Genomic DNA, 121,896 nt, shown 5'->3' with positions numbered 1-121,896 from the left:
TTGATCTCGCTTTCTAATCATAGTCAGTATTGGTACTGCCTGCTTTCGTCAGAGTTTCACATGTCATTCACCGATTCTCACGTACTTATAAAATTACGATCAAAGTTGTGAACCATTGCTTAAATGATATAAATGGGACTGAACGTATCTTAACACCCAGTCACCTCCTGTTATAACTTGTTAAGTTGGTCCTTAACAAAGACAAATGATATTTCCTTTCCCTTATAACTTGCTAAGATTTGAAATGTGTTATGTAATGTATTGTTGCATGATTTGAATAATGAAGCAAAATGTCTAATTATATAAAAATAAAAATTTCCGCCAGATGGTAGTTTTTCACTATCTTTAAAATATTTTTTTTATTGTCAAGACAAGCATATGCGTATTGTACAGGTAAATCTAAGAAACATACTCGTGTTATTGAGTCTATCAAATGTTCGACTTTCAAATAAATGATTAACCAACCTCAATTTGTATTAATTGATGTGGCGGGAGGCAGAAGCTATTGAAGAGCAGAGGACTGAATACTGGAATATTGTTAGATCTCGGAAGTCCTCGGAAAGAGATATAATGATTCAGACTGCTTTTTCGACAGAACGTTCAAGGTTCAGAAAGTTGTCTCTGCCGTGGAGCAAGGCTTGGATTCGCTTAGGTCAGTTAAATTGTATCCAAAAGCTGTGCAAGATAGAATTAAACAAGTCTGTAATTAATCAAAATTCATCCTGGTTTTCACCTGCAATTAGTTGCGTTTTTCGCTTTTATGTGTTATCACTACAGAAAAAGCATATTTAGTAAGTACAGTATATAAAGATAAATGCGAGATAATGCTATTGGAGTTTGATACCTTTTTGGCATTTCCCTGTAGATTCTTGTGAGGCAATGCAAATGTCCAAATATTCCATGGTGCAAAATGCTGGAGCATGTGATACCTAGCTCCAGCATGCATACTTTCATATGACGTTCCGCCTCTCAATGAGAATTGTGAAAAAACAGTTATACCTTTGATCGTATCCCAACCGGTTGCATTATGGTCTGGTACGGCAATTTAAAAAAGGGCACAATATAAGAAGATGCAGAGAGGAGTGGACTGTCCCCAATAATGATGCAGCTCTATAAAATTCACTTGGAGTACTGTGCTCAGTTCTGGTTGCCTCAGTCTAGGAAGGATGTGGAAGCATTGGAAAGGGTACAGAGTAGATTTACCAGGATGCTTCCTGGTTTAGAGAGTATGCATTATGATCAGAGATTAAGGGAGCCAGGGCTTTACTCTTTGGAGAGAAGGAGGATGAAAGGAGACTTGATAGAGGTGTACAAGGTAATAAGAGGAATAGATAGAGTGGATAGCCAGCGCCTCTTCCCCAAGGCACCACTGCTCAATACAAGAGGACATGGCTTTAAGGTAAGGGGTGGGAAGTTCAAGGGGGATATTATAGGAAGGTTTTTTACTGAGAGAGTGGTTGGTGCGTGGAATGCACTGCCTGAGTCAGTGGTGGAGGCAGATACACTAGTGAAGTTTAAGAGACTAGTAGACAGGTATATGGAGGAATTTAAGGTGGGGGCTTATATGGGAGCCTGGGTTTGAGGGTCGGCACAAGATTGTGGGCCGAAAGGCCTGTACTGTGCTGTACTATTCTATGTTCTATGTTCTATACCTGTACAGCAAGCGCCGTCTCAAGAAGGAAAGAACCATTATCAAATTCCCACCAGCTAGGCAGACCATGTTCGGGCACATAATATCGGACAGGAGGTACGGAAAACCAATGTCTCGTATCATTATTTTGAAGGATAGCTACATCCCTCAGTGACTTAATTCCTAACAGAACCGTACGGTCGTTAATACTTTATAGTCCTGTACTCTACTGTAAAAATTATGTATAAACTGATTTCTCTCTCTCTCTCTCTCTCTCTCTCTCTCTCTGTCACTCTCTCTCTATCTGTATCTATGTATCCAACTCTCACTCATTCTCTCACTCTGTCCCTCTCTCACGCTCTTTCTCTCTGTCTATATATATATACAGGGAGAGAGAGAGAGAGAGAGAGAGAGAGAGAGAGAGAGAGAGAGAGAGAGAGAGAGAGAGAGAGCGTCGATCATTTGAAATAACTTTAATGGGATTCAGTCCATGTTTCAGTCCTTGGAATTAATTTTCTAGTCTTCCAGACACCTGATAACAATGAATCGTGGCCGCGGAAACATGGATTCATTGCTATAGGTAGCCATACGTGAAGAAACACCGGAGATGGGAGCAATGAGATGTAGATACATGGGCAAGCATCCTGACCAGCAACAAGAGCTCTATTTTGTAAAAGTAGAATTGATAGCACGGCTCTTTTCTGTCTTTTTTCCCACTTTAAGTTTTCTCAGGAGGTGAAGTCAACACATTTGCCTTACAATCGATACTGTTTATGTTCTGCATTTGCACATCAAACACAGAACTATAAAGTACTGAGCAGGACATTTGGTCTGCGATATTGCAACGATCTTTATGAGGATGTGCATTGAATACGCTTCTTCTGTACATCATCTCCATTCTTCTATTCCACTCATATGCATCTCCCTATATATAAGTCTCTTAAATAGTAGAAAACCACCTGATTACCTTTCTACACTGGAGATCGGATTCCGAGCACCCACAACTCTGCGTGTAAAAGGAACATTGCCCTGATGTGATCTTTAAACTTTCTCCTCTAGAATTACAAGGTTATCACCTTGCCGCAGACGTTTCTTCTCTGGGAGATATTCCCGATGTCCACCTTATATGTGCCTCTCACCATTAAAAAAACTTACCAGCTGTACCTTCATCATCGAATGCACTAAGGAAACAAACCAAAATTGTTGAATACGGCCCTACAGTTTATACCTCGAACCGAGATAACTTCTTGTGAACGTCTTCTGCACTGTTTCCATAATCCTTAATAGCAGAGGGAATACATTGAACTTGAGGGGGTAGGTTTAAAGGGGATCTGAGGGGTAAGATTTTACTCAGAGAGTTGTAGATGCCTGGAAGGCGCTGACTGGTATGATGGTAGTGTCAAATACATTGTAGATATATGGATTTCAGTAAGATGGAGAGATGTGTATAATATGTAGGGAGTAGGGAATTGTGTTCCGGTGGTTTGATTTGCTTCATAGCTAGATCGGCCCGAATGACCCTTTCCTTTACTTTGCTGTTTTAATTTCTATATGATTCTTATAATGGCCGAATAGAACTTCACATATTATTCCAAGTATATTCTTTCTAATTAAATATATATGCCAGTTAGATATATGTCCCTATATCTTCATCTATATTCTTTCATATGTTTTTACACTGTCCATAACATGGTTATTCTTGGTGTCGCCCATAAAGTTCTTAATCAGTCCACGTACATATTCATCCATATCATTGGTGTATATCGGAAACAACAGATCACCGCTAGTCATGGACAATCAGCCAGAATAGCAATCATCCACCCCCGATTGTCTGCCTCCTATGGAGAATCCGCATCGGATCAAAACTTGCAATTTACATTGGACTATAGGCATATTCATGTTCTGAATTAACTTAGCAATTGGGATGTTGCCATCTGCCTCATCAAAGACCATGCATTATGCCCAATGTCGCTGCATTATGCCCATTAAGCCCCTTCATCTTCTTCAAAAAAATCAATCAAATTTCTTAGTCATAATCTTACCCACGTAAAGCCACTGTCCGTTATCAAGCCAGCCATTTCAAAATGTGCATCACTCATATTCTTCAGTGTCAGCAATAGTTTCTGTAACACTGAGGTGGGTTTCATTGGTCAATATTTAGCGGCATTGCCCTATTTCATTTCTCGAACAGGCCTACAGCACTTGATGTTCCTCAGTCTGCCGGGACTTCGGCCGTTGTGAATGGGGATACAATAATTCTGTCAAAGTCTCTGCTATATAACAGAGCACAGTATAGAACTTCACGGTCTACAATTTTAAGCTACTCTAAAATTCCATCTGAACTTTCCTTCCAACAACGTCTTCCATTTTTCTAGCATCCATGTGCTTATCTAAATGTTTTCTAAATGCCCTTAATATACATGCCTCTGCCACCTTCATTAGCAGTGTGATGCATTCTGGGATATATGCCATCAGACCCGATGCACTTATCCACCTTTATGCATTTGAGCACGACCTCGTCATTAACCTCAAATCGTTTCAGCAGATTAGCATAGCCTAGTCTACTTGCAGTAACATCCAATTTCTTCTTGTCCGTAAACATGGATGCCTTGTATTTCCAGACCCCCCCCCCCCGACCCCCGCTCTGTCTCCAAGAACAAAGCCCTTCCTTTAACCTAGAATGGGCCTACCCTCGCTTTTCGTATCTTCTTTTTCTTCATATGTTTAAAATGCCCTGGGAACATACTAGATCATTTCGTGTTTTTTGCTGCCTTCTTAATCGGCTGGGTCAGCACTTTCCTACCGTTTTAATACTCCCATGGCCACTGTCAGGATTTAGGATTTCCTAAAGCACACTATGCCTCTTTTTAGTTGATATTAATGTAAGAGTTCTCGAGTCATCAAATTACCTTTAAGTCGTTGTTATTGCACCTTTTTGGAATATGGCGATACTGAACTCTTATAGCTGGTGTTTGAACAACTACCACATGTAAGTCATAGATTATTTCACAACTGTTTCTTCCCATTAACTTTCCCAGCTGCTGTATTAAGTTACTGTAATTTGTTTCCTTCCAATTTTACACCTTCCAGCAAGATTCAAATTTATTCTTACAGTTTGCTGTCTTAAAACAAGAATTGTGGTGATTATTCCGAACACTTCCATTTACTATCAGGTCTTCATTAGGCTAAGATTATTTCTCCAAACTCAGTCCAAATCTTTTCTCCTCTGTTTGCCAAAACTAGGTCCAGTATATTTTCACCTCTGACTGTGTTCTCCATATACTATTTGAAGAACTTCTCCGGCATGCACGAACAGACCTCCTCCCCACATGTGTTTGGAACGCCGCCACCCCCTCCCCCCACACCCCCGCCCCCGCCGTTTTGTAAAGGACTCTCTGTACGTCCTCCCCGTGGAATGCGTAGGTCTAAAGCCGCAACGGGTAGGTTATATGGCCATTGTAAATTGTCCCTGTATTAGGTTAAGTTTAATCGGGATTCTTGGGGTGTTTCTGTGGCGGTCTTGCTCGAAGGTCCGTGAGGGCCTAATCTTCACCGTATCGCTAAATAAATGTTTATAAAAAAATCAGTTCCTCTAACTTTCGCTATATATTGGGAGGTCTATCAATCAGTGAAACATATGCTCAGATATCTTATTTCTAAGCTCTAGACTAACTACTTCACGCTTCAGTACTGCACCGCTCCCAAGGACTTCACGAAACCCTGCTTCTGCATGACCTTTTCAACAATCATATCCAAGACGCTTAAGCAGCCAATCTTGGCACTCACGTATTTCGATCTCTATTTTAACGCTGAAGAGAAAACAAGATGATGCTTTTACAAGATATGCACATAGTGACTACTTTATCCGATACGCCTGTATCGATAATATGAATATCTAATCAATCAGGTGGTAGCAACACAACGCAAGAAAATATTCAAACGTGGTCAAGAAATTCAATTGTTGTTCTGACCAACCATCAGACTGTAGAAGAAATATGATGTAAATGACTTTGACCGTGGAATAATTGTAGGAGCCCGCTGGTATGGTTTGAGTATCTCAGAAACTATCGATGCCCCTTCTTTTCTGTTTATTACGCATAACAGCCTCAAGAATTTACAGAGAATGGCAGGGAAAGGTGTGAAGAGAATTATGCAGTGAACGGCAGTTCTGTGGGTGAAAACGTCTTGTTAGTGAGTTAGGTCGGAGGAGAATGGTCACACTATTTCAAGCTGACAGGAAGGCGCTAATGCTTCATACAATCATACGTAATAGCATTGATGTGTACAATAATGTGCCTGAACGCACAACAGTAAGAATCTTTAACTTGATGGGTACAGCAGCCGAATAACGAGCATAAACTCAGTGATCACATTATGAGAACAGGAGATATGTAAAGTATAGGGGATACCAAAGGACATACAGGATGTACCTAATAAACTGGCCACCGAGTGTAGTTCCATGTACATTTTCTACATAACGATGATAGTTATTGCCAAAATGACGTATATACTCCAATTACACAGTATATCTGCACATTATATATTCATTACTTCAAGCATATCCTCTAATTCAGTATCGAATGGATTATCCTTGATATTCAGGTGTTCTGCCCATCATCTTACCTTTTCTTTTGTTGTTGCTAATTATTATTATTGCTGTTGCTGCTGCGATCATTACCAGCACCCCCACTGCGATAATATATATATGTCCGTATGTTATCTTGATCCAGGATTTGACTGTGAAGAGATGGGCAGTTAAGTTAGAGCAATTGCAGTAAGTCCATTTTGGCTGCGATTCGGTTTAAAACAAAACCCGAGTTTTCACTAATAAGAGCTTTACCTAGAGGACACGCTCCTAGATCAAACACATCATTCAGAGAACAGGCTAACAGAAGTCCTGATCCAGGTTACGTACTCTGGACGTTCAAAGATCCAATATGCATATTTTCCGATATTACTGCGATATGCAAAATATATTAAAATAACTATTATGTCTGGAAATTTCTAATCTAAGACATTAATTTGGGTCTGACAGCACAGATTCGTAACTAGATGAAGTGAACTTTATAAAATTAATCTATATATTTATATTTTTAACAGCAGTATTACCCCACCTCACCATTCATAACTTTCAAATAAAGTCATCTACTTTATTCAGACGTTCTACGATAACTTTATGACTGCTAAGATCATCGTCATTGAGAGTAATGATGGTAAAAGTGGCCAGAGCTTTTCTTGGTAAACTTTTGTCTGCAAATGGTTTACCATTGCCTTTTTTGTGGGCAGTGTCTTTATAAACGGGGGGTCCCCACCATTATCAATACTCTTCAGAGATTGTCCGCTTGGTGCGTAATCAAGCATTGTGGTATGCCCCAGCTGCTCAAACGAACATCCACCACCTGTTCCCATGACTTCACCTGATCCTGATCGGGGGGCGAAGCAGGTGAAATCGCGGCCATGAGGTTTCCTGAATGTCAGTACAGGTTGTTGATAGATATAAACGCAATAGTAATTGTCCAACATCGCTTCAAATGGTTGTATTTCTAGCTATACATGAACGATCCAAGCACACTGTATATACATTGAAGGCAGCTGATATAAATGAAAATAAGGATAAAAGATAATAGAACCCTTAGGACTATTCCGATCGATATCACTTGGTTAAAACCTGTAACTTCTTTGCCATTAGTTCTCATCGGAATCCTGTCACTGCGTTGACCACACTCACCATTTACAGTTACCAAGAGAGGAGAGCTAGAGGTTGAAGACAACGCAGTTCCATTAAAAACGACTTGATATCGGCAGAAATACGTTCCTTCATCAGAAAGAGTCACGTTGCTAATGTCGAAGGTGACAGAGTGGTTTCTGCCGGAAATAACCCGTGACTCGGAATTATCTTCGCCGGCTTTCTGCAAGATGAATGTGATTTCCGGGTAGACACCTGGGCATGTGCAGATAAACTTGATGACTCCGCCAATTTCAACATCTGTTGAATGCACTGATAAAGTTGGTACCGACAGTTCTGCAGTGGAGAAAGATGAATAGAATGAATAGTTTTTACAATTTCTAATATTTTCTAATTTCTAATATTTCTCGCTTCATGTTTGTAAGTTTTCAATAATTTCAATAGAAAAATTTCATCAGGGTGCATCTGAAGTTAGACGATTCTAAAATCAGCGTAGAATTTGCATCGTAGCTGATAATCTGCGAAAATAAACGTGCTCATATATAGGATGAAAAGAATTTAAGTGCTACAGACGACCACGATTTTTCTTCACAACTTGGTCGGAATGATCAATAAGCAAAATAAGTTCAGAATCAAAGTCGAGATTATAAGCACTGACCAAAAGCGTGGAATTAGTTGTTTTGAAGTGGGTCTGGACCTGTGCAACCCCCTACTCACCTAAAATCCATTCACACACACGCTGTTCCTTTCTGAGGAGCGGGGTATCCGTCAAACCCTACTAACTGACTGAAAGCAACCATGATCATCCTATAGGATGGATAGCCAGAATGTTGATCTGAGATCTCATATCCTATAGAATGAACACTTGCTCGCCCAAGTTAGCAATACATGGCCTTGCACTTTAATTGTCAGTCCGCACTTCACTTACTTTGCATCTGTAACACTATATTATGCATTACTTTTCTGATTTCCTTCTTTGCCACAACGGTGTACTTGTGTATGGAATGACCTGCGCAGATGACAGCCAATCAACATCTCCATAGTATTTACCAGTTATAAGTTACTCTATCATCATTTCTCCTGTCCGTTAATAGAAAATACATATGCGAGAATATTACCTTCTACTGCTAATAAGCCTGTGTTACTTTCGTCTGATTGCAACCGCCGTCCAGAAATGATAACTTCATACATGCAGGAGTAAGAGCCTTTGTCTGCGTCAGAAATATTGCTTATAACGATCGAGACCATTTGATCAGACGAGCTAACATGTACTGATCGCAACAATGCATTTCCTTTGTAGAACAAGAAATTGTGGGCACTGTTTTGGCTAGTGACGAAACACGTAATAGCAGTTGTTTCTCCTTTCATATACACACCCGACTGGCGCTCGAAATACAGACCAGTCGTTAGCTTTATCCCTGAAACAAATTAATATAATTAGTACAAATATTTGTGCTAATATGTAACTGCACTCAATCACATCTCAGAGGCCATCTCTGCATCTGTGCTCACCAATCATTACCAGAAATGAAATTATAAAGCACAGCCTCCAACATGTCTGTAATATCAGCCAAGTGCGAGAGGAACATGTGAGAAGGCATTCCTCCGCCCCTAAGATCATTCTCATAGCTGATATTTCCCTTCCAACTGCATTGTCACAATTTCTCTGACATACAGAACTGCTGCCCAATTTACCGAAAGTACCAATTAAAGTATCGAGTATCATATCTTCGAAGTGTGGGCAGGAACAGAAGTAACTGGGAGAAACCTATGAGATGAAAGCGGGAACGAGGAAAAGCTAACAATTAGCACTCGAAAATTGGAAAAGAGGATGGATGGTTTAATTGTGCATCTGCCGTTCAAGTCACTGTTATGTCTGCATTGCATCGCATCGGAACACTTACTAAGCTACTCAGGTCATAAAATGGAGAGGTGTTAGTAATTGACTGAAGAATGCAGCCGTCACATTATTTTGAATATGTGTCCTCTTTGTGAAAGGAAAACGATGTATTACGTAGGTGCAAAAACAGTGAATGTAAAGTAGAAGTCGGGAGTTGGCAATACACTTCAGTTCGTGTAAATTGCAAAAAAAAACAAACAAACACCAATGTAATGAATTAATATTATTGTATTTCGTTTTCATCTCAAGCTAGTAAAACCTGAGGTAAGGGCATAGCCAAGCACATTCATTTCTCAATCATATCAGTGTGTAGGCCTAAATGTTTAACACTGTTATGTAGTGACAGGGATGATGCCTGTTATGTATATTACTATTGGGACAATGCATATCCTGTTCATTGTCCATAGTCTTTCAATTTCCTCTTTTACTCCATAATATTTCCGGTGTTTTTAACTTATTAATTACTATATGTTACGTGTGTCTGGAATGGAGATATCTATTTAGTTAATTCTACTTCAATGTTTATCCAGAAAGTTCTTATGGATGAGCCGATCTGTAATAATGGTCCTATCGTAATATTATTTTTAGAACTCGGGTACTAAGACTGGATTGTATTTATCGTGCGTATTATGTCTTGTATGCGTTTGTATTTTAAAGCAAGATTTTGTTGAATGGTGATTGCCTGTACGAAATTATATTGCGCTAAACTGCTCCTGAATCCTTTAATGTGTTTAATTGTTCTAGGTTTCTCTTCACTTTTTCTGCCTTTATCGTTGTGAATTTGCTGGAATTTTATATGTATTTTAGATATTTTGTTTGTTAAACGCCTTGTGCTGTATTTCCACAAGAAACCCCACTGTTTCTGGGAAGATGTCTCCAACTCGGAGCCAGGGGTTTGACGTTCCTTGTCGATATTTAACTTTTTTATTGTAGCAAATGGTCTTCCATTTTGTGTCATCTGTTGTGATAACTTTGTATTGTTTGGTCCTTCATGTAAGTTTAATGCAGAGCATTTCTTATCAGAATTGCATGATCTGGCGTGGAGTACTGAATCCTGTTTTCGTTGAAGAAAATATAACCTCTGGAGTTATATCTGAATGTACGTTATTCCTCTTTCTCTTTCAGTTCCAAGTAGTGCTCATCTAAGTTGGTATGGCTATGCCGAGTGCTGTCTACAAATGAGTTCTTATGTTTCTCTTTCCAGATTGGTGTCGGGCCAAGATATAATACCAAAATAATCCGAGATTATGGGTATAGCAGTAGTGTTTATTGCTTTTGTTATATTTTTTTTTACGTTTGAGCTCTGGCACATTTTTTAAGCATTGAAGTAAATTTTGTCGAATGTTTTCCTCTATTGTACTATCCTTTATTTCCTTTGTTTTTTGTTATCCCAAATACTTATATGTTTCATATTCACCCATCGCTTGAATTGTATCCCGCTGCTCTGTATTATATTCTACCAGCTCTATTGCACATTTCTCGATATTTACTGTTTTGCACTTAGCTAGTCCATAGTTCAGGTTTCTATCTTTTGAAAATAGTTCTGGCAGTTGAATTCATTTTTTTTTTAGATTTACTGATGAAGGATCGTATAATTTCAAATTGTAATGTACATAAGATGAGTCAACACGCAATTCATTATGTTCTGCAACCACCGCTATTTTCAAAGGGATCCCACAACTGAACATATCTTTACCTCACCCCCCTCCACTTTCCGCAGGGTTCATCCCCTCCGCGATTTCGCTTGACCATTCATCCTTCCCCACGAATCTCTTTGCAAGCAGCCTAAGAGCTATACCTACCCATAAACTTCCACCCTCACCTCCTTTCAGGGCCCTGACAAGTCCTTCCAGATGAGCTACCACTTCACCTACATATCTGCTGGGTCGGATATCGTGCCCAGTTCTCCCGATGCGGTCTCCTCTACTTTGACGAGAGACATGGTAAAGTGGGGACAGTTTCATTGAGCACTACTATGCCATCCGCCATAAGCGCGACTTCAACGTGGCCAAACATATTTAATTCCAATTTGCATTCCCCTTTCGACGTATCAGTCCGTGGCCTCTTGTCCCAAGGTGACGCTAGAGTCAGGATAGTGGACCAACACCTTAAATCCTGTATGGGCACCCTCTAACCTAATGGCATGAAATAGATTTCTCTTTCTGGTAAACAAAATTCTTCTGCGCCTCTCCTCTATTTCAAATTCTTATTTTTCTCTTCTTCTCACCTGCCTGTTGCTTTCCCCTCCGTCCTTTTTCCTTCTCCTACCCTTCCTCCTATTTTCTACTATTCTCCCCAATCGGATACCTTTTTCTTCAGACCTTGACCTTTCCTGCCCACCAGGCTTTACGCATCACCTTCCAACTAGCCTCTTTCCCCCACTTCCACCATTTTGTTCTGGCATTCCTTCTCAGTCCTAAAGAAGAATCTCAACCCAAATCGTTTATACTAGAGTGAAATGGGCCAAATGAAGGTTAAATAAAAAACCTGGAACTAGCTCGAGTAGGCTCCTTGGTCGCAATGGACGAGTTGTGCCACAAAAACTATTTCTGTACTTTCTCACTGTGACTCTAGGAAGTTCTCTTACCTAGATTCTACCTACCTTGACTTAGACCTTGGCATTAGTTTTAACTACTACGTTAGGACGAGCGCAGAATGTATGAAATTAATAATGTCGTTATATTCTATGCTCTTGCAGAGTGTTGTATACACAGCTAAGCACATTATGCGAACCAGCTTTCGACCCATGGGTTCTGCCTGAAGTTCCTGCTGCCTTGGTAAAGCAACAACCATTATCAAAGACCGCATCCTCTTTTGACCCCACCTATTGAACAGAAAATGCAATATCCCGAAGTCACATAAAACAAGGTTGAAAGGCTGTCTAGAGCCCGCAGTTACAAGACTACCAAGCTCTTCTGCAGTACATAAAATGGACTTTTATCTTCGCAGTATACAACATTCTAAAGGAATGACAAAAGGAAATCAGTTCACCAATTTAGCAAATTTACCAATTTATTGCTTTGTGTCATTTGTGTTGTATTGTTTTCGTTAAACAGCGCGGCATATTCAAAAGTGCTTTTCCAAAAGAAAGACTTACTCTGGATTTTCGCGACGTCACTAGGGAAAGATGTTACCCAACGCCCCGATATCTGTTGGTCGTATAAACACGAATAATATCCTTCATTTCTGTTATTTACCACGGTGAATGAATTACTAACATGTTGTTGTGTCATGTTTCTGGTTGTTTCTTCAAATTTCCAACGTAGGAGCCATTGGAGATGGTCATGGCTGTGAAGGCTCGGAGCATGGCACGTAATGTTGACTTCTTCTCTTTCCAGATATATGGGATAATTAGGATTGAGCGAGACTGTTGGAGGTGGTGGGCGATCTGAAATAACAAAAATACCAACGATGAAATTTGTGTAGACATAATAGGCCTAAAGTGTGCACAATTAAAAGGGGCGGTGTCTTCATGTGCATATTTTTCTTGATAGATGCATTGCTATACAACCTTGAAAAAATCAATCATGAGCTGGTTAAGTGGCCAGTAACATCAGCCCCACATATGATGCAAACAGTAACTTGTAATTACAAGAGATGAGCTCACAAACTTATTTTGATGTAACGGATTTATCATTACAGAGTTGCCTCCGGTAGATATTTCGGCAATTGTAATTCACGGAAGGCAAGACCTGATACTGGCCTCTAAAGCAGGCTAGGGGCTGGGTAACCTGAGACGCGCGGCTGACTGTCTGCTCGCTACGTCAAAGGTATGAACGAGGAGCATGTAACTTTCCAACCATTTGAGAGATCGTAGCACCATCACCAGATACCAGATCGAGATCATGTACGTCGAAAAAGCCCGAGTGAATGCTAGACAGCATCCACGTTACGCCTTCATGACATCAGCAGCGGTGGTGTTTGCTAGTGATTGTGATCAACCAGCGAATAAGCTGGTCGATCAAAAACTATCGGGTCGCAGAATTATTCCTCCAATCTCAGCTGGAAGAACAATGGCCAGAAGTGCATAGTCCCTGCAAGCGTATCTTGCAATATCATTCATGTTATTTACATTCGTTGCATCTAACATCTGATCTTCCGGACCCAGCGTTAAGAAGTCCCTGCAGTTGATCAGAGGGATAACAGCCGCTCAAGAGGGAGCCTAATCACTTCTTTTAGAAGTGTAATGTGAATATTACAATAAATATTTGCTTTACCCGCAAACCCCAAGTTATTATATATTATGTATTAAGTGAATTGAAAGGATAATCCCTGTAAATATAATTGAAAAGAAAATTAATTCAGCGGAGTAAAGACCTCGAATTTACTGTTGGTGGAATTAACTCGGCGTCGAACTATCCGTGAATGAAATTGCTATTAATACTTTGCGGCATTGGGATTATTTTATTCTATATATATGAACGAAGATTGAGAACAGAAAATAGATACGGGTCCAATGCAACCTGAAATGTATGCTCCGTGATTAGTCTGTGATCCGGGTTCCAATTCCACTTTAACTCTTAGTTATTGATTTACCGCCATTGCTATTTCAAAGGTAAAAGCTCGAGACAATCTCAAAGGTTTTAAGGTGGATAGGTCACTACACCAGATGGTCAACATCCTAAGTCCTGAGAGAAATCCTGTAGAAATGTACGATAGTGCATTGTGGTAAACGGCACAATAGTGCGGAACATATTCTAAATAGTGAGAGTGTTGAAAGATCATAGATGCTTAGGAGTCCTCGTGCAAGATTCCAAGAAGGTTAATTTACGGATTGAGTCTGTAGTAAAGAAGGCAAATTCAAAGTTGGCATTTATTTCAGGGGAATATAATATAACATTAATGAGATAACGCTGAGGATTTATAAGACACTAGCCAGGCCACACTTGTAGTATTGTCAACTGGTTTAGACCCCATATCTCGGAAAGGATCTGTTGTCATTGGAGAGAGTCCAGGGGAATTTCACAAGGATGAGTGGAGACCTGTGGAATGATTTGCCACATTCTGTGGTGGATGCCAAGTCCGTGGTATATGTATGGTGGAAGTTGATAATTTCAAGGCCGGAGTGTGGGGATGAGTGTGTTTCGGAATCAGCAATGAAGGAAGGGTGGAGAAGATGCGATGTGATGAATTCTAATACTATATATTATGTTTGTGTGGTCTAATGGACTTCCTGTCTGCTGTCAGCCAGTCCCAGGCTATTTTTGTTTTCCACATTGGTTATCTTTGCTGACAACGACCCGAATGTTCTTCGTAAACTTTAAATAGTCGTGGTCTGGTCCCACAGTTAATTTTGGCTGTTTTTTTTTTTTGCTCAGTAAAGAATTATCCTGTCTTCCTTTTTTTTTTCTATGTGCAGGGCCAGTATTTAGTCAGTCGATTTAGACGACCTAGTAAAATATCCGTGTTCCCAATGTAAACCATACTGAGGAAAATTAATTGCAATAACCCAGCTCTGACAATGGGCAATCCAACAGCTTCCGTATGCACTATATAAGTTTCACAGAATCGTCTTTACCAGGAAGAAACCATTGTGTAAACGTTCCCTGCAGACATTTTATTTAGAATGGAACGCTATAAAGTAGATGCCTTACTAACCTGTGACGTTTATTCGAATGTGATGGCTGATGGAAGAATGTATCAGTCGACCCGATTCCATTATCAGAAAGACACAAGCGTAGTCCCCTTCACTGTCAGCATTGACAGCTTCAACATGATAGTTGAACCACTTTTGGTTTACAGTGCTGTTTATGATAGAGACGGAGTCCTTCAACAACTGAAATTGGCCTCGTGAGCCACGCCACGCGACGTCACAAGAAATAGTAACTGCTTCTCCAGTTACATACACTGGGTATTCCGCACTTTTTGAAATTCTGGGCTGAGTTGGAAGATCTGGAACAACATAATTAAATATAAAATGCTGAATAGTGAATTCATCAGTTGCAGTTCATAAAATATATTTTTTAAAAATCGTACTTTTGGAAACAAAACCACAAGCTTGGATACTCTCAGCGCAACGGCTTCAGACAGTAGGAATGTTTGTGTTTTCCCTACTCTTTATCTGAAATCTCAAGATATATGTCTTGCACTGTTTTAAATTTGCCCTAATATAGCTGATGTTTTGGAGAATCAAGAATTTGTTGTATACTTATTGCTATTCCTTCATTATCTTTGCTCATTTAAAACAGTAGAGACACAGAAAGGGGTGCAGAATTCTTCTCTTGATGGATATAGGACGGCGGGAGACACCCTGTGTCCTTGAAGACTACACGCGCAGGACGTGCATCCAGCTGAAACTTCCAAAACTTCGCTGGAACTGGATGAAGTCGCTATCATTCAAGAGGCTGAATGTGTGATGGCCCTGACATAGAGTGGTAGTTACCCCTAAGATGCAGGACCTAGGAGACCGGGTGAAAGCCAGGAAGGAGAAATTTGCAATGGAGATTACCGTGGTGACCATCCCCCTCTTAAAAAACAGATATAATACTTTCGGTATTGTTGCGTGGGGGGATGCCGGAGCACAAAAATTCTAAGCAGTCATGTGTCTGGATCTGGTGCTGTGACTCAGAATGGAAGAGTGGAGAAGAGGCGAACTGAAGTGAAAGGGGATTCCTTACTTAGGGGAACAGAAAGTAGTTAATGTGGACAAGACGGAGATTGCCGGATGGTATATTTCTTCCCGGCTGTCTGGTTCTGGGGGATCTGGGATCAAGTACTAAGCACGCAGTTGGTGGAGGGATTAGGAAGCAGATGTTATTAAGATATCAGACAAAGTCAGGAATCCAAAAGCTGAGCATAATGCGACTGATGTCATGAGCTGCGTATATTTTACTGCAAGATATATCGTAGGTAAGGAATCTGCACTCAAGGCATGGAATAATAATATTTTAAGCATTGGTGAGGGTTGGTTACGGGAAGGACTGGATTTACAACTCAGTATTCCGCGGTTCTCTTGTTTTACGAGTCAAGGAAAATGCCACAGCTCTGCACACTCAGGACAGATTGGATAACTCGTCCAGTGAGGCGTTGTAGGTGGAACTGAGGAATACCCAAACGAAAGAACACGTTAACGGGGCTATATTATAAACCACCCAACAGGTCGCTGAATTTGGAGTGACAGTTTTGTAGAGAGATTGCTGCAAGAAACTGCAGGTTGTTATAGTAGATTACTTTAACTTTCCATACATTGACTTGGACTCCCACACTGTAAAAAGAATAGGTAAGATAGAGTTTGCTAAATGTTTTTAGAGAAGTCTCCTTAATCAGTATGGCATCTCCACCTGGTTTTGGAATAGCAGAGTAACAGACCGGACGTCCCAAGAAAAGACTGTGAGAACGACTGACAGAATCATAGGGTCTCTGTACCATCTGTCAGTGACATTCATCTGGAGGGCCGCGTATGCAGATCCCTAATTTTAATGAAATATCTCACGCACCCATCCAGCAGCCTCCTTAACATTCTCTATCAGCCAGTAGTCCAACGCATAAAGACAAGATCGATTAGGAATGCAAACAACTTCTTCCGTCAGGCCATTAGGCTTCTGAACTCTCTGTCCGATCTCATTCCAAGTAACACTTGAAATTTGTACTGTACCACAGAGTATTTTATTTATTCACTTTGCTTCGTTTATCTGTGCGTAATTCATTTGTAGAGTGATATCTTGCTTTGCCTACTTGCCGTGTGAAGTGTGCTAGGCCTGAAAAATACTTCGCATGTCAATGGCTTATTTTATCAAAGGGTGATTTTCCTTTCCATAAATCATTACTGACTAAGAAAGAGACATTTGGTTTCACCGAGTGTACAACAGACTACATAAAAACAGCGGTGACATTAAACCTGATTCTGATTCTGGTACTGGCTACTCATCTGCAACTGACCGTTACTGTTATTCCAACTACTTGGCTCGCTGAAGAAGGTATCCATCAATTTGATACCTGGGCCAAAATAGACACAAACAGATATCAACCTTCAATTATGTGAAGAACAAAAGGATGACGGGAGTGAATGTAGGACCGTTTCGAGACAAAGGTGCAAAGATGTGTCTGGAGGCTGTGGAAGTGAGCGAGGTCTATAATGAATACTTCTCTTCGGTATTCACCAATGAGAGGGAATTTCATGATGGTGAGGACAATATGAGTGAGGTTGATGCTCTGGAGCATGTTGATATTAAGGGAGAGGAGGTGTTGGAGTTCTTAAAGTACATTAGAACGGATAGGTCTCCGGGGCCTGACGGAATATTCCCCACGCTGCTCAATGAGGCGAGGGAAGAGATTGCTGAGCCTCTGGCTAGGATCTTTATGTCCTCGTTGTCCACCGGAATGGTACCAGAGGATTGGAGTGAGGCGAATGCTGTCCCCTTGTTCAAAAAAGATAGTATTGATAGTCTGGGTAATTATAGACCAGTGAGCCTTACGTCTGTGGTGGGAAAGCTGTTGGAAAATATTCTTAGAGACACGATCTATGGGCATTTAGAGAATCATGGTCTGATCAGGGACCGTCAGCATGGCTTTGTGTAGGGCAGATCGTGTCTAATAAGACTGACAGAGTTCTTTGAGGAGGTGATCAGGCATATAGATGAGGGTAGTGCAGTGGATGTGATCTATGTGGATTTTAGTGAGGCATTTGACAAGGTTCCACACCTTAGGCTTATACAAAAAGTCAGAGGGCATGCGATCCAGAGATGTATGGCCAGGTGGATTCAGAATTGGCTTGCCTGCAGAAGGCAGAGGATTGTGGTGCAGGGAGTACATTCAGATTGGAGGATTGTGACTAGTGGTGTCCCACAAGGATCTGTTCTGGGACCTCTACTTTTCGTGATTTTTATTAACGACCTGGATGTTGGGGTAGAAGGGTGGGTTGGCAAGTTTGCAGACGACACAAAGGTTGGTGGTGTTGTAGATAGTGTAGAGGATTGTCGAAGATTGCAGAGAGACATTGATGGGATTCAGAAATGGGATGAGAAGTGGCAGATGGAGTACAACCCGGAGAAACCATAGAAACCATAGAAACTACAGCACAGAAATAGGCCTTTTGGCCCTTGTTGGCTGTGCCGAACCATTTTCTGCCTAGTCCCACTGACCTGCACACAGACCATATCCCTCCATACACCTCCCATCCATGTATCTGTCCAATTCATTCTTAAATGTTCAAAAATAACCCGCATTTACCACCTCGTCTGGCAGCCCATTCCATACCCCCATCACTCTCTGTGTGAAGAAGCCCCCCACTAATGTTACCTTTAAACTTTTCTCCCCTCACCCTAACCCATGTCCTCTGTTTTTTCTCTCCCCTTGCCTCAGTGGAAAAAGCCTGCTTGCATTCACTCTATCAATGCCCATCATAATTTTAAATACCTCTATCAAATCTCCCCTCATTCTTCTACCTCCAGGGAATAAAGTCCTAACCTATTCAACCTTTCTCTGTAACTGAGTTTCTCAAGTCCCGGCAACATCCTTGTAAACCTTCTCTGCTCTCTTTCAACCATATTTATATCCTTCCTGTAATTTGGTGACCAAAACTGAACACAATACTCCAGATTCGGCCTCACCACTGCCTTATACAACCTCACAACAACATTCCAGCTCTTATACTCAATACTTTGATTAATAAGGGCCAACGTACCAAAAGCTCTCTTTACGACCCTGTCTACCCATGACGCCACTTTTAGGGAATTTTGTATCTGTATTCCCAGATCCCTCTGTTCCACTGCACTCCTCAGTGCCTTACCATTAACCCTGTATGTTCTACCTTGGTTTGTCCTTCCAACATGCAATACCTCACACTTGTCTGTATTAAACGCCATCTGCCATTTTTCAGCCTATTTTTCCAGCTGGTCCAAGTCCCACTGCAGGCTCTGAAAACCTTCCTCACTGTCAACTACACCTCCAATCTTTGTATCATCAGCAAACTTGCTGATCCAATTTACCACATTATCATCCAGGTCATTGATATAGATGACAAATAACAATGGACCCTGCACTGATCCCTGTGGCACACCACTAGTCACAGGCCTCCACTCAAAGAAGAAATTCTCTACCACTACTCTCTGGCTTCTTCCATCAAGCCAATGTCTAATCCAATTTACCACCTCTCCATGTATACCTAGCGACTGAATTTTCCTAACTAACCTCCCATGCGGGACCTTGTCAAAGGCCTTACTGAAGTCCATGTAGACAATATCCACTGCCTTCCCTTCATCCACTTTCCTGGTAACCTCCTCAAAAAACTCCAATAGATTGGTCAATCATGACCTACCACGCACAAAGCCATGTTGACTCTCCCTAATAAGTCCTTATCTATCCAAATTCTTGTAGATTCTGTCTCATAGTACTCCCTCCAATAACTCACCTACTACCCACGTTAAGCTTACTGGCCTATAATTTCCCGGATCACTTTTCGATCCTTTTTAAACAACAGAACAACATGAGCCACTTTCCAACCCTCCGACACCTCACCTGTAGACAGCGACATTTTAAATATTTCTGCCAGGGCCCCTGCAATTTCAACACTAGTCTCCTTCAAGGTCCGAGGGAACACCCTGTCATGTCCCGGGGATTTATCCACTTTAAGAAGTGTGAGGTGGTATACTTTGGAATTACAAACTAAAGAGTACAAAGTAAATGACAAGATACTTTGTAGTGTGGAGACACAGAAGGATCGGGGGTACATGTCCACAGATTCCTGAAAGTTGCCTCGCAGGTGGATAGTGTAGTTAAGAAAGCTTCTGGGGTGTTAGTTGTCATAAGTCGAAGGATCGAGTTTAAGAGTCGCGATGTAATGATGCATCTGTATAAAACTGTGGTTCGGCCACATTTGGAGTACTGTGCCCACTTCTGGTCGCCTCTCTATTGGAAGGATGTGGAAGCATTGGAAAGGGTACAGAGGAGATTTACCAGGATGCTGCCTGGTTCAGAGAGTATGCATTATTTTCAGAGATTAAGGGAGCAAAGGCTTTTCTCTTTGGAGAGAAGAAGGATGAGAGGAGACATGACAGAGGTGTACCATTTAATAAGAAGAATAGATAGAGTGCATATCCAGCCGCTCTTCCCCAGGTCACCACTGCTCAATACAAGAGGACATGGCTTCAAGATAAGGGGTGGGAAGTACAAGGGGGATGGCAGAGGAAGGTTTTTTACTCAGAGAGTGGTTGGTGCGTGGAATCCACTCCCTGAGCCAGTTGTGGAGGCAGATACACTCGTGAGGTTTAAGAGACTACTAGACAGGTATATGGAGGAATTTAAGGTGCGGGATTATATGGGAGGCAGGATTTGAGGGTCGGCATAATATTGTGGGCCGAAGGGCCTGCAATGTGCAGTACTATTCTATGTTCTATGTTCTATACATGGGTCAAAAATGATACAAACATAGTTTGCTCTACTGACAGAATTTTTATTTATAATTTGATAGGTTGGTAACGGTTAGGAGAGGGAAGGGTAAGAAGCAGATGCCAGAGATAACCTCTGTGTCTGTCCCCTTAACAATAAGTACTCCTGTCTGAGTACTGTTGGGGGAGACGGCCAAACTAAGGGGTAAAAACAGTGGTCGCGCCTCTGGCACAGCGTCTGCCCTATGGCTCAGAAGGGTACGGAAAGGAAAAGGATTGCTGCAGTGACAGGGGTCTCTATACTTAAGGGGTCAGACAGGCAATTTTGTGGACGCAGGAAAGAAACGCGTATGATAGTTTGCCTCCCAGGTGCCAGGGTCCGGGATGATCCTGATCACCACAAGGGGATCAATATCCTGGCAAGGTGGTCTGCTAAGCCTATGGGGAGAATTTAAACTAGAATTGCTGTGGGGATGGGAAACGAATTGAAGTGACGGAGAAAAGGGAGATTGGCTAGCAAATCGAGAAAGATTGGAGACAGTGCGAAAGGGAAGATAGACAGGCGAAGAGAAGGGACACGCTCAGATCGATGGATTGAGATCTGTCTACTTTAATGCGAGGAGTACCATGAATAAAGCGGATTAGCATAGAGCGTGGATCTGTCATGGTCCCTTCTTCAATCCCCACCTTGCCATTTATCTCAGCAACTGGGTCTCAATCACCTCCTCTATTTCCAAACATTCCCAGGTTCCACTAACTACAAACCCCTGATTTCCATCAGGAATTGCAGGGTAAAGACCCTGTGATCACAACAAGCAGCTGCCAGTTCCTTGGTCGACTCGTGTATGGGTAACGTCGTTCATAATTCTTAGGACTATCAGTTCTAAGTCTAGCATCGTTCCTGAATTCTCTACTAAAAACAAGACTCCGAGTAAAGACTCTCTAGGACACCCATTCCGCGCTCGCTACGACCGTAACTCCTCCCGACTAGGCCTCCGCGCCCGTGTTCAGCACTTGAGTTCGTTGCACCGCCACGTCCTTGCGACGGAACGAACTGGCCACGATGAACCCAGCCGACAACGATCCCGTACAACAGCCCCTGGCTAGCCAGGAACTTTCTGACACTAGCCACGAATGTGCAGAAGGTCAGTAAACAAGCAGATCGGGTCTCTGCGTTTTTTTTTTCCCGTCCCCTTCAAGAACCCCGGCTCCCCAAAACGCACCGCTCGGGATGGCTTCGCCCCTGAATCAGCAACACAACCCCCTCGAGAGCCGTATGTCCCCGAGACTGAACCCTGCCCAGGGAACCTAAGTAGGTGCCCGGCCTTCCTGTTACAATTATCCCTTCTCTTCGAGCTGCAGCCACGTACCTACACTTCCGATGAAACAAAGATTGCGCACATCATGGGGCTGCGACGAGGGGATGCCTTGGCTTGGGCAACCGTGATATGAGATAACCGACCAGAGCTTTGTTCCTCCTATCCTCCTTTGTATCTGAAATCAGGAAAGATATCGAACAATCCATTCGAGGTAAGGACGCCGCCAAACGGTTGCTTACTCTTCGACAGGCTTCTCGAAGCGTGACCAGGGTATTCCATTGAGTTCCGTACCTTAGCCGTAGACTGCGGGTGAAATGACGAGGCCCAACGGGAGATGTTTTGACAGGTCCTCTCGCAAAAGATCAAGGATGATTTGGCCGCGAGGGACGACACAGACTGTCTGGACTTTCTGATCTCGCTGGCCATTCGATTAGACTATCGACTTCAGGAGCGTCAGAGAGAGAGAACCAGTCGCCCCGCTCCTCGGGGAAGCCCACAGTGGTCCGCCTAAAGCTGCCAAGATCAATGCGCATCCACCCAACTTTTCATGTGGCTCAATTAAATCCAGTTTCCGTCAGCCCCTTGTGCCCCCTATCTGAGACTCACCCACCTGCCCGTATGATCGACAACCATCCGGCATACACCGTCCGACGACTACTAGATGAGCGCCGTCGGGGCAGCGGTTTCCAATACCGGGTGGACTGAGAAGGGTACGGTCCAGAAGCGCGTTCCTGGATCCCCCGCTCCTTCATCCTAGACCCTTCCCTCATCCAGCATTTTCATCGGCACCATCCTGACAGGCCTGCAGAATCGACCTGAGGCTCCAGTTCAGGGGCGGGGCGGGGGGGGGGGCTACTTTCATGGTCCCTCCTGGCAATCCCCCACCTTTCCATTTATCTCAGCAATTGGGCCTCAAACACCTCATTTAATTTCCAATCATTCCCAAGTTCCACCAGCTACACACACCTGCTTCCCATCAGGGACTGCAGGATACAGACCCCGTGATCACAACAAGGAGCGGCCAGTTCGTTGGTCGACTCATGTATGAGTAACCTCGTTCCATGGATCTTAGGACTATCATTTCTAAGTCTAGCATCGTTCCTGAATTCTCCACTAAAACCAAGGCTCCGGGTAATGACCCTCTTGGACACCTGTTACGCTCGCTACGACTGTAACGCCTCCCGACTAGGCCTCCGCGCCCGTGTTCAGCACTTTGGTTCGTTCCACCGCCACATCCTTGCGACAGGGTCAGGATTTCGAGCTATGGTGACGTGACCACTACAGAAACTCAGATGGCGCAGGGTCAGGAATGGCTACTACAATTACAACGACCGTAACGCCTCCCGACTAGGCCTCCGCGCCCGTGTTCAGCACTTTGGTTCGTTCCACCGCCACATCCTTGCGACAGGGTCAGGATTTCGAGCTATGGTGACGTGACCATTACAGAAACTCAGATGGCGCAGGGTCAGGAATGGCTACTACAATTGTACAATTACTACAATTGCGGTGAGTTTAGATGGTTCAGAAAAAAACAGGGAGGGAGGTAAAAGAGGTGGGGGCGTGGCACTATAGATTAGAGATAGTGTCGCGGCTGGAGAAAAGGAAGAAGTCATGGAGAGGTTGTCTACGGAGTCTCTGTAGGTGGATGTTAGGAATGGGATGGGGTCAATAACGCTACTACTGTGTGTTTTTATAGTAACAGGGACATCGAGGAGCAGATAGGGAGACAGATTCTGCAAAGGTGTAACAATGACAGGGTTGTCTTGGTGGGGAGTTTAATTTCCCAAATATTGATTGGCATCTCCCTAGAGAGAGGGGATTACATGGAGTGGAGCTTGTTAGGTGTGTTTAGGAAGGTTTCGTTACACAATATGTAGATAAGCCGACAAGAGGAGAGGCCGTACTTGATATTGTGTTGGGAAATAAACCTGGTCAGGTGTCAAGTCTCTCAGTGGGAGATCATTTTGGAGATAGTGGTAATAGTTCTATCTATTTTACCATAGCATTGGAGGGGGAAGGGAACAGAAAAGTTAGTGAAACGTTTAATTGGAGTAAGAGCAAATATGAGGCTATCAGGCAGGAACTTGGTAGCATAAATTGGAAACAGATGTTCTCAGGGAAACGTACGGAAGAAATGTGGCAAATGTTCAAGGGATAGTTGCGTGGGGTTCTGCGTAGGTACGTTCCAATGAGATAGGGAAAGGAAGGTAGTGTACAGGGACCGTGGTGCAAAAAGGCTGTTGGAAATCTAGTCAGGAAGAAAAGAAGAGCTTACGAAAGGAGCAAGAAACTAGGTAATGTTAGAGATCCGGAAAATTATAAGGCTAGCAGGAAATAACTTAAGAATGAAATTCGGTGAGTTAGAAGCAGCCATGGAAGGCTTGGCGGGCAGGATTAAGGAAAACCCCAAGGCATTCTGCAAGTATATGAAGAGCAAGAGGATAAGACGTGAGAAAATAGGACCAATTAAGTGTGACAGTGGAAAAGTGTTTATGGAACCAAAGGAGATAGCAGAGGTACTTAATGAATACTTTGCTTCACTATTCTCTATGGAAAAGGATCTTGGTGATTGTACTGACGACTTGCAGCGGACTGCAAAGCTTGTGCATGAAGATATTAAGGAATAGGATAACTCGAGCGTTTAGAAATCATCATGTTGGATAAGTCATCGGGACCGGAGGGGATGCACCGCAGTCTACTGTAGAAAGCGAGGGAGCAGATTGGTGAGCCTCTGGCGTTAATCTTTGCATCATCAATAAGGACAGAAGAGATTTCGGAGGATTGGAGGGTGACAGATGCTGTTCCCTTATTCAAGAAAGAGAGTACGTAAGTTGCTGGAGAAGATCCTGAGAGTCTGGATTTATGAACATTTGGAGGAGCATAATATGATTAAGAATTAGTCAGCATGGCTTTGTGAAAGGAGGATCGTGCCTTACGAGCCTGATTGAATTTTTAAAGGAGGTGACTAAACACATTGATGAAGGTAGAGCCAAAGATGTAGTATATGGATTTAGGCAAGGCATTTGATAAGTTATCCTGTGCAAGGCTTATTGAGTTACTCAGGAGGCATGGGATCCAAGAGGACTTTGCTTTGTGGATCCAGAACTGGCTTGCCCACAAAAAGCAAAGAGTGGTCGTAGACAGGTCATATTCTGCACGGAGGCCGGTGACTAGTGGTGTAGTATGCCTCAGTATTATGTTTTGGGAACCCCTACTCTTTGTGTTTTTTATAAATGTCCTGGATGAGGAAGTCGAGGGATGGGTTAGTGCATTTGCTGATGACACAAAGGCTGGGAGTGCTGTGAACAGTTTGGAGGGCTGTAAGAGATTACAGCAGGACAATTATCGGATGCAAATCTGGGCACAGAAGTGGCAGATGGATTTCAACTTGGAGAATTGTGAGGTGGTTCATTTTGGTATGTCAAATATGATGTCAGTATATAGTATTAAAGGTAAGACTCTTGGCAGTGTGGAAGATCAGAGGGATTATAGGGTCCGCGTCCATAGGACACTCAAAGCTGTTGAGCAGGTTGACTCTGTAGTTAAGAAGGTATACGGTGCATTGACCTTCATCAATCGTAGGATTGAGTTTAAAAGCTGAGAGGTAATGTTGCCATTATATAGGACCTTGGTCAGACCCACTTAGTCTATTCTGCTCAGTTCTGGTCGACTCACTACAGGGAAGACGTGGAAATCATGTACAGAGTGCAGAGAAGATTTGCAAGGATGTTGCCCGGATTGGGGAGCATGCCTTATGTGAATAGGTTGAGTGAACTTGGCCTTTTCTCCTTGGAGCGATGGAAGATGAGTGGTACCTTGATAGAGGTGTACAGGATAATGAGAGGTATTAATCGTGTGGGTAGTCGGAGGCTTTTTTACAGGGCTGAAACGGCTAGCATGAGAGTGTATAGTTTACAGGTGCTTGGAATTTGGCATCGCGGTTATATCAGGAGTAAGTTTTTTTTTACGCAGAGTCGTCAGTGCGTGGAATGGGCAGCCGGCGGCGGCAGTGGTGGAGGCAGAAACGATAGGGTCTTTTAAGAGACTCCTGGATGGGTACATGGAGCTTAGAAAAATAGAGGGCTATGGGTAAGGCTAGGTAGTTCTAAGTTTAGGACACATTCGGCACAGTTTTGTGGGCTGAAGACCTATATTCTGTGGTAGGTTTTCCATGTGTCTATGTTTCTATGATAAATAAAGTGTCGTTGATCACCATTGTTGTTGATGATTGGCATGGACACCTTCAATAACTGGATTCGCCAAATGGAATTACGATTTGTAACCGTGAAGGTAATAGTGACCGATGGTCCAATAACGTATGTCGAGTCGGCGGGACTCTTAACAATGTATGGCTAAGGACAAGGTTCTGAAAAAAAATAACGTAAGTATGTGTATCGTGAGTAAACTTTCTAAAATAAAGCAACTTAAATACGGGTAAGTTTAGTTGTTGTTGTTGTGTTAAAATACTGCATGAGAATTCATCCAGTTTACCCGTCGTAGATTACCGTTCGGACTACCATTCTCCACCTCACATCTGTAGAACATTTCCAAAGTTTCCGATATCACAACTAATCTTCGCAAGCTTCTCGGGAAGGCAAGGCTGTTTTAACCGTAATTGCGCTTAGCTATTGAGACCAGGGCAGATCCTCTGAAAGAATAACAGCGAAAAGTTTAAACTTCCTGACGCGCTCAACTTCTGATGGGGACTGTTTTTGGACCTCCGATTTCATCTTCCTAAAGTTAATAATCAGTTCTTTGGTCTTGTTGACGTTGAGTTGTGATGTTGTTGTTTTGGTAGCACTCCCCATGATATCAAACTCCGTCGTCACTATCTATGATTCGACCAACGACTTTATTATCGTCAGTAAATATTTATATGGCATTATAACTGTGGTTAGCCACATATTCATTAGTATATATTTACTTTTATTTATTATTGAGAAACAGCGCAGATGTAGCCATCCCACACCTTCAAGCCACGCTGAGCATCAATCCCTCGATTTAATCCTAGCCAAATCACGGGATAATTTACAATGTACAATTACCCGACAATTCCAGTGAGTCTTTGACCTGTCAGAGAGAACAGGAGCACTAGGAAAAACCCCACTTTGTATAGGAGAGAACGTAGAAAATCGTTACAGTCAATGGCAGACATTCAACACTCCTCCCCTGCTCTGTAATGTAAAATGTGTGCTAACCACTATAAAACGAGTCTTCCAACGGGCGAAGCACGCAACCTAGTGGTGACACTGTGCAGATGGATATGATGGAGAAGATGCGGTTACCAAACCGAATTCACTGAAATTTCCAGTGTCTTGAATTGAAGACTTTGGGTCCAAGATCACAGCTCCCTGAAAATAACTAAACTGGTTGACAGAGTGCCAAAGAAGGAAATAGGCCTACCTCAACTTATTGGCAGAGGAACTGAGTTTAAGAGTTATGAAATCATGTTATACTTCCATAAATCTCTAGGGAGACTGCTTCCGGGATATTCTATTCAGTTATGATCGCACTATTATCGGAAGATTGGGGAGATTTTACGCGAACTGGGGGAAGGCTGCAGCAGATGTTTACCAGAAAGCTGCCTGGATTAAAAGCCATGTACAGTCAGAGAGAATGGTTAAAAATCTGTTGTTTTCTCTGGAGCGGCGGTGATTGAGGTGAGCTCTCGTAACTATTTATAAAAGTGTGGTACTCATAAAGAGGATAGATTTGTCGAGGTTTGAAATATCTCATATCAGAGAGCTTGAATTTAAGGCAAGACGAGGAAGATTATAAGCATATTAATGCGGTCAGGTCTTTGCGCAGAGAGTGTTGTATGCTGAAATATGCTGCATGGTTTTCGAGTGTGGGGATGGAACTAAATACGGCAGAGGCGTTCTGGAGCCTTTGTGATTAGCACTTAATAGTGCAGGAAATGAAAGGGTATGAATATTCTGTCGGCAAAAGGAATTAGTTTAGTTGAGCATTTGCTAACTGACTGAACTAGCTCGGTGGAACTCTGTTCCTGGTGCTGTATTAGACTTTGATCAATGTTCTAATACTACCAATCAGTGCATAAAATTGCATAACAGAAACCGAGACACTAACCTGTGACTATAACACGAACATGTCGGCTGTCAGGGGAAGTTATCCATCGACCACATATTTGTGTAAGCAGAACGCAGGCGTAGACGCCAGCCATGTCTTTGCTCACATTTTTCATGATATAAGAGACATCTCGTCGGTGTTCATGGTGTTCACTGCTGTTGATGAGAGGGACGGTGTCTTTCGTTAACCGAAGCAGCCCCATTTCAACGGGATGTTCTGCAACGCAGGTTATGTTGACTGTTTCCCCTGGCAGAAAGATCGAATAATCAGGACTTTTGTAGATTTGGGGTCCAGGCGTAGCATCTGAAACGAGAGACATGCAGAAGAATTGCTATGAGTGCGCCTTCAAATATGCGAAAGGAGTATTCGCCCTCTTCTGCTGCTGTATTAATTAATTAGTCAAAACACAATTTTAGACTGCATGTTCGATTACCGACTGAACAACACCTTAAATTGAATTCACTATTTTATTTTATTGAGGAGTTGACGAAACATCACTTTCCCTTTGCTCTTATGCATCCCTTTGCTCTTACCTACGACATTAAAGGAGACATACGGTATTTGCATAATATCATCCTGAACCTGGTTATATGTGATCCATTCATAAATAGTTGTAAGTAAATAGTGAATTGAACGGTATGACAGGCCAGTTCCAGAGGTCTGGGAATTTGAATCCGTTTTCAATGGGATTCAGAAGAGTAAGAGGGACTTTGCATTTAACATTGAGAGGCCAGGAAAATTGTTGTCTCGCAGGCTAATAACCGCAACAAATCTCTGCATACGTGGCTGGTAGTGGTTTGATCGTTAAATATTATAAGCTGATGATAGAAAAATGATTGAATACACGGAGATCTGAGTGCTTTGGGAACTGAATGTGGAAGCAGGTTTAAGCCAAGCATACAAGAAGCATGAGAGTATTCTAAAGTCTTATAAGTGTACCTGGACCTTTTAGCCAATTCCTTCTGGTATTTTTTTTTCACTTCCCGTGTGCTCCTCTTGTTCTTATCTTCCCATTATGTCGCAGCTTTATAAATATCTAGTTAGGGCGTATTTAAACTATCGGATTCGTTGTTTTAGGTTTTGGTTCGGCGGGATATTTCTCTCTCCTGTACTCGCTAAGCTGAGAAGGCAGTGTTCTCCAGCTTTAAAATCAATGTTTCATTTCCTACCCTCGCATTTTTCCTCAAAGCGTTCTTGGCACATTTTGTTCCGCTTCGATGCAACATCAAATTATCAGTGGGCTATGGTGCTGATGATGGTGGCTTCTAAAAAGCTGGAAAATCCAACAGTCAGGCACCACGAAAGTCTTACTGTCCCTGAGATATTACATCATAGTACACGAAAAGGTACAGTAATAAAGATAATGAAATTTCTCAATGTCAGAATGTACATGGGGAAGATGTGTGCAGAAAATATGTAACAACCGCAGGATGGCTGGGCGTTTGTATTACCCGTTGTCATAGCGTCTACATTTTGTTTTGAGAACCTACTGGAGAACAATAATACCCAGCTGACCTGTGATCATTCTTTGAACAGCAATACACATCAAAGTTGCTAGTGAATGCAGCAGGCCAGGCTGCATCTCTAAGAAGAGGTACAGTCGACGTTTCGGGCCGAGACGTCGACTGTACCTCTTTCTAGAGATGCTGCCTGGCCTGCTGCGTTCACCAGCAACTTTGATATGTGTTGCTTGAATTTCCAGCATCTGCAGAATTCCTCGTGTTTGCATTATTTGAACAGATTGGCTTGTGGAAGAACGCGGCCGTCGAAGGGAACAGGTGTAGTTTCCTTCGCTGTTGGGATTCAAGTTGCTAATTCGATTGGCGAAATAATGTTGGTCGTTGGTACTGTTCATGATTTATATGGAATCCTTCAATAACTGAAACTGTCCAGTAGAGCCATGACGTGTCGTTCCGTAGGTAATGTTGACGGATTCACCCTGGACCCCCATCAATTTGCCTACCGCACCAATAGGTCAACCGATGACACCATCTCCACGGCAGTTCACTCTGCCCTGACCCACCTGGACAGCCCGAACTCTTTCGTCAGAATGCTGGTCATTGACTTCAGTTCGACATTCGATACTGTGATCTCCTCCAAGCTGATCGCCAAACTTCGCCAGCTTGGTATCAGCTCATCCCTCTGCAATTGCATCTTGGATTTTCCGACTAACAGACCCCAATCAGTTAAGTTAGATAACCTCTCCTCCTCAAGGCTGTGCGCTGAGCCCTCTTCTGTACTCCTTTTTCAGCTATAACTACGTTGCTGTACATGGTTCTAACTCCATAATCAAATTCGCAGACGACACCACGGTGGTTGGCCTGATCAGAGCAGATAACGAGACGGCCTACAGGGACGAGGTCCAGCACCAGGCCGCGTGGTGTGCCGAAAAAAACCCGGCCCTTAACACCCAGAAGACCAAGGAGATCATTGTGGACTTCATGCATGCTAGGAGCCACCGTCACGTCCCCATCTACATCAACGGAGCTGTAGAGGAGCGTGTATCAAGCTTCAAATTCCTTGGTGTCCACATTTCCGAGGATCTCATCTGGTCCCTGAACTCCTCCACCCTGGTCAAAAAGGCGCAATAGCGCCTTTATTTCCTGCGGAGCATCAGTAGGGATACCCAATTAACCTACCAACGGGGTCGATTTTGGACTGCAAATGAAACCAGAACGCCCGGAGGGAACACATGCCGTCAAGTGGAGATCGTAACCTCCTTAAAGAAAATGATTGGTTACAGGTATCGTAGTACCTTGCCATTGTTTTCACATCATTATGGTATTAAATGCGCTGATTTGTTTACCTTATACTATGTACTACATTCCCGGTATGTCAAACTGACCTGTGACAAGTACGCTAACAGGATAGCTGGCAGGTGAATGGATCCATCGACCGGAGATCTGCGAGAACATGACGCACGTATAGTTGCCTGCTTTGGACTGGGACAGGTTTCCAATATCATAGGCGAACTGCCCTTGGTTTGTTGTGCTGTTGATGAGAGTGACGGAGTCTTTTATCAACTGAAACTGACCAACTGTATTAGGGCGTGAAGCAGTGCAGACAATAGTGATGCGTTCACCTTGCACATACACTGGGTATTCCGGAGTGATGGAGATTTGCGGTTGCGGCGAAAGCTCTGAAATAGAGAATCAAGAGAAGCATTGACAACAATCATAATGTTAAAGGATAAATACGTAATAACACAATTTAACTCTCCCAACTGTACAATAAATGGTTATAAACATCGCATCGTTCCACATTGCTCTGCTATTAATTCTTAGTCTCCATATATCTAAATAAATTCTAGATTTTTACTTGTTGTGGACAAAAAAAGTATAGTGCATGTATACTGACTGTTTCATTTCGGTTCAAGTATGCCGCCTCTATTCCGAAAGACTTAACATTTGACAGTTAGTAATGGACTATTCAAAATACTGGAAATATTATGTATGCTGTCGTATGCGGGAATTCATAGTGGAAGAATACAGCGGGTATCAGTGCAGAGAAAAAAAATCTTTGATTTGCAGTTGTACTGGCATTGCTTCGTTTATATACATAGTGATATATGATCAACTTTCAATAAATTGGATCCATATTATTAGCACATAGCATGTATAGAACCATGAAAAAAATGGGGGGGGGGGTTAAAAAAGTGCAAACCAACATTATTGACGTATTGTAGTGTTCCAATTCAATGGACAAGATTCATATTTAGGCTCAGCATATTTATCCAAAATTAATAGATAGTATAAAAATAAAAGAGAAGAAGTATAACATAGCAAAGACGAGTGGGAAACCGGAGGATTGGGAAACTTTTAAAGAGCAGCAGAAGATAACTAACAAGGCAATACGCGTAGAAAAAAATGGGGTACGAAGGTAAACTAGCCAAGAATATAAAGGAGGATAGTAAAAGCTTCTTTGGGTATGTGAAAAGGAAAAAAAAAATAGATAAGACCAAAATTGGGCCCTTGAAGACAGAAGCGGGTGAATTTATTATGGGGAACAAGCAAATAGCAGACGAGTTGAACAGGTACTTTGGATCTGTCTTCACTAGGGAAGACACAAACAATCTCCCAGATGTAATAGTTGCCAAAGGACCTAGGATACTGGATGAATTGAAGGAAATTTATATTAGGCAGGAAATAGTGTTGGATAGGCTGTTGGCTCTGAAAGTTGATAAGTCCCTGGGACCTGATGGTCTTCATCCCAGGGTACTTAAGGAGGTGGCTTTAGAAATCGTAGACGCATTGGTAATCATTTTCCAATGTTCTATAGATTCAGGATCAGTTCCTGTGGATTGGAGGGTGGCTAATGTTGTCCCTGTCTTCAAGAACGGAGAAAGAGAGAAAACAGGGAATTATAGACCGGTTACCCTGACGTTGGTGGTGGAGAAGATGCTGGAGTCAATTATAAAAGATGAAATTACGGCACATCTGGATAGTAGTAACAGGATTGGTCCGAGTCAGCATGGATTTATCAAGGAGAAATCATGCTTGACTAATCTTCTGGATTTTTTGAGAATGTAACTATGAAAATGGACAGAGGTGAGCCAGTGGATCTTGTGTACTTGAACTTTCAGAAAGCCTTTGATAAAGTCCCGCATAGGAGATTAGAGGGCAAAACTAGGGCACATGGTATTGGGCGCAGAGTACTGACATGGACTGAAAATCGATTGGCTGACATAAAACAAAGAGTAGCGATTAACGAGTCCCTTTCGGAATGGCAGGCGGTGACCAGTGGGGTACCGCAGTTGTCAGTGCTGGGACCGCAGCTGTTTACAATATATATTAATGATTTTTATGAGGGAATTAAAGGTGACATTAGCAAATTTGCCGATGACACAAAGCTGGGTGGCAGTGTGAAATGTGAGGAGGATGTTATGGGAATGCAGGGTGTCTTGGACAGGCTGGGTGAGTGGGCAGATGCATGGCAGATGCAGTTTAATGTGGATAAATGTGAGGTTATCCACTTTAGTGGTAAGAACGAGAAGGCAGATTGTTATCTAAATGGAGTCAAGTTAGGAAAAGGGGAAGCACAACGAGATCTCGGTGTTCTTGTACATCAGTCACTGAAAGCAAGCATGCAAGTACAGCAGGCAGTGAAGAAAGCAAATGGCATGCTGACCTTCATAACAAGGGGAATTGAGTATGAGAGCAACAGGTCCTTCTGCAGCTGTACGGGGCCCTATGGGACCACACTACCAAATTTTGGTCTCCAAATTTGAGGAAGTGCATTCTTGCTATTGAGGGAGTGCAGCGTGGGTTCACAAGGTTAATTCCCAGGATGGCGGGATTGTCATATGTCGAAAGATTGGAGCGACTGGGCTTGTGTACTCTGGAATTTAGAAGGCTGAGAGGGGATCTTATTGAAACATATAAGATTATTAAGGGATTGGACACGCTGGAGGCAGGAAGCAAATTCCCGCTGATGGGTGAGTCCAGAACCAGAGGCCACAATTTAAGAATAAGGGGTAAATAAGGGCCATTTAGAACGGAGTTGAGTAAAAACTTTTTCACCCAGAGAGTGGTGGATATATGGAATGCTCTGTCCCAGAAGGCTGTGGAGGTTAAGTCTCTGGATGCTTTCAAAAACGAGATGGATAGAGCTCTTAAAGATAGACGGAATCAAAGGTTATAGGGATAAGGCAGGAACTGGATACTGATTGTGGATTATGAGGCATGATCACAGTGAATGGCGGTGCTGGCGCGAAGGGCCGAATGGCCTACTCCTGCACCTATTGTCTATTGATTGGGAAATGGGATCTTTAAGTGAGAAAGATGAGTTGAGTTATTTGAAGTTTAGAAGGTGGAGGATAATCTTAATGAAATATCTGTGACCTTAGTGGGTCATGACTAGACAAAGGTTACAGTGTTTTCCTCGGGGGAGAGCATTGAACGAGAGAATATTGTCACAAAATAATGCGGTTTTCATTTGAAATTGAGAGGCGTAGGAGTCTCTCCCAGCAGGTGGCGAATCTCTAAAATTCTGTAAGTCCAGATCAATCTGAAAGCTGCATTATTTGGATATTTAATATGGGAATATATGTTATTTGAATGGTCAGGAATTTGAACAACACAAGAAAGTAACGCTTTAAAGGATTTGCCTGGTTCTCTATCCAGTTTGATACCGTTTCTCCATTCTTGCTTCGGATACTACGGCATCTGGGTTCAAGTCATCCTCGTCAAGGATTCTCTTCAGATATGAACTCATTATCAGGTCCTCGAACTGCAGCATATGTATATCATCGCAGCAGAAATGCTGATCAAATCAGCTAGTTCCCAAGATGATCGGAAAAAAAATGAAGCCGGTGGGGTGAGTTCCAGGCATGAGACATTAGGATGCAGAAGGAAACCGGGTTGCAAATGCAGCACTCAAAGTCTATATCTCATTGCAAAGAATATAAGAAATACGCTGGATGGTCTTGTTGCACTTTAAAAAATTTTTCGCGTCTGATGTTGTGGACAACACTGTTTCATGGTTGAAATTGGAAGCCGAATGTCCTAGGTTGCACCTTTTACCGAAAAAATAGGAACATACACAGAGAGGGTGACTTGGCTCTGCAGTAAGTGAATGGCATCAAATGCTGAGAAAGATATGGCATAGTATAGGAAGATTTTAAACCTTTGTCCGTTCAATAATGAAAGGACCCTTGATGCATTACCGGCAGCTCTCCAAACAGTACTGGGATGTAGACTGTAGAATACAACGGAAACAGAAAAGCCGTGTCAAAAGGGCAATATTATGATAGACATGGAAGATCTCAACATGCAGGTAGATTAGGAAAATTTGGTTGTTAATAGATCTCGAGAGAATCAGTTTGTCGAGCGCAGCAGGACTTCAACATATTTGGTGTATGGGCACGAAAGCGGCAAAAGAAATACAATGCTGGAAGATGCATGATCATGCACTTTATTAGTAGAAGTAAACTGCAGATGTCACAATAGGGTGCTGGGAACGGACCGAAATGCGAGACGCAGACACTGAAGTACAAGGAACGGGACTTGACTAGAGTAGGGACGTGACAGGATACAGACAGGATCAGGGTCAACAACGCAGAGTTGGACTAGGGAAAGCAAGACCAAGGCTAGAAACCATGGACTGGGAGACAAGGCCTCGTCTCCGAGCCCGAGACTGGACAAGGACCCAGAACCTGGGTCATGCCTCGGGCTCGGACCCCAGAACCAGTCAAGGACATGACATGGCTTCAGGACAAGACGTGGCTGGGGTCTAGAGGCCTGAGCTTGGAGACAGGCTGGGGTCTTGGTCTTGAGGCTTGAGCTTGGAGACCGGCTGAGGTCTAGAGGCTTGGGTTCTTGGAACTTGGCTTGGGATCCTGAAGGCTTGGGTTCTTGGAGCTTGACTTGGGATCCTCGAGGCCTGGGTTCTTGGAGCTTGGCTTGGGATTTTGAGCTTGGCTGCCGGCTGGGGTCACGGAACATAGAACATAGAATAGTACAGCACAGTACAGGCCCGTCGGCCTACAATGTTGTGCTGACCCTCATAACCTGCCTCCCATATAAGCCGCCACCTTAAATTCCTCCATATACCTGTCTAGTAGTCTCTTAAACTTCTCTAGTGTATCTGCCTCCACCACTGACTCAGGTAGTGCATTCCACGCACCAACCACTCTCTGAGTCAAAAACCTTCCTCTAATATCCCCCTTGAACTTCCCACCCTTACTTTAAAGCCATGTCCTCTTGTATTGAGCAGTGGTGTCCTGGGGAAGAGGGGCTGGCTATCCACCCTATCTATTCCTCTTATTATCTTGTACACATCTATCAAGTCTCCTCTCATCCTCCTTCTCTCCAAAGAGTAAAGCCCTAGCTCCCTTAATCTCTGATCATAATCCATAGTCTCTAAAGCATGCAGCATCCTGGTAAATCTCCTCTGTACGTTTTCCAATGCTTCCACATCCTTCCTATACTTAGGCGACCAGAACTGGACACAATACTCCAAGTGTGGCCTAACCAGAGTTTTACAGATCTGCATCATTACATCGCAACTCTTAATCTTTATCCCACCACTTACGAAAGCTAACACCCCAGAAGCTTTCTTAACTACCTTATCCACCTGTGAGGCAACTTTCAGGGATCTGTGAACATCCCCAGATCCCTCTGCTCCTTCACACTACCAAGCATCGTGACATTTACTTTGTACTCTGCCTTGGAGTTTGTCCTTCCAAAGTGTCCACCTCACACTTCTCCGGGTTCAACCCCATCTGCCACTTCTCAGCCCACTTCTGCATTCTATAAGTGTCTCTCTGCAATCTTTGACAATCCTCTACACTATCTACAACACCACCAACCTTTGTGTCGTCTGCAAACTTGCCAACCCACCCTTCTACCACCACATCCAGGCCGTTAATAAAAATCACGAAAAGTTGAGGTCCCAGAACAGATCCTTGTGGGACACCACTGGTCACAATCGTCCAATCTGAATGTACTCCCTCCACCACGACCCTCTGCATTCTGCAGGCAAGCCAATTCTGAATCCAACTGGCCAAACTTCCCTGGATCCCGTGCCTTCTGATTTTCTGAATAAGCCTACCGTGTGGAACCTTGTCAAATGCCTTACTAAAATCCATAAGGATCACATCCACTGCACTACCCTCATCTATATGCCTGGTCACCTCCTCAAAGAACTCTATCAGGCTTGTTAGACACGATCTGCCCTTCACAAAGCCATGCTGACTGTCCCTGATCAGACCATGATTCTCTAAATGCCAGAGATCCTATCTCTAAGAATCTTTTCCAACAGCTTTCCCACCACAGACGTAAGGCTCACTGTTCTATAATTACCCGGACTATCCCTACGAACATTTTTGAACAAGGGGATGACATTCGCCTCCCTCCAATCCCCTGGTAGCATTCCCGTGGACAACGAGGACATAAAGATCCTAGCCAGAGGCTCAGCAATCTCTTCCCTCGCCTCATGGAGCAGCCTGGGGAATATTCCGTCAGGTCCCGGGGACTTATCTGTCCTAATGTATTTTAGCAACTCCAACACCTCCTCTCTTTTAATATCAACATGCTTCAGAAAATCAACCACACTCATATCGTCCTAACCATCATCAAGTTCCCTCTCATTGGTGAATACCGAAGAGAAGTATTCAGTGAGGATCTCGCTCACTTCCACAGCCTCCAGGCCGTCTTCCCACCTTTATCTCTAATCTGTCCTACCTTTACTCCTGCCATCCTTTTTTCTGTTAACATAATTGAAGAAGGTCTTGGGGTTTTCCTTTACCCTATTCGTCAAGGCCTTCTCGTACCTCTTTCTTGCTCTATTCAGCCACTTCTTAAGCTCCTTTCTTGCTTCCCTATATTCCTCAATAGACCCATCTGATCCTTGCTTCCTAATCCTCATGTATGCTGCCTTCTTCCACCTGACTAGATTTTCTACCTCACTTGTCACGCATGGTTCCTTCACCCTACCATTCTTTATCTTCCTCACCGGGACAAATTTATCCCTAACAGATCCCTGCAAGAGATCTCTAAACATCGACCACATGTCCATAGTACATTTCCCTGCAAAAACATCGTACAAATTCACACCCGCAAGTTCGAGCCTTACAGCCTCAGAATTTGCCCATCCTCTATTAAAAATTTTCCTGTCCTTTCTGATTCCATCCTTTTCCATGATAATGCTAAAAGCCAGGGAGCGGTGGTCACTGTTCCCCAGATGCTCACTCACTGAGAGATCTGTGACCTGACCCGGTTCATTACCAAGTACTAGATCTAGAATGACATTCCCCCTAATCGGCCTGTCCATATACTGTGACAGGAATCCGTCGTGGACACACTTAACAAACTCTGCCCCATCTAAACCCTTGGAACTAATCAGGTGCCAATCAATATCAGGGAATTAAAAGTCACCCATGATAACAACCCAGTTATTTTTCCACCTTTCCAAAATCTGTCTCCCAATCTGCTCCTCTGTATCTCTGCTGCTACCAGGGGGCCTATAGATCACCCCCAATAGAGTAACTGCTCCCTTCCTATTCCCGACTTCCTCCCAAACTGACTCAAATGAGTCTCCTGCTACATTACCCACCCTTTCTGTAGCTGTAACAGTATCCCTGACCAGTAATGCCACCCCTCCTCCCCTTTTTCCATCCTCTTTATCCCTTTTAAAGCACTGAAATCCTGGAATATTGTGAATCCATTCCTGGCCTGGTGCCAGCCAAGTCTCTGTAATGACCACTACATCATAATTCCATGTATATATCCAAGCTCTCAGTTCATCGCCTTTGTTCCTGATGCTTCTTGCATTGAGATACACACATTTCAGCCCTTCTTCCTTACTGTCTTTACACCGTTTATTCTGCTTCTCTTTCCTCAAAGCCTCTCTATATGTTAGATCTGGCTTTACTCCATGCACTTCTTTCACTGCTCTATCCCTCTGAGATCTTGAGTCTCGGGTACTTCGAGGCTTGGATATGGACTCTAAGCCAGAGACTGGGCAAGGACCCAGAACCTGGGACTTGACTCGGGTTCGGACTCCAGAACTAGGCTAGGACAAGACGAGGCTACAGGGCTGGACATGGATTGGGTGAGGAACTCCTGGGTAGGGCGCGGCACAAGGATTGGTAAAGGCACATGGACAGGATTCGGATAGGACTGGACTAGGCACGGGCTGGACGAGAGCCTTCAGAAGCACGGAGCCTTGGACTAGAAGAGACAGGTGCACGGAACACAGAGCCGGGACCCTTCCTTGGGAACAGGACGTAGAGCCGGGACTCATATACAGATCACTGAACATGAGGAGACGGATCCCAACGCAAGGTGGCGGCAAACGGCCGGACCCACCTAGCGAAGGCGTGGACACCAAGAGACAGTTCAATACTTCAAAAGACAGTTCTTTATTTAAACCTAACAAGGCTCCTCTCTTGCTCTGGCCGTAACACTTCAGTGGTACAGGGAGGGTATACATGCGGGGTATCCAGGCAAGGTGAGCAAGCAGGGTGTAAGGCCAGGTATCCAGGCCGGGAGTCAGACGAGGTATATAGGCAGAGAGTCAGGCGAGGGGGGGGGGGCGGGGAAGTGAGCAAGGGGAACAGAACAGTCCAGCGGGGAATCCCGGGTTTGCAGAGGTATTCATGTCTCAGCCCCATAACGAGAAACATGTGCCCACAACAGAAACTGGGGAGAACCAGAAACCTCGGAACAAGGAACCATGGACCGGACCGTGAACCGGAACGCGGATTTCACGGACCGGACTCCGGACTGTGACAGCAGACTATTTCTGAACAGGAGAAAATCCAAAACTCTGAGCTGCAAACGGATTGGGAGTTCGTTTACAGAGCACCCTAAAAGTTTATATGCAACTTATTCAAACGTCGACTTTTCCATAACTTCAATTGATTCTTTCTGACCTCATGAGTTTCTCCGGTATTGTGTGTTGCTGTGGCTCTACGTTATTGGATGACCTTTACTTTGTGTTTCCATTTAAGAAAGTGAGTTCCGACGTGATCCCGATAAAACTGAAGAAATGCGGTTAACGAATAATTACAATTTCATGTATTGCATACAGGTTTATTACCGGTCATTCCTTATATTTTCTCATCCGATGCACCCAGGACTATATCAGTCTGGAATATTCACCTGTATGTGCAACCAGCTAAGATATAAACTTTGCCAAATGAAATACGTCAGCAGTTTAAGCGACAGAACAAATGTTAATTAAGTCGTGCCTGCCTCAACAATGTCATCGATCAGTACATAAATTCACATAGTTTTTCCCGCAGCAACTGGAAGTGGGTGGGTTATTTTTTTAAATATTGCGTCTTCCTTATTCCCAATAGAGACATAGAAGGACTAATCACTGTGGAAGGCACTAGAAGTATGCCAGATTTTTAAAGGCGTGAATGAAGAGAAATGAATGTAGTTTCCATTACAAAGAAGAAGTTGCTCAAATAGTTGAAAATCCTAAGGAAAAATTACTCATCCTTAAGAGGTGAACTGCACTGTAGGCTCCTGAAAGAGGCAGCAGAAGAGACTGTGAAGGAACTAGTAATGATTTTTCCTACAAAAATAAATTGGACTCCGGCATGGTGCAAGAGAACTGGAAAATTGCATTTGTCACTCCACTCGTTATCAAAGGAGAAGGGCAGCAGAAAGGAAATTATAGACCAGTTATCCTAACCTCAGTGTTTCTGAAGATGTTGGAGTCAATTGTTAACAGAGAGGTTATGGACTACTTGGTGACACAGGACAAGATAGGACAAAGTCAGCATGGTTGCCTTTAGGGTAAGTCATATCTGGTGAACGTATCGGAATTCTATGAGGCGATAGCAAATAGGATACATAAAGCAGGTGCAATTTGTGTTGTATATTTGACCTATCAGAACGACTTTGACAAGATTACATGCATGAGCCTGCTTACCAAGATAAGATCCCGTGCTAATAAGGTAAAGTTACTGGCAAAGTTAGAACATGCCTGATTGGTAGGAGGCAGCGACTGCGATTCAGAGGATGCTTTTTTCTGGTTGGCTGCAGTGACTAGTGGTATTCCGTAGCTGTCGATGTCGGGACCACTTCTATTTATTCAATATATCAATGATTCGAAAATGGAAAAGATAGTTTTGTTGTCAAGTTTGCAGATAATACGAAGCAGGATGGAGGCTAGATAGTGTTGACGTACCTGGTAGACTGCAGAAGGACAGAGAGAAATTAGATGTATGGGCGAAAAAGTGGCAAATAAACAAAATGTTGGACAATGTATTGTCATGCACGTTGTTAATAGAAATAAATGTGCTGACTATTTTCTAAACGGGGAAAAATCCAAAATTCTGAGATGCAAACGGACTTGGGAGCTCTTGTGCGGAACACCCTAAAGGTTTACTTACAGGTTGAGCCGATGGTTAGGAAGGGAAATGGGATATTTGCATTCGTTTGAAGAGGTGTAGAATACTGAAACAGGAATATGATGCTGAGGCTTTATAAGGTACTGGGAAGGCCTCACCCTGAGTGCTGTTTACAGTTTTGGGCTCGTCATCTGAGGATAGATGTGCTGGCACTGGAGAGAGTTCAGATGAGGTGCACAAGAAAAGTTCTGGGAATGACAGGGTTATCATACGCAGAACATTTGGTGGCTCTGGATTGGTGCTGAAATTCAGAAGGATGAAGGGGAATCTCACTGAAGCCTAATGGATGTTGAAGAGCACAGACAGAGTAGGTGTGGAAAGGGTAAGTAACATGGTGGGGGATTCTAGGAGAAGAGAGCACAGCTTGAGGATGGAGGGGCGTCCATTTAAAACAGAGATAGGGAAGCGTACTTAGACTGAGGGTAGTGAATTTGTGGAATGAGTGGAGGCCAGGTCGTCGGTTGTACTTCTGGTAGAGATTGATAGTTTCTTGATTGGCCACGGCATCAAAGGGTACAAGGCGAAGGTCGATGAAAAGGGAGGGGGCGTGGAATTAACCACGATGAATTTCGGATCTTCCTCCATGGGTCAATGGCCTATTTCTGCTCTTATATCTTATGTTCAATAGAGACGGATGTCAGTGAATAATGCAATTCTGCTTCCCCTGTACTGAAATATGTTAAGTCTTCACGCCAACAAACAGCAGTCCATATATCAGACAATAATAGTTCAACCCACATCAAATGCGCTGCAGTGGAATGAGCTATTAATATTTACTGCACACGGTTTCCGTCAGTCAGCGGAAGTAGTTCTGTGGAGGGATACTGTGCTGCAAACTGACGACAAGATCTGTCTTTCTATGCTGTCATGGCAAACAACAAAGCAGGTCCAATGCCCTGGTTTATATTTTTACTGTTATGCTCTATGTACTTCCTTTAGCAGTCATGTAGGAGCAGGCTTTTCTGTTCTCTGCTGGTTTGGGTTATCGGTGAAGATAGGAGATGGGGAGAAATCCAATTAGAATGGTAGAACTGATTGTGGGTTCTCTGGTGAGGGACACTGAAATTAGGCTTGGGCTGTTGTTCGGCGGGAAATGAAGGCGGAAGCGCTGGAAGGAAGAGGTCGTAGAATACCAGTTGTACATTTTGCTTTTGGGCAACGAATACCCTTTGAATTTCCTCTTTTAATTCGGTATATTTGTGGTGTTTTTCGTTAATTGATTTTGGTAAATTATGTGTTTGTGGAATTACATATATCTATAAAGTCACTTGTTTGTGCCTGCTTATCCAGTTGCTTATTCTGTTTTATACCGGTACTTATTCTATCATGGGGTCATAGAAAACTTTAGCACAACAGCGGGCTGTTCCGCCCATTGAGTTCCTATCGAACCATTTAAACTGCCCACTCCTAACGAGAACAACACCGTAACCATCCATGCACCTATCTTAACTTCTCATAGACGGTGAAATCGAGTTCGCATGCGCAACTTTAGTTTGCAGGTTGTTCCACATTTCATGACCCTCTGAATGAAGACATTTCCACTCGAGTTCCCCTTAAACGTTTTACATTTCATTCTGTACTCATGACCTCTAGTTTTTATTCCCACCCAACCTGCGAGAAGAGCTTGCTTACATTTACGAATCTTCTACCTGTAAAGAATAAAGTCCTAACCGATGCAATCTTTGCAACATATCTAGAACTTCAGCAAATTTGTGTCATTGTGTTGTGAAGCGTACATTGACTGAATGCATTATGGTCTGGCAAGAAGCACCAATACCATTAAAGGGAAATTCCTAAAAAAAAAGTAATATATACGGCCAAATCCATCAAGAGTAAAGTCCTTCCCTCTATTGAACATATCAACACGACGTGATATCGCAGGAAAACAGCATCAATCGCAAGGCAATCCCATCACCCTGGTCATGCACACTTCTTGCTGCTGCCATCAGGGAAAAGGAAAAAGAGCCTCAAGACTCACACCGCTAGGTTCAGGACATTTATTACTCATGAACGACGAGGCTCTTGAACTAAGGGGTTTAACCACTCAACTCACTGGCCCTTTCACTGAACTGTTCTCTTAACCTCCGGACACGATTTCAAGGACTCATCACCTTCCCAACCATGTTTTTGGTATTAACTACTTATTTGCTATTGTTGTAGTATTTTTATATTTTCTCAGTATGAATTGGTAAATCATCAAGTACGGCCATAGTCAAGGTCATTCATTGCACATTCACGAGAAAATCTGAAGATGCTGGAAATCCAAATACAGGAGGGATGACATGTACGAAAGAAACGGTTGCATTTGACCCCGAGAGAGACAAGTCTTCTCTCGGGCTGGTTTGTTAGAGCTGTTGGGAAGAGTTAAAACTAATTTAGCATTGGGATGGGTAACGAGGTGAAGAGTCTCAGGATACAATGGGTGTTAAAACAACGAAAGTAGCGTACTGTTAAGAAGGACAGGCAGATGATCGGACAAAATGCAGCCAGCAAGGTGAGTATCAGTACATTAGTATGCAAAATAAAAACAAGTTGCGAATACTGTACTCAAAACATTATATAGAACCATAGAAACTACAGCACAGAAACAGGCACCTTGGCCCTTCTTGGCTGTGCCGAACCATTTTATGCTTGGTCCCACTGACCTGCACACGGACCATATCCCTCCATACACCTCCCATCCAAGTATCTGTCCAATTTATTCTTAAATGTTAAAAAAGAACCCGCATTTACCACCTCGTCTGGCAGCTCATTCCATACTCCCACCGCTCTCTGTGTGAAGAAGCCCCCACTAATATTCCCTTTAAACTTTTCCCGCCTCACCCTTAACCCATGTCCTCTGGTTTTTTTCTCCCCTTGCCTCAGTAGAAAAAGCCTGCTTTCATTCACTCTATCTATACCCATCATAATTTTATATACCTCTATCAAATCTCCCCTCATTCTTCTACGCTCCAGGGAATAAAGTCCTAACCTATTCAACCTTTCTCTGTAACTGAGTTTCTCAAGTCCCGGCAACATCCTTGTAAACCTTCTCAGCACTCTTTCAACCTTATTTATATCCTTCCTGTAATTTGCTGACCAAAACTGAACACAATACTCCAGATTCGGCCTCACCAATGTCTTATACAACCTCATCATAACATACCAGCTCTTATATTCAATACCTCGATTAATAAAGGCCAATGTACCAAAAGCTCTCTTTACGACCCTATCTACCTGTGACGACACTTTTAGGGAATGTTGTATCTGTATTCCCAGATCCCTCTGTTCCACTGCACACCTCAGTGCCTTACCATTAACCCTGTATGTTCTACGTCGGTTTGTCCTTCCAACGTGCGATACCTCGCACTTGTCAACACTGAGGTTGTCTACAAGAAGAGTCAGAGCCGTCTCTATTTCCTGAGGAGACTGAGGTTAATTAACATCTGTCAGACGATGCTGAGAATATTCTACGAGACTGTGGTGGCCAGTGCTATCATGTTTGCTGTTGTGTGCTGGGGCAGCAGGCTGAGGGTAGCAGACACCAACAGAATCAACAAACTCATTCGTAAGGCCGGTGATGTTGTGGGGATGGAACTGGACTCTCTGACGGTGATGTCTGAAAAGATGATGCTGTCCAAGTTGCATGTCATCTTGGACAATGTCTCCCATCCACTACATAATGTATTGGATGGGCACAGGGGTGCATTCAGCCAGAGACTCATTCCACCGAGATGCAACACAGAGCGTCATAGGAAGTCATTCCTGCCTGTGGCCATCAAATTTTACAACTCCTCCCTTGGAGAGTCAGACACCCTGAGCCAATAGACTGGTCCTGGACTTATTTCCTGGCATAATTTACATATTACTATTTAATTATTTATGGTTTTATTACTATTTAATTATTTATGGTGCAACTGTAACGAAAACCAATTTTCCCCGGGATCAATAAAGTATGACTATGACTACGACTATGACTATATAGTATAGCAGGTGAAACGTGAAGTTGTTGGGGTAACTGCAAGCCTGTGTCTTTGCAATTGGCTTGCTCGTGCTGCGTGCTCGATGGCGGGCGCCGTTGATTTTCTTTTGCAGTGGGGGAGTAGGGGCGATAGTTGCTTGCTGCTGCTTATGCGCGGGAGGGAGGGGAGATGGTGGGGCAACTTTGCGGTTCTAGCATTTAACTGTCGTTCATTCTTTAGGGCACTTCTCTGTTTTCGTAGTTAGTTGCGAAGGAAAAGCATTTCAAGATGTATATTGTATAGATTTTTCTGACATTAAATTGAAACTTTTAACAATGAACCTTTGAAAAAAATGTGACATAGGATAGGAAGATGTTGAGTCCTTATCGGTTGAGTAACAAAACTGCAATTTAAAAGGACTCTGATGGTAGTATATGCAGCTTTACAAAGATTAACTGTAAAATACAATGGAAATAGAAATAACTTATCAAAAGCGCAATGTTATGATACGAATGGGAAATGTCAACATGCATCTAGATTGGAAAAACTAGGTTGTTAATAGATCTCGAGAGAAAGAATTTGTCGAGTTCAGAAGTGCTTAGACAGATTTTGAGCATGGGCATGTGGGCGGCAAATGAAAGATAACGTTGGAAAAATGCGTGGAGTTGCACGTTATTAATAGAAATAATTCTGCAGACTATTTTCTAAACAGAGTAAAATCCAAACTTCTGAGGTGCAAAGGGATTTCGGAGTACTTGTATAGAATATGCTGAAAGCTTACAAGTAGCTTATGAAAGGGTGTTCCTACGTGAACCTCATAAAACTAAAGGAATCACGCTAGAAATAATAGCAATTTCCTGTTTTGCATATATTTATTACCGGTCATTCCTATATTTTCTGATCTGATCCATCTAGCCCTATATGCATCTGGAGTCGTCACCTATATGAGAGACCAAATAGAATTTAAATCATTGCCGACTGAAACACTCCAGCACTTTAAGGGCCATAGAACAACCACTGATTAATTAGTGCCCACCTCAACACCGACAAGGATCAGAACATAAATTCACATCGTTTTACCTACAATGACTGGAAGTGGCTGGGCTAATTATTAAACGATAAAGTCTTCGTTATTCCCAATAGCGAGAAAGAAGGAAGAACGATTTTCTTAACTCCATGCCTACCTTCTGTACAAATCACTCCCGCATCCTCGTGGTGACCACAGTTATGAATACCCCACCCTGGGAAGGAACATTCCTCAAGGGCGGATTCATTTCCATTGCATGCAACATTATCCATCCAGATATTCCCGCTACCTTGCCCGAAGTGTGCTCCCGTTATTGCTGATACGCCAGAGGGACAACCCAACTGATTGCAGACAACTTTGGCGTCGTCAGTGCCCCAGCCATCGTCGCATACCGTTCCCCATTGTGCATTATACCGCACCTCCACTCTCCCTGAACAGCGATCGCTGCCGCCTTCCAGTCTTATACCGATCTCTGAAATGACATACAAAGAAGAAATTACTCTGGGACAAGGAGATAACTGTATTTATTGCAGTGCCGCTTACAGGTAGGTTCAATTCCACGTTTTTTGCAATAACATATCATGTTATTGTTTACTCAAGTTGAGCCACTATTGTTGGAGCAGTGAAATTTGCCACCGGAAGAGCAAACAGATGATTGGACAAAATGCAGCGAGCAGGGTGAGTATTAATGCATCAGGATACAGAATTTTCAAAAAGTTGCAAATACTGTACATGGCTGGAAATACAAGACACAAACGCCTATATTTCATTGCAACGAATATAAGAAATAAGTTCGATGATCGGATTGCACATTTACAAATTAACGTGTATGATGTCACTGTATGATTTACAGATATGTTCAATTCCACGTTCCTGGACATGACGCCACATGTGAATGTTTGCTCATGCCAAGACATTATTGTTTGACCGGTCTGTGTTGGGATAGGCCAGCTATGAGAGTGGTATTGAAAGGCGGTGTTTGAAAGGACTCTTCACACAGAAGAGACACTGGCTCTGAGTAACTTGATAGTTGTACACACTGTCGTTGAAAAGGCCTTTGCGAGTTATGCATTTCGGATATTGGAGCCTTGAGAGCCCCACGGACAACTGCATGAGAGTGAGGTGCATCCCGCTGCGCTAATGGAAGGCCTTGCTACGGATCGGGAACAGCAGCTTCAGGAGCTTCGGCACGTACGGGAGAGTGAGAAGATCGTCCATCGCAGTTGCTGGGAAGTATCCTCAACTATGCTGCAGGAGCCTGATAACTGAGTGATTGTCAAAGAAAGAATCGGACGGTGAATAGGCAGTTCGCTCAGAGCAGCTCTTGGGTAATCCCCCTGAATAATTATTTTTCCTATAGGCTCTCAGTGGAATTCCACCGAGACCAGGTGGGTCGCACTGAGCATAGGTTGCAGAAGGCAAAGAGCAGGAGTTGGGAGCTGCTGGGAGAGGTGATTCAATACCAGAGGGATCGAAATAATTTCCGTTGTCGTGATCGGGACACATGAATAATGTGTTGCCTCCCTGGTGCCAGGGTAAGGGAGGACATTAATCGAGTGCATAGCATTGTGGAGGGGAGGGGAGCAGCCAGATATCTCGGTAAAAAAGGGGTTCCGCAGAGAACATTTAATGAACTAGACAGAAAGTTGACACGCAGGTCTTTTAAGATTACTGCCAGTGACACTCGCCAGTGACGACAAAGACAGAATGATTTGCAGATAAATGCGTAGCTGAGAATTTGAAGAACTGGGGGCATTGCTTCAGGTTCCTGGATCATGGATTTTCTTCTGCGGGACACATGTGACAAACGGGAAGGTTTGCAGCTGAAGTATCTAGGAACCAATGTTCTCGAGCACTGGTTTCTTAAAGCTATTGCGGGGTGTGTTCTTCAACTAATTTTGCTGGGCGGTGGAAACCGAAGAGAATCGGTTCAGGAAAGAGGGCTAGGGTGCGGTATAAGAGCAACGACAACATGCAGTCTGACTGTTAGGAAGGTCGGGCAGTTAATCGAACAAAATGGCTGCCAGCATAGACAGTATCAGTGCATCAGGGATGCAGAATCAAAAAGGGCTTCAATCCTGTACTCAACCTCATAGAAATTATAAGAATGGAAAGTGCACACTTATTATCATGCCTACAGGGACAGATGTCGGTGAATATCTAATTTCTGCTCCTCCTGCACAGAAAACACTGGTTAGTTTTCCGCTAACAGCAGTCCATGCGCTAGTAAATACAATCATAACCCACATCACATGCAGTGCAGTAGAATCAACTGCAGTATTTGCTGCACAAACGTTTTTCATCAGCCAGCAAATATCGTCGTATGAAGGCATATTTTCGTCAAACATGTCGATGAAATTTCTATCTGTATGCCGTCATGTAAGGAATGTGTAAATAAATTCACATCGTTTTGTCCACAGCAACTGCATTCGCTGGCCAAATTATTAAAATAAGCGTCTTCGTTATTCCCAATAGAAGGAAAAAAGGAATAAAGAGATTCTGAGTTCTATGCCTACCTTCTGTACAATTCACTCCCGCATCCTCTCCGTGACCGCAGTTATTAATCCCCCATCCTCGGAAGGAACAATCCCGTAGGGCGGATTCATTTCCATTGCACGCAACATCATCCATCCAGATATTCCCGCTGCCTTGCCCGAAGCGTGCCCCCGTTACTGCTGCTGCGGCAGAGGGACAGCCCAACTGATTGCAGACAACCTTGGCGTCGGCAATGCCCCATCCATCGTCGCATACCGTTCCCCATTGTGCATTGTGCCGCACCTCCACTCTCCCTGAACAGCGATCCCTGCCGCCTACCAGCCTGATATCGGGTTCTGCAATAACATTCACAGAAGAAATTATTCTGACACACAAAAATAAGTGTATTTTACGTAGTGTCGCCTACGGTTATGTTCAATTACTCGGTCTGGCCATAAGGCCACATGTGAAAGTTTGCTCAAACCAAGGTATCATTCCTTGACAAGTGATTGTCGGTATATGTTAGCAGTTGGAGTGGGTTTGTCAGGTGTTTTCTGAAAGGAATCTTCGTTCCGAGCGAGGCACTAGCTCTGAGTAAATTGACAGGGTACCCATTGTAATTTAATAGACTTTAGCGTGTTATTCACAGCGGATGTTGGATCTTGGGAGCCCCACGTGCCACTAAATGAACCTGAGCTGCCTCCAGCTGCCGCTTCTGGAAGAGCGTGTTACAGATCGTGAGCAGCAGCTCCAGGACCTTCGGCATGTACCGGAGAGTGAGAGCATCGTCCATCGGAGGTTCTGAGAAGTCTTCTCAAGTTTTTTGCCGGAACCTGAAAATTGTGCGACCGTCAGGGCTAGGAATTGAACGGTGAATAAGCAGTTAGCTCAGAGCAGCTCTTGGGTGGTTCCCCTGAATAAGTAGTACATCGCTTTGTATACTATTTTGGGATACACTCTCAGTGGAATCCTAGCCGTACCAGGTTGGTCGCACAGAGAATGGGCTGCAGAAAAGAAAGAGGGAGAATTTGGAGCGGTTGAGAAGGGGTCATAATACTCATGGGGATCTAAAAACCTTCCGTTGATGTGAACGCGAGACAAGGCTAATCTGTGGCCTCCGAGCTGCCAGGGTAAGGGACAACTCTAATCGCGTACATAGCACTGTGGAGGGTTGCGATGCAAACAGATGTCTTGATACAAACAGCTTCCGCAGAGAGAATTTGAAGATCTAGACAGAAGGCTGAGACGCAGGGCATTAAGGATTACAGCCCGTTATACGAGCCAGAGAGAGTGAAACCAGAATGATTTGGCAGATAAGTACGTAGCTGACAAATTGGAGAAGGGGGCGCTGCTTCACGTTCCTGGATCATTGGGATCTCTTCTGGGGAACATATGACCTGTAGAAAAGGGAACGGGTGCAGCGGATGCATCTGAGTACCAATATTCTCGGACAGTCGTTTCCTAAAGCTATCGGTGTGGGAGGGGTGTGTTATATTAATTTTTCTGGACGGTGGAACCCGAAGCGATTCAGCTCAGATTGCGGTGGGGGTTGTTATACGAACCAATACAACGTGAAGTCAGACTGTGAGGAAGGGGAAGGTAGTGGATTGAACAAAAATGATGCCAGCAGAGAGTCTATGAGTGCATGAGAGATGAAGAATCAAAAAAGGTTTCAGTACTGTGCTCAACATCTTATCAATTATAACGATAGAGTGTGCTCACACATTATCACGCTTACACAGAGAGATGTTAGTGAACATCTCAGCTCTGCTCCTCCTCCACTAACAGCAGTCTCTAGGCCAGTCAGTACCATCACAATCGACATGACATGCAGTGCAGTAGAATCACCTGCGATATTCACTGCGCAAACGGCTCTCGTCAGCCAGCGAATATCGTCGTATGAAGGCATATTGTTCTCAAACGGGCCGATGAAATTTTCTTTTTGCGTGTCCTCATTTAAGGATGAGTAAATAAATTCACATCGTTTTACTCATGGCAACTGCAAGTGGCTGGCCAAATTATTAAAATAAGCGTCTTCGTTATTCCCAATACAGGGAAAAAAGGAACAAAGAGATTCTGAGTTCTATGCCTACCTTCTGTACAATTCACTCCCGCATCCTCTCCGTGACCGCAGTTATTAATCCCCCATCCTGGGAAGGAACATTCCCAAAGGGCGGATTCATTTCCATTGCATGCGATATCATCCATCCAGATATTCCCGCTGCCTTGCCCGAAGCGTGCCCCCGTTATTGCTGCTGCGCCAGAGGGACAGCCCAACTGATTGCAGACAACCTTAGCGTCGGCAATGCCCCATCCATCGTCGCATATCGTTCCCCATTGTGCATTGTGCCGCACCTCCACTCTCCCTGAACAGCGATCGCTGCCGCCTACCAGCCTGATATCGGGTTCTGGAATGACATTCAGAGAAGAAATTATTCTGACACACAGAAATAACTCTGTTTAAGGAAGTGTCTCTTCCACATATCTTCAACGCCACGTTCCTGGCCATCACGCCACATGATAACGTTTGCTCAAGTCGAGGCACCATTCTTTGAACAGTGGTTTTTGGTGGATGTCAGCAGTGGGAGTGGGTTCTCCAGCTATTTTCTGAATGGAATCTTGGGCACGAACGAGGCACTAGCTCTGGGTAACTTGACAGGGGTACCCACTGTAATTTAAAAAGCATTTGCATGTTATTCACGGCGGGTGTTGGAGACCTAGGAGCCCGACTTGCAAATACATGAGCCTGAATTGCATTCAGCTACCGCTACTGGAAGAGCATGTTACAGATCGGGAACCGCTGCTCCCGGACCTTCGGCTTGTACAGGAGAGTGGGAGGATCGGCCATCGGACGTTCTGAGAAGTTTGTTCCACTATTTTGCAGGAACCGGAAAACTGTGCGACTGTCAGGGGAAGGAAATGAACGGTGAATAAGCAGTTAGCTCAAAGCAGCTCTTAGGTGGTTCCCATGAATAATAAGTACTTATTTTGGACACTATTTTTGGGATACCCTTTCAGTGGAAGGACACCGAGATCAGGTGTGTCGCATAGGGAATGGGTTGCAGAAGATAAAGTGGGAGAATTGGGAGCGGTACGGGGGGTGGTGTCTTAATACTCAAGGGTCCGAGAAAAGTTCCATTGAAGTGAACAGGACACACGTATAATCCGTTGCCTGCGAAGTGCCAGGGTAGGGGACAGATCTAATCGCGTCCAGTGCGTTGTGCAGGCGGAGGGGGATCAGCCAGATGTCCTGCTACAAAGGGGTTCGACGGACAACATTTAAAGAGCTAGACGGAACGCTGAAACGAGGACATTTAGCATTACTGCCCATTAAACGTGCCAGTGAGGGTAAAAACAGGAAGATCTGGCAGATAGATGTATAGTTGAGAAATTGGAGAAGGTGGGGGAGGCGGCACTTCAGGTTTCTGGATCATTGGGATTTCTTCAGGGGAACATATGACCTGTTCAAAAGGGCAACGGTGCAGTAGAAGCATCTGGGGACCAATGTTCTCGCACAGTCGTTTCCTAAAGCTATTGGTGGGGGAAGGGTGTTGAATTAGTTTTTCTGGGCCGTCGACACCGAAGTGAATTAGCTCAGGTTGCGGTTCGGTGCTTTTACGAACAAATACACCGTGCGGTCAGACTGTGAGGAAGGGGGTGTAGTGGATTGAAGAAAAAAGCTGCCAGCTGAGACAATATGCGTGCAGTAGGGATGGACAATCAAAAAAGGCTTTGGTACTGTGCTCAGCGTCTTATCAATTATAACAGTAGAGTGTGCTCACGGATTATCACGTTTACACAGTTCGATGTCAGGGAACATCTTAGCTCTGCTCCTCTTCCACGAACAGCAGTCCATAGGCCAGTCAATACAATTATAAGCTAAATCACATGGTGTGCAGTAGAATCACCTGCAATATTCACTGCACAAACGTCTTACGTCAGCCAGCGAATATCGTCGTATGAAGGCATATTTTCGTCAAATATGTCGACGAAATTTCTATTTGTATGCCGTCATGTAAGGAAAGAGTAAATAAATTCACATCGTTTAAACCACAGCAACTGCAAGTCGCTGGCCAAATTATTAAAATAAGCGTCTTCGTTATTCCCAATGGAGGGAAAAAAGGAACAAAGAGTTTCTTCGTCCTTGCCTACCTTCTGTGCAATTCACTCCCGCATCCTCTCCGTGACCGCAGTTATTAATCCCCCATCCTCGGAAGGAACATACCCAAAGGGCGGATTCATTTCCATTGCATGCGATATCATCCATCCAGATATTCCCGCTGCCTTGCCCGAAGCGTGCCCCCGTTATTGCTGCTGCCCCAGAGGGACAGCCCAACTGATTGCAGACAACCTTGGCGTTGTCAGTGCCCCATCCATCGTCGCATACCGTTCCCCATTGTGCATTGTGCCGCACCTCCACTCTCCCTGAACAGCGATCGCTGCCGCCTACCAGCCTGATATCGGGTTCTGTAATGACATTCAGCGAAGAAGTTATTCTGACACACAGAAATAACTGCATTTTACGAAGTGTCGCTTCCACATATGTTCAACGCCACGTTCCTGGCCATCATGCCACATGATAACGCTTGCTCAAGTCAAGGCCCCATTCTTTGAACAGTGGTTTCTGGTGGATGTCAGCAGTGGGCGTTGGTTTGTCAGGTATTTTCTGAATGTAATCTTCGGCACGAATGAGGTACTAGCTCTGGGTAACTTGACAGGGGTACCCACTGAAATTTAAAAGGCATTTGCGTGTTATTCACGGCGGGTGTTGGAGACTTCGGAGCGCTGCTTGCAACTGCATTCAGCTGCCGCTGCTAGAAGAGCATATTACAGATCGGGAGCAGCTGCTCCCGGACCTTCGGCTTGTACCGGAGAGTGGGAGGATCGTCCATCGGACGTTCTGAAAAGTTTGTTCAAGTATTTTGCAGGAACCGGAAAACTGTGCGACTGTCAGGGGAAGGAAATGAACGGTGAATAAGCAGTTAGCTCAAAGCAGCTCTTGGGTAGTTCCCATGAATAATAAGTACATATTTTGGACACTATTTTTGGGATACCCTCTCAGTAGAAGGACACTGAGATCAGGTGGGTCGCATAGAGTATGGGTTGCAGAAGATAAAGTGAGAGAATTGGGAGTGGTACGAGGGGTGGTGTCTTCATACTCAGGGGTCCGAGAAAAGTTCCATTGAAGTGAACAGGACACACGTACAATCTGTTGCCTGCGAAGTGCCAGGGTAGGGGACAGCTCTAATCGCGTCCAGTGCGTTGTGCAGGCGGAGGGGGAGCAGCCAGATGTCCTGCTACAAAGGGGTTTTATAGAACTAGACGGAACGCTGAAACGCAGGACATTTAGCATTACTGCCCATTAAACGTGCCAGTAAGGGTAAAAACAGGAAGATCTGGCAGATAGATGTATTGTTGAGAAAGAGGAGAAGGTGGGGGAGGCGGTGCTTCAGGTTTCTGGATCATTGGGATTTCTTCAGGGGAACATATGACCTGTACAAAAGGGCACCGGTGCAGTACAAGCATCTGGGGACCAATGCTCTCGCACAGTCGTTTCCTAGAGCTATTGGTGGGGGAAGGGTGTTAAATTAGTTTTTTCTGGGCCGTCAACACCGAAGTGAATTAGCTCATGTTGCGGTTCGGTGTTTTTACGAACAAATACAGCGTGCAGTCAGACTGTGAGGAAGCGAGTGTAGTGGATTGAACAAAAAAGCTGCCAGCTGAGACAATATGCGTGCAGTAGGGATGGACAATCAAAAAAGTCTTTGGTACTGTGCTCAACGTCTTATCAATTATAACAGTAGAGTGTGCTCACGGATTATCACGTTTACACAGTGCGATGTCAGTAAACATCTCAGCTCTGCTCCTCCTCCACTAACAGCAGTCCATAGGCCAGTCAATACAATTAGAAGCTACATCACATGGTGTGCAGTAGAATCACCTGCAATATTCACTGCACAAACGTCTTTCGTCAGCCAGCGAATATCGTCGTATGAAGGCATATTTTCGTCAAACATGTCGATGAAATTTCTATCTGTATGCCGTCAGGTAAGGAATAAGTAAATAAATTCACATCGTTTTACCCAGAGCAACTGCAAGTCGCTGGCCAAATTATTAAAATAAGCAGCTTCGTTTAGCGTCTCCGTTATTCCCAATAGAGGGAAAAAAGGAACAAAGAGATTCTGAGTTCTATGCCTACCTTCTGTACAATTCACTCCCGCATCCTCTCCGTGACCGCAGTTATTAATCCCCCATCCTCGGAAGGAACAATCCCGTAGGGCGGATTCATTTCCATTGCATGCAACATCATCCATCCAGATATTCCCGCTGCCTTGCCCGAAGCGTGCACCCGTTATTGCTGCTGCGCCAGAGGGACAGCCCAACTGATTGCAGACAACCTTGGCGTCGTCAGTGCCCCATCCATCGTCGCATACCGTTCCCCACCGTGCTTTGTACCGCACCTCCACCCTCCCGGAACAGCGATCGCTGCCGCCTTCCAGCCTGATATCGGGTTCTGCAATGACATTCACAGAAGAAATTATTCTGACACACAGAATTAACTGTATTTTACGCAGTGTCGCTTCTGGATACGTTCAATTCCACGGTCCTGGCCATAACGCCACATGTTAACGTTTGCTCAAACCAAGATATCACTCTTTGACAAGTGATTGTCGGTATATGTCAGCAGTGGAAGTGTGTTTGTCAGGCGCTTTCTGAATGGAATCTTCGGCCCGAACGAAGCACTAGCTCTGGGTAACATGTCAGGGTACCCATTGTAATTTAAAAGGCATTTGCGTGTTATTCACGGCGGGTGTTGGATATTGGGAGCCCCACGTGCTACTTAATGAACCTGAGCTGCGTCCATCTGCCGCTTCTGGAAGAGCGTGTTACAGATCCTGAGCAGCAGATCCAGGACCTTCGGCATGTGCCGGAGAGTGAGAGGATAGTCCATCGGAGGTTCTGAGAAGTCTTCTCAGGTATTTTGCCGGAACCTGAAAATTTTGCGACCGTCAGGGCTAGGAATTGAACGGTGAGTAAGCAGTTAGCTCAGAGCAGCTCTTGGGTGGTTCCCCTGAATAAGTAGTACATAGTTTGGGATACTATTTTGGGATACACTCTCAGTGGAATCCTAGCCGTACCAGGTTGGTCGCACAGAGGATGGGTTGCAGAAAAGAAAGAGGGATAATTTAGAGCGGTTGAGAAGGGGTCATAATACTCATGGGTATCGAAAAACCTTCCGTTGATGTGAAAGCGAGACAAGGGTAATCTGTTGCCTCCGAGCTGCCAGGGTAAGGGACAACTCTAATCGCGTACATAGCACTGTGGAGGGTTGCGAAGCAACCAGATGACTTGATACAAACAGCTTCCGCAGAGAGAATTTAAAGGTCTAGACAGAAGGCTGAGACGCAAGGCATTTCGGATTACAGCCCGTTATACGAGCCAGGGAGAGTGAAACCAGAATGATTTGGCAGATAAATGCGTCGCTGAGAAATTGGGGAAGGGGGCTCTGCTTCAGATTCCTGGATCATTGGGATCTCTTCTGGGGAACATATGACCTGTAGAAAAGGGAACGGGTGCAGCGGATGCATCTGGGTACCAATGTTCTCGCACAGTCTTTCCTAAAGCTATTGGAGTCCGAGGGGTGTGTTAAATTAATTTTTCTGGACGGTGGAACCCGAAGCGAATCAGCTGGTGTGGGAGGGGTGTGTTAAATTAATTTTTCTGGACCGTGGAACCCGAAGCGAATCAGCTCAGGTTGCGGTTCGGTGTTTTTACGAATAAATACAGCGTGCAGTCAGACTGTGAGGAAGCGGGTGTAGTGGATTGAACAAAAAAGCTGCCAGCTGAGACAATATGCGTGCAGTAGGGATGGACAATCAAAAAAGTCTTTGGTACTGTGCTCAACGTCTTATCAATTATAACAGTAGAGTGTGCTCACGGATTATCACGTTTACACAGTGCGATGTCAGTAAACATCTCAGCTCTGCTCCTCCTCCACTAACAGCAGTCTATAGGCCAGTCAATACAATTAGAAGCTACATCACATGGTGTGCAGTAGAATCACCTGCAATATTCACTGCACAATCGTCTTTCGTCAGCCAGCGAATATCGTCGTATGAAGGCATATTTTGGTCAAACATGTCGATGAAATTTCTATTTGTATGCCGTCGTGTAAGGAATAAGTAAATAAATTCACATCGTTTTACCCACAGCAACTGCAAGTCGCTGGCTAAATTATTAAAATTAGCGTCTCCGTTATTCCCAATAGAGGGAAAAAAGGAACAAAGAGATTCTGAGTTCTATGCCTACCTTCTGTACAATTCACTCCCGCATCCTCTCCGTGACCGCAGTTATTAATCCCCCATCCTCGGAAGGAACAATCCCGTAGGGCGGATTCATTTCCATTGCATGCAACATCATCCATCCAGATATTCCCGCTGCCTTGCCCGAATCGTGCCCCCGTTATTGCTGCTGCGCCAGAGGGACAGCCCAACTGATTGCAGACAACCTTGGCGTCGTCAGTGCCCCATCCATCGTCGCATACCGTTCCCCACCGTGCTTTGTACCGCACCTCCACCCTCCCGGAACAGCGATCGCTGCCGCCTACCAGCCTGATATCGGGTTCTGCAATGACATTCACAGAAGAAATTATTCTGACACACAGAATTAACTGTATTTTACGCAGTGTCGCTTCTGGATACGTTCAATTCCACGGTCCTGGCCATAACGCCACATGTTAACCTTTGCTCAAACCAAGATATCATTCTTTGACAAGTGATTGTCGGTATATGTCAGCAGTGGAAGTGTGTTTGTCAGGCGCTTTCTGAATGGAATCTTCGGCCCGAACGAAGCACTAGCTCTGGGTAACTTGTCAGGGTACCCATTGTAATTTAAAAGGCATTTGCGTGTTATTCACGGCGGGTGTTGGATATTGGGAGCCCCACGTGCTACTTAATGAACCTGAGCTGCGTCCATCTGCCGCTTCTGGAAGAGCGTGTTACAGATCCTGAGCAGCAGATCCAGGACCTTCGGCATGTGCCGGAGAGTGAGTGGATCGTCCATCGAAGGTTCTGAGAAGTCTTCTCAGGTATTTTGCCGGAACCTGAAAATTTTGCGACCGTCAGGGCTAGGAATTGAACGGTGAGTAAGCAGTTAGCTCAGAGCAGCTCTTGGGTGGTTCCCCTGAATAAGTAGTACATAGTTTGGGATACTATTTTGGGATACACTCTCAGTGGAATCCTAGCCGTACCAGGTTGGTCGCACAGAGAATGGGTTGCAGAAAAGAAAGAGGGATAATTTAGAGCGGTTGAGAAGGGGTCATAATACTCATGGGTATCGAAAAACCTTCCGTTGATGTGAAAGCGAGACAAGGGTAATCTGTTGCCTCCGAGCTGCCAGGGTAAGGGACAACTCTAATCGCGTACATAGCACTGTGGAGGGTTGCGAAGCAACCAGATGACTTGATACAAACAGCTTCCGCAGAGAGAATTTAAAGGTCTAGACAGAAGGCTGAGACGCAGGGCATTTCGGATTACAGCCCGTTATACGAGCCAGGGAGAGTGAAACCAGAATGATTTGGCAGATAAATGCGTCGCTGAGAAATTGGAGAAGGGGGCTCTGCTTCTGATTCCTGGATCATTGGGATCTCTTCTGGGGAACATATGACCTGTAGAAAAGGGAACGGGTGCAGCGGATGCATCTGGGTACCAATGTTCTCGCACAGTCTTTCCTAAAGCTATTGGTGTCAGAGGGGTGTGTTAAATTAATTTTTCTGGACGGTAGAACCCGAAGCGAATCAGCTCAGGTTGCGGTGGGGGGTGTTATCCGAACCAATACAGCGTGAAACCAGACTGTGAGGAAGGGGAAGGTAGTGGATTGAACAAAAAAGCTGCCAGCAGAGAGACTATGAGTGCATCAGGGATGCAGAATCAAAAAAGGCTTCAGTACTGTGCTCAACGTCTTATCAATTATAACAATGGAGTGTGCTCACACATTATCACGTTTACGCAGACAGATATCAGTGAACATCTCAGCTCTGCTCCTCCTCCACAAACAGCAGTCTATAGGCCAGTCAGTACAATCAGATTCCTGGATCATTGGGATCTCTTCTGGGGAACATATGACCTGTAGAAAAGGGAACGGGTGCAGCGGATGCATCTGGGTACCAATATTCTCCCACATTCGTTTCCTAAAGCTATTGGTGTGGGAGGGGGTGTTAAATTATTTTTTTTTCTACGCGGTGGAAACCTAAGCGAATCAGCTCAGGTTGCGTTTGGGTGTTCTACGAACAAATACAGCGTGCAGTCAGACTGTTAGGAAGGGTGGCTAGTTAACTGAACAAAAAAGCTGCCAAGAGACAGACTATGAATGCATTACGAATGTAGATTCAAAAAAGGCTTCAGTACTATACTCAACGTCTTCTAAGTCATAACAATAGAGTGTGCTCACATATTATCACGCTTACACAGCCCGATATCAGTGAACATCTCAGTTCTGCTCCTCCTCCACTAACAGCAGTCCATAGGCCAGTCAATACCATCAGAAGCTACATAACATGCACTGCAGTAGAATCACCTGCAATATTCACTGCACAAAGGTCTTTCGTCAGCCAACGAAGGTAGACGGATGGAGGCATATTGATGTCAAACATGTCGATGATATTTCTATCTGTATGGTGCCTTGTAAGGATGAGTAAATAAATTCACATTGGTTTAGTCACAGCAACTGCAAGTCGCTGGCCAAATTGTTAAAATAAGCGTCTTCGTTATTCCCAATAGAGGGAAAAAAGGAACAAAGAGATTCTTAATTCTATGCCTACCTTCTGTACAATTCACACCTGCATCCTCTCCATGACCGCAGTTATTAATCCCCCATCCTGGGAAGGAACATTCCCAAAGGGCGGATTCATTTCCATTGCATGCGATATCATCCATCCAGATATTCCCGCTGCCTTGCCCGAAGCGTGCCCCCGTTATTGCTGCTGCGCCAGAGGGACAGCCCAGCTGATTGCATACAACCTTGGCGTCGTCAGTGCCCCATCCATCGTCGCATACCGTTCCCCATTGTGCATTGTACCGCACCTCCACTCTCCCTGAACAACGATCGCTGCCACCTGCTAGTCTTATATCCGGCTCTGAAACGACATTCAAAAAAGAATATAGAACATAGAATAGTACAGCACAGTACAGGCCCTTCGGCCGACAATGTTGTGCCGACCCTCAAATCCTGCCTCCCATATAAGCCCCCACCTTAGATTCCTCCATATACCTGTCTAGTAGTCTCTTAAACTTCTCTAGTGTATCTGCCTTCACCGCTGACTCAGGCAGTGCATTCCACGCACCAACCACTCTCTGAGTAAAAAACCTTCCTATAATATCCCCCTTGAACTTCCCACCCCTTACCTTAAAGCCATGTCCTCTTGTATTGAGCAGTGGTGCCCTGAGGGAAAGGCGCCGGCTATCCACTCTATCTATTCCTCTTATTATCTTGTGCCCCTCTATCATGTCTCCTCTCATCCTCCTTCTCTCCAAAGAGTAAATCCCTAGCTCCCTTAATCTCTGAAATTACTCTCGGACACGGAGATGCCTTTAATTTTTGCAGCGTCGCTTCCAGGTATGTTCACATGCACGTTCTTCCCCATAACAAATCATATGAATTTTACTCAAGCATAGCACCATATTTGGAGCGGCGAAATTTGTCTCTATGCTGTCATGTCAACAACAACAAAATGGACTAGCAGAAAACACGTCCAAAGTTGTGATTTGTTGTTCCGGATATGAAATTGAATCTGGGTTATTGCAAACCATAGAATGTTCAATTCTCATCACTCCAACATCGAGATACTTGGGGTCTTTATCTTAGAGGAGACGTCCATAAGAACCCGTAGCATAATTAGGTCAGTATAGCCATTGAATAAGTTGTGCAATCTGTCGTGGATGATGCATTCTTGCTTGGAACTACATTCTCTTGCCTTCTTCCCGTAAACTATGATGCCAAACTTTGGTTTACGTAAAGCCGTTGTAAGCCATGATATCTCATGATTGAATTTTGAACTGTGAATTCAAAATTGTGAAGATACTGTCCGCGTCCGTACAAGGACCCTAACCTGACCATTGTCAGCTGTTTTAGACTGCTGATAATTGGAAAGGAAATTCTTCTTGCTATCATTGCCTGAAACGGCTGGACCAGCACAGTTCACAGCACAATACTTCTTGAACAAAAGGGTATAGCCAATCCACTTCACTTGCCCTGTCAGTGATCTGTTCTCACAACCTACGGACACGATTTCAAGAACTCCTCAACTCCTCATCCGATGTTTTTGGTATTTATTACTTATTTACTATTATTGTAGTATTTTGTATATTTTCTCAATTCAAGCTGGTAAATCCTAAGGTACCGCCATTGCCAAGCACATTCATTTCACAAACAGGAGAAAATCTGCAGATGCTGGAAATGCCAATAAAGGAGGGATGCCCTGTACAAAAGGGAAGGGTTGAACCTCACCCCGAGAGGGATATATATATTCTCGGGTGGGTTTGTTAGAGCTGTTGGGGATGGTTGAAACTAATTTAGCATGGTAAGGGGAGGGGAGTGAAGGGACTCAGGATACAAAGGGTATTAAAACAGCAAAAGTAACGTGCAGTCAGACTGTTAGGGAGGGCAGGCAGATAATAGGACAAAATGCAGCAAGAGCTTTCAGTATCACTGCATTAGAATGCAGAATAAATAAAAGGTTACATATTCAAAGCCTTCTATCACTTTGCAAAGAATATAAAAATAAGCTGGATGATCTTATTGCCATTTTTACAAATTGTAGTGGAAGATGTTGTGGAGATCACTAATTCATTGCTGAACGACTGTTATATTCGGTAGCTGAATGTCCTTTGTACATTGTATCGGAAAGATAGGAATATAGGCAGAAGGTGTGGCGAGGCTCTGCTGTTACAGAATGGCATCAAATACTAACAAAGATGATGCAGAGGATCGGAAGATGTTGAAATTACGTATTTGTTATCATAGTTGTCATGCGCTGTAAGGATTCGCTGCTAATGTAATGGTTTCACTGTGATGTTTCCCCGCTAGGGCTAATGTATTGGCTTCTCTGTAACGTTCACTGCTGAGGTAACGGTTTCTCTGTAGCAGCAATGTTTGGGTTATGGCTGGAGATAACAGGATTGTGGTATGCATGTTAGCCAATAGGAGAATATTGCTCTGTCTTGTGAATCTGAAAGGATGTTTTTTTGCGGTGTTTGATCGAGGAGAGATGAAGAGAGGAAGACGCGTGTGGAGAGAGCTAGTAGACCACCAGACTGACTGGACTGGGATTTGAGGGTTCGAAGATCGGCGACGCTCGGAGGAGACCGATGGTAGAAGAATGACTACTGGGTGAGCTCCAACGTGAAATTTTGAAATTTTCCTTGAATTGGGCCTTTTTTTTAATTTGCATTACTAAACCTATATTCAGATTAAGATTCATAAAATTCAATCATTTAATTGCACATGATGTTCTGTCCGATATTTTGCGTTGTGGGTTTGTAACTGGGCTGTGCATTACCCAGCATTCACACAAATGTGATTTCCGAGTTTGGCGTGTCAACGGCTGTTTCCCCTAGACGAATACAAGCTGGGCAAGCCTGAGGGTTACATAGTAATGGGAAATTTTAACGTGCATCTAGTTTGGGAAAGTTAAGTTATTAATAGATCTCGAGAGAGAGAGAGAGAATTTGTCGAGTGCAGAAGTAGTTAGACAGATTTCCAATATGGGCAACGAAGCGGCAAATGAAATAAAATGCTGGAAAATGCATCGTCCTGCACTTTGTTAGTAGAAATAATTCTACAGACTGTTTTCTAAACAGGGTACAATCCAAAAATCTGAGATGCAAAGGGACTAGTGGAGAAAACCCTAAAAGTTTATATGCAGTTTATGAAAGGACTTCCTACGTGATCCCCAGGAAACTAAAAAAATGCTGCGAACAAATAATTAAAACTTGTTGTTTTGCATACAGAATTAATATCGGCCATTCCTTACATTTTCTGATCCGATGCGTCTTACCCTATATGCATCGGAATCTGCACCTATATACGCGACGAACTAAGATATACAACTTTGCCGAATGAAACACTCCCGCACTTTAAGCGACATAGCACAAATGTTAATTAAGTTGTGCCTGCCTCAACAACGTCAATTATCAGTACATAAATTCACATCGCTGTACCCACAGCAACTGGAAGTGGCAGGCCAAATTATTAAAAGATAAAATCTTCGTTATTCCAAATAGAGAGAAATAAAGAACAAAGATGTTTTTAGTTCTTTGCCTACCTTCTGTACAATTCACTCCCGCATCATCTCCGTGACCGCAGTTATGACTCCCCCATCCTCGGAAGGAACATTCCCAAAGGGCGGATTCATTTCCATTGCATGCAACATCATCCATCCAGATATTCCCGCTGCCTTGCCCGAAGCGAGCCCCCGTTATTGCTGCTGCGCCAGAGGGACAGCCCAACTGATTGCAGACAACCTTGGCGTCGGCAACGCCCCATCCATCGTCGCATACCGTTCCCCACTGTGCATTGTACCGCACCTCCACTCTCCCTGAACAACGATCGCGGCCGCCTACTAGCCTGATCTCTGGCTCTGAAATGACATTCAAAGAAGAAATTACTCTGGGTTACGGAGATACCTGTGTCGGAGTGTCGCTTACAGGTATGCTCAATTCCACCTTTCTGGCCATAACACAGCATATGAATGTCTGCACAAGCGGAGCCACCATTGAGTGAGCGGTGAGGCGAGGAGAGAGAATGGGATTGTCGGGCTTTGGCTCAAAGGATTCTCAAAGGACATAGGAGAGCCAATGGCTTTGAGTAACTTATCCGGTTACGTTTTGTTACGTTTCTTTTTTTCTACTTGTGTCAAGCGTACGTACTGTAGTTCAAAAGTCCTCTGCGTCGGATTCACGCCGTATATTGGAGTCCTGGGAGCGCCACGGGCAACTGTATGTGCATAAGGGGCATCCAACTGCAGCTACTGGAAGACCGTGTTTCGCATCGGGAGCAGAAGCTGCATGGCATTCGGCTTGTACGGGAGAGTGAGGTACTGGGAGGTAGCCTCCCCTGACGTGCAGAAGCTTGATAACTGAGTGACTGTCCCAAGAAATCGACGGTGAATAGGCAGATAGCTCTCAGGTACGCCTCCTCCCCCCCCCCCCCCCCACAGAAGAATAAGTATATCGTTTTGGATGCTCTTTGTCGTGATAACGTCTGAGAGGAACGCCATGGAGACCAGGTAGAATGCACTTTGCTTGGGTCCTTTTTGCAGAAGGTAAAGAGGGTGTGTCGGGAGCTTAGGAGAAGGAGGACTCATATCTGAGTAATCGACAAAAAATTCTTTTGACTTGAACGGGACACACGGATGGTCTGTTGCCTTCCAGGTGCCAGGGCAAGTGCCGACTCGGATCGGGTTCACAGCAATTTTGAATAGGAGGGGAAGGGAAGGGGATCCAGATATCTTGGTAGAAAGTGGTTCCTCAGAGACGAGCTAGACAGAAGGATGAGATATTCAGGATTACTGCCGGTGATACACACAAGTGAGCGTAGAAACATAATGGGGCTACTGAGGTGACTTTAAACTAGAATGGTTGGGGGGTGGGAATCAAATTAAAGAGGCTAGGCGTGAGGAGGTTAGTTCACAACCGAGGGATGGGAATCAGTGCAGAGAGACAGAGGGGTGTAAAGTGAGCGTAGAAGCAAAAAGTACAAAGGAGAAAAGTAAAAGTGGCAGGCCGACAAATCCAGGGCAAGCATTAAAAAGGGCCACTTTTCAACATAATTGTACAAGGGCTAAGAGAGTTGTAAAAGAGCGCCTGAAGGCTTTATGTGTCAATGCAAGGAGCATTCGTAATAAGGTGGATGAATTGAAAGTGCAGATTGTTATTAATGATTATGATATAGTTGGGATCACAGAGACATGGCTCCAGGGTGACCAGGGATGGGAGCTCAACGTTCAGGGATATTCAATATTCAGGAGGGATAGACATGAAGGAAGGGGAGGTGGGGTGGCGTTGCTGGTTAAAAAAGAGATTAACGCAATAGAAAGGAAGGACATAAGCCGGGAAGATGTGGAATCGATATGGGTAGAGCTGCGTAACACTAAGGGGCAGAAGACGCTGGTGGGAGTTGTGTACGGGCCACCTAACAGTAGTAGTGAGGTCGGAGATGGTATTAAACAGGAAATTAGAAATGTGTGCAATAAAGGAACAGCAGTTATAATGGGTGACTTCAATCTACATGTAGACTGGGTGAACCAAATTGGTAAAGGTGCTGAGGAAGAGGATTTCTTGGAATGTATGCGGGATGGTTTTTTGAACCAACATGTCGAGGAACCAACTGGAGACCAGGCTATTCTGGACTGGGTTTTGAGCAATGAGGAAGGGTTAATTAGCGATCTTGTCGTGAGAGGCCCCTTGGGTAAGAGTGACCATAATATGGTGGAATTCTTCATTAAGATGGAGAGTGACATAGTTAATTCAGAAACAAAGGTTCTGAACTTAAAGAGGGGTAACTTTGAAGGTATGAGACGTGAATTAGCTAAGATAGACTGGCAAATGACACTTAAAGGATTGACGGTGGATATGCAATGGCAAGCATTTAAAGGTTGCATGGATGAACTACAACAATTGTTCATCCCAGTTTGGCAAAAGAATAAATCACGGAAGGTAGTGCACCAGTGGCTGACAAGAGAAATTAGGGATAGTATCAATTCCAAAGAAGTAGCATACAAATTAGCCAGAGAAAGTGGCTCACCTGAGGACTGGGAGAAATTCAGAGTTCAGCAGAGGAGGACAAAGGGCTTAATTAGGAAGGGGAAAAAAGATTTTGAGAGAAAACTGGCAGAGAACATAAAAACGGACTGTAAAAGCTTTTATAGATATGTAAAAAGGAAAAGGCTGGTAAAGACAAATGTAGGTCCCCTGCAGAGAGAAACAGGTGAATTGATTATGGGGAGCAAGGACATGGCAGACCAATTGAATAATTACTTTGGTTCTGTCTTCACTAAGGAGGACATAAATAATCTTCCAGAAATAGTAAGGGACAGAGGGTCCAGTGAGATGGAGGAACTGAGTGAAATACATGTTAGTAGGGAAGTGATGTTAGGTAAATTGAAGGGATTGAAGGCAGATAAATTCCCAGGGCCAGATGGTCTGCATCCTAGAGTGCTTAAGGAAGTAGCCCAAGAAATAGTGGATGCATTAGTGATAATTTTTCAAAACTCGTTAGATTCTGGACTAGTTCCTGAGGATTGGAGGGTGGCTAATGTAACCCCACTTTTTTAAAAAAGGAGGGAGAGAGAAACCGGGGAATTATAGGCCAGTTAGCCTAACGTCGGTGGTGGGGAAACTGCTGGAGTCAGTTATCAAGGATGTGATAACAGCACATTTGGAAAGCGGTGAAATGATCGGACAAAGTCAGCATGGATTTGTGAAAGGAAAATCATGTCTGACGAATCTCATAGAATTTTTTGAGGATCTAACTAGTAGAGTGGATAGGGGAGAACCAGTGGATGTGGTATATTTGGATTTTCAAAAGGCTTTTGACAAGGTCCCACACAGGAGATTAGTGTGCAAACTTAAAGCACACGGTATTGGGGGTAAGGTATTGGTGTGGGTGGAGAATTGGTTAGCAGACAGGAAGCAAAGAGTGGGAATAAACGGGACCTTTTCAGAATGGCAGGCGGTAACTAGTGGGGTACCGCAAGGCTCAGTGCTGGGACCCCAGTTGTTTACAATATATATTAATGACTTGGATGAGGGAATTAAATGCAGCATCTCCAAGTTTGCGGATGACACGAAGCTGGGTGGCAGTGTTAGCAGTGAGGAGGATGCTAAGAGGATGCAGGGTGACTTGGATAGGTTGGGTGAGTGGGCAAACTCATAGCAGATGCAATTTAATGTGGATAAATGTGAAGTTATCCGCTTTGGTGGCAAAAATAGGATAACAGATTATTATCTGAATCGTGGCCGATTAGGAAAAGGGGAGGTGCAACGAGACCTGGGTGTCATTATACACCAGTCATTCAAAGTGGGCATGCAGGTACAGCAGGTGGTGAAAAAGGCGAACGGTATGCTGGCATTTATAGCGAGAGGATTCGAGTACAGGAGCAGGGAGGTACTACTGCAGTTGTACAAGGCCTTGGTGAGACCACACCTGGAGTATTGTGTGCAGTTTTGGTCCCCTAATCTGAGGAAAGACATCTTTGCCATAGAGGGAGTACAAAGAAGGTTCACCAGATTGATTCCTGGGATGGCAGGTCTTTCATATGAAGAAAGACTGGATGAACTGGGCTTGTACTCGTTGGAATTTAGAAGATTGAGGGGGGATCTGATTGAAACGTATAAGATCCTAAAGGGATTGGACAGGCTAGATGCGGGAAGATTGTTCCCGATGTTGGGGAGTTCCAGAACGAGGGGTCACAGTTTGAGGATAGAGGGGAAGCCTTTTAGGACCGAGATTAGGAAAAACTTCTTTACACAGAGAGTGGTGAATCTGTGGAATTCTCTGCCACAGAAAACTGTTGAGGCCAGTTCATTGGCTATGTTTAAGAGGGAGTTAGATATGGCCCTTCTGGCTACAGGGGTCAGGGGGTATGGAGGGAAGGCTGGGTTCTGAGTTGGATGATCAGCCATGATCATAATAAATGGCGGTGCAGGCTCGAAGGGCCGAATGGCCTACTCCTGCACCTATTTTCTATGTTTCTATGTTTCTATGTTTGGCAGATAAATGCGTGGCTGAGAATTTGATGCGGGGGTGGGTAGTTCTTCAGGTTATTGGATCATTGGGATAACTTCTTAGGGATGTATGACCTGTAGAAAAGTGAATCGTTGCAGCTAAAGCCGATTAGGACCAATATTCTCGCGCATTGGCTTCTCAGAACAGTTGGGGACGGTTAACCTAACTTTGCAGGCGGGTGGAAACGGGAGAGAATGGACTCAGGACAGGGCGAAGAGCAAAGATACCGTGCAGTCAGACTGTTAGGAAGGGCTGGCAGATGTTCGAACAAAAAGGCTGACTGCAGAGTGAGTATCAGTGCGTTAGGGTTGCAGTATGAAAAAGGGTTTCAATACTGTATTCAAAGTCTTATAAAGTATAAGAATAGAGTGCTCACACATTATCACGCCTACAGAGACAGATGTCATTGAATATCTCAGTTCTGCTCTTCTTCAACAAGAATGTGATAAGTTGTCCCCCTAACAACAGTCCATATACCAGTCAATAGTATCATAACCCACAACACTTGCGGTGCATTAGCGTCACCTACAATATTTACTGCACACTCATCTTTCGTCAGCCAGCGAATGTAGTCCTATGAAGGAATATTGTGCTCTGACATGTCGATGATATTTGCCTCTGTATGCTGTCCTGTCAAGAACTACAAAAAGGACTATCAGTAAACACGTTCATAATTGTCATTCGTTGTTCCCGATATAAAACTGAATCTGGGTCATTGTAAACCACAGGCTACTCAATTCTCATCACTCCGGCACCGAGAGACTTATGAGCTTTATCTTGCAGCAAACGTCCATCAGAAACAGGAGCATATTTAGACCAGTGTGGCCATCGAATCTGCTGTGCAATCGATCGTGGCTGATATATTCTCCTTCCGCATTACATTCTTTTGCCTTCTTCCTGTAATCATTGACGCCAAACTTTGGTTAACGTAAAGTGGTCAAATGTCCTGATATATCAGCATTGAAATCACATGCGGATTTCTGGACTGTGATGTTGTACTTTGGTATCAACATTCTGAAGATGTTGTCGGCGCACCTACAAGGATCCGAACCTGATCATTGTTAGCAGTCTTTCACTGCTTACAGTTAGCACGGAAATTGATCTTCATATATCGACTGAAACAGCAGGTCAAGCACGGTTCACCAAAATTCACTGGGCTATCCGGTCATGTTCAGTATATTCTCCAATCGTTGCACAGCGATTGTGAATCTGAACCCAAGCTACTTTCATGGAAGTTACAACTCATTTTCTCAAAATGTGTATTTATTTCTTTATCAATCAGTTATTTATTGATTAACATATTTACTTCAGCCTTTCTTTACAACTTAATTATTTGTTTGACCCACTTATCAAAACAGCCATCTGTCCAGCTATCTATCTGGCGATTATTATTATTATTATTATTATTATTATTATTATTATTATTATTTTAAACTAATATCTCTGTACAAGCCAGTAAAACATTAGGTACCAGCATAGCTAAGCATGCTAATTTTTCAATTGCTTAGAATCTTCGCACTATTCCAGTGTTATTTGTACTTCTGGCTTTCTGAAGATTTGCATTATTATTGATGTCTGTGTACTTATCTACTGTTATATACTGTATTATATAGTAACGTTGGGGTGATACCAGTTTTACATGTTTCTGTAGGAACAACGAATACGCTGCTCATGTTACATAGTCCTTCAATCTCCTCTTTTAGTTCAGTCTATTTCTGGTGTTTTTCACTTATTGATTTCGGTGTGTTATGTGCGTGTGGAATGAATATATCTATAAAGTTAGCTGTGCATGAGTACTTATTTAATAATGTTTTATCAGGATGGGTATTGTATCATGGAGTCACAGAAATTGTTCACACAACAGTAGGCCCTTCCGCTACCTCGTCCCTATCATTTCATTTAAACTGCCTGTTGCTACCGAGCAGAACATCTGGACCATCACCCTCTATACCCCTATCATCCATGGACCTATCCAAACTTCTTATCAACGTGAAAATCGAGTGCGCGTGCACAACTTCAGTTTGCAGGTTGATCCACATTCTCATGATCCGCTGAATGAAGACCTTTCCCCTTAAGTTGTCCTTAAGCTCTTTCCCTTTCGCTCTTAGCCCAGGACCTCTCTTTGTAGTCCCACCCAGGCTCTGAAAAGAGTTTGCTTGCAATTACCCGATCAGTATCACGCATAAGTCTGTATATTTGTATTAAATCCCGCCTCAATCTTCTAACTAACTGATGCAATCTTGGCAAAACTTCTAAAACTTCCGAAAATTGCTGTGATTGTGTGGTGAACCGTATATTGACCGAATGCATTACGTTCTGGCAAAGAGCACCAATGCCCTTAAAGGGAAATACGTTAAAAACTAGTTTATACGGCCATATCCAGCAAAAATAAAGTCCTGCCCTTTATTGAGCACAACAGCACAGCGTGCTGTCGCAGAAAAGCAGCATCCATCGCCAGGCAAGTCCATCACAAAGCTCATGCACTTTTCTTTCTGCTGCCTCAAGACTCACACCACCAGGTTTAGGACAGCCATTACCCCTCAGCGATGAGCTTCTTGAACCAAAAGGTATAACCACTCCATCTCACTTGCAGCGTCACTGATCTGTTTCCACAACCTACGGACACGATTTCAAGGACACCTCAACTCTTTACTCCATGTTTTCGGTATATATTACTTCGAACCATAGAACACTACAGTACAGAAAACAGGCCATTCATCCCTTCTAGTCTGTGCCGAAACATTACTCCGCTAGTCCCATTGACCTGCATCCAGTCCATAACTCTCCAGACGTCTCCCATCCATGTACCTGTCCAATTTATTCTTAAAGCATAAGAGTCAGCCCGCATTTATCACGTCAGATAGCAGCTCGTTCCACGCTCCCACCATTCTCTGAGTGAAGTTCCCGCTAATATTCCCACTACACCTTTCCCTTTTCACCCTAATGCCATGTCTTCTCGTATTTATCTCTCCTGATATATGTGGAAAGAGCCTATTCACATTTACTCTGTCTATACCCCTTATAATTTTGTAAAGCTCTATCAAATCTCCCCTCATTCTTCTACGCTCCAAGGAAGAAAGTCCTAACCTGTTCAATCTTTCCCCATAACTCAACTCCTGAAGACCCGCCAACATCCTAGTAAATCTTTTCTGCACTCTTTCAATCTTACTAATATCATTCCTATAGTTAGGTGACCAAAACTGTACGCAATACTCCAAAGCTGGCCTCACCAATGTCTTATACAACCTCCCCATAACATCCCAACTCCTATACTCAATATTTCGATTTATGAATGCCAGGATGCCAAAAGCCTTCTTTACAACCCTGTCTACCTGTGACACCACTTTCAGGGAATTGTGTATCTGAACGCCCAGTTCTCTTTGCTCCTCGGAACTCCTCAGTGCCCTGCCATTTCTTCTGTATGCCCTAACTTGATTTGTCCTTCCAAAATGCAACACCTCACAGTTGCACACCACGAGTTACAGGCCTGCAGTCTGATAAGAAATCATCCACTACCACTCTCTGTCTTCTCCCACACTGCCAATTTCGAACCCAGTTTACAACCTCTCCATGGATGCCTAGTGTCTGAACCTTCTGAACTAACCTTCCATGTTGGACCTTGTCAAAGGCCTTACTAAAGTTCATGTAGACAATATCCACAAGCACACATCTACTTTTTAAATATTATTGTAGATTTTTAAATATATTTTCTCAATTCAAGCTGTTAAATTCTAAGGTACAGCCATTGCCAAGCACATTCATTTCAAGAACAGGAGAAAATCTGCAGATGGTGGAAATGCCAATACGGGAGGGATGACATGTACAAAAGGGAAGCGTTACACCGTACCCCTAGAGGGATACGTATTCTCTCAGGTAGGTTTTTTTTTTAGCTTTTGGGGATGGTTGAAACTAATTTATCATGGTAAGGGGAGGGGAGTGAAGGGACTTACGATACGAAGGGTATTGAAACAACGAAAGTACCGTGCAGTCAGGCTGTTAGGGAGGGCAGGCAGATAATCGGACAAAATGCAGCGAGCAGGGTGAGTATCACTGCATTAGGATGCAGAATAAATAAAAGGTTGCAAATACATATTCAAAGCCATATATCTCATTGCAAAGATTATAAGAAATAAGCTGGATGATGTTATTGCCATTTTTAAAAATTGTTGCGGAAGATGCTGTGGACATCGCTGAATCGTTGCTGAAAAACAGTTACATTTGGTAGCTGAATGTCCTTTGTACATTGTATCTGAAAGATAATCACTAAGTATGAATTTTGGCAAAATTTTATAAATTTTGCTTAAATATCCGTCATTTTCCATTGGGATACGAGACAAAATTAACCGATTTTTTTTTTCACAATACGACCTACTGATCAGTGTGCTGTCCCGTGAGGTCTTAAGTCCAGGCTGCAGCAAGTCTAAAACTTTATTTATGACGATGAGTATGTTTCAGAGACACGGATTATGTGTTTACTTCGTTCTTACAGATTCCAAATGAAACAACTTAGTAAGGGTATTTTTTCTGAGAACCTTTCAAAATAGTGATGGCAGAAATGCAATAAAGCCCCTCCCAGAGAAGCCAAGGGGCAAGAAAGGAAAAGGAATGTGGTTGAATTTGGTAACAAAACAACCGTTAAATAATTCCGGTTAACCATCATCATCATTAGTAATAAGTCTTCTATTGAATTTAGCATATTTTCTTCAGTTAAATATTTGTAAGGCATACCTGATTGGCAAGTAACACCTGCATCTTCTCCATGTGTGCAATCATGAATGCCCCATCCCCGGGAGGGGCAATTCAACAACCTAGTCTCAGAACTTTTGCAGGTCACGATGTCCATCCAAATTTGCCCCTGGCTAGTCCCGAACCGTGCTGAACCAATCGCAGCTGCACGGGAACCACAGCCAAGTTGACGACAAACAACCTCTGCATCTACTCTCGCCCAATCGTCATCGCAAACCGTACCCCATTGGTTAATGTGGAAAACTTCCACTGTCCTGGAACAGCGATTACTCCCGCCAATCAGTCTCACAGTAGACGCTAGAATTACTTATAAAGACACCGTTAGCCGTGACTCGCGCTCTTTGTGTACAGTTTATATTTATCATCGTCATAGTCATAGTCATACCTTATTGATCCCGGGGGAAATTGGTTTTCGTTACAGTTGCACCATAAATAATTAAATAGTGATAAAACCATAAATAGTTAAATAGTAATATGTAAATTATCCCAGGAAGTAAGTCCAGGACCAGCCTATTGGCTCAGGGTGTCTGACCCTGTAAGGGAGGATTTGTAAAGTTTGATGGCCACAGGTAGGAATGACTTCCTGTGACGCTCTGTGTTGCATCTCGGTGGAATGAGTCTCTGGCTGAATGTACTCTTGTACCCAACCAGTACATTATGTAGTGGATGGGAGACATTGTCCAAGATGGCATGCAACTTCGACAGCATCCTCTTTTCAGACACCACCGTCAGAAATCTATGACACCACTGTCGTAGATGTATTTCGAAATAGAGCTCAGAACAAACCCTTTTAGCCCAACGAGCCAGGCAATCCATCTGTTTGACACTGGCCTAATTACAGGACAATTTGCAATGGGCAATTTATCTATGGTTTCGTATGTACAATTTCGGACAGTGGGAACAAACCGCACCACTTGGAGGGTCTGCGTGGTCATGGGAAGAATACACAAATTTCTTACAGACAGCAGCAGAATTGAACTCGGAATACTGGAACGCCCGTAACTGTAAAAGGGTTCTGCTAACCGATACGCTACCATGGCGTATCTTCTTTCTATTTCTCCCAACTGCAGTTGAAAAGTTAAGGGAAGAGATCTTCATATTTAAAGACACATTTAATGAACGAATTCATTAAATTTCAAGTCAAGTCAGGTCACTTTTTTTTGTCATTTCGACCATAACTGCTGGTAGAGTACACAGTAAAAACAAGACAACGTTTTTCAGCACCATGGTGCTAAATGAAGCAATATCAAAACTACACTGAACCACGTAAAACAACAGAAAACTACACTAGACTACAGACCTACCCAGGACTGCATGAAGTGCACAAAACAGTGCAGGCATTGCGCGACCCTGTCCAATGCCTTACCAAAGTCCATGAAGACATTATCCACTACCTTACTTTCATTTACTTTACTGGTAACTTCCTGGAAAAACTCTATTAGACTGGTTAGACATGACCTAACACGTACGAAGCCATGCTGCCTATTTTTTAATCTGTCTTTCCATATACTTATAAAACTACCCCCTTAGAATTCCCTACAATAACATCACACAACTGTTGCACGCAACTGAAACACCAAAAATAAAACTCCCGTCCAGATGAAACCCGAAACAAAAATCCTTACAAAGCAAATTGCAGCTGAGCTGAAAGAGGACAAGTATACTAGCCGGATGGTTTGCTAGTGCTGTCCGGTGTGGGGAAAGGCGGGGCTTTAAACTAGAGCTGCAGGCGGTGGAACCTGAAGTGGCAGAACACTTAGTGGAGAGATTGTTGAAGCAAATGTTGATTAGACCCAAGTCAATATCAGAAATCAATAGCTTGAGCACGGTACGACTAATGGACTGAGCTACCTATACTGCAATGCCAGAAATATTGTAGGAAAGACAGCTAACCACAGGACATGAATGAACAAAGGGAAGCATGCACGATATTGCAGCGATTAGTTCGACTTGTTTGCTGGACGGGCAGGACTGGCACCTCAATATTCCGGGGGTTTCAAGTTGTTCAAACATGACAAAGCGTCAGGTGTTAAAGAACGAAGGGTGTCGCTGCAAGTCAGGAAAAATGTCACGGCTGTGCTCCGTCATGGCAGACCAGAAAACTCGCCCAGTGAGGCATTATGGGTGGCACTGAGTAATTAGAAAGGTATGACGACATTAATGGGACTATATTATAGACCATACAACAGTCCGAGGTATTTAGAGGAATAAAGTTGGGTAATTTGCAGACTGTTGCGAGAAAGGGAATGATGTTATAGTAGGTGATTTAAACTTTCCATATTTTGACTGGGACTCCCATACAGTAAAAGCACTAGATGGGACAGAGTTTGCCAAACGTTTTCAGGAAAGATTCCGTAATCAGTACATAGTACTCTGAATGAGAAAATCGGCGATGCTTGATCTGCTATTAATGAATGAGACCCAGCAGGTGACAAAAGTACGTGTCGCGGTACACTTGCTCTCTAGTGATCAAAATGTCGTTAGTTTCAAAGTAACTGTCCAAAAGATAGGTCTGGTCCGCGGGCTGAGATTCTAAACTGAAGGAAGGCCAATTTTGATGCTATCAGTAATGGTCTGGGAAGTGTAGTTTGGGACACGTTGTTTGGTTTGGAAGAACACCATGTGACAGAAGGCACAGATTTGATATAAGTGGTGTACATTCACAGGAGAGACAACCAATGAGTTCAGAGCACACATTTAAACCGCCAATTATCATCTCTCCCTGCTCCCATTTCCCACTGAAGTAAACTTCAACTCCTCATTATTATTATTCACCGATCTCAGATAGATGTAAATATTATACACACTCCAGGTTTAAGACCATAAGACTTAATGCAAGAATATGGAGTATAATTTGAAAATTTGGCCCATCGGGTCTATTCCACCATTCCATCATAGCCGAATTATTATCCCTTTTAACACCCTTCGCCTGACTTTGCACCATAACCCTTTGAGGCCCTGAAAATAAGAATTTATCAACCTCCACTTGTCACACTGGGTGGGGACATGGGAATAAGGGTGGACCCAAATGCAAGACACATCTTGTGAGGTTACTTAGATTGAATTTATTGTTCGATACCAGGAGAGCAAGGCAGGAGCAAGAAACAGCGAACTAGACAAGAACTCAGGACTGCGACTAGGCTGGGACAAGGATCTGGGCTTGTGCTCGGAATCGGCTCCCAGAACTAGAGGTGACATAGAAACATAGAAACATAGAAAATAGGTGCAGGAGTAGGCCATTCGGCCCTTCGAGCCTGCACCGCCATTTATTATGATCATGGCTGATCATCCAACTCAGAACCCAGCCTTCCCTCCATACCCCGTGACCCCTATAGCCAGAAGGGCCATATCTAACTTCCTTTTAAACATAGCTAATGAACTGGCCTCAACAGTTTGCTGTGGCAGAGAATTCCACAGATTCACCACTCTCTGTGTGAAGAAGTTTTTCCTAACCTCGGTCCTAAAAGGCTTCCCCTCTATCCTCAAACTGTGACCCCTCGTTCTAGACCTCCCCAACATCGGGAACAATCTTCCCGCATCTAGCCTGTCCAATCCCTTTAGGATCTTATACGTTTCAATCAGATCCCCCCTCAATCTTCTAAATTCCAACGAGTACAAGCCCAGTTCATCCAGTCTTTCTTCATATGAAAGACCTGCCATCCCAGGAATCAATCTGGTGAACCTTCTTTGTACTCCCTCTATGGCAAGGATGTCTTTCCTCAGATTAGGGGACCAAAACTGCACACAATACTCCAGGTGTGGTCTCACCAAGGCCTTGTACAACTGCAGTAGTACCTCCCTGCTCCTGTACTCGAATCCTCTCGCTATAAATGCCAGCATACCGTTCGCCTTTTTCACCGCCTGCTGTACCTGCATGCCCACTTTCAATGACTGGTGTATAATGACACCCAGGTCTCGTTGCACCTCCCCTTTTCCTAATCGGCCACCATTCAGATAATAATCTGTTTTCCTATTTTTGCCACCAAAGTGGATAACTTCACATTTATCCACATTAAATTGCATCTGCCATGAGTTTGCCCACTCACCCAACCTATCCAAGTCACCCTGCATCCTCTTAGCATCCTCCTCACTGCTAACACTGCCACCCAGCTTCGTGTCATCCGCAAACTTGGAGATGCTGCATTTAATTCCCTCATCCAAGTCATTAATATATATTGTAAACAACTGGGGTCCCAGCACTGAGCCTTGCGGTACATGAAGAGGCTAGGGTATGGACTCCGAAACAGAGACTGGGCAAGGACCCAGCAGCGTTGTTCTGGAATAATGAAGCTCAACTCAACTTATAGACTTGCTTTCATGGATGCTTCAACTCCTGTTATCAAAATAGCTATCTATTTATTTATTTATTTATCTATCTATCTATCAATCATCGATTTATTCATTTATTTAACCATTCAGCTATCCAGGCGGCCATCTATTCATCTTTCTACTCAATTATTATTATTATTATTATTATTGATATTGTTATTACTATTACTTTGAACTTGTAACTCACCTCAAGCTGTTAAAACCTGAGGTGCAGGCATAGATAATTACACACATTTTTCAAATTCTGTTCACATTCGCACTATTCTAGTTGTGTTTACTCTTTTGGCTTTTCGGAGATTTATATCATTTTACCATCTCAGCCTAACTCGTTAATACTACTGTGACGGGGATAATAGCAGTTGCATAAATTAATATTAGGACTATATATACCTTGTTCATGTTCTATACTCTTTTAATTTCCTCTCTTATTTCAGACACATTTCTGGTGCTTCCACTTATCGATTTCTGCATGTGATGTATGTGTTGGAATTGTGACATATACCGGTATTAAGTAAGTTCTTCTTGGTTGTTCGTCCTGTAATGTTTTATCCGGGCAATTACTATGCTGTCAAAGAGGCGCAGAAGAGTCTAGCACAAAAGCAGGTTTTTCTGCCCATCCAGTTCGTTCTGAGCCATTTAAGCTGACAACTCCTATCGACCTACACCGGAACCATAGCCCAGAAACCATGAGCGTCCATCTATATATACAATCTGCTCATAGACTTGGCTTACACCTCTTCAGTTACAAGCTCCTTCCATAGTCTACGATGCTCTGTATGAAGGCGTTGCCCCTCAAGTTCCCGTTAAACATTTCATCTTTCACTTTCAACACGTTACTTCTCGTTGTATTCCCACCCAACTGTTGAATGACCCTGCTTGCATGAATCCTGTCTGAAACACATAAATTTCTATCCCTCTATCAGATCTCCCCTCATTATACAACGTTCCAAGAAAAGAGATAAAAAACTATTAAAGCTTTCCTTATAATCTGTCGTGGAGACCCAGCGACATACCTGCAAACTTCCTCGGTTATTTTTTCAAAATGATTCACATCTTCCGTGAAGGGAAGTATCCAAAATAGCACACAATACTCCAAATTAGGCCTCACCAACTTCTTATAAACTTCAACATAACTTCTTCTATACGTCATACTTTGATTTATAAAGGCCAGTGTCCCAAGACAAAAACTTTCTTAGTGACCTAAAAAGCTATGACGACACTGTCAATGAGTAATGAAATTGTATACCCGGATATATTTGACGTAAAGTACTCCACAGTGCCAAGCCGTTCACTGTGTCAGACCATCCCTAGATTATCCTATTGAAGTGCAACGGTTCCTAACTGTGTGCATTAAATCCAAGCGACAATTTTCAGCCCATTTGTCCAGTAGGTCCAGATCCTGCTGGAAGCTCAGATAATTAGTATTTACCATTCTACATACTTATTTATTTCAGGTCATTCCTGAAATTTTCTGATACGATGAGGCCAACCCAATATGATTCTGAAATCTGCACCTATATGCCCGACCAACTGGGATATAAAACATTGCCGAAGTAAACACACCAGCACTTTAAGCGACACAGAATAAACGTTACTGAGTGGCGCTTATCTCAGCAACGTCAACGATTAGCATATAAATTCATCTCCTTATGCCCGCAACAACTGGAAGTAGCTGGTTGAATTATTAACATATTGAGTCTTCGTTTTTCCTGTAGGTATAAAGAAGGAGCAAAGAAGTTTTTAGTTGTATACCTACCTTCCGTACAACTCACGCCCGCATCTTCTCCGTGACCGCAGTTATTAATCCCCCATCCTCCGAAGGAACAATCCGAAAGGGTGGATTCCTGCCCATTGCACGCAACATCATCCATCCAGATATTCCCACTGCCTTGCCCGAAGTGCGCCCCTCCTCTTGCTACTGCGACAGAGGGACAGCCCAATTGCCTGCAGACAACCTTGGCGTCTTCAGTTCCCCATCCATCGTCGCATACCGTTCCCCATTGTGCATTGTGCCGCACCTCCACTCTCCCTGAACAGCGATCGCTGCCGCCTACCAGCCTTATACCAGGTTCTGAAACGACATTCAAAGGAAAAATTACCGTGGGACGAGGGGGTACATTTACTTTTCAATGTTCTACCTTACTGACCACAACACAGTGTATGAATGTTTGTACTGAGCGGCCATTGTTGGAGCAATCATGGTTGGTAATAGGTCAATGATGAGACTGGATTGTCAGGCTTTGACTCAAAGTAGAATTCGGCTCGGCAGAGTTGTTGGCTCTGGGTAAGATGTCCAGGTAAGTTTCTGTTACATTTCGATTTTTTTTCTTATTGTTACTTTCTTACTTTCTTATATTGGTGTCCAGGGAGATCCCCATGAACTATAGATGCGTGAAGTGCATCCAGCCGCAGCGCCTTCGAGACCGTGTGAGGGACTGAGGCAGCATATCGATGCACTGCAGCTGCTACGGAACAGTTAACAACAACAAAACGGACTAGCAGCAAACACGTCCATAACTGTGACACCTTGTTCCGGATTTAAAATTGAATCCGGGTCATTGGAAACCACAGAACTCTCAATTCTCATCACTCCGACAGCGAGAGATTTGTGGGTTTCATCGTAGAGTAAACGTCGATAAGGAAATAGGAACATGATTAGGCGAGAATGGCCATCGAATCTGCTGTGCAATCTACCATCGATCGTATGTTCTCTCTCTGAACTACATTCTCTTGCCTTCTCCCCGTTATCTTTGACCCCAAGGTTTGATTGACATGAATCAGTTATAAGCCCTGATATCTGATGATTGAATTAAAATGTGCGTTTTGGACTGCGATGTCGTTCTTTGGTATCGAAGTTTTGAGGGCATAGCCGATGTCCAAGCAAGGACCCTAACCTATCATTGTCAGCTGTGATAGACTGCTGGTAGATAGAACGGAAACTTCTCTTCATATCATCGCCTGAAACAGAAGGATAAAACGGTTCACAAGAACTATTAGGGGTATTCCTGATCGTCGTTCAGAAACTGGGTATCTCAACCCAAACTATGGAATCGCTTTAATGAATGCTACAACTCAGGTTCACAAAATATGTATTTATTTCTTTATCAATCAACGAGTTATTAGTTTACTTATTTAGTTCTTCTTAATTTCCCACAATTATTTTACCCATCTATCCAAACACACTTCTGCCTATCTAATTGCATGACGATTGTTATTATTATTATTATTATTATTATTAATATTATTAACATTATAAACCAATATCTCAGTACAAGCTGGTAAAACCTGAGGTACCGGCATAGCCAAGCATACTCATTCTTCCATTGCTACGAACTTTTCCACTATTCTAGTAATATTTACACTTTTGGCTTTCTGCAGATTTACACCATTATCGCTGTTAAGTTTAAGTATCTACATGGTGACTTAGGGATAATACTAGTTGTACATGTTCCTTTTGGGACAATTAATACCCTGCTCATATTCCATCGACTCTGAATTTCCTCTTTTAATTAAGCATATTTCTGGTCTTCTTCAATTGTTCATTTCTATATGTTACCTGTCTGTGGACTGACTATATCTATTAAGTAAGCTGTTCATGAGGTTTATTCAGTAATGTTCTACCCGCATGGTTATTCTATCATAGAGTCATCGAAATCTGTAGCACGACAGCAGGGCGTTACGCCCATCTAGTCCCTGCCGACCCATTTAAACCGCCTACACTCATCGAACACAACATCTGGACCATTGCCCTCCATACCCTTTATCCATGCACCAATTTAACTTCCCATAAACGTTGAAATCGAGCTCGTATGCACGACTTCAGTTTGCAGGTAATTCCGCACTTTCATGACCCCCTGAATGAACACCACTCAGGTTCCCCTTGAACGTTTCACCTTTCACTCGAAATGCATGGCCTCTATGTGTAATCCCACCCAGCCTGCGAAAGGAGCTTGTTTTCAATTACCCAACCTATACCCGGCTTAATCCAGGCAAGCTTTTGTATTCTATACTTTCACAGTATACTCCGAGTCAATTTTGAACTGGCCCAAGAATCCCCTCATAACAAATGTTTATACCAAATTTTCAACCACAGATCTATTTATAATGTATAAATAGTCTATCTGACATTAAACAATGGCTGATTGATCCTGAATTAATGTTTCAGAGATATAAAATCCATGTCAATAGATACGGGTCGAATTTGACCCGGAACACCCTCAATGTACAAAAATTTGCAGCACCTGTACAAAAGTATATTTTTTAAAAATATTTTCATATCTGTGTATTTTAGGTCGCCTTAGGAAAATTCATCAAATTTCGGCTAGAAAATATGGCATTTAGGGTGTTTTTACTGCTGTCAAATGTCAAAACGGGTCAAATTTGACCCCAACAGTATGTATGGGACAATTGTGCATACTTGCATCAAATCTCGCCTGAATCTTCTACCTACAAGGAATGAAGTCCTAAACTATACAATCATGCAACCAATCTAAAACTTCCGCAAATTTCTGCCGTTGTGCGGTGGAGCGTAAATTGACCGCATGTATTAAGGTTTTGTAAGTAGCATAAAAGTCGTTAAAGCAAAATTTCTTCAAAAGCTAGTATATACGGCCCAACACATCAAGAATAAAGCCCTTCCACATCATTCAGTAGGTCTACACGGCGTGCTGTCGAGGGAAAGCAGCATCCATCGCAGGCACCGATTGCTGAGGTCATGCTCCGCTCTTGCTGCTGATCAAGAAGAAATTCTAAAGCCTCAGGACTCACTCCATCAGATTCAGAACAGTTATTACCCCTCAACGATCAGGCTCTTGAACCAAAGGGCAGTACATCTCAACTTCACTTGCCCCTTCAATGAATTGTTCCCACAACCTGCAGACTCGATTTCAAGGACTCTTCACCTGCTCTCCTTATGTTTTCGATATATAATACTTAATTATCATTATTACACTCGTCTTGTATTTTCTCAGCACAAACTGGAAAAACCTAAGGTATGGCCATAGCCAAGCACATTCCTTTCACAAACAGGACAAGAACTGTAGATTCTGGAAATCCAAAGCAACACACAAGAATTGCTCGCGGCAGATCTATGGAAAAGACTAAGCATTCGACGTGTAGGGTCGCGACTCTTCATCACACTCATTTCTTAATTACTGAGAAACTTTTAGTCTATTCTAGTGATGTTTATGAGGGTAAATTTCCTGGAGAATTACGTAAGTATTGCTGTGTAGGGCGAATTGTTTGAATGCTATTGTGTACTGGCTTTGGGATGATGCTAGCTGAATTATGTTCATTATTTCTTTTTTTGTCAGCTCGTTCACTGATGATGAATCCCAGCTAGTTTTAGGATAATTGTCAGCAGAAGATGGCAGATTTGTAACTGTTTTACGTCAACCAAATGTTTTGCTCAAAGGTTACGGGGAGAAGAAGGGTTGCTGATCGGAGGGTTAATAAATCAGTTGTAATGAGTTGATGGAGAGTCTCGATTGCCCCACTGATGAAATTCCGCTGTTATGTTTCATGGAATTATGGTCTAAGACAGGGGTACCAAACCGAAGGTCCATGGACCACACCCCCACCCCCCCCCACCCCACCCCCGCCCGCCAGCGGTAATGATAATGTTCCATGGTACTAACAAAATGTTAGGGAACCTTTGTCTAAGACCCTGTCCACATTTCTCCTGCTGAGTGAGTGATGCAGAATTTAGCTTTTCGTGCCTTCTTTTCACTACGACTCAATTTTAACTCCGGGACATGGAACTATAACTCTGACTCCTTCTAATCTTTTGTTGATTAGCTACATGCATTAACCAGCAGGTGTGCATGTACGCCTAACAAAGTAGCCATGAAGCGAGCCTTTTTTTTTTCTGGTTGTGCCGGTGACTAGTCGTGTTGCACAGGGATTGATCTGTGGGGTTAGTCTGTGGTGAGGAAGGAAAATGCAATGGTACCATTCATTTCAACAGGAATGGAATATTAAAGAAAAGATGTAATGTTGATGCTTAGAAGCCTTGGGAGAGATCTTTCTTGGAGAGCTGTGAGTAGTTTACTGCTCTTTATCTTAGAAAGGCTCTGCTGAATCTGGAGAGGTTTCAAAGGGGTTTTATGGGAACTGCTATTTGCAAACAAACTTTGCGTCGCTCAAGCCCGATTCATCATCGCTAACCGTTCCCCACTATCCTCTGTGATTCACCTCCACTTTTCCTGAGCAACAACTGTTGCCACCTGCTAGTCTTATATCCAGATACGAAATAAAAGGAAATGAATAAATTTGATCCGTTGCACAGAAAGATTTCCTGTGTGCTTCTTTTGCCACCTCGCTCTGTTCCATATCTATGGCCATAATATCTCATTATGGGTAATCCAGTGATACCTGGCAGTGATCATTTTTGTTCTGATGTCGCTATGTTGTCGCATTTAGGAAGAGACGCAATTCTACCGAATTGATTACAATTATCCTCAGATGAGCTCTGTTTATTTCAATAAATGACATGTGTTAATATTCTTTTTATCTGAGCCACAGTATTATATCCAAACGTCCCACTGAGAGGTAGCCCGAATTGAAGAATACAGTTTAGGCACCTTCATTCCATATTCACAAGAATTCCCATGTAAGCTAGTCTCATTTGCACACCTTTGGCGCATATCCCTCCACAGCTTGCCTGTTCATGTAACCGTCCAATTGTATTTTACTGTAGATAATATGCCTATTTGAATCGCGTCATCTGGAAGCATGTACCGACCACTCTCTGGGAGAAAATAGCCATCATATTCCTGTTAAGGTTGCTTATACCAACTGTTGAAACTGCCATCACCGGTAGACAGGGTCATAGAGTCAGCTTTTGCCACAAAAGTGCTCATAAATCAATGTATTGAGTACAAGAGACAGGATATTATGTTGAAGTTGTATAATACGTTGGTGAGGCCTAATTTGGAGTTTGTGTGCAGTCTTAGTCACCAACCGACTGGAAAGAAGTAAATAAGATTGGAAGAGTACAGACTTGCTGTGGAAATAATTTATTTTAATCATTCACTGGTATGAATTAAACAATGGACGTTGTTGGTGCCCGTTGGGGAAATATACTCCGTGCCGACCTTGAGCGCCAGTAATTTCTGAAGCGTTCTGAAGTATAGACGCTTGGTGAAAAGGTATAATACTTATTAGGGAATATCTGAGTTGTGGCATAGTTTTATATCCTGCTGAGTATGTAAATCGAATAAGCATCTCTATTCTTTTGGTGGTGAGTAAACGTTAAGTATGAGTTTTGGCAAAATGTTATAAATTTTGTTTAAATTTCCGTCATTTTCCACTGGGACACGTGACAATATTAACCGCTCATTTCTTTTTCACGAGACAATTTACTAGTCTGATTGCTCCGCCGTGAGGTCTTAAGTTCAGATTGCGACAACTCCGTAACTCTGTTAATGACTATGCATATGTATTAGAGACACTGTCTATGTTTTCACTTCCTTCTGACAGACTCCAAATAAAAACTTCGAAACGGGCTTTGTTTGGGGGCACTTTCAACAGAATGATCGCAGAATTGCAACAAACCCCCTCACAGGGAAGCCTTTCAGCTTCAATGCCGAGGGGCACCAAAGGAAAAAGACAGTGGTTGAATTTGGTAACAAAACTACAGTTGAATAATTCCGGTTAACCATGATCATCATTCATTATAGGTCTACTATTTAAATTAGCATTTTTTCAGTTAAATACATATACGCATACCTGATTGGCAAGTAACACCTGCATCTTCACTATGTGTGCAATCATGAACGCCCCATCCCCGGGAGGGGCATTCAGACAGTCGAGTCTCAGAACCTTGGCAGGCCACGTTGTCCATCCAAATTCTCCCTTGGCCAGTCCCGAAACGTGCTTTCTCAAACGCAAATGCACGCGAACCACACCTAAGTTGTCGGCAAACAACCTCCGCGTCTGCTCTCTCCCAATTGTCGTCGCAAACCGTACCCCATTGGTTATTGTGGAGAACTTCCACTCTCCCGGAACAGCGATTGTTCCCGCCAATCAGTCTCACAGTAGGCGCTAGAATTAAGTATAAAGACAGAGTTAGTTGTTGCTCACGCTCTTTGTATACATTTTACATTTATCTCATCTGTTTATTTATAGATACAACACAAAACAGTCTCTTTTAGCCCAACGAGCCCGGCAATCCATTTATATAATACTGGCCTAAATACAGGAAAATTTGCGATGAGTAATTAACCTACAAACTCGAATAGTTTCGGGCTGTGGAAGCAAACCCGGCACTCGAAGGAACCACGCGGTTACAGGGAGAATGCACGAACTTCTTACTGACAGCGGCGGACCTGAACTCGGAATTCCAGAACGCCCCTAACTGTAATAGGGTCGCCTTAACCGATACGCTACCATGGCGCATCGTCCCTCTCTTTCGTCCTGCTGAAGTTGAAAAAGTTAAAGAAACCTCAGATTTAAAGAAACATTTAATAAATATATTCATTAAATTTCTCCCCGAGATTGCTCATTCGAATGCTCTTTGGAAATACTGAATGATTGGAAGCACGTTTTACCTACAAATAATGCTGTGCTTTGCGGATTATAGGTGAAACAGTGGCCGTACCGATTGCTCACTCTTGGGACAAATGTTGTATATCTCATTTGATGTTTCCATTGGTGCACTTATTCGATGCGCGATCCGTTTACACGAAGGCATTGCATTAGACCATTAGGGTACAACATGGTTTTGAAGGTGTAAATTGGAGTATCTCAAATAAGTGCAGAAAGGTTCTTGGAATCAACATGTACAGTGTGAGCAAGGAACTGAAGGACATTAATAAGCAGGCGTCTGGATGTAGAAAAACTCAATCTGACCCCTCGAGACTGCTCTTCATTTTCATCATGGCTGATCCATTTAACCTCTTAGCCTCAATCTCCTGCCTTATCGCCGTATTTCAACATGTCCTCATGAATTCAGAATCTATCAACCTCTGCCTTAAATATATCCAATGACTTGGCCTTCACAGCTGCCTTTGGCAACGAGTCTCACATATGTACCACACACTGGTATCTAATTCCTTCCATTTAAATGCCACCCACCCACCCCTCCCCCCAAAAAAAGAAGCTATGGGGTTATTATTGTGGTTCACGCTATGAGAAAGAAGGTGTTAACAATAAAAGTGAAAATATAAGTAGCGTTTAATAGATGACTTGGTAAAATTGCTGAAAATGTACTCATTTTATGTTCCGATATCATAGACAGGAGGGCTCAATTCTCCCAGAAACCAACATATTAGTTTTTTTGTTCGTTTTGTTCGTTAGTTTGTTCGTTCTGTAGCGGGACTAACTCGTCCACAGACAAAACCGAATCTTAAATGTCAAGAGTCATCGAGGTACAGCACAGACACAGGCTCTTCATGCCATGTATCCATACCAAAGCTCTTCACCCAGTGGCCTGCGCAGGGACCATGGCCCTCATCAACCTTATCATCCATGTACCTATGCAATTTTCTCTTAAAAGCTGAAATCGAGCTCGCCTGCACCATTCTACACTCATGCCCCACTGAGTGAAGAAATAGCCAATCATGTTTCCCTTAAATTTTCGCTTTTCTCCCTTTACCGATGACATCTGGTTGAAGTCCCACCCAACCTCAGTTTGCATTTTCCCTCTCTATAGCCCTCATAATTGTGTATACATCTATCAAATCTTCTCATAATCTTCTACGTCCTGAGGAATATAGTCCCACCCAATTCAATATTTCATTATACCTTTGGTCCTCCAGACGCGGCAATGTCCATGTTAAGTTTCTCTGTACTCTTTCACGTGTGGGCACGTGGCCAAGTGGTTAAGGCATTGGACTAGCGACCTGAAGGTCGTGAGTTCGAGTCCCAGCCAAGGGAACGTGTTGTGTCCTTGAGCAAGACACTTACTCACACAATGCTCTGCGACGATACTGGTGCCAAGCTGTATGGGTCCATACATTGGTGTCCTGGAGAGGGGAGACTTGCAGCATGGGCAACTGCTGGTCTTCCATAAAACCTTGCCCATACAACCTTGCCCAGTGTGAAGACTTTCCAAGACTAACGGATACCTTTATTTATTGTTTACTATTACTCTTTGAAACTTACTTGCATCTTTCCTGTTCGGAGGTAACCAATACCGCGCCAAATACTCCAAATTAGGCCTCCCCAAGACAAATAAAACTTTACCGTATCAACCAGTCTCCTGTTTTGAATACAGTGGTTTGTGAAGGCTAATGTGCCCATTGTTTTCTTTACGACCCTACCCAGCTGTGTCGCCACTTGCAACGAATTATGTACCTGTATTCGCATATCGCTTTATTCTACCACAGTCATTATTGCTCTATGCCATTTCAGCCCATTTGATGCAAATCCCTCTGCAAACCATTATAGCCTTCCTTGCTGTCCACTACACCCCAAATGTTGTTGTCATGCGCAAATTAGCCTATCCAGTTAATCATATTATCGTCCACATGTTTGGCATAGATGACAGCAAAGGACCCAGCACAGATCCCTGCGGCACAGCAGTAGTCACAGGACTCTGCTCAGAAAGGAAAAAATCTAAGTCTCTTGCTTCTCTCACAAAGCCAATACCTAATTTAAATTACTGCGTCATCTTGAATGCAAAGTGACTGAATCGTTTTGACCTATCTCCCATGCATGACCTTGTCAAATGCCTTGCTAAAGTCCATGTAGACACCATCCACTGCCTTAACTTCATCCACATTCCTGGTAAATTCCTTAAGAAACTATATATCATTGCTTAGACATGACCTACCGCGCACGAAGCCAACTGCCTATCCTTAATCAGTCTATGTCTTTCCAAATACTTATGAATCTGGCCCCTTGGAATACCTTCCAATAACTTTACGCAACTGTTGCACGCATCTGAAACATCCAGAACTAAAACTCCCATCCGCATGAAATCCGAAACAAAAGTCTACCCAAAGCAAATTCCGGCTGAACTGAAAGAGGACAAGTGGTGGAGTGCGGGCATTAATACTAGAGCTGAAGGGAGCAGAAACCGAAGTAACAGAAATGGTAGCGGAGAGGTTGTTGAGGCGGATCCTGCTAAGACCTCAGTCAAAGTCAGGTAAGAAAAGGTTAAGCATGGGGCGCTAATTTCTTGAGCTGCGTATATTTCAAAGGCAGCGAAATCCCATGAAAGACAGATGACCACAGGACACGGATCAACAAATAGAAGTATAATATTGTAGCCATTAGGTCGACTTGTGTGCTGAAAAGGTCAGGACTGGCACCCCAGTATTCCGGGGATCCCTTGCTTTAACGGTAGAAATCTTTAGCAGGTTTCGTTACAAGTCGTGGAAAATATCATGACAGACCAGAGAACTCGTCCAGTGAGGCATTATGAGTGGCACTGAGCAATAGCAAATGTATGACGATGTTAATGAGACCGTATTGCAGAGCACCCAATAGTCCGAGGGATTTTGGGGAATAAAGTTGCGGACATCACAGGCAGTTGGAAAAACAGATAAGTATGTTATAGGTTCAATAGGTTCAATTTATTCTCGCAGAAATGTATACAATATGCATCCTGAAATAGTAGACAGAGGTATGTCTTTGTATCCAGTGATCAAAATCTCTTTCAGAAAAATCGGGAGAGCTAAAAGAAGGCAAAGCGAGGCAGAATCCTTAGCGATTTTACAAATATGTTAATAGCAAAAGAATTGCAAAGGTAAAACGTGTTCCTCTGGAAGATCAGAATTGCAATCCACACATGGAATCAAAGGAGACGCTGTAGATCTTAAATTGTGTTTTTCATCCTTGTTTACTTAAGAGATGGATTCAGAGTATCTAGAAATGAGGCAAAACTGCATCAATCTCACGGCCCCTATACAGATTACAGAGGAGGAGGTGTTTAATGTCCTGAGGCAAATTAGGTTGGATAAATTCCCAGAACATGACACATGGCAAATGTAGAAAATATCGGGGCTCTAGCTGGGATACTTGAGTAATCCTTAGCGACATGTGACGTAGCGGAGCATTGGAAGAAATACATCTCAACCGTTGTTTATCAAACGCTCTCATCATTAACTAGGAAATTAAAGGCCGATGATGCTGACATCAGTAGTGGGAATATTATTGGAAGGTATTCTGAAGGACGAGATACATGGGTACTTCGATAGACATGGACTGATCAACGACTCACGCTTCTCATCTTTTTTGCCGGTCCTGACGAAGGATCTCAAGCACGATGAGTTTTACACAGTGAACGGTAGGCAGTAAGTAATAAGGGAATACATGTCCGCAATTCATTAAAGTTGGCGGCACAGGTTGATGGCGTAGTAAAGAAAGCTTTTAGCAGATTGTCCTTCATAAATCAAAGTACTGAGGCCGGTAGATAGGATGTTACGTTCAAATTGTATAAGACACTGGTGAGACCTAACTTGGAGCACTGGTTACCGCCTACAAAAAAAAGCTGTGAATAATATTAAGAGACATCACAGAAAACTCACAAGTATGCTGCCGGAAACAGGGGGCCTGTTTCATAAGGAAAGACAGAATAGCTTTGAAGTCTGTTTTCAATTTGTAACATGGAAAATTGGGAGGAGATTTGATAGAGGCATGCAAAATTCTGAAGGGCACAATTAAGGTAAAGGCAAGCAGGGCATTTTCCATAAAAGTTGGGTGGGCCTACAACCAGATGTTACGGGTTGAATGTGAAAGCTGAAATATTTAAAACTTCTTCATTCAGAGGGTTGTGAGAGTGTGAAACGAGCAGCCAGCGCAGGAGGTGCCTTTATGCTCGATTGCAGCTTTTAAGAGAAGTTTGTAGATGTACATAGATAGTAGATATATAGAAGGCTATAGACACTGTGCGTGTCAATGGGAGTAGGCAGTTTTACTGTCTCTGCACGCACTAGTTGGACCGAAGGGTCTGTTCACATGCTGTACGTTGCTATGACTCTTGGACTCTAGGTCACATGCACGCATCGCTAGACGTCTGGTCGGAAAGTGAACAAACTTGGGGTGATATAGGAGCACAAACTAAGAAATGTTAAATAGACAGATATCAAAGAGTAAGATGAATGCTTTCATTTCAGGATGTGTCAGTAACCGTGAAGTGCCTCTAAGATTTCTGCTGCAGCACAGACAATACCTGTCCACATCACTAAGGCGTCTCAGACTGCTCAGGATGGAAATATCAGTGTCAGTGTGAGCTATAAATAATGTCACGTACCCCGTGACGGGGATAAAGAAACCAGCAGAAATAGAAACCACTTTGGAGTCCAGTATTGCGATAAACTAATAATATTTACTAGTAACAACGCAATACAGTAATATAAATGAAGATAAATCACACAGGTTAGCAATGATTATATATATATATAAGTACGTTAATCAGTAAGTGTGGAAATATATGTATGAAAACCAAGCTTCTTTAAGTCTAGGGGTAGAAAGATACAGTCTTACAATGCTGAGCAAAGTTCTGTTCAGTTCAGTTCGTGGTATTTAGTTTAGAAATGATAGAGAGAGAGAGAGAGAGAGGGAGAGAGGGAGAGAGAGAGGGAGAGAGAGAGAGAGTAAGAGAGTTAACACATACTGATAACCAGCGGCAGTGTTTTGCCATGGGCCCACACAATTCACTAGATTATTCCTTAAACTAGGCCAGTAAAATTCCTTCACAATCCCATTCACTGTCTCTCTCACTCCATGATATCCACCTAAAGGCATACTGTAAGCCATGCTTAAAATTTCAGCCCTGTAACCTTCCAGAACCACCACGTGACTTGCAGGCACTGTGGCTGGTCTCCACCTCCTCATCAACACCCCATCTTTAAGGTAACATCCCACTGACTCTCTCTGAACCTCCTCTCCTGTGACAGCTATCTCTCTTAAAGCCACCATTCCAGAATCTCGCTTCTGTTCCTCTGTAAATTCTTTCCTCAATAAAGGCAAACCTTTCTTATACACCCTACTCTTATCAATTCTACTACCCTCTAACTCCTGCTGAAATCTGGAAGGTAGAAAAGCGTGTGACACATCATAATAATTTAAACCACTGGTCTTGCTATTGCAGGCCTTAATGGCAGCTTTGCTCATCAGCTGCATTGCTGAAACACTCTTAACTTGGAGAGCTGTCAACATGCCTCCATTGTTTACCAAATTCTGCATCATCATCAGGCTGATGAGAATTACGTAAACATTATGAAAGAGGTTAAACAATCTCTTCATCAACTTTCTTCGACCTTTACTACACCTTGCTTCCATAGCAACTTCCACTCCAAAATCATAACAATTATTCTTTTACTCCTTCTCCATAACATTATGACCTTGCAGGTGCTCACTTCCACATGTCCAAACAAAATTCAACAAACTAGCGCATCCTGTCTCAGCAGGCCTTTGTCCTGCAAGCAGGGTCAAAAGTCGCGCAACCAATCCAACCTTTTCCAGCACTTTATCCAAAAGTCCAGGAACAGCACTTTTATCATTATTCCCAACAACATTGACCTCACCAACTTTTAAAACACGGTCTACTACAAATGACTGAGATTCCTCACATTCCACTGGTACCACGTTAAACCCCTTATTCACTGAACCAAGATCATCTAACACACAAAAACTGCATTCCTTTCCAACCAGATCAGGCACATCAGACTTCAACTGAGCCTTAGCATAAGGGTCAGAATCCTGTGAACTCACAGGTACTTCAACAACCTGAACACATTCAACCGGAACAACTGCCTCTTCTGGGCTGTTATCACTTTTCCCAGTTGCAAATTCAAGGTCATCTCGAACCTCCCAGCTATTCTCTGGCCAACTCTTTTCAGCAGTAAACTCAACCCCATGGGTTCAAACTGCTTCGTCTGCTTTCTTATCAAACCCCTTCAGGGTAGGGACATCCTCTGCAACTGCTTATCTCATCAGGAACACAACTTTTAAATTATTCATAGAAAACTAGCCCTTCTGAGCTGTAAAAATAATCAGGGTCCGACTCTAAACCTCTCTGCTGCAATATCTCCCCTTTAAACTGTCTCTGCCTTTCTGCTTCGTGACCTTCACATTGCCATTTCTCCCTCTCGAGCTGTCTCTTTCTTCTGCCTCTTCTCTCTGTTTTGCTGCCTCCCTTGCCTCTCTCTCGAGCTGTTTTAATTTCAATTCATGCTCCCTGTTTAATATATCCAGCAGAAGCTGAAGCTCATCCTCAGTAGGTTCACCTTCCACGAACAACTCCAACGCCTCCTCATCAAACGTTCCCTTATCTATATGATAGTCAACTATTTTTCTATGAATTTCTACTTTAGTCACAACCTTCTTTCCCTCAATTCCAAATTCTTTAGCAGTGTCCCGCAACTCATACTTTTTAGTTGACTTCACACTCCATTTCTGCTGATACTCCACACAACCAAATCACAAGGAAATTTCCCCAATCAATTCAAACCAACCTCCCGACCAATTTGTTCATATCCCGGACGAGACCCCAATTTTGTCACGTACCCCATGGCGGGGACGAAAAAACCAGCAGAAATAGAAACCACTTTGGAGTCCAGTATTGCTATAAACTAATAATATTTATTAGTAACTACGCAATACAGTAATATAAATGAAGATAAATCACACAGGTTAACAATGATTATATACATAAGTACGTAAATCAGTAAGTGTGAAAATATATGTATGAAAACCAAGCTTCTTTAAGTCTAGGGGTTAAAAGATATAGTCTTACGATGTTGAGCAAAGTTCAGTTCAGTTCAGTTCGTGGTATTTAGTTGAGTAGTGATGGACAGAGAGAGAGAGAGACAGAGGGAGAGATTTGAGTCTTCAGGTGAGCTGATGCCGACGATCTTCTCGTCGTCCTCAGAAATCCTTTACAAGTCATCGACTGTGACTTTAACAAAGGGGACCGGTTTTCTGCGGTGGAGCTATCACCCAGGCGAGTGTGGACACATAGACAACTTCCCATCAGTCAACCCCTTTTCTTCCTTCCACTATAAGTGCGATTGGATCGATCCGCCTGATCGATCTCCAAAACCCACTTATCCTGCGGGCACAACAATGCCTATGCTCATTCAATGTCCAGATCATGTGTCTGAGGTCTGTATCATCTGACCTCCTATTTATTTCGCCAGACTGAGCATCACCTGTCATTCAATGAGTCCCTCCTTCCTTTGTCTGTAAAGGAATACGAGCAGGCAGCAAGTCCTTGGAAGTAACATCAGCAACCTGCCTTCGGTCACCATAGCAACTTTCGAGCTGTTCGGTGCTTCCTCCAAACCCAACTCAGTAGAAATCCAAAGTTACTTCCATTGCCTTAAAGTGACAGTCCAACCTTTAATCTTCGTCTCTCGCTCTCTCTCTTTTCAAAAGCAACATATCGATGGCAAATAACTCTCTCTCTCTCTCTCCCTTCAAAAGCACAGTTAATAGGAGCACTCCAATAAGATCCTCCATCCTCACAATAAGATGATAAGATTCTGCCAGAGGATTTTAAAAATTTCTAAGTGCCTGAACATAAAGGAACAGAACCAGAATGTGTGAGTGCATTCATTGACACTGGAACAAGCAGGTAGAAGATAAACGTACATACAAATGGCAGGAATTTGAACATTTCCGATATTTGGGGGAATCTAGCTGCCCGAATCATCTCTCTCTCTCTCTCTCTCTCTCCCCCCCCCCCCCGCCCCACTCCCACTCCCCCCCCCCATTCTCTTGGTCTCTCTGTTTTTTTCTCTCTCTCTTCCTCTGTCTCTTTCTCACTTTCTCGCTTGCTGTCTTTCACTCTCGCTCGCTGTCTCTTTCAGCGTACATGAGAGAACATAGAGAGGGAGAGACAACGTGTGGGCATGCACATGCGCATGCATATGCATGGGCGTGTATATGTGCATGCGTGTTTCAGCGAAAAAGTTAAAAAAGATTAACATGGATATATAATTGGCTGGATACAAAATAATATTCAGGGCACAATTTTGTTTATAGAGTTATGAATCCAGTCCTATCCAAACTCCGTGGAAAATGCCTGCTTGCAGCAATACCCCTTAGAATTTGTAAACCTCATTCATGTGGAAAGTTAACCAAAGGTGTTTCCATTAGCTTTGCAGTAAGTTCTATGCTGTGAAATTGAAATGTATACTACTTGTATTGTCAAAGCTTTGTATGCACTAAAATCAACTTTTTTGTCTAACACTGCAGTGACATGAAACAACTTTCAGACAACTCAGAATCATGTGGGAAGTTAACCTAAGGTGTTTCCATTAGCTTTGCAGTATGTTCTTTGCTGTAAAATTGAAATGTATACTACTTGTATTGTCAAAGCATTGTATGCACTCAGCATTATCTCCTTACTTTTCTATTCTATCCTCCTTGAAATAAAAGTCAACTTGGCATTTGCCTTCTTTACCACAGACTCTACCTCTAAGTTAACCTTCCGGGAGTTTTACACGAGAACTCCTAAGCCCATCTGCACTTCTGATATTTGAACATTCTCCACGATTAAATAATAGTCCACACTATTTTTCCTTTTATCAAAATGTATTATCGTACAATTCCCAACACTGTATTCCACCAACCACATTTTTGCACAATCATCCAAATTGTCTAAGTCCAGCTGTATTCAATTTGCTTTCTCAGCAGTACCTACCCTTCCACTTGGTATCATCCTCAAGCTTTGCCACTAAACGATCAAATATATTATCGAATTCACTGAAAAACAATGTGTAAAATATCTGTCCCCATACAGACTAATACCATGGGTCACTGGCAGCAAACCAGAAATGCCCCCTTAATATCCACAAAGTCACAAAGCCAAAAACCACAGTATGTGCCAATGATTTAAGACGAGAAGAGTGGGTTCAGAAGGACTCCACTCCACAAAAGGACTCAGTAGAGAGAGAGAGAGAGAGAGAGAGAGAGAGAGAGAGAGAGAGAGAGAGAAAGAAAGAAAGAATAAAGGAATATATGGGCCGAGCTGCAGCAAGAAATGGTGAGGCAGATACAAACATAAACGTGTCCAAATGGCATGTAAAATGCTGTTGGATACGTTCTTCGATAGGACACTTTCAGATCAATATGGAACAAACCCGAGCAGAAGGGACGAGCCCAGCCCGACGGCATTAACGAGGAGGGCCAAAGGCACTGTTTGTTTGTTGTTTTCGACTGTTACTATGACCGCAAGCAACCTTTCGAGCAAATATATCTCTATTCGCTATGACGTCTCAAAATGTTCTGCAAACGGTAGAGATACAGTCGAAGTGATAAAGGTGAAAGCACACAGATACAAAAATATTGGAAAAAGTTTTATCTTTGACATCATCAAATCGAATATTCACACCATGAATGAACAATGCAATTAACCGCATTTGAAAAGCTATATATAATATTTTCGAAAAATAAGTCACTAACCTTGCGAACGAACAATCTGTTGAACGTTCAGAAGCACTGAAACAAGAGGGATAAAATAAGGTTTTTTTATTGCAAAAGCAACAGCTGAAATGCATTCTTAATTAATTTCACGTTGGAAATAAGGAAAGCTTTTTTCTTTCATATTTTGTATCCTAAATCATGTTTCAACTTATCAGCAGTTGAATCATATCTGTTGGAGAAGAAACACAGTTAACTGTTCACATCTTAGATTTCACGGTAGAACTTAGCAGGACACAGAAGAAGGATTTAAGTATGCTGGGAGGATTGGAGAGAAGAAGCAGGTATTTGATCTGTATTCTCAGAATAATGCCCATCAGAGGACTTGGGAACTGCATCTGAGTTTGCATCTGGGCTCTCTAAAGCCTTTCAGACGCGGTATTGATATTAACAACTTCAATAACTTAATTTTTCGGTTATTGTCAGTCGTCCAGCTCTAATACCCACCCTGCTGAGTTAATTGGTCATTGTAAATTGGCCTGTAGTGATGTTAGTGTTCATTGTGTTTGTCAGAGATTAGTGACGCAGCGTTTTCCGAAGATCTGGAAGGGTCTCCTTCGAGCTGAATCGCTAAATAAACAAATATCATCTCAAACCTGATTTTTTTTCCTTTTCTCTCGGAGTAGAGGTTACTGTCAGCCTGATAAACTGTCATTGCTCAACTGCTCTGCAATGCGCAACTCCCACCTAATTTTGCCAAGGCTGTTCTTCGATATCCTCACTCTCTAACTGCTACCAATCGCTCAGCGACCTGATATCTTTGGGTAAGCGTCATTCCCATTGATACCCTTCTTTTGCTCTGTAAGAGCTATTTGCTTCAGCAGTCCCCCTGTTGTCTCACTTTCTGCTCCCACGAAGTGTCTCAGATGTGAGAACGTGATTTCCAAGCTCATGGCACGGATATGAAATGTTGCTGATGATGATGGTGATGATGATGATGAAAATGATAATGATGATGATGATGATGATGATGATGATGATGATGATGATGATGAAGATGATGATTACAATTATAGTATTAATAATTAAATGTATCCATCTAGCAGCATGTTTAATGCTTGTCGGGTATTTCAAAAAACTAATTCTCCAATTATATATGGTATGATGAAGTAGTTTGGAACACAGCCTCATTCAAGTGGACGAAATCAATATCGACGAAATAGAGAAAAGAATCGATATTGTAATGTTAATTAAAGTTATTGGGGTGATCAGATGTTCAGTGAAATACTGTGTGAAGTAGAAAGCAGTGTCGATTGCCAATAATATAAATGTTTCGACTTGCGTGATGTAAGCCAATAGATGTTGAATACCATACACTTTATTTCTACATTTAAGTGGAGCAGTGCGGCAAGGCTGATCCATGATGTATATCGAGACTACTTAGATCAAAACGAGATTGCCATCGAAGATGTCTGTATATGTGCACATTTGTCAATTTGGCTGCTTTTTTCTTTGTTTATTTAATTAATTAATTATCCATTTAGTTGTCTATTTATTTATTTATTTATTTATTTATTAGCGTCTATCCATCTATTTGTTTACCTATATATTAATTTATTTATTCAATAAATAATTTCTAATTTTATCTATCTAGCTATGTTTATTTATCAATTTTATGTGTTTATTTATTCCTCTGGTGTTTTATTTATTCATTTATTTATTTATTATTTTTGTTTCTTTGTTCATTCGTTCAATTGTTTGTTTATGTGATTGTTTATTTTTTCTTTGTTTACTTATTTACTTCCTATCCTATTTGCTTATTTATTCTATTGAAATAAATATTGAAGTCTAGATTGCGGCACTTGTAAATGACAGCCACATATCAAAGACAAATTAGCACTGGTTGTGGCGAAATGATGGAAAATATGCAACAATTGGATTTGAAACCATAGTTACATGTTCGGTGCGCATTGCTGATGGCCACATAGCCTATGTACGTTTGACAAGAACAGGCACCCGATGTTTGCAAATAATAGACAACGAGGGCATACGAGGAACAATACGGGAGATCTGAGAAAAGACATGCATTTCCTAAAGTATACTTCATTGCCAAGATGAAACACATTCACTTTTAAAACTGATCGTTGAATAGACATATCAATGTAATAAATACTGCAAAGAAACCGATACGAATGTGAGCATATCCAGAAGAGAACACACGAACATATAATGTATGTTGTCTCTTTATGCTGGTATTGATGTCCCGTTAAGCAAATCAAAGTCATGGAGTAATTGAGAAATACACCACAGAAACAGCCCCTTCAGTCTATCAAATATATTCCGAAACTATTTACACTGTCTACTCCATTCGACTTGCCCGGGGACCTTTGTCTTTCATATAACTAAAGGCCATGTCCCGATACAAACTTCTCTTAAGCGTTAAAATCGAGCTCTCATTGGCCATTTGTGCTGGCAGTTCATTCCATACTTTGATACTCTGAGTGAAGAAGTTACCCCACCCATGTTCCCATAAAACATTTCACCATTCAACTTTTAGCCATGAAGTCCGGTTGTACTCCCATCCACCTACTATAAAAAGAAAGGTTGTTCGCATTTACCCTACCTAGTCACTTCATTATTTCAAATCTCCTCTGAATCTTATACGTTCTGAAGAATACAGTCCTAACCGATTCAATCTTTCCTTGTGAAACCCGGCTGGTTTCCTTGCCTGCATAAGTCGAGGGAATACAAACTCCGGTCCCACCAAAATCTGACTGAGACGGCTCTCCTACTCCAAACTCCGGTTTGTGTGGATTCCGTGTAATTTGCTGTCCTCTTACAACTCGGTGCAAGAAATAGCAGATAGCAGACTGCAAACGATTGAAGGAAATGTATGTATGAATCTTAAATGAAGGGTTTGTAAAGAAAAGAAAAAGGCAATAATGGTGCATATAATTGAAAAGCCAAATATGCACAAGTCAGAGCTCGAGTCTTCCAAAAGTAATATTCACCAATACTCAGACGACTGCGGCACCCAGTGTGTGGGAAACTCGGCTTCTGCTTCGGCACGCTCGCCTACACTCCCTTCCACCCGAAAAGTATCGACAGCCCACGACTTCGCCCCTACCGGGCTCTCAATAGTAGCAGGCAGATCCACTGCCGTTACATTAGCGCTGGTCTGAACGAAAACAGTGTTTGCCCGCCATTTTGTCAAACCTCCGCTCCATGATCGTAACGTTTCCTAGTGCTTTAACAGTTCTTAAAATACGAATTAAGAATTCATTGGGGCCACGAATGTCTACCCCACGCAATACACACGCATTCTTGCCGGTAACCCTGTGAATTCACACCATCGTTTAACCTCACAGTGTCCGTAGCCACGTATCTTAATTACTATCCCGGACAATGGTTTAACACAGGCTTATGTTGTTTGGTTTCACTTAGATGTCATTTGTTTTCACTTAGTTATGTGCGCTGCAATAGGCTCTACCTCTACCTCCACACTTTATATATATATATATATATATATATATATATATATATAGGCGTCCGTTTGTCTCATGAGACCATGGATTTACGCCTTGGAAGGTTTCCAGGGCGCAGGCCTGGGCAAGGTTGTATGGAAGACTAGCAGTTGCCCATGCTGCAAGTCACCCCTCTCCACACCACCAGTGTTGTCCAAGGGAAGGGCATTATCCCCCATGCAGCTTGGCACCGGTGTCGGTGCAATGTGTGGTTAAGTGCCTTGCTCAAGGACACACACGCTGCCTGAGCCAAGGCCCGAACTACCGACTTTCAAATCACTAGACGAACGCGTTAACCACTTGGCCACGGGCCAACACGCCTACACACTGGTGGCAATATTAAAGAGGTGTTTTTAAAAAACCTCCAGATCTGTGCGCGGAAGTGGTCACATCCATTATTAGAAGACGCAAGCTTCGCAAAGAATTGGTTTTGATAGTCAGCAGCTAAGGACATATGCTGACAGCATATGGTTGATTTTGGAATTAGATTTTTCGTCAGTTGCAGGGTGGGATTGTATTGCAACTGCTTTCTAAGCAGTCAGTTGAGGTCAGTTTCAAAACTTGTGCAACGCTCGATGAAAACTGGGTGCTAGAAACAGAATTCCAAGAGACGTGAGTATACAAAGTGTGCTGACATGATTGCTTTTATGAAAGCTATTTACTCTGTGTGTTGAGTCGGCAAAAAGACTTCCCAGTATCATGAATGCTTCTGATATTCATTCCACATATTTCCTCTTGTTTCAAAATGGGGAACATATATCTGCAATGTTTTATTTCATTTGGGAACTATGCATTACCACCTATAGTACGACCATAGCAATAGACCTCTTAGTCGTTCAAATAACTTTGACATTATTTATAATAATAATAATAATAATAATAATAATAATATCAAGAACACCAACAACAATAATATTGATAATAATATATCGTATTTTCACAGACTGTCTGCATTCCTTCAGACTGGTTGTTTGTCAGTCATCGTTTGTGTGTAGAAATACAAATTAATTCTACTGTGAATGCCCGCCATTGTTTGAAGTCTGATGGACAGAAGATACCCCAACAGGGGGGATAAAAAGGGACAGGTTCACTTAGGCAACCGACACCACTCACGACACCACGAGGTAACGAGACCCTGGAAGCGGTGCGCCCCTACAAGTCGGTGGGAGGTTTGGAGGGCTGGTCGCGGGACCAGCCATAGACGCACAGGGTGGAAAGATACGGGCGGCGGGAACCTGGTGTGTGTGTCCGCCCTTGCCTGGGTGCCGGGTTCACCGCAGAGGAGCGATCGTATCTGGAACGGAGGGGTCACAGTCGGTGACCTCAGAAGACATTACAAAGGGCTCGCTCGAAAGCTGACTGCGAGGAATATCAAAGGCCTGTTTGGAATCCGATTTCAATATTCATTCGTTCTCTCTCTCCCTTCAACGGCACAACAGCGATTACTGCGAACTGAACTAAATTGAACTCTGTCACTTGCAATTGATCATTTTACCCCTAGACTGCGATACAGCTTGATTGATCCTATTATACTAGTTCTGTGTACATGTGTGTTTATTCATTGCTAACCTGTTGCATTTATATCCTTACTATTAGAGTACTGTGTTGCTTATTTCTTTAATAAAACTTTCTTAGTTCCAGTAATTCAGACTCCAACTGAGTGGTCCATTTCTGCTGGTTTGGCAACCCAGTTACGGGGTACGTAACAATAGATCACCAAAATTGTTCACAATTCTCCAAATTTGCACTCACCAATATTCGAGACAAACTCAACAACACATTCCATTATCTATATCCAATACTTTGATTAACGAGGGGAGATTGGATGAAGGACAATCTGCCAACAGCTGTGTTTACGGCCCTATCTACCTAAGACGTCACTCTCAAAGAGATATGCACCTCTATTTCCATATTCCTTTAGTCTACCACATTCCCCAGTACCCTACCGTTTAACTCTGTAAGACCTACCGTGATGACATTACCGATGAACGTGGACAGTTGTGTGCAGGTATGAGGAAACGTAAAATCTATATTGCAGGGGAAGAAGTTTATTTTGTACGTCTCAAAACACTGGAGAATCTGTAAATTATAATTGCAGAGTGTTAACCCTGCGAGTAAAGGGGGATGATCGTGAAAAGTCCTGAGTGAATTTGTAGCATTAGCAACAACCTAGTCAATAAATGGATGCAACCAACCGATCAGATTATGCTGCATTTATTTTTGGCTGTTTTATGAAGATAGATACATTGTAGCAAGTCGCAATGAGAATCATAAAATCCATCAGTTCTGAAGAATTCAACCAGAAACAGTCTGTGACGTCATTTGTTTTCACTTAACTATCTGCGCTGCAATATGCTCTACCTCTACCTACACACCGGTGGCAAGATTAAAGAGGTGTGTTTCAGAGATTTCTAGATCTGTGCACGAAAGTGTGCACATCCATGACTAAAAGGCGCAAGCTTCGCAAAGAATTGGTTTTGATAGTCAGCAGCAAAGGAACTATGCTGACAGTGTACGGTTGATTTTGGAATTAAAGTTTTCGTTAGTTGCACCGCGGGATTTTGTTTCAACTGCAGTCAGTTGAGGTCAGTTTCAAACTTGTGCAATGCTTGATGAGAACTGGGTCCTAGGAACAGAATTGCAAGGGACGTGAATATACCGAATGTGCTGACATGACTCTTTTTAAGAAAGCTATTTACTCTGTGTGTTGAGTCTGCAAAAAGACTTCCCAGTATCATGAATGCTTCTGATATTCTTTCCACATATTTCCTCTTCCTTCAAAATGGGGAACATATATGTGCAATTTTAGTCGCTACTTCAGTTCAGGCAAACACATTTTCCCCATTTCCCCTGCCATAAGACACTAAAACCTGCTTCTTACTGCTGTTAATGCGGTAGCCTGCCAACATTCATTGAAGGGATTGTTTGACAAAGATTCATTTCACTTACCTAAGGTGAGTATCGTTAACAAGTAAGTCATGTTTTGCTGTCCACAAGATTCTGAACTCGGGAAATTGCTTCCCTCTCCTTTATAAACAGTCAGCAGATCAGAAAGAGGAACCTAGGGGAATAAATGAAGTATCATTTCAAAAACGGCAGAAGTGTTGCAAAAGATCTGAACTGCTGACAATGACTCATATTATTGTAAGTTTTTAATTTTAGCCCTAAAAGAACTTTTTCTTATTATTTTTACCGCACCAAATGTGCAGTTGGATGTTGGAATTTCCATAATTTTCGTCCCTCCTATCTCCACATTCTGATATACCGCACCTGACCGAGATCAATCTACCTCTTTCCAATTTTTCATTCAGAACACACCTTCCACTTAGTTGCAAAGGTTATCTATCCTCAATATTTTCAATTAACATGAAGGACTCGACTCGAAACCTTAAACATTCGTTTTCCTCTACAAATGCTGCTTGACACATAAATTTCCCCAAGCATAATTTGTAATCCAGTACTCTAGGTTTCAACATCCGCAATCCCATAAGTCTCTCCTTTGTTTTACATTATCATTTCTATTGAAGTATAAAATATTGTCTGACCGGATTCTCCGTAGCGGCTGTCCAATTAACAACGATTTCCTTATTTGTTTCACTCACTGAATCTTTCCCCGAACACGGTCAAGCCCTACCAGTGGTCAACCCTGAGCATTTCGAGTCACAGAGTTAAAGAGTATGGAAACAATTCTTTCTGCCTAACTAGTCCATGCAAAAAAATGTTACAAACGGGAGGGATTCAAATTTATGGGGCATTGGAACCAATTCTAGCGGAGGTGAGACCGGTACAAACAGGATGGACTGCACCTGGGCTGGACTGGAACCAATGTCCTAGGGGGAGCGTTTGCTGATCTTGCACAGAAGGATTTAAACTAATGTGGCAGGGGGATGGGAACTAGTTCAGAGAGACAGAGGGGTGTAAACTGAGGGTACAAGCAAAAAGTAGTGAGTTGAAAAGTAAAAGTGGCAGGCAGGCAAATCCAGGGCAAAAATCAAACAGGGCAGCTTTTCAACATAATTGCATAAGGGCTAAGAATGTTGTAAAAAGAAACCTGAAAGCGTTGTGTGTCAACGCAAGAAGCATTCGTAACAAGGAGGATGAATTGAATGTGCAGATAGTTATTAATGAATATGATACAGTTGGGATCACAGAGACATGGATCCAGAGTGACCAAGGATGGGAGCTCAACATTCAGGGATATTCAATATTCAGGAGGGATAGACATGCAAAAAAAGGGGCTGCTGTAGCGTTGCTGGTTAGAGAGGAGATTAACGCAATAGAAAGGAAGGACAGTAGCCTGGATGATGTGGAATCGAAATGAGTAGAGCTGCAGAACACTAAGGGGCAGAAAACGTTGGTGGGAGTTGTGTACAGGCCACCTAACAGTAGTAGTGAGGTTGGGGATGGCATTAAACAGGGAAGTAGAAATGCGTGCAATAAAGGATCAGCAGTTATAATGGGTGACTTCAATCTACATATAGATTGGGTGAACCAAATTGGTAAGGGTGCTGAGGAAGAGGATTTCTTGGAATGTATGCGGTGTGAGTTTCTGAACCAACGTGTTCAGGAACCTACTGAAGAGCAGGCCATTCTACACTGGGTATTGAGAAATGAGGAAGGGTTAGTTAGCAATCTTGTCGTGCGAGGCCCCTTGGGTAAGAGTGACCAGAATATGGTGGAATTCTTCATTAAGATGGAGAGTGACATAGTTAATTCAGAAACAAAGGTTCTGAACTTAAAGAAGGGTAACTTTGAAGGTATGAGACGTGAATTAGCTTAGACTGGCAAATGCTACTTAAAGTGTTGACGGTAGATACGCAATGGCAAGCATTTAAAGATCGCATGGACCCGTGGCTGACAAGGGAAATTAGGGATAGTATCAATTCCAAAGAAGACACATACAAATTAGCCAGAAAAAGTAGCACACCTGAGGACTGCGAGAAAATCAGAGTCCAGCAGAGGAGGACAAAGGGCTTAATATGGAAAGGAAAAAAAGATTATGAGAGAAAGCTGGCAGGGAACATGAAAACTGACTGTAAAAGCTTTTATAGATATGTGAAAAGAAAAAAAAGATTGGTTAAGACAAATGTAGGTCCCTTACAATCAGAAACAGGGTGAATTGATCATGGGGAACAAGGACATGGCAGACCAGTTGAATAACTACTTTGGTTCTGTCTTCACTAAGGAGGACATAAATAATCTTACGGAAATAGTAAGGGACCGAGGGTCTAGTGAGATGGAGGAACTGAGGGAAATACATGCTAGTAGGGAAGTGGTGTTACATAGAAACATAGACATAGAAACATAGAAACATAGAAAACAGGTGTAGGAGTAGGCCATTCGGCCCTTCGAGCCTGCACCACCATTCAGTATGATCATGGCTGATCATCCAACTCAGAACCCTGTACCAGCCTTCCCTCCATACCCCCTGATCCCTTTAGCCACAAGGGCCATATCTAACTCACTCTTAAATATAGCCAATGAACCGGCCGCAACTGTTTCCTGTGGCAGAGTATTCCACAGATTCACCACGCTCTGTGTGAAGAAGTTTTTCCTAATCTCGGTCCTAAAAGGCTTCACCTTTATCCTCAAAATGTGACCCCTCGTTCTGGACTTCCCCAACATCGGGAACAATCTTCCTGCATCTAGTCTGTCCAATCCCTTTAGGATTTTATATATTTCATCAGATCCCCCCTCAATCTTCTAAATTCCAACGAGTATAAGCCTAGTTCATCCAGTCTTTCATCATATGAAAGGTAAAGGTGTTAGGTAAATTGAAGGGATTAAAGGCAGATAAATCCCCAGGGCCAGATGGTCTGCATCCCAGAGTGCTTAAGGAAGTAGCCCAAGAAATAGTGGATGCATTAGTGATAATTTTTCAAAACTCTTTAGATTCTGGATTAGTCCCTGAGGATTTGAGGGTGTCTAATGTAACCTCACTTTTTAAAAAAGGGGTGAGAGAGAAACCGAGGGATTATAGACCGGTTAGCCTGACATTGGTGGTGGGGAAAATGCTCGAGTCAGTTATCAAAGATGTGATAACAGCACATTTGGAAAGTGGTGAAATCATCGGACAAAGTCAGCATGGATTTGTGAAAGGAAAATCTTGTCTGACGAATCCTATAGAATTTTTTGAGGATGTAACTGGTAGAGTGGATAGGGGAAAATCAATGAATGTGGTATACTTATATTTTCAAAAGGCTTTTGACAAGGTCCCACACAGGAGATCAGTGTGCAAACTTTAAGCACGCGGTATTGGGGGTATGGTATTGATGTGGATCGGAATTGGTTGGCAGACAGGAAGCAAAGAGTGGGAATAAACGGGACATTTTCAGAATGGCAGGCAATGACTAGTGGGGTACTGCAAGGCTCAGTGCTGGGACCCCAGTTGTTTATAATATATATTAAAGATTTAGACGAGGGAATTAAATGCAGCAATCCCAAGTTTGCGGACGACACGAAGCTGGACGGCAGTGTTAGCTGTGAGGAGGATGCTAAGAGGATGCAGGGTGACTTGGATAGATTAGGTGAGTGGGCAAATTCATGGCAGATGCAATTTAATGTGGATAAGTGTGAGGTTATCCACTTTGGTGGCAAGAACAAGAAAGCAGATTATTATCTGAATGGTGGTCGATTAGGAAAAGGAGAGGTGCAACGAGACCTGGGTGTCATTGTACACCAGTCATTGAAAGTGGTCATGCAGGTACAGCAAGTGGTGAAAAAGGCGAATGGTATGCTGGCATTCATAGCAAGAGGATTCGAGTACAGTAGCAGGGAGGTTCTACTGCAGTTGTACAAGGCCTTGGTGAGACCACACCTGGAGTATTGTGTGCAGTTTTGGGCCCCTAATCCAGCGGTCCCCAACCACCGGGCCGCAGAGCATGCGCTACCGGGCGGGAGGAAACGATATGATTTGGCGATATGAGTCAGCTGCACCTTTCCTCATTCCTTGTCACGCCCACTGTTGAGCTATTACGCACGCGAGGTCATTACGCGTCCATGTCAGCGCAGGAAGGAGATCAACTCCTCGAGCTTGCAAATGACGGCCGGCTGCAAAGTATGTTTGTTATAACATCTCTGCCGGCATTCTGAATCAAAGTCAATGCTAAATATCCTGAGATAGCCACGAAAGCACCGAAAACGTTCTTTCCATTTCTAACATATCTCTGCGATGAATGCAACGAAAGCTAAATTGCTGAATAGACTGGACATAAGGAACCCCGTTCGAGTATCGCTGTCTCCCATCACCCCTCGATAGGACTGTCTTGAGCCCAGGGCTCCCACTGATTCAGCGATATTGGTGCGTTGCAATGATTTTATATGTTCATACGGGGAAAATATGCGCTGTGTGTTCAATATCCAAACGTTACTTAAAATGTTATGATGCTATTGACTTATATAACCATATAACAATTACAGCACGGAAACAGGCCATCTCTGCCCTTCTACTCCGTGCCGAAGGCTACTCTCACCTCGTCCCACCGATCCGCACTCAGCCCATAACCCTCCATTCCTTTCCTGTCCATATACCTATCCAATTTAACTTTAAATGATAACATCGAACCTGCTTCTGCCACTTCTACTGGAATACGCTCAACACTTACTTCAAGCTCCCCTGTCCTCCCCTGATAATTGTCTTATCACTGTATTCATGCGAGCAAAACATGCGCTGTGTGTCTAATATTAAATTTGTTAGATAAACCATTTTAGAAACGAAATTCAGTGTATTAGCCACTTATCACCTATATTCCGGTCGCGATTAACAGCCCCCCACCCCCGCCCGAACAGAATCGCCAAAAACGATTTGTAGCAAAATAATCGGCACGTGCACGCATGCGCACTGGTGCCCGCGCAAGGCTTCATGGTCCTTGTAGTCTTTCTCGGGGTAAACCCAACGTATTTGATTGCTACTCTTGTCCGTTGGCAACACTACCCACGCCCCACACCCCGGGTCGGCCGGTCCGCAAGAATATTGTCAATATGAAACCGATCCGCAGTGCAAAAAAGGTTGGGGACCCCTGCCCTAATCTGAGGAAAGACATTCTTACCATAGAGGAAGTACAAAAAAGGTTCACTAGATTAAGTCCTGGGATGGCAGGACTTTCATACGAAGAAAGACTGGATCTACTAGGCTTATACTCGCTGGAATTTAGAAGATTGAAGGAGGATGTTATTGAAACGTATAAAATTCTAGAGGGATTGGACAGGCTAGATGCAGGAAGATGGTTTCCGATGTTGGGGAAGTCCTGAACGAGGGAGCACAGTGTAAGGATAAAGGGGAAGCCTTTAAGTACCAAGATGAGGAAAAACTTCTTCACACAGAGAGTGGTGACTCTGTGGAAATCTCTGCCACAGGAAACAGTTGAGGCCAGTTTATTGGCTATATTTAAGAGGGAGTTATATATGGCCCATGTGGCAAAAGGGATCAGGGGGTATGGAGATAAAGCAGGTACAGGGTTCTGAGTTGGATGATCAGCAATGATCATACTGAATGGCGGTGCAGGCTCGAAGTGCCGAATAGCCTACTCCTGCACCTATTTTCAATGTTTCTATGTTTCTCTGCTGACGAAGATGCACAGGAAGACAGAGAAGAAGATACGAAGTCCAGGGCTTGAAGACATTGACATTAATTAAAAGTTAAATATCGGATTTTATCTAAAACAAACGAAATAGAATAGAGCATAAATGTTTGAATTTTAGTCGGGGCTTCAGTTCAGACAAACAGATTTTCTTCTATTCCCCTGCCATAAGACTCTGAAGCCTGCTTCTTACTGCTGTTAATGCGGTAGCCTGCCACCATTCATTGAATGGATTGTTTTACAGAGAATCATTTCACTTAACTAAGGTGAGTATCGTTGACGAGTAATTCATGTTTTGCTGTCCACAAGATTCTGAACTCAGGAAATTACTTCCCTCTTCTTTATATACACTCATCAGATCAGAAAGAGGAACCCAGTGAAACAAATGAAGCATCATTTCAAAAAGAGTAGCAGTGTTGCAAAAGATCTGAACTGCTGACAATGACTCATATTATTTTGTTTAATTTTAGCCCTAAAACTACTTTTTTTAAATTTTTACCGCAGCAGATGTGCAGTTTGTTCCGTTGCTATTTCCACACAGTAATTTCCTTCCCTCCGATCTCCACATTCTAGTACACCGCACCTGACCGAGATCAACCTACCGCTTTCCAAACTTTCATTCAGAACACACCTTTCGCTTATTTGCATAGGCTACTCTCCTCAGTATTTTCAATTAACATGAAGGCTCTACTCGAAACCTTAAACTTTCGTTTTCCTCTACACAAATGCTGCTTGACACATAAATTTCCCCAAGCGTTACTTGTAATCCAGTACTCTAGGTTTCAACATCTGTAATCCCGTGACTCTGCCCTTTGTTTTATATTAACATTTCTACTGAAGTATACAATATTATCTGACCGGATTTTCCGTAGCGGCTCTCCAATTAATAACGATTTCCTTATTTTTTTTCACTCACTGAATCTTTCCCCAAGCACGACCTTGCCCTACCAGTGCTTAAGGCTGCGCGTGTAGAGTTACAGAGTTAAAAAATATCGAAACAATTCCTTCTGCCTAATTCGGTCGTGCTGACGAAGATGCTCAGGAAAACAGACAAAGCACATCTATCCTTTCGTTCTAACTCCAGTCTTCACATGCGCAGCCTTTTTCTCATGAAGCTCCTTGGTAACCTCCTCCTAAAACTCTACAGGTTTGATTAGACATGATCTACCACGCAGGAGCGACACTATGTTAACTATTCCCAGTCATGCCTGGGAATAAAAATAATTACATATTCTGCCCGTTAAATTCCTTCCGATAATTTACCCACGACTAACGTCGTGCTCAGCGGTCTATAAGCTCTCTGTTTATTTTCAGAGAATCTGCTTAACAACGGAACATTAGCTATCTTCCAAACCTCCGTCACCTCACGCGAGCTTGACATTTTAAATAACCATTCCTAGAGCGTGGCTATTGGGATAATTAGGACTGACACGTCAACAGAGAGTCAATTTAGAGGTATTCACAGCTTTTAGATAGATGGATTCTTTACCTAGAAATCTCAGTCGCCCAGAAGGCATGCGTTGGAGGTTCTGTTCATCGGCCTCGCTGTGTTGCGCTCTTTGTTCAAAGTTAATCTATGAAAAAGCTCATGGACGTTAAGTTGATGAGAATAATAAGAGAGGAAGAGAGAGAGAGAGAGCGAGGGAGAGAGAGGGGGAGAGAAAGAGAGAGAGAGAAACGAATATCGTAATTCTTCGTAATTTAATAACACAATTCGATCTACGAAGGACCATTGTGTAATACAGAAAGGAATCAGGCCGCTGGACAGAGTATATCCCTTACCCCTCACAGCCCTTTCTATTTCATTTATCTATCTATTTTTAACTTAGATGCTCTTATTACACCTTCACCTGTTCTTCTGGAATCTCGGAAAAAGTTGCAGGTCAATTTCTTAACAATCATTTCCCTTCTTTATTAACACAACGCCCTCTGATTTTGTTTTTCTCTTTTTGATTTCGCGACGATGGGAAGAAAACCACACGTGTTGATCTTATCTGTAATCCTGATTATCTCATACGCATCCAAAGTAATAACAACTGAACCCCTTGATCATGTCTGCATGATTTTTAGGTATTTAGATGCTCACATATGCTTCCCTAATTAGATATTTACATTAAGACCATAAGGTAAAGAAGCCGAATTTGGCCCTTTGGCCCAGCGAGTCTGCTTCGCGATTTCATCATTTCCGATCCATATTTTCCCTGAGCCTCAATTTTCATCCTTCTTTCTCTATCCCTTAATGCCCTGACAAATTAATAATCTATCTACCCCTGCCTTAAATATCTGTATATACTTGGCCTCCTCCACAGCCGGCTGTGGCAAAAAGTTCTGGAAATTAGCCTCTCTGTGTCTAACGAAATTCTTCATCATCTCGTTTATAAAAAGACGCTGCTCTATTGTGAGGCTGCATCCTCTGGTCCTATACTTTCCCACCGTAGAAAAAAAAAATCCTCTCCAGATCCATACTACCACGGCCTTCTAAAAATTCTTCACGTTATAGTTATTGTGAATTATGATTAAAGCAGATCAAAGCTGTCAAACACTCGTCGTGGACATGCCCTTTAAACCTGGAATTATTTTCGTGAACATTCTTTGATCCCTTGCCAGTGTCATCGCATCCTTTCTAAGATAGTGGTCCAATAATGCTTAAATAATCCGAGATCTTGATAATGTCTCAACATTATGTTTATGCTTTTGTATTCTAGCCACCTTGAAATTAATGCTAACATTGCATTTACCTTCCTCGCCGTACAATAAAGCTACAAATCAACCTTCAAGGAATCCTGTGGATGAGGACTCCCAACTCACTCTATGCCTCAAACTTTTGATTTTCTCTCTATTTAGAAAACAGTCGATCCTTTTATATTTTTCTAAGAAGGTGCATGACCATACCCGTCCTGACATGTAATTCCATCTGCCACTCATTTTTTCCGGCTTCCGAATCTCTCCTAATATTTTGCAGCCTTTCTACTTCCCCCAAAGTACATGCCCTGCTACCTATCTTCGTAATGCCCGCGAACCTGGCAACGCAACCATGAGAACGGTCATCCAAATAATTAACATATAACGTAAAAAGAATTGGTCCCAACACAGATCCCTGTGCAATACCACTAGTCACCGTTAGCTAACCGGAAAAGACTCCCTTTATTCCCACTCTTTGCCTGGTGACATGCAGCCAGTGCTCGAAGCATACTAGCATATTTTCTGTAATACTATGGACTCTGAAGCTGTTAAGCAGAATCATGTGTGGAAAAATAGATCGATGCTTCTTTCCCTATCCTTCTTGTTATTTATTCAAAGAATTCCAACGGATTGGTCGGGCAAGAATTTCTTTTGAGGAAGCAGTGCTGACTGTGCCCTATTTTATCATGTGCCTCCAAGTACCCCGAAATAATATCAATAACGAGCGATCCCAGCACCTTCTCAACCACTGAGGTCAGTTTAACTAATCTGCAATTTCCCTTCTTCAGTTTCTCACTCTTCTTCAAGAGTGCGGTGACATTTGCAATCTGCCAGTCCTCGGGAGCCATGTCAGAAACCACTGATATCATTGATATTGCGTCCCGAATCTCTTCAGTTGCTTCTTTCAGAAGCCTGAGATTAGCCCACCTGGTTCAGGTGTCAGTTGACTTATCTATCTTCAGACCGTTCGATTTCTCAAGAACCTTCTTCGAAATAATGGCATCTTCACAGACTCCACTCGACTCCTCCCCCACCCACCCCCCCCCCACCCCCCGCACCACCACCAATTCCTCGACACTCTTGAACTTCTGGTAAACAGCTAGTATCGTCCGCATTGTATCGTTCGTCCACCATTGCCTTTTCCCGATTACTTCCTCTCCAGCATCATCTTCCTTTGCTTTGCTCTTCATATATCTGAAGAAATATACGGTATACTCTTTAATATAATTACCTATATTATTTACGTATTCCATCTTTTCTTTCTTTATGACTTTTTAGCTGTCTTCTGTTCGTGTTTAAAAGCTTCCCAATCTTCTACCATTCCGATAGTTTGTGCTCTATTATAGCCCCTCGCTCTGGCTTTCATGTTTGTTTTGATTTCTCCTGTCAGGCACCGTGTTGTCATCCTGCCTTTCGAATACTTGTCCCTCTTTGGGTTGTATCTGTTCTGCACCTTCGAAAATGCTCCTAGAAATTCATGCCATTGCTGATCTTCCGTCATTCTTGCTGATGTTCCCCTCCAATCATTTATTGCCAGCTCCTGTCTCATGCCTGTGTAATTCTGTTTACTCCACTGTGATACTGATGTATCTGACTGCAGCTTCTTCATCGCAAATTGCAACGTAAATTCTATCATATTGTGATCGCTGGCCCCGAATAATAAGTCATTCTCGAATTAATTTCAGTTCATTGCACAACACTCAATCTATAATAGCTGATCCCCAGTGGGTTCAACGGCCGGCTGTTTGAAAAAGCCATTCCATAAGCATTCTAGAAATTCCCCTTCTTGGGATCGTGTACCAGTCTGATTTTCCAAATTAACCTGGATATTCCAATTCGATATGAATAGCATAACATTGCCCTTTCGACATGCAATTTCTATCTCCTGTTGTAAGTTCTAGAAAACTCTCCACTTCTGTTTAGGAGTCTGCATATAACTCCCGTGGTGGTCTTTATAAGTTCCTTCGCTCTATCCACAAAGAGTCTACACTCCACCCCTCTGTCACCTCTTTACATTTATTTGATTTTCGTTTCTATCCCAAAAGAGCCACAAGGCCTATCTGCCGATCCTATCGATACAATATGTACACTTCGACGTTAAGCTCCCCGGTTTAGCATTCGTTCCGCCGTGATTCAGTGACGCCACAGTGTCATATATGCCAATCTGTAAAGACCTTATTCCATATTCTGCATGCATTCAAATATAGCACATTCAGTCCTGTATTTACTCCTTTTGATTTTGGCCCCCTTGTACATTACAACTCATTCTATTGATCGAAATGTTGCCCTATCGTCAGCTTCTCATTGCCGCCAGTACCACTAGACACCAACTACCACATCCTCAACACACTTCCCTGGCTTCCATCCCCAGGAAAAAAAATAGTTTAACCTCTCTCTAACTGATCGAGAAAATCTGCTCGAAGAGATATTGATAAACCTCTGGTTCATTTATAACAAATACATTTTGAATAGGTCGTACATTCTCCGGAAAACATCTCAAAGATTCACAAATGTGAAAACCTGACCCCTGCGCCGGTTTCGCAGCCATGCAATTATCTGCTAAATCATTCTATTTTGACCTCACTGGAGTGTGGCACAGGCAGCTAGCAGAGCATAATACTCCAGAGGTCCTATATTTGAGATTTTACCTTACTCCCGAAAATCACAAATCTAAAAGTGATAGTAAATCTAATAAAGCGGCTGTTGAGTGTAGCTGTATACAACATATATTTGTACACGTATATTATTGAATGTAAAATGGTATAGCACTGCAATCGGTCCCGCTGCCCACGATCTATATGATGAACATGATGTCAAATTAAACATATCTCAGTAGCCAGCATATGATCCATAAGCAGACGAATTCGATGGCGCAGTAGATGGGTTTGCGGACGATATGAAGATATGTGGAGAGGAAGGTTATTTTTAGGAAGTAGGGAGGCTACAAAACTCCAGGCAGATTTGGAAATTGGGCAAACAGATGGCAGATAGAATCGTGTGCTGGAGAAGTACATGGTCATGCACTTTGACAGAAAAAAAAAAGTGGGGACTATTTTCTACATAGAGAGAAAATTCAACTATCCTGAGGCGCAGAGGAACTGGAGAGTCCTCGTGCAGGACTTCCTGAAAGTTAGTTCACAGATTGAGTAGTGGTGAGGAAGATAACTTCAATGTTAGCATTCAAAAAGACCTGAACATAAAAGCAAGTATTTACGTTAAAGATATATAAAGTACAGATGAGGTCTCACGTGAAGTATCGTGAGCAGTTTTGAGACCCTTCTCTCAGAAAGGCAATGCTGACTCACATCGTTTCAAACGAGGTTCATGAAAATTATTTTGGTATTGAAACGATTGTTCAATGAAGAGTGTTTGGTGGCTCAGGGCTTGTACTGACTGGAATTGAGAAGACCAAGGAGCAACGCCAGTTCAGTATATCTATTGTTGAAAAGCCTCGATAGTGGATGTTTGGAGAGTATAGTTCGTAGGGTAGTGTAATCTAAGACCAGAGGACACAGCCTCAGAATAGAGGGATGTACTTTTCGAACGGAGATTGGGAGGAATTTTTTTCGACAGAGAGTAGTGACTCTGTGGAAGCCAAGTCATTGGGTATATTTCAGGCAAAAGTTGATAGATTCTTGATTAATCAGATCATGAAGGGATTCTGGGAGAAGGTAGGGGATAAAGGCTGAGCGGGGAAACAGATATGCCATGATGAAATGGCGGTGTAGTCTCGATGGCGGTGTATCCGCACTGGGCCAAATGGCCTAATTCTGCCCCTATACTTCATGGTCTTATAGTCTTATATTCTTCCGTTCTCTGGATATTCATATTCATGTTTAAACTCCTCTGTGTAATGGGATGACTAAAAGTACACATAAAACTACACACAATACTCGAAGTGCAGCGAAACTTCGTAGTAAGTAAATGAGTATATATTAGACATACAGTGCTGCCTGAAAGAGTAGCCACTGAATATAGATAATGCCCAATTATTCTTCAAGTTATTAAGTCAGCAGAATATGACGAGTAAGAGCAATTATTCAAATATACGTGTCCTGCTTAGCAGTCACTGACTCAAAATAACACGGGTGTTGTATTTCTTTAATACAAGTAGGGAAGTGAAACAACTAAACATTTCAACCAGCAGTTCCATGTTCTGTAGTGCTGACTCGAGCAAAAGTAGATTGATCTACTTTCTCGTACAACAGTTTCATTTTCAGTCAAGAATGAGCTCACTGTACTGCTCTTTGATTGCGCCATGAGCTTCCTGTTGCATGGGCGTGACTGGGGACGAACCCAAGTGCGGGACACAGATACTGAGGCAGAGTCGTTAGGCGTCGCAACTCCGCGAACGGGGAGCCAATATCTAGGAGACCATGCGAAGCTTAGAACTAACAGTTCTCAGGAATAGGAAACAAGGTTTACTCTCACAAGAGTCGACCAACAAACTGGCGAAACTGTGTAATGACGCCATCGTACTTGTTTCACAGTCTCTGATGCAAAGTAGGTGTACGATAATTGAGTAAACTAGCAATTGGAAATCTAATGTCTGTAATACTGCATAATCTGGGGGAAAGGAGCGTTAAAGGGGAACAACCAAACAGAACCATGACACTTCCCCCATTAAGAAAGTTAGAATTTGACCTTAAGATTATGTCAAAGTGTATTCTACTAACATACACGTGTTTATATAAAGACACAGAACAATGGGGAAAAAACCTTACTTAGAGCAACACACACACAAAATGCTGGTGGAACGCAGCAGGCCAGGCAGCATCTATAGGAATAGGTACAGTCGACGTTTCGGGCCGGGACCCTTCGTCAGGACTAACTGAAAGAAGAGATAGTAAGAGATTTGAAAGTAGGAGGGGAAGGTGGAGATCCAAACTGATACGAGAAGACAGGAGTGGAGGGGTAGATTTAAGAGCTGGAAAGTGGATTGGCAAAAGGGATACCAGACTGGAGAAGGGAGAGGATCATGAGACGGGAAGCCTGGGGAGAGACGGAAAGAGGGATGGGAGCCCGGAGGATGGAGAGCAGGCAAGGAGTTATAGCGAGAGGGATAGAGAGAAAAAAAAGAGAAAGAGAGAAAAAAGGGGGGAAAATAAAAAATATAAAAAATATATTAAATAAATTAATAAGGGACGGTGTGTGAAGGGGAGGAGGGGCATTAACGGAAGTTAGAGAAGTCAATATTCATGCCATCATGTTGGATGCTACCCAGACGAAATATAAGGTGTTGTTCCTCCAACCTGAATGCCACACTGTCCCTTTCACTATAACACTTTGCCTGCTCTCCACCCTCCGGGCTCCCATCCCTCTTTCTCTCTCTTCCCAGGCTTCCCGTCGATCAATAAATTAAGCGGCATACAATACAGCATTTTTCGCTTCCAGATGAGCTCAGCACCTTCTATGCTGGGTTTAGGTCGTCAAAACATGGAGGAAACATTCCGAGCTGCAAAATCCGCCGGTGGTCCTTCGGTTTCAGTCTTTGAACCCCGCCTCCGAACAGCCTTCAGGAGGGTGCACGCACGAAAGCATCCCATCTCGATCGGGTACCTGTCCAAGTGTAACGACCTCTGCTGATTAAGAGGCTGGTGTGTTCACTGAGATATTTAACCTCTCGCTTCGGCAGTATATGATGCCCACATCCCTCAAGCAGGTTTCAGTTATAGCCGTGTTCACGAACAGCATGGTGACCTACCTCAACGTCAAGCACCCAGTAGAACTTATATACAGAATCTTCGAATATCTAGACAGCAAAGATACATATACCAGGATGCTCATTGTCGTTTATAGCTATGCATTCAATACTATCATTCTCTTAAAACGAATGTATAAACTCCAAAGATTAACCTCAAAACCATATAACCATATAACAATTACAGCACGGAAACAGGCCATCTCGGCCCTTCTAGTCCCTGCCGAACTCCTACTCTCACCTAGTCCCACCGACCTGCACTCGGTCCATAACCCTTCGTTCCCTTCCTGTCCATATATCTATCTAATTTAACTTTAAACGACAACATCGAACCTGCCTCAACCACTTCTGCTGGAAGCTCGTTCCACACAGCCACCACTCTCTGAGTAAAGAAGTTCCCCCTCACGTTACCCCTAAACTTTTTCCCTTTAATTCTCAACTCATGATCTCCCGATTTAATCTCCCCGTCTCTCGATGGAAAAAGCCTATCCACGTCAACTCTATCAATCCTCCTCGTAATTTTAAACATCTCTATCAAGTCCCCTCCCAACCTTCTACGCTCCAAAGAATAAAGACCTAACTTGTTCAACCTTTCTCTGTAACTTAGGAGATGAAAACCAGGCAACATTTTAGTAAACCTCCTCTGTACTCTCTCAATTTTATTGACATCTTTCCTATAATTCGGTGACTAGAACTGTACACAATACTCCAAATTTGGCTTAACCTATGCCTTATACAATTTTAGCATTACATCCCAACTCCTACACTCAATGCTCTGATTAATAAAGACCAGCATACCAAATAAGCAACATAGGTTCAATATTCACTAGTGCTTAAAATCTTGAAGATACTTGCAGAGGGTCAGTTACATAAACATCTTTGTGTCTGTGCGTGGAAAGAGGCAATGTGCAAAATGGTTTGACAGGCAGACAGGACGAGAAGTAAGGAGTGATTGGAGTCATTGCGTCTATTTCTAGGGAACTCTGATGCGACACGTCACAAAGTGAATGACTGGGAAGGCGAAACGATATAGAAATGGTAATTCTTTCCGAGTACAATTTAATATGAACAGTATCGAATATATACTCTTCACATCAAATTAATTATTGGCCAATAAAGGAAATTTTCTGATGGAATTTGCGTTAAGCACACCAAGCAGTTCGAGAAATCTGTGTAACAAAATAGCCGTAAAGTCAGATTAACAGAGGACAGCAGCTATGCAGGTCGAAACAGAATAAATTACTGGTTTAGCTTTGCGGACTGCAAAACGAAATATCAACAAGAAATTTCAGCCAATCCAGACTTTCTGCAATTAATACCACCGAACAAGATGAAAACTCTACTCGTGCTGCACTATGCTGAACGGAGAAGAGGAGGAATTTCTTTCCAGTCGGAGCAGTGAATCTGTGAAATTCATTGCACATGGGACTCTGGAGGCCAAAGCTTTAACGTATATTTAAGGCAGAGACTGATAAATTCTTGACTAGTTAGGGCATGAAGAAATACGGGGAGATGGCAGGATATTGGGGCTAAGAGAAAAAATGGATCAGCCATTATATAATGGCGGAGCAGACTCGATGAACAAAGAAGCCTATTTCTGTCTCTGTATCTTATAGTAGTATTGTTTAAGTTTGACAGGGGGGCAAAGATTACCTCAGCAACTCTGGATGAAAATATCAGGAATGCGAAGTAGGTAAAAGAATTCTAAACATGAGAAGTTATTTTAGATGACATTCACAGTGGCTTTTTTACAACGACTTTACAATTTGGATGATGTTGGTCCATGTATTATGGATGTCAGATTAATAAAGGCATGTTCTGGAGGAAAATAAGTGAGCAAACTCCTCGGTACATAGATTGCAATCATCTATTCCGGAGCTTAATAGTAGGAGACTTCGAATATAAACCAGAAATATTGCCATTGATCTCAAGGGAAGCATTCGTGACAAACTTTAACCCCCGGAAATTCTTCAGTGCCAAAGATGCCTTTAGATTAATATAACACAATAATATTAAAGGTTTAAGACTAGATAGCTAAGTAGCAAGTAGCAATTCGAGAAGAATTTCAAACTGTGAGTTCTCTGCCATAATCTTGAATATAGTCAGATGTATTAAATCGTTATTTATTTCTTTGGTAATTATTGAATCTAACACCTTGTCAGCGGCAGTTACTAATATTGTCATAACGGGGAGGGCTGGGAGCGGACCCAAATGCATGACACAGACACTGCAATACTAGGAACAGGACTAGGACTAGAGTCTGGGACATGACTGGATGCAGACTGGGAGCTGGGACAAGAACATAGACTTGGGCTAGCACTTTGACGAGGAAAGCGGGACCTGGGCGAGGAACAAGGAACTTAGAACCTGGACAATGACTCCGAGCCAGAAACTGGACAGGAACCCGGAACCTGGTTCTTGACTCGGGCTCGAACCCCGGATCTAGGCTAGGACAAGTCGTGGCTACAGGACGAGGAGTGGCAACAAGACTGGACGAGAAACTCCTGGACAGGACGAGGGAACTCCAGCACCGGGCTGGGCGAGGTACTCCTGGGCTGGGCGAGACACATGGACAGGACGAGAACACGAAGGCTTGACTTGCTCGAGGGAGACAGGAACGCAGAACACGGGGCCTTGGTAATCTTGGGAGACAGGAACGCAGAACACAGAGCCTTTGTCTTGAGAGACAGGAATATGGAACACAGAGCCGGGACCCCTCCTTGGGAACAAGACGTAGGGCCGGGACTCATACACAGAATGCTGAACACGAAGAGACGGCTCCTAGCACAAGGTAGCGGCAAACGGCCGGACCTACCTAGCTAAGACGTGGACACAGAGACGGTTCCCAACACTAGATAGCGGCAAATGGCCGGACCTACCTAGCTAAGACGTGGACACAGAGACGGTTCTCAACACTAGGTAGCGGCAAACGGTCGGACCTACCTAGCGAAGGCATGGACAGGGAAGGTTCCCAACACACGGTAGCGTCAAACGGCCGGGCCTACCTAGCGAAGGCGTGGCCAGAAAGACAGTTCTAAACAACGAAAGGCAGTTCCTTATCTAGACACAGCAAGGCACCGGTCTTGCTCTTGCCGTCGAATTTGACAGCGATACAGGCGAGGTTGCAGGCAGGGGTTCAGGCGAAGGTTGCAGGCAGGGCTTCAGAAGGAAGGGGAAGGGAAGGGAAGGGAACAGTCCTGCAAATGAAGCTGAACCCAGGAGCCATTTATGTAGCCAGCTCAAAATCATAATCATGTGCCTCAATTAAGGCACGCAAAAGGAAAATAGAAAACCGGAAAACCTGGAATGCGGATCGATGGTCCGGACCGTGAACCGGAATGTGGACTTCACGGACCGGACCATGACAAATATAAGTTGCCGATAGTTCTCCACCTTCCGCCTTCCACGGATTTTGCACAATGATTAATTAACTGTCAGATTTGCAGAAGCTGTGATTGCTGTTCTACGAAAAACTGATATCAAGAGTACAACCTCTGGGGATGTTTAAGCCTTCGATGGCATAACAGTAAATAAAGTTCAATTGTCCACATTGGCGTAGGTAGAAAGAGCCAGAGATAGAGGATAAAGGTCACCGGCAACAGCAGTAAAAATAATAGAAGCCTCTTAAGAAGGAGAAAATGAGTGTTTAGCGCGACTCCACGACAACTTTGGAGTTCAGAGTTCAATTCAAGCGCCATCGAAAAGAAACTTGTACTTTTTTTTCTGCGGTTGCGTGGGCTACTACGATGTGCTCGGTTTCCTCCCACAGTCCAAAGACGTACCGGCTTGTGGTTTAATTGAACGTAAGTTGCATCGTGATTAAACTAGCGTTAAATAGGTGGGTTGTGACGGTTTTCAAGATGCGGCTCAGTGAATGGCCTGCTTTGCTGAGCTCAGCATCGCAATACTGATAACCTCACATGGAAAACTATCCATTTCAACTTATTTTACAACATGCCCAATTGTCGGAATTAATAACATGAACATTGATGAGTATTTTTTGAGCTACCTCAACACCATGCCATCGAAAGTACTAAAAAGGCGACCAAGATGGACTACACAGAGCGCTCGCCCGGGGCTCAGGAGGTAGCTGCTGCTAGCTATGGTAACATATGGTATCCCTTTTGCCAATCACCTGTCCAGCTCTTGGCTCCATCCCTCCCCCTCCTGTCTTCTCCTATCATTTTGGATGTCCCCCTCCCACTCCAACTTTCAAATCTCTTACTCACTTTTCCTTCAGTCAGTCCTGACGAAGGGTCTCGGCCTGAAACGTCGACTGCACCTCTTCCTAGAGATGCTGCCTGGCCTGCTGCGTTCACCAGCAACTTTGACGTGTGTAGCTATGGTAACACGTTGGTTTTCGTCAAGTAAGTCAGGAAGTTACGGAGAACATATCCAAAGTGATGAACGAGAAGCTGGGTCCACTCTCTCTAATATTCCAGAACCACACATTGGAGGTTAAAAATCTTGATACAAGAACGGCCGAGTCCAAGGGCCGAATCTCCGCGCGTGAGACTGTAGGTGATCACGCCCATTGCCGCATCCGGGCGCTAGAAAAGCAAGTTCAAAGCCTGTCTGTGTCACAACGGGGGCGTTGGGAACGGACACAAATTAAAGACACAGATACTGAAGTACAAGGAACAGGACTTGACTAGAGTAGGGACGTGACAGGATACAGACAAGGAGCAGGGACAAGAACGCAGACATGGGCTTGGACCCGGAGCCAGAGTCTGGACAAGGACCCAGAACCTGCGTTTTGCCTCGGGCTCGGGCCCCAGAACCAGGCATGGACATGACATGACTACGGACAGGACGTGGCTGGGGTCTAGAGGCTTGGGTCTGCAGGCTGGGGTCTTCGCCTTGAGGCTTGAGGCTGAGGTCTTGGTCTTGAGGCTTGAGGCTGGGGTCTTGGTCTTGAGGCTGGAGGTTGAAAACAGGCTGGAGTCTTGTGGCTGGGAATGAGGAGGCTGATAACTCGGAAGCTGGAGCTTGGAGACAGACTGGGAATTGTTCATCAACACAGAGTCAGGACTTATCCTTCAAAAAGCCGGGACTCATCCTTGATACGACACTAACATGAGACTGGACAGTGCATAGACATAGAGCCGGGACTTATCATTAGACCAGCCGGGACTCAACTTTATCACTACACCAAGGTGGGACAGGTCCATCCGTCGGGTAACGGCAGAACGGCTGGACTTACCCAACAGAGGCAGAGACGAGACAAGACAGGTCCCGCCGCAGGGCAAGGGCAGAACGGCCTGACTTACCCCAGGGAGCCGAGGACAAGACCAGATAGATGCCCTCGTAGGGCAACGGCTGAACGGCCTGACTTACCCCACGGAGGCAGGAAAAGACAAGACAGATCCCCCCACAGGACAACGGCAGAACGGCCTGGCTTACCCCACAGAGGGGAGGACAAGAATAGACAAACATCGAAGAACGACAGACAGTTCCATCTCTGCTTCGGGGTTGCTCCGAGTCGCAGTTACAGCCAGCAACCTCGGCTGGCTACGGAAACAGCCGGATCCCTACCTAGCTCGGAGTGGCTGACGGCCACTCAGCTGGCCCAGGAAACCGCCGAATCCATACTGCAAAGAAAGCTCCGACTGCCGACAGCAAGGCTTCGTGAAGCGATGGTTCTCTAACGCGGCCTAAAGATGGAAAGCTCTAGCCTTCCACCGGCAGGTTGCTCCCAGGAGATCTTGACAAGACAAACCAGCAGCTCACGCTCAAACTCAAGGCTACTTATATCCGAAGCCCCAAGATGGGAATCAGGTGCCTATGATTAGCTCAATGAAAACAAGGGACAGCTGGAAGACCCGGAGTCCTGAGTCCATGGACCGGACCATGAACCAGAATGTGGACTTCACAGACCAGACCATGACAGTCTGACCATGTGGATAATCTTGAAAATAGAGATAGGAAGAAGAACATACGGATCAGCAGTCTGCCTGAAGGTACAGAAGGCAGCTAGCCAGCGAAGCTTTCAGAAGGTTGGCTGCCTAATTTCGTTGATATGGAAACCAAGGCTGGAAACATTAAAGTGGAAAGAGCTCATCGTACGCTATCTCCAAAACCAGGCCTAGACCAACGTCCTCGACCTGTCCACGTGCAGTTCCTTAATTTTGATGGTAGGCAAAGAGTGATGGAGGCTTCAAGATGCCACGGGACCGATGCCTAGGCTTCAATATACGTGGGATCCAGGCTTACGTTTTTATCAAGATTTTTCGGCACCCGTTTTTGGAAAATGCAAGGAATTCGAGCAGGTATAGAAGCGACTGAGAGAATCCGGATTCCAGTTCTTTATGCTGTACCCAGCGGCGCTGAAAATCCCCTACAACGGGACCACCATGATATTTGACTCTCCTGGCAAAGCTGAAACTTTTGTAGACACTTTGGGCTAAAGACTGTATATATTGTGTATCCCTCGTTATGGAAGATAATATACTCTGTAGTGGCTTTATTTTATATTTTCATTACTGGACAGCAAGATATGTTATAGGATGGGTAACGTATTTGTTTCGATTAATATAGTTTCGTTATTTGTTTTAATCAGAAGTGCTGCTCCAGCCTGAAGGATTTTAAACATGACGGTAACAAGTCGATGGATCGATAAATTATGTCGTGTTTTCATTTTTGACTATGTTAAATGCCATATGGGCAATGGTGCAGAATTTGGGGTGCTAGAATGTTCAGATATCCCCTTTAAGTGTGGGGTAAGTCCACTTATTCAGCGCTGTTGGCGCTTTGTTTTTTTCGTGTGTTCTTTGTTATTCACTTATTCCTGCTCAGCTGATCTTAAGTCGCGAATCTTCTCCTGCGGAGACAAATGGTTGTTATAAAGGGTTATAACCAGTAATATATTAAAATTGCGCACTTGGAACAGTAAGAGGAGTCATTCACCAATCAAGAGAAAGAAAATCCTACTGAATCTGAAAAAGGAAAAGAGGGACATAGCCTTATTGTAGGAGGCACAT

At 43.3% G+C, this 121,896-nt stretch overlaps 1 protein-coding gene across 2 annotated transcripts; it reads right to left on the bottom strand.

Moving 5' to 3' along the window:
- Positions 1-336: 336 nt before the first annotated feature.
- Positions 337-119,180, bottom strand: LOC134338833 (deleted in malignant brain tumors 1 protein-like). 2 transcript variants are annotated; one of them, XM_063034936.1, is made up of 22 exons: positions 119,146-119,180; positions 108,023-108,107; positions 100,904-101,015; positions 94,473-94,508; positions 83,844-84,158; positions 77,872-78,186; positions 62,578-62,892; positions 59,077-59,391; positions 56,568-56,882; positions 54,457-54,771; positions 52,410-52,724; positions 50,351-50,665; positions 48,299-48,613; positions 45,940-46,254; positions 30,795-31,088; positions 27,950-28,252; positions 14,815-15,108; positions 12,314-12,604; positions 8,435-8,734; positions 7,359-7,652; positions 6,254-6,367; positions 337-675 (listed from the first exon to the last, which is right to left on the bottom strand). In XM_063034936.1, the coding sequence occupies exons 3-22, from the start codon at positions 100,932-100,934 to the stop codon at positions 608-610; spliced, it is 5,175 nt and encodes a 1,724-aa protein (XP_062891006.1). In that variant the 5' UTR covers positions 100,935-101,015; positions 108,023-108,107; positions 119,146-119,180; the 3' UTR covers positions 337-607. The 2 variants fall into 2 exon arrangements, with proteins under 2 accessions (XP_062891006.1, XP_062891007.1); XM_063034937.1 differs by having other exon boundaries at positions 46,072-46,254; positions 119,146-119,179.
- Between the last annotated feature and the right edge of the window lie 2,716 nt (positions 119,181-121,896).

Source organism: Mobula hypostoma, chromosome 28, assembly GCF_963921235.1.
Source record: "Mobula hypostoma chromosome 28, sMobHyp1.1, whole genome shotgun sequence".
Taxonomy (NCBI): domain Eukaryota; kingdom Metazoa; phylum Chordata; class Chondrichthyes; order Myliobatiformes; family Myliobatidae; genus Mobula; species Mobula hypostoma.
The sequence above is the reverse complement of the archived record's forward strand: the minus strand, read 5'-3'. Positions and strand labels throughout refer to the sequence as shown.

What these genes read in the sequence shown, in the direction of transcription:
- LOC134338833 (XM_063034936.1), bottom strand. Translation starts at nt 100,934, where the DNA reads ATGACTTACTTGTTAACGATACTCACCTTAG. An exon ending in GGGAGTGAATTGTACAGAAG is followed by an intron (nt 59,392 to 62,577) that starts GTAGGCAAAGAA and finishes ATGTCGTTTCAG; the next exon opens with AGCCGGATATAAGACTAGCA. An exon ending in CATTCGAATAAACGTCACAG is followed by an intron (nt 12,605 to 14,814) that starts GTTAGTAAGGCA and finishes TTGTTATTTCAG; the next exon opens with ATCGCCCACCACCTCCAACA.